Genomic DNA, 144,179 nt, shown 5'->3' with positions numbered 1-144,179 from the left:
CCACATACGCAAAGCAATCCAATCTAACCCCAAATTTACACCTCAAACACCAAAAAAAAGACATCATTTTAATCTACTATCCATACCAACTTACTTAACCACTTACAAACACAAACACACAAACACATACCCTCACATTTTTTTTAAAAAAGAGTTAGTGTTTATTTTCACACTACTCTACCTACACACATTGGCAAATCGATTGTTATTTCTTTTCTAGAGTATTGGGTAGCCCTGAAAAGGGCTGGTTTTTTTTTTTGTTTGCTATGGCATTCTTTTTAGTTTCTAAGAATGCGATGTCCTCTGAGGATAGACTTTCTGGCGATAGGTCTGCTTCTTCGGAAAGAGAAGAAGAACTCTTTGGTGTCGATACGACAATCGACAAAGCCTCTGTCAGCTTCAGGTTGCTGCTGCTGCTCTTGTTGTTGTTGTTGCTGCTGTCTCTGAAGTCTGTACTTCTCTGTCCATTCTTCTTTTTCCCTGTTCATTTCTTCTCTGAAGAGCTCTTCTATCAGGTCTTCAGTGATTTTTAACATTCTCACATTCTCTATTTCTTCTGGCTTCGGTATCAGACTGTGTCTGACCCTATGCAAATTCACGTAGGCTTCGTTGAGTTTAGCTAGTTTGGAGCACATCTTCTTAGGAGGATGAGTCGCCAATGGATGGTTAGACTGGCAACAACCCGGTTCTTAAAGTCAAAGCGCGGACGTGAAGGAAAACATCCCCCACACGGTTTTTGAGTCGCAACGTTTAGTGAGTGTCATGAGAGGGATAGTAAGAAATGAAAGAGCATCAATCCAACATTCTTATAGCTAAACAAAAGACAAAGGCATTTTTTTCAAAACACAACATTTTTTATTCAAAAATCACTTAACACTAAACAACAACTCTAACATTTTTAACAATAATCCAACAATATAACATCAAACAATTTTTTCACAACACAACATTTTTTATTCAAAAATCACTTAACACTAAACAACAACAACTCTAACATTTTTTAACAACAATGCAACACTAAAAGTTTCTCCACTAGGTAAAGAGGGATAACAGTCTTCCATGGTTTCTAGTAATCTAGGATGACTTCTCTCAAACTGTTGATTTCTATGGTATTATCGAATTCTGCATACAGGATGACGTTCACCGTTTCATCAGGGTCTCGGTCTTTAAACTGAATTTCCACACGAATCTGGCCGGATTTTATAGGGTGGAAATGTCCCTCGTCGCTGCCTTGGTCTAGAGTGAAATCGAAAGCCCACAAAGCGTAGCCTGCTGCATAATCCTCGTACGTAATACCGTGACTGGTATTGGTTCCTAACTGTCCGGTGGCTTCGTACAAGGACAAGTACGATCTCAAGTAATTCTTCTTTTTAAAGTCAGGTTCCAAAGGTCGGGTACACAAGGTCTTGCCATCGCGACTGACTTCGATTTTCGACACGCCAAAGTGTTGAAAGTAGAAAGGATTTTTTTCGGCAGCTCCGTTGAAGGCTGTATTCTCGACGATACCAACGATCAAACGTTTGGGTAACTGTCCTTGGAACAGATGATCTTCGATCATGGATCGCTGTCCCTTGGGAATGGTGAAGGTTTTCACTTCCACGCGTCGTATGGGATACTTGGCGGTCGTTCTGCTCAACGTCTGACTGATGTCGTTTCCCACTTTAGGTAACACTTCCACACGGCGTACGTAGAGTCTGGCTTCTAGGATTTTGGTTTTGTAACCGTCACTATCAGCCATCAAATGGAAAGTGGCACTGCTACGATTCAGTCTCAGGCGGACATCCACCCCGTTCAGCAAATACTTTTCTTGCAACCACATGTCCAAATGCAAACGATCCATCAGTTCTAAACTTGTGTCGGCTCCCGTGATTCTCTTTCTTCGTTCTACAAATCCATCATTGTTGTCTTTCTTTTCATCAGTTTCCAATATTTCAAACTTGGTAGGTTCGTCAGCTTCCCATACCACACAGGCATTGAGATGAGTGTTCTTGGCATCTATTCCGTACGTCAAGAGATTTTCCAGGTAGGCACGATAAGGGTAAGTATCCATGCTGCTACTGACCAGTTTGTTATTCAAATACAAGTCCACTCCACTGAACAAGGAATGCATGAAATTGTTGACGGGAGCTACTGCTTCATCGTCTATAGCACCTCCAGTCTTATCTAGAATTTTGACTTTCAGGTACAAGTAACTGCTATTCAGATCGATGTAATCTTCGGGCTGTCCTTTGATTTCAAACTCGATGGGAGCGGAATCGGTCAGTGAGGAGACGGGGTGAAATTCCACCCACTGGGATTCTTGCATCATCATCATCGTGGGGGGCATGGCAAACAGATCCAGTTCCGTCTTGGAACAAGCGCAAGATTCTCGGTGCATCATTTTTTTGTCTCTTTTCTCAATAATCGAAAACGTCTAAGTCTCGAACGGTTCTTCTTTTCTTGGCCTTTCTCGCTTGAAGTCTGGTGAAAGGGTGTTTTCTTCGTCGTCTCTTTCTGCCTTGTCCTTGCTGAATGCCTGACTCGGTAGCGTGCAGGGCATTTATAGGTGTTTCTCGTTGGCCTAAAATGTCTTTGCCCGTTTGCAGCAAGACATTTTTGCCTGCCCTCATGAAGGCTTCTTTAGGGTTTTGTTTGTCGATGATGACATTTTGGAGAAATTCTTTGCCTTGCGTCAGTGCCGCATCTTTCAAGGCGTGCAATCCGCGTGTCACCATCGGTTTCAACACCGGGGCCACCGAACGAAAGGCCGATTTTAACATATCTCCTAAGCCGTGTCCTCGCTGTCGAGCAACCCCTCGGTACACTGGATACATGACTTAAGAGTCGTGAGAGAACCGTTTTCGAAAATGGAGTTTCACCGTGACTTTTCCTTTGGTGAATGGAATATTTTGTCCCAGATCTCCTTTTATAGCAATGTTGGCCGTGTCCAAATACGACTTACTGACAGGCAAATAGTGAGGATGGACAAATTCGCGGTGGACGTGGTAAGTGTTTCCACCTTCCTCGTCAGTGTTCTTGGCAGAATCCACTTTGAAAGGAATGACACGCAGTAACGGTACGGAGGTGTGTCCCACCACGTTGTACTCCACCACATCGGAATACACGAACATCAAATTCAGTCCTTGGTTCAGTTCTACCGGGGCACGAAATAACTTGCTAAAAGACTCGTTGTCGTAAACGATGGGTAATTCGTTTTTCTTGATCATGGTCTTTCTCATGTCCATGTCTCCGCCCAACATGTCAAACAATTCAGGACAAAATAAAATGGACAGGATTTTACTCCGTTCAAATTTCATCAAGAAGCGACGAGCTGCTTTGTGGTACTCCATGGTGACATTTTTGTTGACATGCTCCAAAGCTTTCAGAAACACGACATTAAACCTGGAGGTTATGGTGCTGACCAAATGTTGACCACTAAAATAATAGCCTGGGGGAATGAACAAGTGATAGGTGGTGTACTTTTGTGTACGGATTTTCTTGTCATATTTGACATTGCTATCCATCCACTGTTGCATTTGCTCGTCATGAACTTCCACATCAAAAAAATTTTGATTCGGAAGGACATTGAGGACTTGGGTCGGGTGAATCATTTCTACTAAAGCCACTTCCCAATGGGCTTCGTGATCTAACTGGATGGCTTGAGGTAATTTGGCCGTGTAACAGCACAACGTGTTCTTGGGAAACACCTCCATGGAACTGTCACTGGGTAAGGTTAAGTAAAATTGGTTTTGGTGACTCATAATTCCAGAGTTCTGTGGCTGTCCGAGGGGTTACTGGACGTCAGAGGCGTGTCTCCGTCTAAAATGGGGTTCTGGTTGTGGTTGGAGTGGTGACTGGCACTGGCACTGGACACAAGGTTCCCGGGGTTCCCGTTCGAGGTGAATTTCAGGGAGGGATTAGGAAGCAGGTAACCGATGCAACTGCTCAATAAAATGGTCCACAATTGTTTGTCTCCTTGTTGCAAACTCAAATTGGCGATGGCTGCCCCGATGACACAATACACCACGAAGATTTGGCAGAAAAAGTCGATTTGAGTTTTAGGCACACGTTCTCCACACCACACCCACAAGGGTTGTTTTTGTAAATCTTGCACAGAAGAACTAGGTGAAGGAGGAGTGGTCGACGTAGCTGCGTCTGTTGTGTGAAAGGGCATGATGGTCACTTCTTTTTATAGTCGATGACTTGCGAAGCGTCGATCCAAGAATCAAAACTGGGTGGATATCCTTTCCAACGTACTTTGACTTCTTTGACACGTCGTTTGCCCACTTTACGGGTTCTGCGTTCGAGAATGCTTTCGATGTCGTACACGTCGTCTTCTTTTTTGGTGACACGTTGTAACTCGGGCAAATAAAACGTTCCTTTGAGCACTTCTCCGTTCATGTCTTCCAATTTATAGACGGTAGGATGACGGCCATGCACTCGTCCAGTGACGCGAAACAATTCGGTCGTCCAGTTAGGTAAGTAACCTTTGCCGAAAGTGCGTTTGGTTTTGCCAATGCGCACCCAATCTCCTACGGCCAACTCTCCACTTTTCTTGGGGACAGCCCTCGTCGGGGACGTACTAAACAGGCGCTCAAACACCAACACTTCGTTGTCGGGAGTCACGTCTTGCGGGGCACGTCCGATGCTTCGATGGTAAGATTGGTTGTACGCTTGCACCAGGTGCGGTAAGATGTCGATGTACTTCAGAGTGTGGTGATGCGTAAAATATTTCCACATACGTTCTTTCAAAGTGCGTTGAAAACGTTCCACGATGCTGGCTTTGGTTTCGGGATTCTCGGTGGTAAAAAAATGAATGTCACGTTTCTTTAATTCTTTTTGGAAAGCTTGGTTCAGAAATTCGGTGCCTTTGTCCGTTTGCCATCGAAGAGGGTGACGACCGCTTTGTTTCAACACCCGTTGCAGGGCTCGCACTAACTCGCTGCTCGATTTGGAAGTCAAGGGTACGACCCAAGCAAATTTGGAAAAGACGTCGGTGACACAAAACAAATATTTGTAGCCACGATTGTAGCTGGCCAAATGAGAGACATCGGCTAAATCGGCTTGCCATTGATGATCGATGCCTTCCACTCGGGTGCGACTTCTGGCAAACTTGCGTCGAATGGGTTTGTGTAAAGTGTAGGTAGCTTGTTCTTGTAACCATCGCTGCACTTGAGGTAAACGGAGACTTTTCAGTCGCGTTTTGGCAGCACGATACAATTTTTGAACTCCTGCGTAACCTGCAGGATGGGAGGGATTGTAGTAAATGCTGGCTAAGACTTTTTCCATTTTTTGTGTTGGTTGGTGTGTTAATAAGACACCCACTCTTGGAGGATGCTACTCTTTTTCTCTTGGGGTACTTTCTTGGATTGCAATGCTTTGCGTGTGCGGCCGGCAATAGGTGTCGAAGAGGAGGAGGATGTCTGAGCGGGGGATATCGGTTCTTGTTTCACTTCTGTCTTCACTTCTGTCTTCACTTTCTTTTTCTCTTGTGATGAAGAAGGGGTGGCCATCATCTTTTTAATCCATCCAATTCTGGAGGTAGGTGGTGTTGTTAACTTGCGTACTTTTTCTGGTGGAGTTTGAAACCCTTCCTCTTCTTCTTCTCCTTTTTCTGTCTTGGTCACTGGTACTGGTGGTACTGGTACTGGTACTGGTACTGGTGATGGTGCTGGACTTTTCATCAAGGTCTTAAAATCTTTCAGAGTGGGTAGAGCTGTTTCGTCTAAAGCTTTCTGGTGAAAGAGTTGCAGTCGTTGCAAGAGTTGACCGTACTTTTGCGATTTTTCTGTTTCGGACAAATCTTGGCGATCCATCAAGGACTGCAATTCGTGTTGTAACTGGGACATCTCGCTCAAATGGGGATTGGTAGGTAAATGCGGGGTGCGTTGTTCTTGCCACCGATGGTATTCCATCCATCGTTTGTAAGGCACTAAAGCTAGTTTTCGTCCTTCCATGGGGTTGTCAGGGGTCGATTCTGAGATCTTGGGACTTCCGAGGGCCTTTTTATCTTGCTCCCACCAGTCCTCCCAACATGGTTCCCAAGACTCCTTTCAGTATGGGGCCTAACAAGAGAGGTAAAATACCTCCACGTTGCACTAACATCTTCTTTTTTTGACGAATGGGAATTTTCTTTTGAACCATTTGGCGAAGAACGTGACGATGTTTGCCTAAGCATTGTTTCTGGTGTTTGGACAAAGGGATCGTGCCTTTCAAAACGTTCAAACAGCATGACCTCTTTGGAGGCTGTTTGAATGAGTTTTTTTCGTAGGGGTGGAGAAGCTTTGGACAGGACAGATAACATGTCCCCATGTTTGGCTAAACGTGGTGGCAGTCCTTTCCTTTTCTTTCCTTGGGGTTTTCTGGAGGGTGACATCTTTGAGTCTTCAGAAGCACCAAAAAACACTGATACCCGACTTGGTCACAGGCCTTTTTGATACTGGAACGCGTCGCCACTGATTGTCTTTACGTCGTATTAGTTTGAGGACAGGCATGACACGTCGTGCAGGGGTACGTAACGGACTAAATCGAGCCAGTTCTTGCTTGGACAAACCCAGCATACTTTGTAACATGCCCGATCTTTCTTGAACTTTGATTTTGGGAGAAGGTACTTTGTGAGCAGCAGCCACTGCCACTAAATTGGAAGGTCCTGCCACTGGGGAAGTTCTTTTGGGGGTCATCAACGGAGAAGTTCTTGGTGTGATCAACGTCTCCAAGTACTCTTCAGTTCTGGGTGTCATTAACGGAGAAGTGGACAAACGTGAAGCTGCCGGAGACGCAGTCACCGCCGTGACAGGTCGTGGTTTGCGAGTGTAAGGTTGCGTCCTGGCCGAAGTGCCTCTCTTGCGACTAGTTTTCTGTGGACTTTTCTTTTTCTGGGGGCTTCTTTTCTTTTTCCGGGGTGGTGGTGGTGTCTGGTCAGAGGAGGGTCCTGCCACTGGAGAAGTTCTCCTTGGGGACCTGGTCTTTTTCTTCTTGGGGCTTCGTTGGACTTTTGTCTTGGGGATAACTTTGGGGGCATTAGGATCCCATCTTAAGAGTGAGCGAATGATGACCCCTCCTAGAGTACCGCTCCCTCCAGGTTTCAAAATGATTTGTTTTTTGGTTTGAGTGTCGATGCGGGGATCGGCCAGTTGGACCAAAGCGACTTTGTTTCGATCGAAAAAGCGTTTGGTTTGATGAGGAATCTGAATGATTCCTTGGAGTAATTGACGTGCCGTCACCGTGAACCATCGTAAGACTTCTTTGAGACTAGCTTCTAAGACACGAGCTCGTGTTTGTGGATCTTTTTCTCGACTGATGTCATACAAGGCACGAATCAATTTGACGGGAAGATGCGACTGAAGGGACGTCATGTTCGCACTGAGAGTGAGACAGACGAAAAAGGGTCTGAGGTTTTTATAGATTTTTTTATGGGGAGTGAAATGAAGTCGAGGACGGAGACGTTTACAGGACAGGCCCTCCGTCTTGGCACCAGTGGTGAAACAAGTGGGTACGAAATCGCAAATCCTCGGGAGTCGTAGGTTTCAAATCGACGAGTAAATAGGCGTGTGGAGTTTGAGTGGCATCGTCGTACGCCTGAGTCAACCAAGGCGTTCCTAACTGTTTGGCTAAGACTTGCACTTGCGATTTATCTCGAGGGCTTTTAAACAAGACCACGTAATGCGCATTGAGACTGATGGTGCGATGGGCTTTACTTTGTTGAAACAAATTTTGGGTGATGTAAACGACACTGGCATTACGGTGATGCCCTTTGCGCGTGAACCACAGTTTAATTTCTTCTTCGTCTTCTCCTAACATGTCGTCGAAAATGACCAAATGGGTTAGACGGGAGTCAGAGACGATGCCATCGTCTTCTTTAGGAATGCCTTCCACAAACACGATGGAATCGCCTTGACTTTCTCGCAAGAGGCTGTACGCCGATTGCCACTCTTTGTAACACCACACGATTCGTTGAGGGGGTCGATCGATCAAATGATGTTTATGTTCGATCAAACGTTTGACGAATTCGGTTTTGCCTGAACCGCTAGGTCCAGCAATGAGCATGTTAAAGGGATGGCGAAGATACAAAGCCTCCCAACTGGCACGATCTAAGTGTTCGTCGATGACTTTGACAGTAGAGGAAGAGGGAGCAGAGACAGCAGAGGTAGCCATGGTGTGAGAAATGTCACTTGTGACACGAAAAACAAACAAGACAAGAGTTTATATACTTTTTCAGAACACGTTTATTGAATGTTTTTTTCAAACATGAATACGAAAGACAAAAATACATAAAAGCCAAAGGCTTAAGTACAAGAATAAAAGGCACATGATAACCATGAACGTGGAATAAACACAAGTGTCTGTACAACATGTTTTGGGTAAAGTTCTAACCAGTTCTATAGTAGGGGTAAGGTCACACAAGTGTCCTCCCGAAAGGGTCTTTCAGGCCTGTCCACGACAGTCCTGTCCTGGGTGACGGGTTCTTCTGGCACCGTCACTAACACAGGTTGAAAAGTAACTTTTTTCCTTGAATAACTCTCGTGCATACTGGGCCACCTCTTGTGTCCAAGCCTCAAAACCCTGGTCTCGGTGATGTCCAACATTTGACTCCTAACCAATCTGGTTTCTTCTTCGTCAACGACATGGTAAGTTACTTCAATGAACAATGAACTATCGATCTTGCCTAGGGTTCCTTTTTATATACAGACCAATACCGACGTGACCGTACGGTAAGGTGAAGTGATTGGGAAGTCGCACTCGCTTCTGGTATACAATTTGATAGACTTTTTCCAAGGGTCGACTGACGATGTGGTGAGTGGGTAAACGTACAATCTTGTTCGGTTGATAGGTGGTCACTTTAAACTTTCCATCCTCTCCCGATTGCAAGGCTTCTTTCAATACCCCAAAGTTGACCACTCGACTGGTACGATGATTCAGAGTCAGTCCTTTCACTTTGCACGTCGTGTGCACTTCTCCTTGTTTGTCCCGGTATTCGTAGCCGTAATTTTTGGGACCACCACTGACGAAACTTAGAATCTTGTCGTCGGGATGCTCGTCTGTCCAGGCTCCTAAACGGTCTCCTTCGATGTCAGGGTGCTGTTGAATCGGGTGATGGATGTAAATGCAACTGTCCGTGTCAATGTACAGGACGCGTTCTTCTAACAGTTCTAAAGCTTCGTACAATTTTAAGCGAGCATGAGCTGTCACGTAAGCTGCAATGATGACATTTCCAAAAGGGTCGTCTTGTACAAAGTCCAGATCTTCTTCGTAATTGACCAAGATCAAATCCTCTCGAACGACGTCCACGTGTTTCATGTATTTGGTTTTGTCGTGAATCATCTGGAAGTAGCGGGAAGGTTCTGTCAAATATTCTGTCTTGGGTAAACACGGTCGTTGTGCCATTTTACCCCACAAGCAATTTAACATCACTTTGGCAAACGATCGCCTGCCTTCGTTTTTTTCGATGTGGTCTAAAGAGATGCCTTCTTGTGCGTAGTATTTCTCTTTGAATTGTATTTGGTCTTTGGGAGTGTGACACCAGGAAGGAGAGCCGCTGGCTTCTTGTTTCAGTTTCAAAAAGGCATCCACGTAGTCGGCGAAAATGCCTTTCTGAGTAGGGTCACCCTTGTGGTACTGTTGTGTCTTGGGAAAGTGGCAAATTTCGTACACTTCTAACAGTTGGTATCCCATGTCCAGAGCTTTGAACAATTCCACGCTGACCCAGGTTCCCGTCAAGGCACGTTCTTCCTGGCTGTGATGGCAAGGTTGGTCCTGGTTGCACGTTTCGGCACAAGTACGGCACAAGGGAAACATCAGTTTGCCTTGACAATGGTGAGGTAAGACGGGATGGTCTAGGTTCGTGGGAGGCAAAACTTTACACTTGATCAAGCCTTCGTATTGTCGAATGTTTTTCAGGTCGATGTGTTCCGTCAACAATTGCGGGTGCCCTACAGGAAAACAACAATATTTGCACACGTAGGGATACAGCGAACACACGTCCAAGTATTTGATTTCTTCTCCTTTATCTTCGTCGGCTTGGTACAGCAAACAGGTGGCATTGGTCCTTCCTCCGTACAAACTATCCCTCGGGTTCAGCGGGTCCATGAACTGGTAACTTTCCACGAGGCGTTTAAACTCGGGATCGGTTTTCAAACGGTGATCGTACTCGTGTTCCCACATTTCCACCACTTGGTATCCTTGCTGTTCTAACTTTAGGCGTCGCTGACAAGTGTCCTGGTACAAGTCTTCCATGGTTCGTTGCAAAAACTGATTTTTAGTGTCACGGTCAGGGTAACAGATGGGACATCCGTGAAATAAGCAACCGTTAAACTCGTACACGATCTTGGGGTTTTCTAAGTCGCAGCCATCTACCGAATACGTTCCGATTGTCTTTTCGCCTCCTCCGTTGCGGGCATGCTGAATCCATTTGTCTTCCTTGTCGCACAAGTAATGTAACCAACGTAGGGCTTTGACCGAGTATTGACGCTTGACATAGTGGGTCGTTTGAGGACTGATGACAGCCACGGTGTTTTCAGGCATGAATCGTTGGCGGTACACTAAGGAACACGCTTTGGCAATGGTGCAAGCTTCTTTCAAAGGATCGACCCCTCCGTGTTCCATGAACAGTTCTCAAAATTTTCCACAGCAACGTCGTAAAATGTCCACGTCGGAACGACAATACTTTAACATTTCTTCCTGAAAGTCGAAGGGGTCAGAGGCATGAGCCTGGTGCCAAGCGTAGAAAGCTTCTCGTTGTTCGGTACGCATGTTGTCGGGGTCGTAATAGTGAGCCTCAGGTAAATGGGGTAGAACGGCATGTTGATTGGCTTCCGTATTGAAAAAGTGTGGAAAGTACCCTTTAGCCATTTCTGTCATTCCAAACGTTTTAGGCATTCGACTCAAAGGCATGGCCAAGTAATTCATCGAATCTTTAAACTGCACTTGTCCCACTTGCATGAAAATGATTTTGGCTCCGTTCAAAGTGACTTTAGGACGTTCGGTGCCTTGTTCCGTATAGTATCTGAGAAGAAACTGTCCATCGTATCCGGAGAAATTGTGAGCCATCACCGTGGCATGACGATGACAATCTCCGTAACGTTCGATGTCCTCTTGGCTCCACGTCTTGTCGATGGGGTCTAAGACCCATTTGGCAAAATCGGCTAACGTGTTTGGTCCCCGAAAGATTTTTTCACGTCCTCCAGGAATCTTGCTGCAGTGAGGGCAATGACTGAAGATAGGTTCTTGAATGCACTTCTCGCACGCTCGATGAGCCACGCAGAAATTAGGAATGTGAATGCCGGTCTCTTGCATGCATTCGAAATCGAAAAAGATGAAATTGCCTTTCTTCTTGTGACCGTCCTCTTCCTCTGGTGGGGGTTGGTATTTTTGCACGTAACATTCGTGTTCCAAGTCCACGATGTGGTGACAAATGTGACATTTTTTCTTTCCTCGACATACGTGTGCCTTGGTACTATTGGTACGTATGCCTTGTCCACACGTAGGGCACAATCTCAGGAGTTGACAAGCACATTTCTTCTGTGAACCTTGTGTTTTCAAATGTTGCTGGTAACAGGTAGGGCTGACAAACGTGCGCAGACAAGCTGAACAAGGCACTGGTTCTTTGCTCAGACAGGGTGGAGAGGCCAAACATCCTGGGCATTTCCATCCACAAGACTTGTGTTGCTCTCGATTGTTATAACCATAATCACATTTCTCACAATAATAACCGTATCCCAGGAATCCAGTGATACTGGTAATGGTATCGAAATGTTCATCGTGATAATAGACATGAATGTATTTTCCGTCCTTAAAATCTTGGCCTCGAAACAACAGAGTTCCACGCATTTCTTGAGGGTGCACTTTCAAGTTGTAGCGTGGAGCTAGGGCATCTTGCAATTTTTGCTTCTCAGGAATGCCACAGGGTGTGTCTTTGGACAGTTCGGCTTGTTGTAACAGGAGTTCTGCTTCATTTCGTTGTTTGGCTCGATCGGATCGTTGAATAGTTTTCCAGGTTCTTTTCCATTCTACCGTGTCGTTCTTGTTGGCATAGGTTCGTCCCACCACGATGGCACGGGCTAAACACATCTGGTCTTGAGGGTTGTGAATTCGGACGAGACTTGTTTTGGTGTTGCGAAGGTTGTCCACCAATAACATCTTTTTGCGTCCTGTCCCTTGAGGAAGAGAGACGTGGGCCATTTTCAGTGTGGCTTTACCATCGGTGATGTCAAACTGGTCATTAGATTGTTGTACGTGTTGAATCTTGTCCATGATTTTGGAAGGGGTTAGTTCTGCGGGTCTGCTAAACCCGATCCAAACAGGGGATTTCAAACCGTCGTGATCTATGGATAGTGTCAAGCGATCGTCTTCTTTGGGTTGACATTGTCGCTTGAGTGCGGTGAGCAAAGAATCCCACATCTCGGTGATAAACCCTTCTGCTTTCTCCAAGGGTACGTCGGCCTTGAAATCTTTAAACTTCACCGTGTAGGTGTAAGCCGTGGTTCTAAATTTTCTAGAGGAGCGCTTTTCCGTCTCTCGAATGGAATAGTACTTTTCAGGGTTGACTAAGGGTGGTGAACTTGGTTTAGAGGGTTCGGATTCTGGTTCACTCATGTCCTCTTCAAAATCACTGGCATGAATTTGTGCCAAGATTTCAGCCCTGGTACGAGGCGATAGATCACGTTTCTGCCTCTTACTTTCTTCTTCTTCTTTCTTCTCGAATGAATAGGATCGTTTCATCTTGAGTGCAAAACGTCAAATGACTCAAGTTCAAACACCATAGACTAATTTATAGTCATGGCAAACCAGCGTATATAAAAAGGGTGTGTCTTGTCCTTTCACTATTCATTTCACTCTCAAACCGAGGAGAACGATGGAAGAGACTAGCCAAATCGAACGTTTCGTCAGAGCTTTGCGAGGGGTCATTAGAAAGTTCTCTTCAGACCAGCCGACAGACTACTCTCCTTCCTTTCGATATAAGAGTCAGGATACTTGCTATATCTGTCAGAAGAAAGGGCATTGGTCTTCAGAGTGTCCAGACCGTCAAAAAAGAAACAAAACAGGGGCTAAAAAAGACAAAAGTCAAGATACCTGTTATTATTGTAAAGAAAAAGGACATTGGTCTCCAGATTGCCCAAAAAAGAAACAAGAGGAGTCAGAAGAAAAGAAGGATTCTTCAGAAGAAGAGAGGGATTCTTCGGAAGAAGAGAGGGATTCTTCGAAAGAAGAGAGGGATTCTTCAGAGGAAGAAAGAAGACAATTCTATTTAAAAGAAGCAAAGAAACAGGAGAAGAAAAGAAGAAGGGAAGAAAATGAGGAAAAAACGGTGAAGAAATTCAAAAAACAGAGAGACTAAACAAGGAGAAAGAAGAAGTCAATGAACTTTTAATTAAAGTGTTGTGCTGTGAATTGGATTGTAAAAGATGGATAAAAGAATACATGAATGATATAAGGTAAGTGTCTTTGAGTTTTGATTTTAAAATAAGAAGCTACACTCACGCACTCATACACAGACACGTACTATAAGGGTAAAATGGGTGGGGTTTATTTTTGAGTTATTGGCAAATTGAAATTGTATTTCTTTTCGAGAAATGTGGGTGGCCCTGAAAAGGGCCTTTTTATTTTGGTGTAGGGGTGAGTTTAACCAATCAGCTTTAACTGCCTTAAGCCTTTGCCACGGCCAAGGCCTACTTCTGATGATTGGGTTGAAATCACTAAGGGTGGTACGACAGGCTTAGTCACAGGGTTGGTGTGTTTAGCTCGGGAAGGTCGTATTCTCTTCGGTCGTGATAAAGAAGTCTGATACATTTGTTTCAGACTTCTTAACTCCGCTAAAATGTCCAACAGTACCGTAGCCGTTTGATTTTCACCCTCTTGTTTCTTTGCTGCTACTTCTTCTTGCTGTTGTTGCTGTTGTTTTTTTCTTACCTCTTCTTGTTGCTGTTGCTGTTGCTGTAGGAGAAAAGCTTGTTCCGCTTCCTTTTGTCGTTGCATAAATTTCTCCAATTCTTCTTTCTGTCTCTGTCTAAAATTCTCCACTTGCGGTAATGAAGAAGGTAACGAAGGTTCCGGAACAAATTCTTGCGAGGTAAGAAAATCCACAAAATCCCAATGTACCTCTTCTGAAAGTAAGTCCGGGTTCCCTTGGGCAGTCTCCCCTGCTGGTGCACCCCAATGGATCGTTTTCTGAGTTTCCGTCATGTTGAATCACTGTCGCATAGACTGACTGCACACAAGCGCTAACGAATCTATATAGACCAAGTGACGTCACAGACTGCTCTCTTCGGATTGGATGCGAGCTGACTGAATTTTGTAACGCGTGTTCGGATTGGTGAATGAATTCAATCCGTTTCAATCCTTCCTGTACCTATAAATAAGCGCAGTTCACTGCATTGATTCACCTATTCTCGTCGCTTCAAGATGTGGACCACAGTTGAGTCATCCACCCTTGTGTCTTCCATGATGTTTAGGACGGACATGCTCATGTATGTCAGGTCCAAGTGGACTGTTGTTGATAGGACAGATACTAGTCAATGGATGAGGAGAGTTTACATAGAAAGACAAGGATGTCTCAAGAGGGTACTTGTGTATGGACCGGCAGTTAGAAGGAGTTTAAGAAGAAGAAGAAGAAGAAGATGTGACAGATGCCATCTATGTTAATATTAATATTAACATAAACCCAAAGGCCCTTTTCAGGGCCAGCCATATTTCTCGAAAAGAGATAGCCTTTCCATTGCCTACCGCTTTTTTAAAATTTAAATTTAAATTTAAATTTTAAAAAAAAATCCCATATTCAATTCCCCTTGTCCCTAGACAAACCCAAACTCTATTCCCATGTTAATTTCCCCTTGTCGCTAGACAGACCCACACTATAGTTCCATGTTAAATTCCCCTTGTCGCTAGAGTGACCCACGATTTTTCTCCATGTTAATTTCCTTTGTCACCAGATTGTCCCACGATTTTTCTCCATGTTAATTTTCCCTTGTCGCCAGATTGTCCCAGGGGTGTTTGTAATGCTAATTCCCATTGTCGCTAGGGTATCCCCATTTACTACTATTAAGTTCGCTTTTATATCTCATACGTATGTAATTACAATCACTGACATATCTCATGTGAGATGAGCTCAAATTTTATATAGGTCAACACAGGTCATGTTTTTATGACTTGTTTCAAATGTGATGCACTTCAATGAAAATGTATCTCTAAGGACTGTGTTTAGTTCTAGCAGATCCATCTCCCTTAAATGCTGTGAACTATACATAATTATGTCTTTGTCAGATTGTCAACCTAAGAATGGTCCCTATGACGCGTGCTGAATTATCCATTCACTCATCTCGCACTTATCTTTCCTTCCAATGCTAATATTTGCATGATTGATTTGTTCAAATTCAGTTCATATATTTGTTATTTAAACTTTTAAAAACCAATTTATCTTTAAAACTTTAAAACCGCTTTACAATGTGGTTATTAACTTACCTTTTCTATATCAGTTGCTATAAAACACCAGGTACACATGATGTAACGGTGATCCATCTTTATTATAAAGAAAATCTTGGATATTAAACAGGTTTGCTTGTTTGGGTTGTCTGGAGAGAGAGAGATCTAGCATAACTTCCACAGAGTTCATTTTGCGTTTCTTTAATCAAATGGCATATTTTGAACAAAAAATCCTAATTTGTTTCAGAATAATTGTACATGTGGCTGTGTTTAATGCTCTGTTTCACTTTGCCAGTTCAATGGTCGTCCTTCAAATTAATATGAAACTTAATAAATGGATGTACAAGCAAACAAAAAGACGAACACAGAGAAGAGGGAAAGAGTAATCATAAGAACGAATGAATGGCTGAAAAAAATGAATGTACAAGAAAAGAGACAAATAGGAAAATTAGGAACCATCTGTCTGCAAATGAAATTTAATAGGAGGATATTATAACGCAGGAGTGCATCATTCATAAGACCACAGTGAAAAGCTACAACAATTTTCAACTTAAGTTAGCTGCTACGTTGTTGTTGTTGTTGTTGTTGTACTGTGGGGTTTAACGTTATTTTTCAGCTGCTACGTAGAATCTTTATTTTTTAAGAAAGAAAAAAATATTTCTTAATAATACTTTACCTAGGTTGGTGATTTAAATTCCTGCCTGCCACTACAGTTAAATCGTTACTTTTGGCCCCACTGTTTAATTTACATGTATAAGACCGTATCGTGTTTCATGCACATCGAATTAAGGTGTAAGCACAGGAGTCGGATGTATGATCAATAAAGTACACTGGAATCTCTGACAAGACTAAATCAATTTATCGGTACTATAGATCAACACATGGAGTGCAAGCGTGACCCCAGCCCCCGCTAGATTCGACTTTTGTCACGCGTCTGTTATCGCTTTGGACTGAAAAGCTACATAAATCCATTCAAAATACAGTAAAATTCAAACGCATAACTCTCGGACGACCATCGCATGAATCTAATCCGGTTAATTTACCTTTATTTTCACCATAAGTGTAAGGGTGTAAATTCACGTGAAGCTAAACGCCAATGGAATGCAGTTCAGTTGAAGTATCGTTTCTGATCACACGTCACCAAGGCGCGAAGATAACTGATTTCGGAAGAAATATGAGTCACTTTGGGACATATGTACCCGAAATTCATGGACGAAAAGGACAACCAATTGGACGAAGTGACACAATAACACACTAGAACAGCATGAAGTTAATGTATGTCGTCGGTGTAAGGGACACAACTCGCGATATCACTAACCGGCTTGAATAAAGGTATCACACAACTATTTACATTCATTCAATATCATCCATTGCAACATTTTAAAATAAAAAATAAAAAATGACGTAAAGTGTTCTCGTACTTTCATTTCTCCATTGATTTCTAAACTTATCTAATTGGCAAAGAAAAAAGTATATATTGTGCATTACTTAAATAACATTATAGGCTCTTGAAATCTTAAGAATCATGTCGCCCTATCATAGATGTGCCTTTTATTCACTTTAAATAAAAGGGTCAACATCCATTCGTTTAATAGGCTGTCAGATGCCATTGGAATAATAATATGGACTAGTAGAAGAAATAAATACACATGCACCAAAAATGACAAGCACTCAGAATCATTCTCAACATGGTGACATTCTTTAAGAAAATATATTTTCTATTACTTACGTCATGAGGGCTATAAGAAACAGTATAATTTACATCATAGCAAAAACCCACCCATGTGACAAAAAAATGACTGCATGTTAAACGTTTTATTTTCAAGGAAATCTATTCTGTACACTATTTGACATTATATGAATGTCCATAGCTCTAACACAGACCATAACTATCATAACGACTTCATATGCCTGATCCCACCTTAAAGTTATCCGACATCCACTCATGACACGTGGCACAGTATGTTAAGGAAAATACATTAGAATATGAATGCAGAACGACATACGTCTGTAGGTACCACCACAGAGAATGGGAAAACATTTAATTTATTCTTTTTGCAAGTATGTAACATACTGATATATAATTTACATTTTAAAGTGTGAATTAACGATAGTCAGGATTTATTTAGATATATTCAAAATATTTTTTACACCATCTTTGTGTATGAGAAATAACAGTGTTTGCTGGACTACAAGAAGGTCCACCGGCTGTACGATGCTATGGAGTAAAGCACATTATATCCATTATATCGTGACGAACAGCCACAGTGTTCCTATACTTGCACAGATGCTATGGGAACTTTTCATTTATTTCAATACCCATCTTAAATGAATGAACGTGGCAGCTATCTTGCAGAGATGGCGGTCATTATCATATTCTGTTGAGCACCAGAAAAACCTTGACTATTCAAAGTCAGCTTGGCTAAATATTAAAAAAGTATTTTAAATATTCAATTAACGCATAAAATTACATTGACATTTAACTTCAAATAAATTTAAGAAAAAATGATCCATGCTAAATTATCGAAATCCATTTATCGTGTGCCGTAACAATTTGTTTAGACTGTGCATATCAACCTTATTTAAATTTTGCTAAAATTTTACATATATTATTGAAACAAGTAATACAAACAGTTTCATTAATAAATTTTTATTTTTATTTCCATTACTGTACACAGATATGATTACCGAAGTCTACAATGTTACATAAAAGCTAGAAACATATCCAAACCAATGCTAGTTTCTCTACCTTTAAGGTGTATATCAAGTTTAGCTAATGTTTTGTGCCATCAAAAATACACACAATTTCGTCCAAAGTTCTTGAATATTGGGATGAAGCCAGTGAATAGCGGCTTTGAGCAAACTTTCACTTAACAATCTGGACTGCTAATGCTAAGTAAAAATACAACTAATTTTTTGAATAATCAGTTATAAGCCCGCTTTGACTAATATTCTGGATCATGAAAGCTTAGTAAAATTTCGCCTAACGTTCTAAGCATTACAATTTCAAAGGTAAAAGAGTCGGGTTAACCCAATGTAGATGCCGGACTTGATTAAAAGTAAAATATTAAGTGAATCGGAAACTATTTTCCTTTGGAATTTCAAAGAGAGTTAATTTGTGCGTTCCATTTTGACTTAGTGGTCTGTCTTTTTATTCCGTGTCACTGTGATCCTTCTCCTTGAGTCACAAAATATAAACTATTGAGATGAACCGCCCACCCATCCAAGAGAGTTGATGTGACTCAATGGTTCAGGCGCTGGACTCGTCACCATAGGGTTGCATATTTTCCACAACACAGGAACGTGAGATCCATAATTATTATACTGGATAGAGAATATGTGTATCAAGTTATTCAGACAATCAAGCCATCTACCTCCTCATACATCCCACCCAACCACAAGAAAGCTCTTATAAATTTCATAGCTAATAACGTCTGCCTCTTTTTGTTGCCAGAATTACCGAATCGCTAAATCTCAACGATGCCTTAATGAGAGTAAGGAGTGTAGTTGGTTCAGGTTCAAATTAAGTGATACTAACTCGGGCCTCAATTAATACCTCAATACGTAAGGATCTGACTGGAAGGTTTAACATGTAAGAAGCACTCTAATGTCAATTGACATCAACATAGGCGGTCGTAGGTTTACTTGTGGAAGGAACTCTGGTATCATGTGGGGAGCAGCAGGGAAGTTCTACAGACCAGACGTTCCAGACCAAATAAAGCCTCCTACGAGAACTTTCTCCGTAGAAGCCTCAGATTTCAAAAATAAGCCTTCCTACGAAAATTAATTTGCGTAAATTCACTCCCGACTGCAATTTTTTGTGTGCAAATTCAATGATTCTAGACAAGGATTTTAGGGGGGGGGGGGGGAATTTATTCTGGTGTCGATGAAGTTTGCAAAGTTTGGCTGCTAATTTATGAATAAATTTGATCGAGACCGATTCGATATCTACTACGCGGATCATGAAGATTAATCGTGACGAAACCGTGCGGCGTTGCCTGAGCGCTGCTGAAGAAATTTTTAAATTTGTTTATGTCCATGTCGCCGTTGCACCAAGTCTGATGAATATTTCTCAACGTGTGAGTATCGACGCCATTGAACACCGATAAGATATTACAATTGTCCCTAATTACCTTTGGAATTTGCGTATATCGCTGCGTCACGTAAATAACATCGGTATTCTTGTGTCGGCCACGCGAGAATATCCTAGCCGGATTAGTTTGCTTATCCAGCATAACATCATCGAAAACAACAAGATTATTAACATCGCCATCTAAATTTTCCACGGATGGAGTTTCATTGATGTCTGTGATGAATTCGATTGTGCCTTCGTCGGTATTGTCGCTAAATTCCTTTAGCACTTGATAGCAACGTTGATCATCAACGGACGGTGCAACCAAATACAACTTATCCCATTTTAGCCATCGCATTATCAAATTTAGCAACAATTGCGTCTTTCCAGAACCAGACGGGCCAATAATTATCATCCTTATCGAATTCGGTAACACCGCGTTGTGTTTCACCTGCTCACGTTTCTTCGTGGCCGAAAAATCAATTACATTCATGTTACTAGAATACATGGATCTATATTGTGTTAAGTGTCGCACGCGCACAGCTACGATAAATCCAACCGAAATCGTCACACGCAATAACAGAAACGCAATTGCAGGAGAATGCGAAGTTTGTAATACACGCAAATTCAGATTTGTAAAAAAAAAAATAGAAGAACCGGAGGAGACATTACCACCTCCATGAAAAATCTACCCGGGTTGCCCTGGGCGAAATATCCCGGAGAAAAACATCTGCCAGGATACAATTACTGCGGACCTGGTACGAGGCTCGATATCAGACTCAACGATAATAATCAACCAAATCCCGGCGAAGATCCAGTAAACGCCATCGATAACGCGTGTTACTATCATGATCTTGCGTATCGCAGCGGGGATTTACAACAAAGACATCTCGCTGATATTAGGCTAATTCACGCACTAAACGCGATTCCTGACAAAAGTTTCAAAGAAAAATTGGCAACTTGGTTGATAAAAGGCGCGATGAAAGGTAAATTAGTACTCGGCGCTGGTAAATAATAATGGAGCAAATATATTATTCTCCGCGAGGTTTTTTGGCGAGGAAAATCAGCAATAGCCAAACTCGCCAAGGCAGCAAAAGTAAAACAATCCACCGCTGAATCGTGGTTATCGAAACAGGCAGTCTGGCAAATTTATCTTCCTCCGCCTAAGAGAATACCGTATGCGAGTTTCTCAGTCAGCGTCCCTAATGAAGTTCATCAAGCTGATTTAATGTTTCTTCCTTACGATACCGTCGACGGAGTCACATATAAATATGTCTTGACAGTCGTTGATATCGCAAGCAGATACAAGGAAGCCGAGCCGTTATCGAATAAAACAGCAACGGAGATCGCTAAGGCGTTTAGCGAAATTTATTCACGATCTCCATTAACATGGCCGAAGCTTCTCCAGGTTGATCCAGGTCGAGAATTTCTTGGCGCGGTTACTTCACTGATGAAAAAGAATAATGTTAAAATCCGTCGCGGTATTGTAGGTGTTCATCACAATCAAGCTATCGTTGAGAGATTCAATAAAACTCTCGCGGAACGATTATTCGGATACCAATACGCGCGTGAATTTATTCAAGATAATCGATCTCATGATTGGGTATCGAGGTTGCCTCATGTGATTAACGCACTAAATAACGAGACAACGAGAACAATAGCAATGAAACCCGCAATTGCAATTACAAAATCGAATATACCCCTAAAGCGAGATTCTACTATTCCACCTGTGCTAGGTAGCGTCACGGTCAGGTATTTATATAAAGAAGGCGAGGCCGAGGGAGGCAGAAAAAGAGCAACCGATCCAAATTGGAGCGTTACGACACATAAAATATCAGCCGTAACAAGATCATCAGGGAGACCAGCAATTTATTTCCTAGATTCGCTAGCGCCACAGCGCGGATTTACCAAGGAAGAATTACAAATAATACCGAAAGATACTCAACTACCGCCGGCGTCATTAATGTGAAACCGAATTCTACCTAACTGAGATAATTTTCTTACTCTTGACACGGCTAAATAAACTAAATTTGACCAGGAAATTCTATCATCGACGATCCAAACTTGACCATCTACGGTCAATCCCTGCGATGAGTGTATCGTTGTTGCGTAGCCTAATTTCCATGGCGATCTTTCTGCGTTTATCGCGTCATTAACAAGATTAATATCAACAAGAATAATATCGTTCAAGACCAGGATCTTTTCCTCTCCGCAGGGTAAAGTAACACTGATATTTTGTTTTCTGGTATCAGCGGGCCTGTAACACAACGGCACCTGCAATGTTGGAAATTTCTCACAATGAAGCTTGAATAACATTTCCTGAATAACATCGCGAACAATTTTCCTACTAGCAACGATCAAATGATCGGGACGCCACAAATTTAGAAAAATATCCATCGGAGTCTCGTCGATTATTCTTCTCATCACATCGCATTGAATTTTATTCGGTTGTAATCGAATTAATTTCTTAAATTCGGTCAGTAAAATATCATCGGATCTATAATCAGCGTCGATTTCCTCATAATAGTCAACAAAGTTCCTGAGCCATTCGTGAGGAGATTCACCATCAATCGGATCAGGTTGGCCATGATCTCCGCACATTATCACGGCGGTATTTTTCTCCTCCAGCCAGGTTAGGAACGATTTTAATACAACTAAATTTACTGTGCAAATTTCATCAAATATTATAATTCTGTTGATATATTTATTTCCCATGCGAGCCGAATCCCATAATCCACCGCTGTATTTGAAATAACTGTGATACGTACCAGAATCAACGCCGCGTTGCCTTATTTCTCGCGCTAATCTGTGAGTTGGAGTCAACACGATCATATCAGATTTCGCAAATAAATTTATCGCTCGTGTTGTTTTACCACTACCACCAGGACCATTCATGTAAACGAATTTGTTACGTGAAATCGGGTCAAATGCGGATGCAGCCGTCGATATTTCCTCAAATTTATCTCGATGAAATTTATCGCAATCTTCGACATCAGCGTCTTCGCAATAATCTAGAATATCCTCGTTTTTTATCCTCCAAGTGCCCCAAGAACCATCGGCGATTAAATTATCCAGCCTATACTGATATTTCTTATCGAGATAAAACGAATCCGTTGCGACCCTTACCGCGATATCAGAAAATTTATTTATCATCGACAGTAAATTTATACTCACATAAGCGAGCATCGAAGACCTCAAATGCGTATACTGCGCTGATTCTCCATCGAGATAACTAATTACGGTACCCAACTTTACTCCATCAATAATACTATTCTCTCTGTTACAGAATATCCCTCGCGATACCGTATCGGCTATAATAAAGTCCATCTCGGCATCGTTGATAAACAACCTAGCGTGTCGGTGTTTATGATCAACGGATCCTCCTTGAGTAAATTTGCCAATTATTTTTCTTCCGATATCTTTCGCGTTTTCACAATCCGTCGGCAACCACACTTCAGTTTGTTTCCTGTATGATATAATCGCCTCACTAACCGTCAACGATACTAACATTGACGAATCCAGCATATATCTCAACAACACTATAGGGACCCATCTGCGTTGAGATAAATGCCGACCAAACCAAATATAACAAATTTTATGTAAATTTTCAGCAAGCTCGAATGAAGTTACATAAGCGAATCCGGTCATGACAAAATCAGGTAACGGCCCGTTAATTGCTACCCTTGTCATCTCGCTGGTGGGATGGCCAAATTTAGCAAAATAATCCGCACAATCGCCGTATCCGAGGAAACTTCCAGGATAACACGCGCTCATATCAACGGAGATCATATCTTCGAAATAATATTTGGTATTCCACAATCCGCCATGGCCGTATTCGATACAACTAAGTTGAATATCAGTGAGAAATTCGTTCCTTGTAGGTTTCCACGAATTTCTTTCTCTGGCAGCGTGAGCAGCAACAGACGGAACAGTAAAGCAATTCGTTAATAACTGATCAGGATTTGACGAATATTTCACCGCGATATTTTTCATAGATTCATGTAATTTTTCATCTCGGTAAATATCTCCGCGCGGCAATATAAACTGATCATACTTTTCTTCGCTCGAGAATAACCAAACCGATATCGGATCAGATGCGGCTAATATTTTGATATATCTGAACATGGCATCGGAATTGTCCTTCGCAGAATTTTCAACGGGATAAAATTTAACAGCGCGATCTCGCGGGAATATCATTACCGACTGCGACCACGCATGTGAATTATGATCAATAATTTCGATTGGAACTCCTCGAGATTTATACGGCGACGAGTATAATATTTCTCCCGATAGCGTTTTCACCGTGATAGGAAATTTAAGTTTCTTACTCAACACAGCAACATCGTCAATTGATGCGCCATCAACAACTGTCTTCGCCCATGAGTTAATTTTATTCAATCTCAACTGAGTCAATCCAGATCCACGTCGAGCGTTTTTCATATGCTCGATAACGCGCTCAGCCACGCAGTTTATCATCGGTGATTCTTTCATCGCGGGTAGATTTTTCGCATCCGGGTTATTATTCAGCCGATAAATTCCATAAACAACAGCACTAGAAGGATACGCCCTGGTATAATAAGGACCGTCAATTCCCAATAATAATCCTGGCTTCGAATTTTTATCAAGAACGACGTTTTTCTTACCGCCACGTATTGGATCTCGTTTATCGCGAATAATCCAAGTGTCGTCAGGCATTTGTGCAATAAATTTTATTCCAAAGATAAATCGCTCCTCGGAATGCGAGTTTTTTATATGCTCGATTATCTTCTTGGCCCGTTCCAGATTCATCGTAGCATCAACAGCGTTAGTTTGCCATGTCGACCAAACATGAATCCCCCCATCATCGAAAAATTCTTTTTTGGCGCGATCGACCTCAGGAATGATATATTCTGCCTCATCAAGATCAAATGTATCCATTATTATATTTTAGACAAATATCTAAATTATAATGAATAAATGTTCGTGGATACCAATCGGATCAACAAAATCATGCGACAAATCCTGCAGAGGTGATTATTGTGGCGCTCACATATATGCGATTCGACGAGGCAGTAAAGGACCACAACGGTGTTTAGTTTGCCAAGTTGGCACTCGAGGAAAAACTCGATTGTGTTTATCCTGTGGAGGGAAAAATTATCGAGAATTGCGCCGGTATTACGAAAAAAGATCCTCGTCGATAATAACCTGCGAAGAAGATTATATTAATCGATTCAAGGCAAATTATGATTTAGACAGATGGAATATTGTATATGGAAATGAAATCGACGATTCCTGCAATGACAATCACACACGAGTATAAATCGCATCCAACGATCAGTGGATACGAGGCATCTGCCGATGGTGTTGTCAGAAATATCAAAACAAAGTATCATGTCGGTAATGTTGGTAATTCGGGTTATTTGATATGTAACTTCAGCGAGAATAAAAAAAGAAAAAAAACAAATTATCTTTCTCACAGATTTATATTCGAGTGTTTTCACGGACCTATCGGGGATGGTCTTGTTATCGATCATATTGACGGAAATAAACTCAACAATAAAATAACCAATCTTCACGCGGTAACTCCGAGTGAAAATTTACTTCGCAGTAGTAACGTTGGTAAATATCCGAAATATGCCAAGGCGGTTAAATCGATAAATCGAGAAACAAACGAGGAAATTATATTCGCGTCGATGCATGCAGCTGCAAAATATTTTAGTATTAATTCGACCTCAGTGCGACGAGTGGCAGAAAAAATAATCAACGCGACATTTTCCTACAAATTTGACGCGTGGATCGAATTTTCCTATATTCCGATAATATTCGATTCGGAGAGCGACGAAGAATAATTAAATATTACAAAATTAATATAACATGAATGAAGAAAATATAAACAATATCATCGAAGCCATCGATGATCTAAGGAAAAAAATAAATCTTCCATCGGAGTTGGACACGAATAAAATCCGATCCGAATTCGAGACGATTGTTCAGGGAAAACTCGAATATAAATACACGCTGCCGTCAGAGTACAAATTAATAAAAAAGATCCAAATTGCCATGTATCAATCACTTGCGACAGTCAGCGATGATCGCGTAGAGGATTTTGTTAAATTATCGACGCTGGTAGAAAAAGCTAGGTTGATTTTATCAGAAGCATACGAGTCAAAAAAAATTACAAGTTCACGCATCAGACAGTTGAAAAAACTTGTCGATGAGAGCAAGGCCAAGGAAATCGCAGACTCTTGAATTTTCCTGAATATTTCCGCAAACAACAAAAAAAAAACAAAAATTAAAAAAATATATTAATTTTAAAAAATTCCCTGGATTTTATTTATTTTTTTGGCCTGTTTTCCCTGGCGGACGGATTTACGATTTCACCAGCAGATTGATACTAACAGTTTCCCCGCGGATATCAAGCAAATTTCCCTTCTGGTCCGTCAGTTTGAAATTTATCCTTGACAATAATCGATTATGACATCGCAGGTAAAATGGATTCACCGGCTCTTTTATTATCAAAAAACCAGGAGAGGCGCTAGGTGAAAACGAATACAAGATAAATCCCTGCTGCGCTTGATTTGACTCTGACGAATCAACATTGTAGCTGCCTTCGACAACATCCGCGTGAAGATAAATCGCGATAACTTCCGTTATATTAACGATACCTGGCGAGATATGCCGCCCTTGCCCGGCGGGATCGTTATTGTGTTTGAGAATCAATTCCAATTGTACTTTTTTAGTCCACGCGGCATGTAACTTCGGAAATAAATCATCGATGGTATCAGTGACGGATTTTCTCATTTTATCAACATCATAATCGGGAAATTTGAAATTTGGTAGCGTTTCCTCGGTTAAACCAAATACTCTCATGAATTTTTGTTTTTCTCCTGAATTTCTGATCAACTCGAATTTGCTAATAGGAAGAACATAATCGGCAATTGATATATCGTCGACTATCGCCTGAATAAACATGTCGTGATAATATTTAACATCATTCGCGAGTTGATTTAAAATCTTCACGCGTTTGATAATTTCGCTACATGAGCCTGATTTATTTAGGATGCATTCATGAAAGGATTCCCGCAATAAATTTAATTGTATTGTATGTTCTTGAATAAATTCGTCGAGGGTTCTTCTTACCAAGATACCGTCTATGGGGGCTATTATCTTAATGTTGGTAGCGTCGAAGATTTTCACACCGGGGGGAATTTTAGGAAGAGGCAACCACGAGAGAATTCTTTCGTTAATAAAAGTAAAAGCGAATATTACCCAGTTAAATTTGTGGTTGTTTATGAGGTTGATGGCGCTATCGATCAGAGGTTTGTGTTTGATATCTCCATACCATCCTTCGTCGGTGGTAAAATCTTCTTTTTTTGGTTCCGGTAGTTCTGGAGGAGCTTCCTCGTACCAACCTGGAATAATAAAATCTGATTTTTTTGGTTTTGCTAGAGGTGCGATTTCAGGCCAACCTAATATGGTCCTAATCGATGATTGGTAAATATCTACCATGTACGGTGATTTCACTTCTATCATCGATGACAGTGTTGGTTCATGCGCAGATATCTTTATTCCCGGAGTAGCATCGCCGGTTATATTTGATATTCTACTGGTAAATTCCTTATCTAGCTGATCAATTTCGTAACTGCCTGTTGGTATGCCAACGACGATCCAATCAGGAGTTCCATCGGGTTTGTTTTTGTTGGCAAAAACAAGTGAATTGTTTGATAATAATCTGCCAAATGATTTCGATCTAACATTAGGCCAGCTGTTGTAGACACGCAATTGTGTTAACGCAATTTCATTAACGCTAATTGGTGTTGGAAAATTGATGCTAAATTCAGGCTTGGTTGAGCTTAACGATATTAACGTCGTTGTCGGCGGTGTCGTGTTTGTCACGATCTGGGCTAGCTCGGACATTATTAATATTCATTTGTTCAATCTCCGAGTAAATACTGATCATTGCCGAAAATTCTAGATCGGAGATAACGCCGTCGTTGAGACTCTCCGAAAGCAGCGATGATAATTTCGAATACGCGTCGTTGATCTTGGTTAGTTTGTTTTTGTACAACGATAATTTCTCACTCGTGCACGAGGATATCTTTTTCGCTACGATATTGAGAACACCTGCGATTGTCGTTGTTGACGAGATTATTATCGTTGCAACGATTGGCGCTATCGTTGTTACCGCGGATAAAATTATTCCAGCGCCAGCGACTACCGCGGATACTGCGTACACGGCGACGTCAATGATAACTAATCTACGCTGGTATTTCTTTATTTTTATCTGATACTCGTCTAGGAGCTTTTTTAGCGAATCCTGCCATGATCGCGCCTGATTATAACGGTAATCCGATGCGGTCATTTATTAGTTATTTATCTAGTCAATTGATTGGGGATTCTCTATCTCGGCAACTTTAAATGGCTCGGGGTCCTCTATCTCGGCAACGTTGACCGTCTTGGGGGGATTGGTCATGCCCCAACCAAATAAATATTCGAAAATTACAAAATATGCAACCGGTCCCATGGTGGTTCTATCCGGTGGCGTTAATTTAAAAGTTTCAGTTTTATTTTCATCTAGAGAAATAACGAAAAATCCAGGATGATATTCATAAATTTCACGAAGAAGAGCCGTCACGTTAAATTTTATTAATGACTTCGAGATAATATATACTCGATATACAGCCTGAAATGGCGCGGTAAAGTTAAAAGAATCATTATCGGGTGTCCAGGTAAAATATTCTGACCTCAGCACAAATGGTATATGGAGAAGAAGATTTGTTGTATATGCCTCCGCTGGTACCGTAATAAGCCCCAACGCAGGAATATCCAACGGTAATATTTCTACTTTGATTTCGTCGACGCTTGTTGTTACGGCGAGAAGTTTCGCGTTGATTTCTTGAATTTTTCCATCGTTCGCTGATGTATCAACCTTTTGACGCGCTAATTCACGTACCGCGTTAATTTCATCGTTAATTTTAGTAATATCCTCGTCGATTTTTCTTGTTTTCTCATCTGTCAATTCACGTATCGCGTTAAACCCCTTGGTAAATTCGGGAACAACAAGATCGTTGAGTTTATTAATTTCCTCGCTGATTTTTTTGTTGAGATCGTCGATTGTTGCTCTCTGACCTAACGAGATATTTATTTTGGTAATTTCCTCGTTAATGGATTTTACTCTCTCGATGAGATCGCTGTGTGATGTTCTATCGGCTTTTTGAAATATTAGTGCACGTGCCGATTCAATATCTTTGTTGATTTGGGCGATATCTTCGTTGATTTTTCTTGTTTTCTCGGTAAGATCGTTATGTGATGTTCTATCGGCTTTTTGAAATATTAGTGCACGTGCCGATTCAATATCTTTGTTGATTTGGGCGATATCTTCGTTTATTTTCTTTGTTTTCTCGGTAAGATCGTTATGTGATGTTCTATCGATTTTCTGACCCATCGCGGTATTTATTTTGGTAATTTCCTCGTTGATGGATTTTACTTTCTCGCTGAGATCGTTATGTGATGTTCTATCGGCTTTTTGAAATATTAATGCACGTGCCGATTCAATCTCTCTGTTGATTTGGGCGATATCTTCGTTTATTTTCTTTGTTTTCTCGGTAAGATCGTTATGTGATGTTCTATCGGTTTTTTGAAATATTAATGCACGTGCCGATTCAATCTCTCTGTTGATTTGGGCGATATCTTCGTTTATTTTCTTTGTTTTCTCGGTAAGATCGCTGTGTGTAGTTGAGGAGGTTTCGATGAATTTTTTTATATCCTCGTCGAGTTTTTTACTGAGATTTTTTGATGTATCGTCTAGTTTTTTAAGATCGTTAGTTAGCTTGGTAAATCTTTTTGTCACTCTGTCCTGAAGATCGTCGTGTAATGCTTTATCAGCCTTCAGAAGCAACGTTGCTGATAACTCTTTGTCGGATTTTTCCACATCCGCGATATTGGCCTTCAGGGGTAACTTCGCTATAATATCGGCGATATCAGCAATAGATTTTAATACCATCTCCGATTGACGAGTAAATTGACTAATATGATCGCGGTATTCGTCTCGCTTGATTATATCAGTTATTTTGACGTTGCTGGTTTGTAATCTTCCTTCGGTATTTTGAAAAACAGCAACTTCGCCAGGGTCCACCTCTGACAGCGATAGAAGATTGTTAATATCGCTCTTGGTTGCGAACTTTGATAGATCGACGTCAGTCACTTCTGCTTTTTCCTTCCTGTAGATAAATCTACCGTAAATATCAACCATGATATTTATCTACGGCGTATTCAAATACAATTTTGTGATACGGACCGGATGATTTTGAAATTGCATCGAGGACGTTAATTGATTCAGGGCCGCATATCGGTGGATCCGCTAATGTCTGTGTTGGAAGTGTCGAATACCAAACCGGAAGTTTCAGCGAAGACACATAGTTGATAAATTCATTTGGCGGTGCTAATCCGTACGAATCAAAATAAACGACTTCGCGAGGATTAATCGCGTAGGCAACCCAGTGCGTGCCAGGGCCGGTATTTTTATCGAGATTAATTATTCCTGTCTCGGTAGAGTTTGGTTTGTCTGGTAGTTGATCTCGCATAAATACACCTCTGAAAAATTTTATTTTTTTATTCTTTGCTTCGCTGATCAAATCTAAATTTGAGGCTGGTAGACTCGTCTTAGGCCGGATCCGTATGGGGGCCGTCTTAGATAAAGGCCTGATCCTTTTTGTTGTTTTTGCAACATTTTCGCGATTAGGGGAGAGAAGGCGGGAAATAATCCTCCCTTTTTTTTACGGTATCTTCCTCCGGTAATTTTTCTTGTTAATGTGGAACCTACTTGGGAACCTATGCCTGTTAGCGCGCCTAATCCTACTGTTTTTGCTACTGTCGGAAGAATCCCAGCTAGTAGTCCCGGAAGAGCAGCTAACGGGAAAATGCCGCCCGTTTTGACCATGTCTCTGATGGCGCCTATGGAGAGACTCCCATGAACACCGGAATTCGCTGATTTGGCCTTGGAAAATCGTTCACGCTGACCTCTAGTTAGCGATAGTTTGTTAGGTCCACCGTGAATTTGATCATTTTTCAAAGTTAATTTCATACCGCATCGCTTTGATATCGCTGATTGGAGCTTTTTTATCTGACCCGGGGTCAGAGTTACGCTGACGTGTTCGTATGGCATATTAATAATCGCTTAGTCTAAATTTGGAATTTGTCACATATTCTCGACAGGAGCATCGATGACTCATTTTACCGCTAATGCCTTCCAAGATCATTGTTCTATCGCTGAGGATTACCGCGATGGCTCTTGCTGCTCCGCCTGTGTTAATTCTAGCTTTGAAATGGATATCGACAACGGATTGTTTTACCAAATCGAGATGCTCCAGGGAAAAGTAATAGATAGGATAGCGAATATTAAAATCTAGCTGTGATATTTGCAATCCGGTATCGATATTTTGATCGCGGCCCATGAAACTTAGCAAGCGATGATACGCGCGGGCCGTCGAAAAATTTTCAAAATCGATGGCTATTTCCTCGGATGGCTCTTGCTGGCCGTTTATTCTCAGTGAAACGTTTGTTGCTGCAAATTTGTCGAATATCATATGACTGCGTTCTTGATCGTATCTGTTTGCGGCTTGAAGAGCAACAAAGATGTGCCTAGGTGCCGAAGCGCCTTGTTGTGACGCAATTCTCCAGGTAAATATTCCGTTAATATTAACATCGCAGGAGTCGGTCATCGTTGTCAACCAGGACATGACGGATTTTCCACCTTGATTCATGAATGATAATAATTTTTCTTCCTCGAGCATCGATGGAACTATCGCTGGCATCCACAAGGTAAATTTTTCAAGGACAACTTTACCAACATTAGCGGCATCCGCACTAGCTTCTCACCAGATGGCTTTGTTACTGCCAGCAGCGTCTCGAACGAAAGTTATCGTGTGTTTTGCTCCGTAAATAACTTTTCGGAAATGCCTGCAAAATCCAAAAATGTGAGATAGCGGAATTGCACAGGAAAATCTTCGTTCATTTCCCTTTAACATAGCTCTTCTCGTGGCAAATCCAAGATTGTAATTGTCATTGGTATTAATTATCATGCTTTCGACGTCAGCATTTTCGGCGGCGTTAGTATTTTTTTTCGGTTGTCTGATGGTATACTGGACATGATCAGCGAAATCAGAATTATCCTTGGCGAACATCATGCTAGGGCCAGCTGACCTGGTAAAATCATCCGAGTATCTCGCTAGGCCTATAATCGTCGTTGCTATATCAACGTTGTCCGTAATTGATTCGATCTCTCTTCCATCGATCATGTAAGTGGCGCTCTTGAATAAAGCCATGATGCCGTTATTGACAAATCCGACTTTAAAATGTTCGCCAAAGTTGGTATCGTTTGTCCTAATAATTCTCCCAACAACCTCGATATATGCCTCAGATGGAAGAAAATATCTTGTTGTATCGTGGACTTGAATTTCCAAGCGATTATTTGTATTTGGGTCAACTGCATCGTACGAGAAATACTGGAAATCTCGCACGGATGTATCTCTGCCTACAGGCTCGTCCATGTCAAACACTTCATTTGACACTTGTGCGAACATTTATTATTAAGAATATCATCTAAAACGAAGACCGCTACCTGAAATGAAGCTTGTATTTGCTAGATTTGTCTTAGCAATTTCCTTTGCTAGATTTGTGTTAGCGACTTCCTGCGCTAAATTTGTCTTAGCGACTTCCTGCGCTAAATTTGTCTTAGCGACTTCCTGCGCTAGATCATTTATTTTTTTATTTGCTGCGTCGTTTATGGCTTTACTGATTTCGGGCGGCATTTCTCTGGTGATAGGCAATTTGACGGGTTGCTTTTTGCGCATTAAATTTAATATTTTACTTTTGACAACATTGAAGCCCTTGCTGGCCAAATTACCGATACCAGAAACGGCAGTCTCGCCGATCTTTCCTATTGCTTTTAACCCGAGCTGTTTGATCATGGGTCCAATTTTAGGTATTATTCGCGTAAAAAGACTTCCAATAATATCGCCGAATCCATTGCCGTGGGTATATCTATATACGGGCAATCTAGAGTTTACTACGCGAACCTGTTTGGGTCTGCGCTGATGTTTGTGAACAATCATGTTATTTCAATTGTGTTGTTTTAATCGATGAGTTCATCGACAAGTTCCTTGTAAATGTAAGAGTCGATGACACCACCGCGGAATAATCGCTGACAAATATCTGAGGCCTCGTTGATTATTTCACGAGAGTTATTTCCGGCTCGTTTTTCTCCGATTAATACTTCGAGGCGAGACACGTCGTTGACAACGCTGTCAGGGCAAACGGTATATCCGCTTCCTGTCTTTGATTTTGATGGTTCGTTAAACCACTCCGTTAACACGTCCTTATCTTCCTTTTCTTTTTCTTTTTGTTTTACTTTTTCTATAAATTTAATATATTCGTCATCACGTTTGTAAGGTGGTTTTTTACTAGCAAAATATATCCATTCGATATATTTGTTTTTTTCAAGAGGTTTTCCACGAACACTGGGGTTAAAATATTTATCCCTATCATCATAATCCGCGGCGATATCTACTAAATTTTCTCCCCTTGCGATTTGTTCATGCACATCACGGGTAAAAACAATTCCGATAGCTTTATGAAGATTTTCATAGTCGGACTTCGCAGTTTCTTTCTCTTGTTGAGTTATTTCTTGTGATTTATCCGAAGTTTTTTTTTCCTCCTTCCTTGCATCTGCGACATCCAGAAATTTACTATACAGGGCACTGGTTTTTCTCGTCTCAGATAAATTAAATCTACCTCGAAATAAATTATTATACCAAACATCCCGCGATTTAATTTTTTTAAATCCGTCTTCAGTTAAAAACGCCTTTCTATTGTCAAAGGAATCTTCAGCAAAAATAGCAAATAATCCAATATCATCTCCAAATACCTTAAATTGTTTTTCCATTGTTTCCCAACCACTCTTGGTAAATTTTTCTATTATTATATCTTGAGGTTCTTTTTTTTTAACACCCTCCTTCCCTTCTTCTTCTTCTTCCTCTTGCGCTTGTTCTTCTTCTTGTGCTTGTGTTTGTGCTTGTGCTCGTGTTTGTGTTTGTACTATTCGCTCCGGCAACAATCGAGTGTGTTGCTCAATGTCTCTCGTCATAGGAATAAGCCCCTTCTTCCTGAGTTCCTTATCTTCCTTTTTATCGCCGTATGCGACTTGCTCGATTGCTCCAGTGACTGGACTCAACAACTTTGACGAAATCTCAGTAATTCCATATTGCGTGTCTTCGTAATCACGAACTTTTTTCTTAAATAATTGTTTTGCCGGGATAAGTTTCCTTACTGCCGCTAATTCTTCTCGCGCTAATCTGGCAGAGTGAGGCTCTCCAACTCTACTAGCTTTCCGACTCATATTATTTTCAACTATATTGTTTTAATGCGAGGTAAAATTAGGATCAGCAGCCAAACTTTGCAAACTTCATCGACACCAGAATAAATTTCCCCCCCCCCCCAAATCCTTGTCTAGAATCATTGAATTTGCACACAAAAAATTGCAGTCGGGAGTGAATTTACGCAAATTAATTTTCGTAGGAAGGCTTATTTTTGAAATCTGAGGCTTCTACGGAGAAAGTTCTCGTAGGAGGCTTTATTTGGTCTGGAACGTCTGGTCTGTAGAACTTCCCTGCTGCTTGTGGGGAATCAACATCACCCTGTAGGTTTACAGGTGGGGACGCAATGACCACACACAGAAGTTTAAAATGTGCTTGTGCGATACTTTGGACTCTTTGCAAGGGGAAGGTTAAATGTGGAGCGTTATGGGACGTTTTCAAATTTAAACAGTCAGTGGCCTATATTGGAAGTGTAATGTTAATATGTGTTGAGATACACTCCAACACATCCGGACAATCCAACACCTACTTTTTCAGTATAATACAACACGCACCACTTATATAGAATACTTGCATTTTGAGGCCAGTCCAGCTAACATTTGTTGTAGACCATTTCCCGTTTGGTGCATATAGTTCCATATAGTTATGGTAAGGTACTATCTGTCTTCATTCTCTTTGAAATAGCATGTTTTAATCCTATTCAAATTTCCACTCATTCGCAAATAATACTAGATTAGTCTAGCTGCAGTTTACTTCCATATTGGTTATATCACAAAGACGTTCAATAATATCTATACATTTTTTGTGTACAAATAATCCAACTGAATCAGAGCTAAATGCCATATCATTTGTGTATACTATAGATATATGTCATTCAAAAAAATTATTTTTTGCCAAGAGCTATTTCGGCTGTTTAAACATGTGTGAAAACCTTGCATATTGTATTAATTATAGATATACATCGATAATTATTAAGGTCATCTCTGCTCGTATTCTTATTTATTAGACAAATAATGTTTTTGTTTTGTTCACTTGTAGGGGACATTTCCAAAATCAAATATTGTATAAAACAGAGATTTTAGGAATGGTAGAAAACTCGTACTGGTCAGCTGAAAACAGCTAATTGGAATCATATATCAGGTCCTGGAATTTTGTTCTCCATTGCTTTTAAACAGATTCTGATTTTTGGCCATTAATACCATAATTCAAGATAGCGTCAGTTTCTCGTATGACAGTAGTAGCGTCGGCATTTCAACATCACTATTCATTGGGTTTTCATCTTGTTTGAACTCTTCAAAATAATCGTATCATAATCTTTTTGAGTTAATGTCCATTTCTTTTTTAAGGTTGCCCTCTGCAAATATGTGCAAACCAAACAAGTGTTCGTTATATAGCACGCTAGTTTCTCCTTTGACCTTGCTTATATTAGTTTACTTTACCCTACCTACACTGTGGTCTAAACCCGTTCTTGAGTACAGTGTAATTACTGGGATCATTACTAGAACTGGCAAGTGGAAATCTAAATAATAGTTGGGGGGGGGGGTGTCTTCATATTTTACTTTGTCACGTTTTCTCCCCCGCCATCGTGGCTGTATTAGCATATCTAGATTGAAATTTGCTGTTTCATCTTCATACAAAAAAAGAAAAATGTTTCAAAGAATTATCAGTATTGTACTTTAGCAAATTAGTTATATTTTTGCTCCCTCTCCTAAATGATTACATTAAATATTTGTGTACAAGAATCCCCATGTCCATTTTTAAGACAAGATATTTAAAAATATACATGTGATCAATCCCAGCTTATTGCCCGTGTTCTCTATTTGGCTTAGCTGTTTGCACTTTCGGATAGCAGTGCAATGAATACTTCGGGGGGGTCATCTCGATTCCAAACTCTAAAACCTGTCAGAAATTAAAATCCTTTATAACTCATTAGGCCTTCGCTTTTGAGATTTCCACATTAAAGAATTGCTAGCAATATCACCATGCAACTTGCGATCCATAACATGACAATCACATGTTCTAAACATATATATCAGAGATTTTCCAGATGAATTACACTGGCATTCTCTACTATTGCTTGGAAATGTAAAAGCTTAATTTCGATAATCAACATAATTTCCAAATACAAAGTGCAAAGTGTCATCTGGTCTAAAATCTTATACATTTTTAGCACGTACATATAAACATCCTGTTATTAGCAAATATATATCTAGCCTGTATAAAATTAATCCTGTTACATAAAAGGGTAATCCATTTTCTTCTGATGCACCTTAAGAGGTTTATGTGTGTGTGTGTGTGTGTGTGTGTGTGTGTGTGTGTGTGTGATGTTATTGTACAATTGATTCTTTAAACTTATTCTTTAATTTTTGTGTCCCTTCTTCTAGTGCAACCAGACTATTTTCTAGAAGTTTTAGCATATGTTCATTAATATAATGCAGAAGACATTTGAAATGTAATAGAGACATCTCTGATCATTTGATCTTGTATCGACTGGATTCGACTGTCTACGTGGGTTCCAGTCTAGGATTTTGCCATTGTGGGTATGTGAGAAAGCTTGCTTATAGCTTCTCGTGGGTCAGTGGTTCTTCCCGGGATTTTCCCGGGTTCTTCCTCCACCATTAATACTGTCCGCCATGCATAGCCTATCGTGTGCTGAAAAATGTCATTAAACCCTACAACAACAACAACAAGAACAGCTGGATTCGATCGCCGTTAAACTGAGATTGACAATTTTACATTCTTTCACTCACATGACCGTAATGCCAAGTGAATTTTTATTATGGACCTTTGTCCGTCATGCGTCATCCGGACTACATCAACAACTCCTATTTTGAACTTCTACTTAAAAGCGGCAGACTAGTTTCAACCAAATTTGGCACAGGGTTTTATGTCATAAAAACATGTCAGATTCATACAAATGATGTCAATCATCTATTAAACATTGATGTCGAAACTAACAATATAAAGTTTCCTTAAATGCTGAATAGAATGACAAATTAACACCAAACATCATTTAAACGACTTCTTCAATACAAACTATTTTAAGTAAAGGTCTGACTAAATGTGACGGAATATTCAAAACATGTTACAGTTTGAATGCACTTGAGATTTACGCGAAAGATTCCAGTTTGCCACGAAATATGCCTGCCATTTTATGAAGTAGAAAAGATTTCCTCTTTATCCCATAATAATTCTGAAAATAATTTGACCAACTATGACACCAAGAGTTGTGACATAGGAGCTAATGAGTATGGGACAAATGACACTGATTACACAATTACTTATTTTCAGACATTTTCTGTTGGGCAAGTTTAAAAAATTAGCCAATACATTTAGTATTCATTTTGAACTTACAGCCTTACAAACCTTTTTTTTCTTTCTATAGAACATTATTAATATGCTATTTCTTGCTTCTCAATTCCCTTTAAAATAAATATACAAACATACATTATATATTATCGACATATCTTGTATTACACCTATGACATAAGTAATCCCGAATAAGGACATATTGATATACCTACGGTATGCGATACTACTTGAAATCTTAGATAGTGCAATTTCAGAATATACTTCATTAATAACATCTGCAAATAATCAATAGTCTTAATACAAGGAATAATAATACTCACCTAGGATATACAGTTGTACTTGACGATTTTAAACTTTATCTTATATTTCACTCGTTGGAATCACAATAAAGAAATTGATTACCTCATTTTCCAAATGTAAGAATTACTATTATCAGCTTAAACATTAAACATAATATGAGTTCTGAAAAGGAAACTATCTCTCTTTCTAATAAAGTTTACGCTCGATAATTGTCTGCAAAAATATGTACATGTGTGTTTGTTAGTGGAGGGGGTAAACCAGCAGTTCACATTTAAATAAATAATGCAAGTTACGTCCAATTTCGCAATAGTGCCATTTGCTGATGGTTCCTACTCGCCACCAAAAAGCAAATTGCCCTTTCGCATCTGTTTTGTTTTAACCACTTTATTTCAACTTTTAATGATTCCCATTTTAGTGTACTGGAAAACATACTGATGCTTTCCTGTCAGCAATTCATTTTGCAAATTGCACGATTTTATTTTTGGTTTTAATCTCTTATCCATCTTTACACATCATTGTCCATACATTGTAAGATATACCTCTGATTCCAAGTCACAAATTGGTGCTATAACATTGTAGCATCGTGGAAACCTGTTTTGATCCATCACTTTAGTGATGAGAGTAGTCAGTAGCATTTTCACACTTAAGAGTTTTATGGAAACTCATAATACAAATGGCTATAAACTGCATAGGCAACAAAACGTTATAAAATAAATGTAAAATGAAATAAACATAAATGTACCAATACGAACCATGCATTCCAACTAAATATCAGATGTACAAGTAGCTTGAGGAGAAGCAACACGTCTGGTATATATTACTTATTACAAAATTGGACCAATTGCCGGTAGATCAAGAGTGTAAACATCGCGTTTACAATTTTTCTGACATCCGTAAGAAAATGTGAAGCATGTCTCACGCATTAATTATGATGTCCATGACATCGTTATTTAAAATCAAAATGGCAGAACTACTAAAGAGTGGTGATTCTCCAATCCTTTATACAATCCGACTGCGGATGTTTGGTATCGCCTTTGCTTTTGAGTTCTCTATTGATAGATGTTGAATATAAGCTCGGATTTCAGCTTGTGAAATATTATTGTTTGATGTGCTGTAAAGGTGTAAGCATATATGACGTTTGTATTCTCTTTTCTAATGCCTAATAATTTTTGGTTTCGAAATATGTTGAAAAACAGCATCTGTTTGCTGAGAAATGCAATGTAACATTTCGCACTACACCTTTTTCAAGTTTTATTTAATACATTGTTTTAGCAACATCGTTACATTTCTTGTGCTTTCTTTTGTTGTTAAGTCTTTGCTTTGAAAGTACCCAGTGCACTATATTGGTGTATTTCGGCACAGATTTGTATGTGTCCGGTTTGGTAAGAAATAATGGTAACTGCTTGATAATATAATATTAGCCGTTTACAAAATCATTCCATTAACACGTGCTTATTTGATTAACCAGGACAGAAGATTTATAGTGGACAAGACTCATTGGGCAAAAAGATTTATCTTGTTTCAGTTTAAATAGTGTTACAATCAGGTACTGTTTTTAAGATTGGACATGTCCTAAGGTACCGTTTCATCATTTGAATGTGTACTCAGTTTTAAGCTTTACACCACTAAAATGGTCTTTCTATTTTACTTTCGAGTAGTTCCTCATTTACACTAGTTCATATGTTAATGTAGAAATTTATTTATCTTTCCGATTCTAGAAGATATAGCTCACCTCAAACCTTTGACCCTGATGATTTTTACAAAATCTGACCATATTCATTACGGTCTCTCCAAGATAATATGACTGTTTTAAGTCTAGGTCGTATATAAGTTAAACACATACGTGCATAACAAAGAACTTGGAGTGATTTGTTAACATATATGATCAATGTATATAATTATCTACAAGCATGCTTATTGTATGGAAATATCAACAAGTATGGTCACTGTATGGAATTATAAACAACTATGGTCATTGTATGGAATTATCAAAAAGTATGGTCAATGTATGGAATTATAAACATATATGATCAATGTATATAATTATCTACAAGCATGCTTATTGTATGGAATTATAAACAAGTATGGTCATTGTATGGAATTATCAACAAGTATGGTCAATGTATGGAATTATCAACAAGTATGGTTACTATGGAATTATCAACAAGTATGGTCATTGTATGGAATTATCAACAAGTATGGTTACTGTATGGAATTATAAACAAGTATGGTCATTGTATTTAATTGTGTAAATGTATGATGAAGGTGTTGTTCATCAGCTCATATGATCGACCATATATTGATATTGACTTTTAGTTTAAAACCTACTGAATGCTTATATTCCATAAACATATATAGTGGTGTTATCTCGTGGCATCCTGGTGGTTATCACGAACATTTCCGATGCACCGCTACCGACAAATATTTAAGATATGTGCTAGTGTGGTCCACACCTCCCACCTGGGCGAAGGTTCCTTCAAGAACTACCCAATTCCGTAGAGACGTTAGATAGCGTAAATTAGTCCTTTGGATGAGGGTGGCATTTAGAAAATAAAACATAAAATGACAGATTTTTTAATCTACTAATAACAAAGCCAACTGCTAGTTAAGTGTGAATCTTGATATAATAAAGTCATAAAAGGTAAGCAAACTGAACAGATTGGAAAGAATTAGTGTTTGTATGATTGGCTACAATGTACATCAACATATATGGGAACTGTGAATGGCAGTGACGATTTGTACCTGGGACCAACATACACAAGTACAGACAACTCCTTTCATACCCTAATAAGTATCATTCATTAGCTGTTGACATGCAACTAATGAAGCAAAAAATACATGAGATGAAACAAATAGCAGCATTATCAGTACTTTCAGTCGAACGTGACTTTGATGGTACACAAATTTGAATTCACACTACTTCACTATTTTGTCATTAGAAGACACAAACGCTGCACTGTTTGTAATATATGCAGGAATGCTAAAGTTTAATTTGCTTTAATCTATATAAGCAACATAGATCGAAATGACAGGTAACTTCTTTTCTTAATTAAAAATGCTATTGCTTGACACTACAAGGTTTTATTGTAAACCATGTTATTACTTCTGAACCGATAGTATTGTAATGAAACTTGTGTTCTTATACTTCAAACACACTGAGAAACAAAATGTTGCTATTTGTTTGTCCACTTTTTATGACCTAAGTCTAAGATTACCTTTCGCATGTGGGTAGAAATACAACATGTTTTTACTAAAAATGTATCGATCCTGTCAGGCAAACATTTAACAAACATGTCAGAATGGAGGACCAAATATATTTAGTTCTCTCTGGAAGAAATTTAAATCAAATTTAATACTTTCATTCAGAATGGGATTTATAGATATTATACTGTTTTATGATACAGAGGACTACAAATCCTAATCTAGGTAAGTACATTTCGAATGTAAAGCTCGATGTCATGATAATCATCTCTATTCCTTTGATCACAGGATGAAACCGACAACTGGAACCCTCCTTAGCATATTAAAGGAAACGCAGTATCTGAAATCATGTAAACCTTTCTATTGTCCAAGTATGTTAGTTTCACATTACGATAAAATAATCCCTAAGCGAGTATATCTTTACATGTCTTTATCATGTTGTCAAATAAAACTGTTTCAGTCTATTTAAGAATCGTTTTCATTTACTTAAGAAATTGTTTTGATACATTTGGGCAATAATTATGCTGGTCACATTTGGTTTATGTACTATCTATAGAATGGTCGCGATAGATTAACCTCAATACTACAGTTTTTCTAAGTCATTTCAAGTTAAATGTTTAAATAAATTCTTTATTATCAAAGATCGAGCACGGGCTTGTCACCCATGCTACGTACTGCATCTTTTAATATTGCAAATTCCAATACAACTCTTTACAACATTGACATTTTGGGAGAAATGCAAAGTTCACTTATGAATTTTGTTGCACTAACTGAGAAATATTTAGAAAATAAAAATGCTTGCTTGCCAGCGATTGATTACAAAGCTGGACATGGAATATTCTGAGTTTTTCTGAGGTGTCTATTTCATAATATAGCATTCCCAGGACATATTATAGCTCTTCAAAAAACATTGGACATACTCATGAACATGCTTTATATTTAGGATCATGTAGGTAATCTTATAATAAGGAGATGGCAGCTATATAATGTAAATTAATATGGTTTATATTTTGGACATTCTCATCTGGTCTCTGGTCTGCATAAATCTAAATCTTAATCCTGTTCTATACAATAATGTCACAAATGTACTTTTATAGATATCAACACTGATTGTTCACAGGGTAACAATTATATTCCTTTAGTATGTGTTCTCAACAATACCTGTATTTGTTTTCCTCTTTACCATATCTAAGAACATAGAAGCCTGTAACATTAAAAGCTATGGTGAAGTTTTCTCAATGCAAAGGCATGTATAATGTGTCAATCAGTATTGATACTCTGGACAAACTTACAGAATATCAACATTCAAACATAGACCTACAAGCAGTTTAGGTATTCAAAAAACAAAGATTCAAGTTGTACATGGAAAGGTCCTATGTAAATAATGTGTTCAATAAAAATTCTACGTAGATAATGTGTTGAATCAATATGTTTCTCATATCGTAAAGAGGGATAAGAAGCGCATAACATAAATTGAAAGTTTGTGTACAAAACAACAATTATTTTTTGGTAATATAACTGTATATATGTGAATGCAAAGTAAATAAACCAACCTGTCTGAGTTAATAAATTCAATCATCGGGCCAATGAGCTCATATGTAAGCGAAAAAAATGACACTCATGTGTTTATTATAGACACGCTTATTGTACCTCTTTTCTTTCATTATAATGCAGTTAGATCTGTCTAAAGATTGTATCTAACAAACTGTTGAAATAGTTTCAGCATAATTAATGCACGTTACCATGGATGAATACATACAAAACAACCATTATGCACATTATCATGGATGAATACATACAAAACAACCAATGCACATTACCATGGATGAATACATACAAAACAACCAATGCACGTTACCATGGAGGAATACATACAAAACAACCAATGCACGTTACCATGGATGAATACATACAAAACAACAAATGCATTTTACCATGGATGAATACATACAAAACAATCAATGCACGTTACCATGGATGAATACATACAAAACAACCAATGCACGTTACCATGGATGAATACATACAAAACAACCAATGCACGTTACCATTGATGAATACATACAAAACAATTAATGCACGTTACCATGGATGAATATATACAAAACAATCGATACACGTTGGTATAATGAACATTAATTTAGCAAATGTAAGCCTTTAAAGCTATTATTTAGATTCAATTGCAGTCAGTGATCATGAAATATATGTTATAAGTTAAAACATTTTCTATAATCAGGAAGTATGTGGCAATAGCTAAATCTGTCTAATTTGGAAAACTATAGGAATCATCCTTTGTCACTGAAGATTTAACTCTACTTAATAACATGAAAATGTATAAAAATGAAAATAAGCCTTAAAAACGAACGATCAAAAATAATCGCATCATGATACATTTTATCACTAATAAGCATACATGCATACAATTCAGTGCACATTGCTATGAACTAGAAGGAATTAATCAATGTAAACCTAAATGCAAGCAAAATAGAAATCCTAATATATGCACTAAGAAAATCAGTGATGTGTGCCATAAAATTACCTCAAATGTGAAATGTGCTGAACAGCAACCTACATCAATTTTCTGCTGTTTCTAAACTATAGTAGCATTTTATAACATGAATAATGCACATAAATGAATATGAACCTTAAAATGTATTATTATGTAAGATACTTTTTCTTGATTTGTTGTCATAATCTCACAAACTGATAGTCAAAATGTGATATAAATTCATACTCCATACAATGCTACTTGGTCATATCATCATATACCAAGCTTTTGAGCTGTTAAGCTGTATGGGAATCAATGAATAATGTATCTGAAAATAGAAACAAAATGAATGTGCTATTTCATACAACAACTGTTCTTTCCCCAGAATTATGCAACTGAAATGGACGAGCGATAGTGACTAATGTGTTGAAATAGTCAAAATATAATGAAAGATGATTGCAATACCGCATATGTGAACACTGAACAGACAGCTGTATTGATGTTGGAAATCACTAGCTTTAGACTTTCAGACAGTGATGCAAGCCACTAATTTTAAAAGCCCATGCACAACTGCCGCGAGTAAAAAAACTTACAACGATGACAAAATAGCACTGGGCTATATATGGAATCGAACCTCAGCCCTGCTGTAGCTCTGGCTATGAGAAAGACCTATTAAGGTTAACTCCTGCACTATCTGTACATTTGTGAGGACAATATCTGGCATTTTATGCTCCATAGGTTGCCACAGGTTTGGCAACCAAACTCACACACCCCTTAAGTCTGTGTAATGCTGCCACAGGGTCGATAGCCAATATTAGACACACACCGGAATCTTTTTGTTTAAGACAGTAATCTTAACAGTGTTGAAGCACATGATGCATATGCCACCATACGCCATAAACCTTAGATGCCTCTTTTACCATGAAACAGTTCTAAGCACCTTGCGGTTGTGTTGAATTAGCTTCTAAAATTAGAAATTGTCAACCTTTACCACATGGACATTACTGGCCCTACAAAATTTTGGTTTCATTGTAAGCTAGCCACACGATAAAAACTAAGCCAAGGAAGGATGCAATATATTAGCTTCTGCTATTGCATTATGCATGTAACAGAGACAGGAACTGATGAATATAGGTCGAATGTACTCTCTAACTTGAATTTTTGCAATGTACCCCCAGAAGGTTGAATCGAAAGTAATTGACTCTTTTGAGAAAGGCAGAACATTCAGGTTTGAATTTTAAAACATCTACATTGTTACCTGCATTTAAGGTAAACAATCCAATTTCTAGAAAATAGTTAGACATTAGTACCGAAAATTAAAATACTTACAATTATATGATAGTTTTATTCATAACACCCTAGTTTACCATACGTTTTGCTACTAAAGAAAAATATGCAAGACACTTTTAAGCTATAAATAAAAGATGCTGCAAGACATATGATGTATAACTGTTTTTTTCCAAACATTTATAACTGTTAATTCTAGCAAAATATATCCATCATTCAAGAACTAGGATGATAAATCGACGTTAAACAGTAATATATATATATATATATATATATATATATATGTATATATATATATATATATATATATATTCAGGCTCAGGTAGTGTTAAACTCTGTAATGTGGTTGTCTTTATTAGCAAGGACCATTATATGATGGCATCATGTCAGCTAAATTTGACAACTATCGATATCATAGGCCTTATATTATTGATCAGAAAGAAGAATTCGGATACCTAAATGCAGGGTCAGGCTCACGCACAGATCTAGTGACAGCTTAAAGGACCAAGCTTACAAGTTGTCAGAAATGTTTATAAGTATAATTTATTTATATACCTAAGCCTTTGATATCATCACAATTGTTCCATTTTCTTACCAATCCATATCCATGGTCAGATCTGAGAAATTCAGACCTGAAAAAGTAAGATTTCAATGTCAATCCAAGATGATTAATACTACTACTACAAATAAATAAATAAATAAATAAATAAATAAAAACGAAAATAAGAAAATAAGTAAATAAATATGATGCTGATGATTATGATGATGACAATGATTATAGAGATACCAATTAATATGATGGCAAGATGGAGGAAAAGAATGAGGATGAGGATGACCACCACGAGTACAAAGATGATGAAACTAACTAATATCATTTAAATGTCTGGTTGAAAATACAGAATAGCCTAATTCGTGAATATATATATATATATATATATATATATATATATATGCAGAGAGAGTGAGAGACAGTCAGAGGACAGACATACACAGAGACAGACAGTCAGAGGACAGACATACACAGAGACAGACATATAGATATATGATTTTAAAACGTATCAGTGTCTTTGAATTCCAGCTGCAAATAAGCTAGGTTTAATGTACCATTCTTCTCTAGCTGCATCTTGTTAGTGCTCTACGTATACATCTGTGGAAACTTTTAGGATATGATCCTGAAACTAACAAGGGGATAATTAATAAAGACCTCCAAGGCAATATTCAGAAAGTTTTGTACAATTCGGGCCACTTTAAACAGCAAAAATTGCCCAAGAACGTACCTGTAATTTCCTGTATCCAGTCTGCATGAGGGTAGGAAAGTTGGTAGATATCTGGGTATCCTTCTTTAAAGCAGCTAGGATACCCCCAACTTAATGTGCCCAAAACCTCAAATCGGCCATATTTATCTCGGCAAATCAATGGACCTCCAGAGTCCCCCTGAAATTCAGATTGTACTCTCAAATTAGATCTCTGTTTACAATGCTTACAAGTCCTCCCAAATGTGAAGTTTGAATGTCAAATAGTGATATAATTACATGCAAAGTTAACCATCAAATTCACATAAGTATACAAGTATGCCAAGCTACTTTATTTTTTATATCTCAAGTAGGTTTCGTTAACCATGCAAAAAGTTTGTTTCCAAGATGAAATTTACATGTATAACATATTAAAAATGTGAAAAAATCAATGCTGTATTTTCCTAAAAAGCTATGTGTGTCTCAGTGTATGAAAACAAAATATTTTTTTTTCTAATTATTTATCTACTTTAAGTGGGGTTTGCTAAATCACACTGAAAAGTTTTTGGTTCAAATAGCCCACAGTGTTGAAAATTCTGTGCAGATATTTCTATATTTGTTATAATGACCCCGACTTTTAATCAAGGTTTGCGTGAAAAAAGTGCAAGTGTTAAATGAAATGTGAAAAAGTCTGATGAATTGCTGTAATGATCTGACATTATTTACTGAAAAAGAAATAGAAAACTTACATTGCCTATTTTGAGTGCGTTTTTATGAAACACTGTTAACGAACCTCTCAGGATCACTGGACAGAAACATGAAGCATAATAAAACTTAATACTGTAATGCCAACTGTGATTGATTTACTAGTAATTTGGGACTCTAGTAACTTGAACTTCATCTGAAATGCATTATTGATTCTTTCATTAATATATACGTTTCATGGCATTTAGGGCTGTAATGAATAATAAATTCAAAGATTGAACCAGCATTGATGCACTCATGGACACATTATAATCTCTCTTCAGATATAATATAATATGGCTACTTTCCTCTAAAATAATTTAAGAAAGGACAAAAAGACAAACTTAAATTCGCATCGAAAACTATGCATGCAAACGTGCTAACCATCAAACTTGACTACCTACTTTCATTGTAATATGTAATGCTTTTTTCGCATAATTGTGCCAGCGTTCTTGAAAGACATACAGATTGGCTACATTCATTCAAGGATGCTGTTATTAAAAACAGTTACGTTCTCATCATCATTTAGTTATGTCATATCAAAAGTGCACGTGTGTATGATTTGGATTTTTAACGTAGCTTTAACAATTTTTCAGTCATATCACCACGATATCTGCAGTATGTCAGTTTATTGTAATGTCTAGCACTGGGGCTTCATCTTTGGTATGACTTTACCAGGATTCGAACCCGCAACCTCCCGCATCCATGGTGGACGCTCTAACCACTATGCCACCATAACGGTCAACATATCAAGAACATGATCTTGAGTTAAATGGGATTTTATAAAGGTTATATAACTTAATCAAGGTTAACGTGTTATATAATTCCATGGTTTCAAAACAGAAAGAACTGAAAAAGTCCAAGGCAGTTGGGGAGGTATTGGATTCGTTTAGTATAATAATTTTGTATAGCTCAAATGCACAATACCTGGAAGTAGTATTAAAATGCACTGTATTCTGGCTTCATCTTCGAATATCCAATGAATATACTGGTAAGAGGAGGCAGTTACATTCACTTACTCTAGAGTCAGTCCACATTCTAATATCCTAAAATAGTTATACAGCTTAATTATGAAACAAATACAGACTTAGATTAATGCGTTGCTTATATGGGGTCATGCGATGGTTGAAAAGAGTTTTGCTCCCTAATATCAGAAGAAAGTGCACTAGCAGTAGCCCACATTAATAAGGAGCTGCTGATGGAATTAGTAGGCAGTGTGTGTCATGGCATTCCAGAGATTAGAGGTCTCACAGGCAGAAATGAACGAGGCCATCTCTAATTAAACTCATTCAATTGGCATAGTGTGGATAGTAAAAGCAAGTGAAGAGGTTTATTTGAATATTATGTTTCTCGCAATCGCCATAATCCAAAATACATAAGCGACTCGTGTGATATTGGGTTATTTCCCTATATTCTGAGGGGATAATCAAGTGTATACAGGATGGCAAGACTTGAGCTGAAACGTTGTCTCCACCGCCATGAAATAAACAAAAACTTGTCTCCTTCTTCAGCCTGGTGCAGTAAGTTTCAGGTACCACCTCAAGGCTCTGATGTAGACTTTTAGATGGCACAAAGTATCTGAGAAAAGATTTGGTTTTAAGATATGGATGGTACGAATAAGAGCCTGTGCTATTGTAGATAGCATTACATTCATAATCAATTTAAGTATTGCAACCTCATCTGTCCCCAAAATATGGAAAACTGCAAAAGTAACTCCTATTCACAAATCTGGTTCTAAGGATGATGCTGATAACTACCGACCAATCTCAATACTACCAAACTTGTCAAAATTGATTGAAAAACATGTCCATGACACATTCATGTCATATTTAACCAAACACTTGCTGTTAAACTCTAATCAATCAGGCTTTAGACAGAAACATTCCTGTGAGACTGCCTTGATCTCCCTAACTGAAAAATGGCTTCAAGCACTTGACCAAGGTAGAATAATAGGATCTGTTTTTGTAGATTTCAGGAAAGCTTTTGACATGGTGGATCGTAAAATCCTTTTGAAGAAACTGAAAATCTACCAATGTGATGAAAGAACAATTAGATGGTTTACTTCTTACTTAAGTGAGAGAACACAACATGTTTACATAAATAATGTTCTGTCTGAACCTGAAACAATTAGATATGGAGTACCACAAGGCTCAATTCTAGGTCCATTACTATTCATTTTATTTATTAATGACCTACCACTTTTACTAAGAGACTCAATATCATATACAGATCTCAATGCAGATGACACAACATTGTCAAACATCCAAAACACAAAACATGAACTCGAAATTTCTTTACAGAATGCCCTAAACAAACTGGAAAACTGGTGCACATGCAATGGCGTGATAGCAAATACTGGTAAAACTAAAATATTATTTATCTCAACACAGAAAAAAGGAAAAATCTTCATAGTGATGAACTATGACTGACATAGAAGGATACAAATTTGTAAATGGTCTGTCATGATAGACTACTTTGTGTTTTGGTAGATAATAACCTATCATGGAATGAACATATCAAACATATCAGTAAAAAAATCAAGTTTGTGACTTTGCAGCAGGATAAGACATCTTCTCCCTGAAAGGCACATACAACTATTTTATAACAGTTACATACAACCCTGTTTAGACTACTGTAATACAAAATGGGGTAATTCACATGATAAAAACATAGCAAAGCTGGCACATCTTCAAATAAGAACATTTGAGCTAATATCAGTCCAGAAAGAAAGCAAGGAAAATTTAGCTGGTAAGTTAAAAATATCACCTATTAAAGACCGAATCCATTTGAGAAAAGCCAAATTAATGTACAGGATATCCCATAATATTGCTCCTGAATATTTACAATCACTATTCCAGTATAGGCTACCTGGCAATACTTCCCAACTGCAATCCATGTCTACCAAACAATAAAATGCAAACATTTTTTGTCTGAGGTAACAAAGGCCAGAAGGTCATTGAAGTCAGTCTTGAGACACACGTCCTCCTTCTGTGATTTTAGTACTATAAATAAGAGGCCTTACATTCATGAGTGTTTCTGTGGTGAGGAGAGGGCAGGACCATCGTAAGTATAATCTCTGCTTGACTCAGAAGGTTAACGATTTATTATTTTCTCACTTGAGTGGAACATTCAGAGCAGGCTATAATTCATATCATGTGAAAGAGAAATGGAGATCAGGACCGTGTCATTTTCATATCATTGCAACAAGTCTGCCAGAGGCTGACCAATCTGGGTGCAGATCTTGCTGATGTGTAAATGGAATAATTTCATACAAGACAGCTGATTTGGGTGGGAAACCAACTCTGCACTGGCTTTGAGTCTGACTGTTGTGTGATCGATGGACTTGGGATGATTAATCGCCTTCAACAACATCTAGGAAAGCCAAATTTCAGATCTTTGGACCACTGGTTCCTTTCTACTTTCTGATGCTGATGATATATTTGGAGATGAATTTAATGTGGATGTCCTTGGCAGATGGTGTGTCCTAAAAGAGGGAAGATTATTTATGACGTCTTTCATATCCAGGAGATTGCTATCATTTGAACTGAGTATGCCCTGTTCCAGCTAATTCTAGGAATGAGGGCAGGAGGTAAGTTCCCAGTCTGACAAGATAACTTATGCACATATTATGGCATCTGTATGTTCTTCTACAGCGGGTAGCCTATCCTAAGTCAAGTAAGCTCCTTCATTTTTCTAATATCGACACCAAACTTGATGATTGGTTCAGCATCCACTCAGACTTCTATGGGGTGAAATTCTTCTATTTACTAGCATAGAATGGAAATATACATGGATTTCCTTTACAAATGACCCCAAGATTAGGGACAGTAAGAAGACCAACAAACCGAGTACAATTTATGGCCGACACCAGTAAACTGATTTGAGACACCTTCTGGATATTTTCAACGTAGCCAATATCAGGACATGACTGAAATGGAAAATGTGATTCAGTGTGTATAAATCTGGCATATTATTTTTCTATGATCTTTGCACAGAATAGTGTCAAATATAGCATGTAATGAGTACAATGTGCTCAACTAGTAAAGCAGCCCGGGCAGAGAAATGAATAACATTTTTAATCCATACTTCCTGGGATACAGCTATTTGCAGACGTTCATTCAAACATCTTTCATTGTCACAGTTTAGTGCTGGAAACCTATCACAGTAGCCATCACTGGGTCATGATGGAGACAGGACCAGATAATAGTTATTGTCCCTGTCCCAAGACTAAATGCACCAGGGATACTGATTATTTTACATTGTCCCAAAATGGTTAACCCATCTGATAAAGATGTATCAGTCCTTGAATCAACCTGCATTGGGTTTTTTTAGTGTAGGAGTTTTGAGCTGGCACTGGTTATATCAGACAATATGCCTGTAGCCTGTACTGTTACTCTGTAGCTGTCATTCATGTTGACGAGTACTTGTGAGTGGTCTAAGGCTGTTTGATATTCCTGGTACAAAATTTGGTATTGTTCATCATGGGAAGATTCTTGTTTGTTCCAACCAGGTATCCTTATCATCTCAGTACTGGTCTCAAGGGCTGTGCCATTGAAAGTAAGTCTGAAACTGAGAGACTCATGATGTTTGCATCCATTTATTTCTTCTTAATTGGATTCGTTTTGCATCCATTACAATAGATCCAGATCATTATCCTTATTCAATCTCTAAACATATACAATGAATTAAGTCTTATCCAATCATTGTCAATGTCACATATAAAATCTATAGGAACATAAACAAATATGGTGCAACTTAATGCTTTATGTTAACTACTCAAGATGATAGATACTAAGACCAGTGTAATAGTTCAGAAATTTAACAATTATGCACTACACCCAACTCTAAGAAACACATATATGATAAAAGGCTAATTGTGATCAATAGCTACCAGTAATGAATTCGCTTGTAATTACTCAAGACCATTATGCAAGTAATTACCATCATGCCAAATAAAGTGGAATTTGCACGACATTGGAAAGAAACATTTGCCTGCTTTGTCACCAGTAGCAGTAGTTAAGTGTTTTGCACCTCTCACCATATCCAAGAAACAACTACTCTCATGTGACTTGCTTTTTCAGGCAAGCAGACAATTTGTAGAATGGACAGTGCTTAGCCATTAGCCAAAATGATTGTAATATCATTCTTCTTTTGGTTAGACCAGGTGGGCGTATTAATGGATATACTCCTGATGTATTACTACTGGGATGTTATATTTTACCAACAATCATTGAAATTAATGGATCTAAGTGACCACTACAAACAAAACCTGAGCGGTAACAATGGCACACTGCAAATCCCAAAATTATTTAGCATAGTCTAGTCTCTCTGACACCCTCTCAAAGATAGGTGACGTGTAATCTTCAGATGATGACCCAAAGGGCAAACTCTGTACACCATCTTTGTGGTTTCCAGACAAGAATTAAGCAGATGTCAGGTAACAGAAAGAAACAACCATGTGGTAGTTATCATTCTTCATTTAGTTCTCTCTAAGCATACAGCAGCTTGATTGTTAGAAGAAAACTGTCGCAGTTAGTATCTTCAGTTGGAAAAGTGGTCTAAATCCATTATTCATCAATAATTCCACTTTGTTTGGATTCAAGGTTATTCAGAACAATGAAGAAAGGAGGAATGTCAAACAGATGATGCAAATGAAAGGCACAGTAATATTTGTCACCTGTGCCTCCATCTCTTTAGCCAGTTTAATATATTGTAAACAACCAAAAGAGGTTGCTGCTGCATAAGTTTAAAGCCACAACATGTGTCAGTGCATTGAAGCATTTCAGAACCAACACTACCAGATATGTAATCCCAAACATCATCAGTGCGGATTTAGGAGCACCAATCTTGGCAATCAAAGGCACTGCAGAAAGCAGGACAAAGCAACATGCAGAATTTTGCTCACCAGGTTACATGTAGTTTATTCTGTAATGTGTGCCCATTGACAGAATCGGCAAATAGATGGTGTTATATCGTTCTGAGGAGGCTACCACGATTTCTAAGTGCTGGTTTTCAACTCCGCTTCCTCTAATAGAAACGACAGCAGGTCTTCCCACAATTAACCATCATAGTTGTGCCGAGAAGCTTGGTGATTACATATTGAGAAATAATAAAGTAACCAAAGTGTCTCCCACAAAATAGATGCCATAAAGCTGCATGTCTGGCCCAAAAGAAAAGGAAAAGAATATGAGAACTCTGAAACACTGCCTCATAAATAGGACGGTACATTTATCACAGACGCCATCGGCAGCTTTGAAAGAGACTATCCGTGACATGATAAACGTATATGACGGTCTAACTATGGCAGTTGCATTCTCATGTTTATGAACAGCAGGATGGAGACCTAAGGAGGAGTTTTGTTCCATGTCGCATCATACAGTTGACCTTAACATCGATTGCGTTTACCAGCAAAAGCAGCAAGAAGTAGTTTGTTTTTTTTTAAATCAGCTTCCACCGATGAAGGCTCCTATAGCCAACTTGCCAGAGAACGACTCAAAATGTGGATCCATCAGCACTGGCTGGTTGTGTTTTACAATTTTTACCCTCCAAAGGTTCGTTTCAAACAAAAAAGCAGATTCAGACATACTAGTATATTACATCATGGATCATAGGAGATATGGTTAGTATAGTGTTTAGTTTTAGATGTTGATGAAGTTTAGTAATTTTGCAGCCTGAGAGTGGGACCAAGATAAAAATCCCATCAAAAATTACCGTTATTAGTTCTATACAATCATGTTATATACTAAAAATAAGCACAAATTTAAAACCCTAATTTTCTATTAGCAAAACTGATAGTTTTAAATCTGAGAAACAGCTCTGTTATATGCTATAGTAGGTGGTAAAGTGGTGAAAAATTAAACAAGGAGACCATGTGGCATGTTGCAGACTTGGAGAAACTTACATTACAAGTTGGAGCACCGAAATTCTGGTTATCCACACAAACAGTTGTATTCTGAGGATACGATTTGAAGACGTGATAGTAGATCTGGTTGCATTCATCTTCGTTGTACAAATAAACTCGGACCATCTGGAGCTTGCCAAGCCATGCCCCTGTCACTTTTTTAAAGTTTCAAATTTACAAAGTAAAGAAAATCAAGAAAATAGGACAAATCTACAAACTGATGATGAAATTGACGACTTAGACTAACTCTAAACATACTAAACAATACTAAAATACATGATGAGCTTAATCGCTTAACTTTAACCTAACCAATTTTTAAGTTAATATGCAATGATAAAAATACATTTGCAGGGAAGACGTAGTCCCTGCAGCTGTTACAAACTCTTGCTAATTATCAAAATTCATCCAATACACTGAAGATTCAAATTTCTGTAAGATTATTTAATATGCACTTTGATCAGTCTAATAATGATGATGATGATGATGATGATGTGATGTGTGTGTGTGTGTGGTTTTGATTGTTAACGTAGGCTAAACAATTGTTCAGTCACATCGCTATGATGTCTGCAGTGTGACGTCTAGCACTGGGGTATCATGCGCAGACATGTAGCATGACGTCCCACCCAGTCACATTATCCTGATTCTAGCCAAGTCTGATGAGAGGGATTCTAGGTTGTTGACAAGCTTGGTTAGATGCAAGGCTATCATATAACTATGAATGTATCTAGTTTCTTTCAGATTCAATCTGAGATCATGTAATATAAGCTCAAAGTAAAAAAAATTAAAATCTAATATTAGGACTATGTCCTCTATTGTGGTAATGAGCTTTGCCAATCAGATGAAAGATCACCAGTGCAACCTGATCTCAAAATTTAGTGCCAAAAATGAAACGAAGTGTATTATATCAGAGAATAAAGATATTTTGATTACTACAGCCCACAGAAAATCCAGAGCATCTGAAGCGAAGCTGGATAATTCATAAAAGACTACCTCACTGCTGATTGTCGCATACGATAAAATTATTAGTCAGCATGTGGATAACTACATAACATGAAATAGACACATTAAACATATAATGAAAAACGTCTCATCCATGCACCTGTTGCTTAACAAGAATAATCAATTTTTCCATATTTCTCATAGGGGTAGGTTTCATGAAATATGTGTTCATTCCTACATTGATGGTTGTACTTTGGTATGGTAAAACTGTTGCCATGCATACCTGACTAAACTGTTCAGACAGAAGGAGGAAGCTTTTAAGATTGATGACAATTATACAAATATTGTGTGTGAAGTTTCAAATCAAGAGATTCCACAGTATTCCCTAGCTATAGTCAGACTTTCAAGTTTCAAGATAAATTTTTGCAAATAATGTTTGTACATTTATTTTCAAATATGTATGCAAGACATGGACTCATTGAAGATTTGTTTTGTAAACTAACTGGATTATTATATAAAACTTCTCTATAATTGTTCATCGACTAATGCTTATTATCAAAATCGTTTTGAGATCAGTAATTGATGCAAGCTCATATTCCAAATCTTTTCAGGATCAAAGCAGAAAAATTGCCCCCTGAATGTTACAAATGTAGCCAATCAGATGCAAGATGAACTAACCCAACATTCCAGACCAAACCTATGGTCACCAGAGTGGTACAAGCTCAGCAAAATCAGATGCAAGATTGACTCGTCAAGTATGTATCTTGCATATTATTGAACATCACCAAAAACTTGATGATATAAGCTTCTATTCCAAGTTTTAAAAATTGGATCAGAAATATTGCCTTCCGAGAAGTAAAAATCAACAATGGACTGACAGACTATGGACATGGGGCCATACCATATTCACATTTGGACTTATTACCAGGTGAGTTCAAATTTATTGTTACAGTAATGGAAGTCTAAGGTCCAGTTCCTGTAGTTCATAAGGAGGCAGCTGTGATACTAAATTCAACATAAATGTCATATTACTGATGATAAAATTCCTACCTGATAAAACAGTTTATTTGATTAATCACACCAGTCCAAGTACCGGGTGTCTCGGATTGAGAATTGGTAATTGGTACTATGTTATGATAGGACTGTAACCAGTGATCGACCTTTCTTTTTATGGTCTGTGTTGCCTTTGTAGGTTTGGAACTGGTTACTGATCAACAGATCTAGTGATGGTTGTATAATGCCTACATAACAGGTCTGGCACTTAATGTGGCATGACTAGGTGCTGGATCATTGTATACCTCTTGAAAATGGGACCAGATGTGACTAGAGGAAGATCACCATCCCCAGTTCCACTTACACTGGGTATAGGTCAAGCGAGTACTGGAGAAGAAGTGGATGAGATAGGGATATGACTGATGCCTGGTACCATTTACACCCAGTAGATGATATTGAGATGTAAATCACTACAGCCAGTACCAGGGACTACATGTGGCAATGGGATTTTAGGAATGCTCCATGTTGGTGGCCATACCACGTTGGTATTGGTCAAGTAATCTGTTATATGATTTTATGGTTAGAAAGTGATGGCACACTGATAAACAATGTTAATGTAATAGTAATATTTGTTTGTGCTGGGGTGGGATCATATGCACAGACTTGCAGTGGTAAACAATGATGTCCAGGATTGTTATCTTGCAAGTTAGTTACCCGCCTAGTACAACAAGTTTTTTACTAAACATTTCTTGCAAAATGCATTTTGCTGTAGTACTAAATTTTTACAAGCTATTTTATGCCTACAATCTGTTACTTCTCACAAAGATGGAATAATTTTGATGTATTTTATTAGCTTTAATACTACATCAGATAGCATTTACTTTCTGTCATCTCTCACTGTACATGGCTATGTTATTCCACACCCAAGGTTTATGTTTTCTGTACAGTCATCTCTTACCGTACATGGCTATGTTATTCCACACTCACGGTTGGTGGTTTCCATCAGGATCTCAGGTTTGTCACCTCTATGATGACCAAGCCATCATCATCCTATCATATAACTTTTCAAAACTAGCGTACTTATTATGATATAAATTATATATAAACTTCAAACATTTTCTCAAAGTAATATAACCATATTTCTTAAGCTGTATTACCTCCATTGATTAAATTATGATAACGTCCCCATCCACTGACATAACATTCTGCATTGTATCCTGCCTTTAGCACTTCTTCAACAGTTCCTCTCGATGCAATGCAAATAGGTCGCACATAGTTGCTGAAGACAATTTGTTCATCGATGTATACCAGACTGATGTCATTGTCCAAATCATCGTTATAGTATGGATTGATATATGTCTGTGATGAGCTGTACCACCGTCCTTGAGAATTTTCTGTCCTGGAGATTCCAACATCTACAGCCCCTACTGTGACAGAGTAGGATTCTAAATCTCTGACAAAATAGAAACATAACAAGGTCAAGGGTCAAAATCAGATCAAGACTATTCTTCTCACTACATATAAAAAAATCTACATTAGCATTAACAAAAAGTTTTAATCTCTTAGTCAGGAAGCTGAATAATATTGGACTTTACCTGTGTAACTCTGTATGGTTATTCACATCTTTAATTGATGCTTACTGTTTCATTTGTTCAATCATTCTAAACAGAAATTACAAAAATGCTAGTGCACTATAGTATCAGAAAATTTAAACATAAAATGGAACCATTTGCTAAATATAAATTGCCAACGTTTATTTAATTCATGGATAAAAATTTGCTTATATCTGGTAAATGAGTCATAATCTGTCAGAATTGAACTGTAGAAGTTTGAATCCAAGAGGCATAAATACTGTATAGATGTATATGTAGTATAAATTATATGCCATGATGTGGCATACTAAATAGCCAAATAACATAGAACACCATGAAGTAATGTAACATCTATGTAATAACATCGAGAAAATCTCAAACACATTAAATCTAGAAAAATATATTCAAAAAACTATTCTGCAGAGGTTAAATTATAACTTAATGCTGCTTTCTGCTCATGTAAGCAAAACAATTTCCTTACTTAGCAGGGTACAAACTTTAAGCATATAGTAAGATTACACCAAATGTTCAGACGAACATAGCAAATAATACAGAAGATTCAAAAACTTCAAAAAAGAATCATAGTAAAGTTGTCAATAAATGCAATCATTAATATTGTCACTTTCCAAAGGTGAAAAGTGTTTCACTGTTCACATGCAATGTAGGTCTACTTACCCTGTGCAGTGAGCGTCTGTGAGGACCCAGTGAGAGTGTATAATGGAACCACCACAGGCAAGGTGAAAATGAAATGTAGGCCTACTCACCCTATGCAGTGAGTGGCTGTGAGGACCTACTGAGAGTGTACAATGGAACCACCACAGGCAAGATGAAAATGAAATGTAGGCCTACTTTTTGTAACCCTATGCAGTGAGTGGCTGTGAGGACCTACTGAGGGTGTACAATGGAACCACAACAGGCAAGATGAAAATGAAATGAAGGCCTACTTACCTTATGCAGTGAGCAGCTGTGAGGACCCAGTGAGGGTGTATAATGGAACCACCACAGGCAAAATGTCCATCTGCATAGAGTGCTATTTGCCATGGTAACTGCCCAAGTACTGCATCACGACCATGAAGAATTTTTGGCAATCTGTTATCACCAAACAGGGTTGTACCACATTCTAAAGGATGAAATGACAGACAAAGTGAAATTTACTTTGATTTAATTAGCCATAAAGCTCAGAAAGTAAAACAATGTTAGAAAAATTCTCAGAGAATCTTTGATATCCTTGCTTACAATAGCTGTTAGCCAAGTGAAACAGCAAAATAAATTTATGAAAAGCAAGCACAATTTTCATTTTATTTGCTTTGGATACCTTCTGGCGTACATGACGTGGCTACAGTCAAGAATGCCAGTGATTTGTTTGCCCAAATACACAATAACATTTAAACTAGAATTAGTCAATATAGTCTAAAATAACTGAAAAGTTGGCTTCCTTGCTCTAGATAGTTCATGATCATTAGTAATTTCTCTTGCTCAGAGCATAAATATCTTAAGAGTTCAAAATTTTCAATGATATCCCACTGCCTTCATCAACAACCAGTGATGTTCACGTGATGTACAATGGTTACATGATATGCGGAGACAGGTGTAGATGGGTAGTAATTCAAGCCCCTTGTCCATGTTTAGTATTGGCCTCCACTGTCGTCCCCAATCAAACCAAGGTGATCTCATCAGGAGTCAATATATAGAAAAGGAAGGTGCAGAAGGTGATGGAAATATGACAGTGAAGGCCAACACTAAACAGGGAAAAGAGGCTTGAATTACCACCCATCTACAACAGTTTACATGTATTACATGACCTTTATTCGTCACGTGATCAGCATTAGTTGCTGATGAAGGCAGTGTGATATTGCCAAAAATTTTGAATTCTTAAGATATGTATGCTCTGTGCAAAACAATTACTAATGTTCAGAGTCTGAAATGAGAGAATTCTGAGTTATAAGAAAGACAAAAATAAGAGGCTTACATTTTTCTTAATGGTGTTGTGTCCATGAAGTAGGACTAATTGATGCCATGGTTTGGTTATTTCTGAATTGACTTGAAATGATATCACCATGAGGTGCTACACATCCCAGGAGGTAAAATATAATCACACCAGGGAACTAATCTTTCCCACATCAGGTTTGACAAAACTGATATGTCAGGTACATTACACTATACATGTTCTACATTCTCTGACGCTTATTCTATAAGAAGCATTAAAAAGAAATTCAACTATATTTATATCATATTTATGGAAGACAGATTTTTTGGCAGGCTGAAAGATTTCCAATGATATATTTATCAAGCAATCAGTTTTATGCAAACATTAAAACAGATATAATAACACTAATATATAATAAAATCAAGAAACAGAAAGAGACTGATACCACCAAATCATGGATTTACTTTTTGTATGTGCAATGGATACAAATAAAATCATGATGTGTCAACCTGATGACAAACTGAATGAGTAAAGATAAGAAGGTAATGTGCTAAATCATTTAAAAACAGTAATATTAATGCAAGTACAGTCAAACTTGTCTTAAGGACAACCTTTGTTAAGCATCCACATATTTAACAGCTCTATTAGGAAAGTTGCCAACATCATTTTAGAAGAAATGAATATGTATTAGGCATCTATTTGACTTTTCTCCCTCCCAGATGTGAGTAATAAACACATTTTGGACTGTATAGAAATTGGCTTGACAAACTATTGATAACTATTCACTGGATGATTGTTGTTGTTGTTGTAGGGTTTAACAACATTTTCCAGCACAAGATAGGTTATATATGATGGCTAGCATTAATGGTGAAGGAAGAACCCAGGACAAACCCAGAATGAACCACTGACCCACGAGAAGCTAGCTAGCTTTCTCACATACCCACATTGGCCAAGCCCGAGACTTGAACCAACGCAGACAGAGGTGAGAAGGCAGTGATCCATAATGGTGAGTGCTTTAGACCCTCTACCACTTGGGTCCCCATACACTGGATGAAACTATCTTGCAATTATGAGGTGAAAGGTCCTAACAAATGATAATGGCAGTGGCAGAGGACAAAATTGAAAAAAGCAGGCTGTATTTCCTTCATGAATTTCCACATATAGACCCTGCATAGGACACAGCAATGGACACCAAGCACAGAATAGGCTGACAATGAAATGTATATATTAAAGTTTAAGAGCACATCAGTTAGAAAATGGGCATATAGTGCCAATTAAACATAATGCTAAACCTGTGACAAAGGTGCTGATGCTTTACTGTTCCAAACCAATTTCTAGGAATTCAAGGTAAGAACATTGCTTCTGTTTAACTGCTGTGATTGTAAATAATGTCTGATATTCTTGAGTGACATTAGTTTCAAATTAACCAGTGTGTCAGACAAAATGGATGTAGTAAATCATACTAAAACTTTATTTGAAAGGCCTATGCTGATATGAGCATCCATTCAGGAGAAAATAAATGTGAAGATTTTCAAGACGATGGCTGTGACAGTCTTTTATTTTGTAAGATTGGCACTATTTTCATTTAACCAATAACATAAGATGAAAAATATTTTGCTGAAATTACATTCACTATTACAGTATTTGTAGGGTGACCACTGTGGTGGCCATTTTGAATGTCAGATCAACACCATTTTCATTCATGATCAGCTAGACAACATACAATGCCTTCTGGTGAAAACCCATTGGATATGACTCTCCATGTAGAAGGAGTACTGATAACATGATTTTCATATGGCATAAATGGAGGTCATCTTAAAGGTCAAACCGAACCATTTTCATTCGGTACCAACTCAGTACCATCATCAGTCTTCGTGTTAAAACCCCATGTTGATATCACTTTCTATTTGAAGGAGAACTGGCGGCATGATTTTCATTTTCATTCAGTACCAACTCATTACCAGCATCAGTCTTCTTGTGAAAACCCAGAGTTAATATGACATGCTTTTATGGAATAGCTTAATAAGAATGAAAAATGGCTTCCTTCTTGGCCATATTTGATATCCAATTGATGCCATTTTTATTTAGGAGCAGCTAAACATCGTCTTCTGTTGAATATCTAAAGTGACTTTCATCAAAAGAGTACCAACAGTAGCGAGATCTTCAAGATGGCTTCTGTGTGACTATATTGCATGTCAGATTGGCACAATTTAAACTTATGACCACCTGGACACAATAAGAAATCTTCTGGTGAAAGCACCATTTTATATTCATTTCAGTTCAGGATGAATAGTGTTTTTTAGATGGTTAATACTGCGGCCACACTTAGGTGCCATATCAGAACCATTTTAAATATAGGACCAAGAACACATGATAAGAAGACTTGGGATTCAAAGTTGAACTATAACATGTCTTCTACTGAAAATCACATGCTGATATGATCATCAATTCAAGAAGAGTAGCAGCATAATATTCAAGATGGCTGCCATGGTCGACATGAGGGACATCATCTCAGCACGATTTTTATTTAGCAACAATTAAACTTTTGGAGGATAATGTGTAGACTATCATAGCAATCCTTCAAGTAGTTTAGAAGGAATACTGATAACGTCATTGTCTTAATGGATTGATGGATCATGATGGACAAGAGGACATGAGTCCATCCAAGATGCTTGTTTGTATATCACCAAAAGAGACTAAAGCAAAATTGTACAAAAGATTTCATGATCGTTAACACCACTGTAACTGTACAGAATACTTTTCTCTAGATTGTATCATTTTTCCCTGCGGTTTGTGATATCAACAAATTGTCCCTTTCAAGGTTTTCCAAAGCATTCAACATGGAACGGGAATCCAAAAAGGAGAACAAGTTTGTTTAAACAAAGGTCAAAATATTTTAATATGTGGGCAATTCATGACATACAAATGGTGGTTTTATTTTGTTAAATTTGCTCAAGATGATGTCGTCTTGTGCTAAAATGAAGTAAGTTTAAAAACCTGTGAAAATTGGACATTATTAGATAATAATAATAACAATACAGGTGTCCATCATGCCACAGTGTGACATTATACTATTGTAGAAATGTTGTAGGGTGAATAAGTTCTGCAGTGCATAACTATTCCACTAATAACTAGCAGTAATTAGCATACCATGTATGTAAAGGGTCCATTTTGGTTTTAACTTTGAGTCCTCTAAAAACTTGACAGGAATGAATAATTGCACTTACCTATCGATGTGCACTGAAGCAATGTAGAATTACAGGGTTCACTGAAATCAAATATGCATTAAGAACTGAAACAAGACCTAAGAAATAAATCATAAGAAACTATGAGTTAGAAAATGTGTTTGGTAAGAAAAATGCTTTAAACACCAAGATACAAGAATACATTATTTAAATGCAGCCAACAATAACATGCCTTAGGTAGGATAGTATTTTCCTCACCAAGACACAAACTTGCATAACTTCACTACATGCAAAAATCATCTATTTCAGCCTGGATAGTGCTTTTATTCACCAAGACATAAAAAAGTTAACATTATAAGAGATCTCATTATTATGCAATTCTTGTTTTAATGTAAATGTGTCCAAGCAATATGCCATTCCCAAGTACTTTTTAAAATTCATTTCCATACTCCAGTGCTATTCTATGGAATGAATTCCTCAAAGCAATTAGATCAGAAACAAACCTCAGTGTGTTCAAACCAAAAGCCTATGAATACTATCATTAAAAGAAGTTGTCATCATTAATATTGCAATACATGTACTCCAATTTATTCTGTTAATGCATTTCATAGATAATTGTTGATTTTATACTATATGTGATTATGTTTCTTGTGTTTCTCATCTTAAAAGTCTCAGGGAAGAATAGTATAAAATACTTACTGAGTTACCCTCATCAAATAAAGTGGTTATTATTATTATTATTATTATTATTATCATTATTATTACTATTGTTGTTATTCATTAAGTGGTAGTTAAATGGTGTCTCTTGTTTTTGAGCATTACTTAGGCAGTCTTTCTACAAGGTGATATGCTCTATGGCTCTCATGGAAAGCATGATAATGAAGGACAACTATCATTATGACATTATATCCAAACAACTTCCTTTTGACAATCTTTGTATTCAAGCTGGATTAAAGCAGCTGGGCTTAGGAACATTCATGTGATTCTACTGGTGATAGGCCAAAAGTACCATATTAAAGGCCATATAATGCACTTTCTATTTTATAAATGATAACTACCACTTTTAAAAATTAAAAGAATCATGCACAAGTAATTACTAAGAAGACCCAAGCACTGTATTTCTATGTATTATATCAACATGTTAGAGGAACTAGCTAGATCCAGTCATAACTAGGGAATGGAAATGTTACACCAGAACAACAACTGGTGGGAAGATGTACAGAAGATGGATAGAAATAGAAGCGTTAGAGAATATGTGCACACAACAAATTTTCAATTGATTAATTTATTGTTCGAATTGGGGTAGCATACTGCCAGAAGCAGGATGATTTGTGTGGTTTTGTAGGTAATAAAGTGAAAAAAAAGCAGTCCATGATGTCTTCTGAGTCTCTGTTGAAAATAAGCTGAGCTTTGGAAGAGGGGAGATAAAATAGAGAAATAGAGAGAGCAACCATAAAAATATGCTTTCAGCAGGCACACTGAGCAAGTATTTCTTTTCTGTTTTGTTTAATTTTTATTGCATTGTTACAGATATTTTAATAGGGTCTATTTAAGGATAACCCTTTTGTATATTTTCTTTAATTTATGTAAACATGCCAAACTTTGTGCTGCCTGGAGTGTTAAAAAACCAATGGCTAAGAAATATTTCAAGTTCAATAATGATTAAACATCAGAGTTTAAGTGTACAGATGGGTAGCAAAGGTCCTGAGTAGTGTGTGTAAAGGCATGCATCTTTTGAATTTCATAAACTTGTTGAAGTTTTCATGAACATAATTTAGGTTCAAACCCTAGATAAAATATATCAGTTAAACATAGATCACAAGATAATTATTTTTAATGTTGGGCCTCTTTATTGTGAAAAGCATTGAAACAACTTGTTTTTATTTATTTCAGTTCTAAATAAGCCTTTATTTATATTGATGAAACTCACAAGCAGAGTCTTGAATCTTCGCTATGACGACAATAAAGCCCCTCCAGATGAGGCTCAGAAATAAACCCTAAGGCCACTTTAGGAACAACCTCATTGAGGTACAGTAGTTTGGAGAAGTATTGGAGAGTGGTTAGCAACCTCACAAACCCAGCAACAGGAAAATGAAGTTAGAAATTCACTGCAAACTATGTGTGGCTGTCCTGTCATTACAATATTCTAATGCTGATACAAAGAGAACATTGTCCATTCTTTCCACAATGGAAAATTATTCAAAAAGAGCTAGAGCCTGTTTCATGTGTGAAGTTTAATAATCACAATAAATATTTGCAGTTAACTATAAGATAGTCAAATCATTCATTATTGACAATATATTGACTTATATTAATTAATTATTACTGTCACATTTTACATCAAAACCTGAATCTTATTCATATTGAAAATTTGATGTTTTATTAGAGCATGATGAGAATAGATATTATGGTGAAAAATGCATTGTTTTGTTTCAGTCTCTTTTCAAATATAATATTTATGCTGGTAAAAAATCTACTGGTTTTGAAGCCAAACTATAAAATCAAAATTTATAAATATACTGGTTTTACATACCCGTTCTGTCACCCTCGTTCTCTCATATGTATACAGAGTGCACTGCCCCAGTACCCACTAATAATGTGGGCCCACTGGTTGTCATGGATAAAATTATGTGTGTTTAAACAAACCATATTTAGGTCCAAACTAATACTAAGCCTAATATGGCTACAATACTTATACACAAGGCCCTGCCTTGCATCAACTCACACTGATACTGTATAGCCTGGGACAAGAGAAGGCATGGTCACATTTGACTGAGGGATCAGCACGGTACCTGCCTGAACATACATGAATGGTTGGTATTGGCTATATGACCTGAAAAAGGTACATTAAGAATAAAAAGCAATTTTAAATACATGACTAAATAAAAAAAGATGAAACAATATGCAATAAAAAATAAAAAATAACAGTAGATATTATAAGGGAATCTCTACCAACCAATATGTTCATTTGTTCATGTCACTAGTCCATCTTAATGGAAATAGCAATGAAATCACTGCTACCCTTAAACTATTGCATGTAGTAAATATAATTCAATATCAAAAGCTCACTTCCACTGTGACACAGATCATATGGTATATACTACTCTGTATCAGAAGCTCACTTCTATTATAATATAGACCAATAGATTTAACACTACTCAATACCAGAAGCTCACCTCACTATGAACCATATCATGTAGTTCAATACTACTCAATATCAGTAGCTCACTTTACTCTTATCCATATCATGGAGTTTAATACTACTCAACACCAGAAGCTCACTTCACTATGATCTACATCATGCAGTTTAATACTACTCAACACCAGAAGCTCACTTCACTATGATCTACATCATGCAGTTTAATACTACTCAACACCAGAAGCTCACTTCACTATGATACATATCATGTAGTGTAAGACTACTCATTAGTATGCATATTTAATGTTACTTGTGCATGGTCACTTGCCAATCGCTGATGTTGCTGGTTAACTAAAACCATATGACAATGAAGTAATGTTAATCTCATGGCAGGTTTGACAATGTCAATGCCATGCTGCCCCTCAAAATGTGTGGCAATGAGTGTAGATTGCACAGATAATTTGTGTACAACATATACATAGCTAGTTTGTGTCCATGATTATAGAATGTATTTTAAGATAATAAGATTTATAAGCAATCTGTTTACATAGAATATGAGTTCAGGAAATTGTTTTCTTCCCTTGAGAAAAGGAATAGTCTACCTGATCCTTGTCAGTTCATTTGATAACTTTATGTAAACAGACCTGACCTTGTGTGAATGGGACCCACATCCTGGTCCTCTTATTGTGTATTAGGTTTCAAATAAAGGTTGTGATCAATAGAATTATGTATTCCTATTTTAACATCTGTTTAGTGGAATCAATCTTTTTCCATTGTGTTCAGTTATAATTTGAGAGGAATTATTTATTTAAATTAGTCATTGGAATTACAAAGTTCTCATTGACTTTTTGGACTACATCATTGCTTTTGGATTGGTCAAAGATATTCCTGATTATATCATTGGGATATATCAAGACTGGGCACATCAGAACATTCAAGACTATTGGTTTATCAATACATTCGAGACCTGAAATTCATTTGGAAAACCACTGGAAATCATTCAGAAAACTCAACACTTTGGACTTCTGATATAATGTTTAGGACTATCTGGGATTTATTTGTCAATACTTTAAGTTCCATTTAAATTTTCACTTTATATTCTACAGATAAAATTATTTGTTGAATTTTACTGAACTTGCTGGTTTCATTTTTTCTGTTATTTAGTTTAAGACCATATAGTCCTAACAATGTTAGTTGTTGTGTTTCACCATATGTAGCTACTTTAGTTCCAAATATAATGCGCTTCATTCTATTCCCTTTAGTCTGTGTGCTGTGCATTGAAATGCAATAATTTTTAGAGGATGTTCTGGCAATATAATTAGATGTAGCTGACACAATGTTATGCAGTTAAATACCTCAATCATGTAGACACCTTGTTCATCATACAAATGATAGGATTAAAACCTAATTGTAAAATATTCAGTCATGTTTGCAGCAAGAGTATAGTAAAAGGCAGATTATTATCCAAATGCAATGTTTAGTGGTCTCCTTTATAGGTAACTGAAAGTTTTGTGTAAAAACCCATTTCTCATTTCAGTTAGTGACAATAACCTTTGCATTTTGACACACACACAAAAATGAAGCTTCTTTTGTACCCTTTCTTTTTCTTACCCTTAGTGTAAGCCATTTGTTAATCATAGATAATGAAAAATTTCAGTGATTGTGCAGAAGTTCTTATTTATGACAGAGTTATCTTGACCTTTGACTTTCTGAGCCTGATATGATAGGTGTTTTTCTTTCCCCAAGTGTATACAGTCAACAGAGCCTGGTAACTGTAGATGGTGAAAAACTTAAGTTGTAAGCAAACCATTTTTAATTTTTCAATCACAATAAACTTGACCTTTGAACTTTTGAATTTGAATCAAAAGGATTATTTCCTACCCCATGTGCAAGCCATCTATATATGTTCTAACTGGAGATGGTAGAGGACTTGAGTTCTTGTGCAAAATGAAATTGGTAACAGATTAATATCATACTATAATATCATTTTAACTTTGGCTCATGTATAAAAACCATAAAAAGAAAGATTCACTGATTCACCTAGATAATAGCTACTTTATTTTACTCCTTTTATTGAACATATTCTTCAATGATAAATTGAGAATTTGTTGTTAATTTTAATTAAAAAAATTATACATTTAAGAACAAATCTAATTATCCGATCAGCATGTAAAATCTACAAGTTCTCCAAGAAAGATCACCAATACAAGTTTAGTGGTATCCCATTCCAGCCCTATAATGTAACATACAAAGACAATGTTAAATTATTTGTTTCAAAATCAGTAAAACAACAAGTAAATGATTCACATGGGTTTTGTTAGGAGAATACAGCTTGTCCATTTTCAATGATAAGGGGGTCTCATGTCTAATCAGTCACCATAGACTTGAATTTTGCTCCCATTCTCAATAAAAAGAGTCACACAAAACCCAAGCAAAATTGGTCTCATTTTTCATTGACTTGGCCTTGACATAGCATTATCAGGTCATGCTTACTCACCCTTGTCCAGATAATGAGCACAATGTATTGGCCAGTGTGTCACTCATGTTGTTGTAGCAGACTGGCAGATATGCTGACAAGTGTGAATGGTAGATCTGTAACGTGTTGTTTGCACCAATCACTAAAAAATATATCTTACATATCAGTGATAGACATTTTCCAAAGATGGGTGAATAGATAGATGGTTGTGACATACATCTAGGAATGGAAATAATTCTCTCTTTTGTGTACAAACATTTATACCAGTATTTTCTTTGCAGGAAATCTATAAATCCTTATCAATTGTGTACTTTTATACCAATATGTCCTTTCATTTGCTTGCATTTTAAAATTCCTGAAAGGAGTAAACATTTATTCTAAGATATAACATTTATGCTATCACTTTGAGTATTTTTATGTAATGTATATACTTTCATTCACACTAAATACCTTTCATTTAAATATTCATTAACACACACCATTTACACTGAATGTTGATCAGGAAGCTTTATATATTTTATTATCACTGTCAAAAATTATAAACCTTTTATCAAGTGTAAATATTCTTACATATAACGTTGTCTATTGTGCTTAACTGCCATACAGTGCTGGTGCACTGTAAAAGTACAATGAACCTTTCTTAATGTTTATCATTTGTGTACAACTATATTTTTATATAACAGTGGTAAGGTTGTGTGTCTTCCTACAAAGTATATACAAATATGTTTGAAAGCACATCTGTAATTAAAAAATTAGTAGATTTTGTTTCTGTTTGTAGTGGTGTAGATAAATAGAAACCACAAAAATTCCAAAATATCGAATAAATGTCATTTTTTAAAACATTTTATAATGGCAACAAATTTTGATGTTATCTGCATTTACATAGAAAACCTAAGTATCATCTGTTTACCTTAAATATTTATGCTAAAACATGCTTACTAGGTTTTTGTCCTAAAAACTGAAAAGTTAAAGAATCTCCAAACATTTACAAGAAAATGAAAAATTGCTGCAATCATCTGAATATATTAACAATTTTCAATATCTTTTTTATCAGTTCTTGCTTCAAGTTTATTTAAAAATAAGTAAACAGTTGAAAATAATGGCATGAAAAATATTTTTTTTTTTTACAGTGGCCTTAAAATCTAATCAGATCATTGACTTTATAACCAAGATCAAATGGCAAAATGTCATAGCTTTCAATGTAATAACAGCTTTTGTGATTTCACACAATAATGGATTAGGGACAGATGTACAGATATGTGGACTTATGGATGTCTGGACAAACAGCATGAAAACCATATGTCTCCCATCTCCATTACAGTGGAAGCATGCAATTATGATTGTATCTCATTATACACATTAAAAAGTGTCATCATTTATCACTGAACACACCAGAAAATATTATATGTCATTAAACACATTAGAAAATAAAATTATATTTTATTATATACATTATAAAATATAATTATATCTCATTATACATATTAGAAAATATAATTATGTCTCAGTATTAAATATAGGTATAAATTGTAAAATATCTTTCAAGAGCTTAATAATGTCACATTACAAGTTCTCCAAGAAAGATCATCCATCACCTCAATATTGAGGAAGTAACAGTTTGTGAAGTTTTACTTACATTAGGTTTTGATCATTCATAAAGTCTATGCTTACCTGTTCCAGTTGTTGTGTTAAATAGCTGGGTCACATAGGCAACAATAATTGTTGTCTTAAATAGGCAACAATAACTAAACTACATGTCTAAATCCTCCAAAATGCAATACTTATTGTACTGGGATATACTGCATACTTTTTGAAGCCTAACAGGGTAGAACGGACATCTCTGTGTCTGATGAGTTAGATTTTATACCCCACAATACAAAATGTTATGGATTCCTTAACTCTTCCATACCTTTAGTGTATGCCCTCTAAAGACTTTGGTCAATCTACGTATTCAAAAGCTAAAGCTATTATCAAACAGCAATGTTTCTGTCAATTGCAATAATCGTGCTTTCACTACTAGACCCAAAAATCTTTCTTACCCCAGTATGTTAGTCAATCACAAGATATGGTATAGGTATGGTCAACAATTTAAATGTTTGTGCAGTAACAAATATCTTCTTTTTGTACCAATGACCATGACTTTCTATCTTTAAGGGCTCATTAAATTATTTTCTTTCTGTCAAAATAACCATAATCTTATACCTTTTCAAGGTTCAATTAAATTGTCTATTTTTCTGTCTTAATGACCATGACCTTAGATCTATAAAGACTCAATTTGGGTGTCCTATTTCTGTCACAATGACCTTGACCTTAGATCTTTCAAGACTCCATTCCATTATCTTCTTTCTGTCACAATGACCATGACCTTTGATCTTCAAAGCTCAATTCAATTGTTTTCTTTCTGTCACAAGTGACCGTGACCTTATACCCTTTAAAGCTCAATTAAATTGTCTTTATCTCTGTCACAATGACCTTGACCTTAGATCTTTCAAGCCTAGATTCAACTACCTCCTGCGTACCACAAGTGAAATTCATGCAGACAATTTGGTTTATATCTGAGACATAGAACTAATAGTCTCCTATACCAAAAACTTTTTGACCCAAATATTAACAGAATTTTTGCATACCCCAAGAGCAATCCATGCACAAAGTTAAGTTGTTTAGGTTTGTAATGTAGAACTAATGTTATTAAGTTAAAATGATTTGTCTTCTTTCAGTAACGGCAATCTTGACCTTTACCTTAACATTAAAAAGATCTTTTTGCTTGTCAAGAACATACCTGTCAAGTCTGGCAAAGATAGATGCTTTAGAACTTAAGATATGATAAAGGTAAAGAAATCATACATAATGGGTTCTTGCATAACATGTTACCTCAAATGATTGGACATATAAAAAATGCTCAAAAACCAAAGTCATAAGATCCAAAATCAGGGGTCATAACTCCTCTATGTGACATAATGGAATAAATATAATCAAACTTATTCAGCACCTGATAGAGTTGCATGTCAAATCTAACTGGCATCCAAGAGTTCTAGGTAAAGTAATGTTGCAGAAGCCAAAGTCAAGAGACCAAACTACTGGAATGGGTGGGGGGCGAGAGTGACATGCATAAATCATATAAATATTGTCACAGAGTGCTTGAAATTGCAAAGACCTTATCACTGTGCTGCAAGCCATAATTTGTTGCAATCCAACAAACTGTCTTAAATTCATGCAGCAGAAACCAAAGTCAGGAGGATGGGGAATTCAGGTACATACAACTTCTGTAAAAGTATACCTTGGGATGATGGAAATCAAATTCATATAAGATACCATCGCTACAGAGCTGTATGCCTAATTTGTTTGAAATCGAACTCTCCATGATTATGCTGACAAAGCTACACAAAAGGACTAGGCAATTATGGAGTAAAATGCATGTTAATAATTCTTGTAGAATAAAAGAATGCATGCCACATTTGGCTAAATTCAAAAAAAAAACTATTCTAAAAAAAATCCATGTAAGTTTAAGTCACAAATATGAGCAAACAGGGAGAATAAAATCTATAAATGATATCACAGATGCAGAAAATATAATAATGTAAGTTTCATTGATAAAGAGCTATATAAAGGTTTGTATCACGACTCCTTGGTAAATAAAAGACACACAAATTAAAATAAGGAGGACAGACAGGTAACCAGGAGAAATAACAGCCTATAATTGATGGGTAAAGTTAGAAACTGATTTTGCTTAGGTTTCATCACTATAAAGATGGATACCAAATTTGGTTAAAATCCAATAATACCCTGTATAGTCAACTTCTGAAAACCAAATTGCTCATGCATGGATAACAGCTCAACCTTGAATACAGGTGTGATCACCTTTTAGGCCTCATATAATGCACATTTATAATTAAAAATATACCTGTGTATGTTTGTGTGTGAGTGATAGGGTATACATTATATGCAGAGAAATATAGTAGACTTGTTGCTAAAGAAACCGATGTGTCATACCACAGCCATACTCATCCGAGTTGTCTCCACATTGCGGGGTGCCATCACATCGCTGGGATGCAGGAATGCACTGATGATTAGTGCATTTAAACTCACTGGTGGAACAGTTAGCTGTAAATATTGGAGTAAAATTAATTTCACATGACAGATAGAGAATAACACTGATGATGAAATGAGACAATATATGAAACAAACATGAGGCCCAAGTGGACATAAGATCTTCTACTAAGATGATATCAGCCAAACAGATATTTAACACATTATTAAAATTATTTTTATTTGAGTGGAAGGTCTAGCTGATTTCTGCAGTGACAGTTAATTTCCATGTGATCTGGCCATGCTGGTAAATGTCTAAATCAGCTTTCCCCTGATGATATACAATTCTCTCCAATAGTTTTCAAGGAGAGTTATTTAAAGTTCATCTCTACTTTTATAAACTACAGCTATATCTGATGGTGCATCATCTAAAAAAAATCAAAGAAGTTTGTGCAGGGCTTGTTTTTATCAACCTTTTGTAAAATAGTCTTAAGTGCTTTTGAAAAGAGGTTTATTGTTTTTTATCTTCTCTATATATCATAACTGCAGACATATATGCTAGTAGATTGGCATCTTGTAAACAAAAAATGTGAAAAACATTTTATTTCAGGATGATTCAATGAACTGAATCAAAATCCATTTTGACATGAAGTAGTTTTAAGATTCTTTTTCTCTTTTAAGTTTAGTGAGAGTCTATTGAGTAGGTTTTGAGAGAACGGTGTTTAAATGTTTTTTATTTTTGGTAATGGCAGTCATGTTTGATGGTAGATCGGGCAAATCTGAACAAATTTTAAAGACCCCCCAGGCCATGATGCTTACTGGTAAATTTTAAAGACCCCCAGGCCATGATGCTTACTGGCAAATTTGGTTAAATTCCTTTAAGAGATTTTTCAGAAGACGTTATATAATGCTATTTCTATTTTTAGTAACAGTGTCCATGTTAGTTGGTCTAAAATTGAAGGGAGACAGAGACAAGAACATAGTGACAGAGAGATATTTACAAGAATATGGAAAGAGATAGGTTGAAAAGGATAATTAGAAAAGTACTAAGATAAAGATAGAAAAGATGGTGCACAAAATAAATGGTTTCATGCAGAGAAAAATGAAGAAGACAACATGAGAAAGAAAGACAATGGCCAGACAGGCTCAAACCTGAGTGAGAGAGATTTAAAAATGGTTCAAGTCCTTTTGCTTTGTATTGATTTTTATTGGCTCTTGTAACAAAAAATTGACTATATATCATGCCAAGTAATGGGACTATGTTCCTTTCCAAAAACACACTCAGGCAGCATTCCTGTGCTGGCCTAGGTGGGAATTGAACCCATGACTCTTGGAGTATGAGTCAGATGTTTTATCAACTTAGTTAATATGGTTCTCTTGGACATAGGTGAAAACAAATGACTGTATGCATCACAGTCTGGTTCAACAGATGTTTACTTATGCCAGTGTCTTTACATTAAGACCCCATTATTTGGAAAAATTTATTGCAGGTCACTTATATTTATAATTTTATCTGTGTCTTCAAGACTTGTTGCAAACAGATATTTAAGGAAGGATTTAAAAGTGAAGAATTATTGCAAATGAGTAGGTAGACCTGTCAAACATAAAAAGATCTTAGCAGTTATATTTTTTTCCAACAAGTTAGACTAATTTTCAATAAACTGTAGTTATAAATCCCATGGATGTCAATAGGTTCTTGCTATCCCACGGAAGTCACAGGTTCTTGCTATCCCATGGAAGTCAATGGGTTCTTGCTATCCCATGGAAGTCAATGGGTTCTTGCTATCCCATGGATGTCAATAGGTTCTTGCTATCCCATGGAAGTCAATGGGTTCTTGCTATCACATGAATGTCAATGGGTTCTTGCTATCAAATGGAAGTCAATGGGTTCTTGCTATCAAATGGATGTTAGTAGAAACATGCTATCCAATGAATGTCAATGGGTTACTGTTATCCCATGGATGCCAATGGGTTCTTGCTATCCCATGGATGTCAATGGGTTCTTGCTATCACATTGATGTCAATGAGTTCTTGCTATCACATGGATGTCAATGGGTTCTTTCAATCACATTGATGTCAATGAGTTCTTGCTATCACATGGATGTCAATGAGTTCTTGCTATCACATGGATGTCAATGGGTTCTTGATATCACATGGATGTCAATGGGTTCTTGCTATCCCTGAATGACAATGGGTTCTTTCTATCCCTGGATGTCAATGAGTTTTTGCTATCCCTGGATGCAATGAGTTCTTGCTATCCCTAGATGCCAATGGGTTCTTACTTTCCCTGGATGTCAATGAGTTCTTGCTATCCCTGAATGACAATGGGTTCTTGCTATCCCTGGATGTCAATGAGTTCTTGCTATCCCCGGATGTCAATGAGTTCTTGCTATCCCTGGATGTCAATGAGTTCTTGCTATCCCTGGATGCCAATGGGTTCTTGCTATCCCTGGATGTCAATGAGTTCTTGCTATCCCTGAATGACAATGGGTTCTTGCTATCCCTGGATGTCAATGAGTTCTTGCTATCCCTGGATGTCAATGAGTTCTTGCTATCCCTGGATGTCAATGAGTTCTTGCTATCCCTGGATGCAATGAGTTCTTGCTATCCCTAGATGCCAATGGGTTCTTGCTATCCCTGGATGTCAATGAGTTCTTGCTATCCCTGAATGACAATGGGTTCTTGCTATCCCTGGATGTCAATGAGTTTTTGCTATCACATGGATGTCAATGGGTTCTTGCTATCCCTGGATGTCAATGAGTTCTTGCTATCCCTGGATGTCAATGAGTTCTTGCTATCCCTAGATGCCAATGGGTTCTTGCTATCACTGGATGTCAATGGATTATTGCCTTATGCCTCAACTTGATTTTCTATTTGTCTGATCTGTTTATAGTTTCATGTTGCATTGGCAATTATCTATCATATCATCAATATTTAAACTGGCATTAGGCATGATGCCAAATTAATGTAAGTGTTGCCTTTCCAGCTCATTTGCAAGAACACTAAAAAATCTGAATATTCATATTTTATACCCATGATCTGATTATTTTACATTTTAAGATGATGTTAGTCCCTTTCATCTTCAAAGTGTTTTCGCCTATTGGATGACATTTCTAGGCAAAAGATTAATTATGCAGGCCTTTCACATGAAAACCATCTGCAACTAAAAATGTCTCAGATACTCCTGTAAAGTTAGTCTCATTAAAAATAGGTCCAAAAAGTGTAATGTAAACCAAGATCTGGACCAAACCTGTACAAGTAAATATCAGAAATGGATTATAACAATTATATTGTTGTGTCTTTCCTATTATTTTAAACGTCAGAACATTTCTGGTAATTTCATTATGGTATAATCTTAAGGGTTGGCAGGTGTAAGTCAAATGATCTGTGCTGTTTCTACAAGCAAGAAGAATGCTAGAAGAAAAAACAAGGGATGGTTCAAATTCTGTGAATTCTGTAAATTTCATTGGGTAGAAGCTTTCAAGGATTTCAAGGTTACTACAAACCACAACTGTATAGATGCAGTAAGCAATGATCTTTTTTCTGGAAACAATATAACTCCTTCTCTGACCCTTTAAATTAAGTACTGCAGAAAATAAAATCTGGTTAGCAAAGCCAAGATAAAATGATGCAGAATAGTTAATGAGTGAATTAATTAGATCATGATATCTGTAATACTAACTGAATTTTAATAAAATATAGAATTGTAGCAATAAATAAAAATGCCCCATTTCAGGAAAATGTACCTCTGAAAATAGATGAATTCACTTTGTCTTCTCTTAAAAATAACTTGAAAAATAAAAATTACCGCAATTCAATTCATCAGTGCCACCTGGACAGTCAATGATTCCATCGCAGAAGTATCGGTATGATATACACTTTGTACTGGAAGAATAGTTGGAGTAGGTGTAGTCTGGAGGACACAGCCTTTCACCTGAGAAACAATCTGAAATTAAAGATTAAAGTTATATATATATATATATATATATATATATCACTTTGAACTAATGCTCATGTCCATGCCTTTTCTATACTACATGACTGGCTACTCCCACATTCACAACAAATCAACATTCTTTGTTTGTAAAATATGTTTACCAATATATCACTGTTGCAACCTTTACCCAGAAGTTATAGCCTCTTGTGTAAGTAGCCAAATATGAAGACTTCCTTGGGCAAATGTCAGGTGAATGTGTGTATTAGTCTTTTCATGTCAAGTAGGTATATTTATGGTTATATGGTATAGAGTGGTATCAATAGTTTTTGAATTAAAACACATGTGACATAAGGAAATGACTCAAGGTAAGCAGTCAGTTGCATGTATAAATTTGTCTTTATATACAATGTGTGTATGAATGCATGGCTATAGAGTGTAGATATCAATGGTTTCCTCAAAAGTTTCCAAGTTATGACATAGGGTCTAAGTCTCTAAGGGTTAGGATGTACCTCATTGTCAATGTCAGATCCAATTACTCTCACATGGGATGTACTTTAATTTCAATATCAGATCCAATTAATCTCATATACAATGTACCTCAATGTCAATATCAGTTCCAATTAATCTCACATAGGATCTATCTCAATGTCAATGTCAGTTCCAATTAATCTCACATAGGATTACCTCAGTGTCAATGTCAGATCCAATTAATTTCACATATGACGTACCTCAATGTCAATATCAGTTCCAATTAATGTCACATAGGAAATACCTGAATGTCAATGTCAGTTCCAATTAATCTCACATAGGATCTATCTCAATGTCAATGTCAGTTCCACCTAATCGCAACCAAGGATTACCTCTATGTCAATGTCAGATCCAATTACTCTCACATTGGATGTACCTCAATGTCAATATCATTTCCAATTAATCTCACATAGGATGTACCTCAATGTCAATATCAGTTCCAATTAATCTCACATAGGATCTATCTCAATGTCAGTTCCACCTAATTGCAACCAAGGATTACCTCAATGTCAATGTCAGATCCAATTAATCTCACATAGGATGTACCTCAATGTCAATATCAGTTCCAATTAATCTCACATAGGATCTATCTCAATGTCAGTTCCACCCAATCGCAACCAAGGATTACCTCAATGTCAATGTCAGATCCAATTAATCTCACATAGGATGTACCTCAATGTCAATATCAGTTCCAATTAATCTCACATAGGATCTATCTCAATGTCAGTTCCACCTAATCGCAACCAAGGATTACCTCTATGTCAATGTCAGATCCAATTAATCTCACATTGGATGTACCTTATGTCAATATCAGTTCCAATTAATCTCACATAGGATGTATCTCAATATCAGTGTCAGATCCAATCAATCTCACATTGGATGTACCTCAATGTCAATATCAGTTCCAATTAATCGCATATAGGATGTATCTCAATGTCAATGTCAGATCCAATCAATCTCACATTGTATGTACCTCAGTGTCAATATCAGTTCCAATTAATCTCACATAAGATGCACATCAATATCAATGTCAGTTACACATGTAAATTTGCTTGTCATGTCCAGTAACTATATATATATTAGTTGGGGATCTCATTAGTTCCAAGTTACAATCCAGGAGTTAAGTTCCTGTGGTAAGGATGGACAAAATAGTCAACATTAATTACATGTATAAATTTGCTTCCTCATTACTTATGTGTATATATGACTAGTGGATGAGAATCACAACTGTTTCAGTAAGCCTAAAAGCAATAGGTTACTAAACTGATCAGAAAGTAAATAATCTATGAATTTTGTTGCATAATGATGATGCTTTCACATGGAAATGAATTGTCTCTATTTACATCATTGTAGCCTTTTCCTTTAAGCTGTCTAGTTCTATATCTTTATCCTTCCCACGTCATAATAATGTCAGTCTCACACTTTGGTATAATCATTATTTGGCAAGTTACACAAGTTATTTATAATATGAAAAAAACAAATGTATGTGACATTGACTTTTGATCTCCCAATCAACATATTTCCATCCCATCCCATGATGTCAACTTTGGTCAAGGTAAGGGCTGTAGAAATGACCATACTGCTGGAAACAATTTCTGTCTGATCTGAAACATTCTGACCTTTACCTATGACCTTCAGACCCAAAAACTGAAAGGTCACTAGTGGTGTACACTATCAACAAAGTTTGGTTTGAGGTAAATGGTCTATAATGAAAGTTATTATGCAGAACCATCTTTCTTAATTTTAGTCAGCGACATTGACTGTTGACTTTTAAACCAAAAACTAATTAGCATATCATTTGCAATGCTACAAGTCATCCACAAACCTTTGTCAAGGTATGTTGTTTTTAAACTTGTGACAGTATTCAAATTATATTTCTTCTTCGAGCTGCAGTGACCTTGGTCTGTAAAACAATTTGACTCTATTACTGAAAGGCATCATCCTTATTTCAAGTGCTAGCTCCCTCAAAGTTTAATAGAGGTAAATAACTTTTAAAGTAAAGTCATTGTGCAGAAAACACTTTTGTTCTTTCAGTCACACTGCTGTTAATCTTTAGCCTTTTGAATCTGAATTCAATGAGCTCCTTCCTTTCCTGCTCCAAGTACACACATATATTGGTCAAGATCTATAATCTTGTACTAAAGTTATGATGTAGAAACCTTATTACAGACATACAGATGGACAGACATCATAATATATTATGTTTCTCTTTATGACATATCAAATTAATGTCACATAGTTGATTATGCATTTGATATTAAATACATGTTTCCCACTCACACACCCAGACTGGAAATGTTTATGTGCTTTCACTAAGTTAAACATCTGTTTTCAAATTTTAAATGCACTGAATTGAACTTTCACATATCTCTAAATTTGTTTTAAATTCCTTTCACACTTTATCTCAAAAAGTATTCTGAAAGTGTTAAAGAATGGGGTATGCAATAAATATAAAAATGAATGTGTGATGCTTCTTTCATATTAACAGATTAAGGCTCGATATCCCTGATGTATCAATATGTCATAAAAAATTTATTTCTGCAAATTGGAGCACTGTGTGTTTGTAATTCATGCATTTATGAAAAGCATATACAAGACATTAGTTCTAAAAATTAAAACTATCTCCCCTGTATGGTAATGTGAAATGCAAATAACATGTTACTTTGGTTGACCTATAAAAGTCAATAATAAGTTAAAGATCACATGATTTATGCACATTAGTGACTATTCTTTTTGGCCATATCCATATTTTAAACCGTATTATCAATTAAAACTGCCAGCAAAGCTTGGTATTTAGGTTTTGAGTTTGATTCACAAATGTTTAGTCAATACATTTACCCTAAAATAATGAAAGTACATGTATGAGAAAATATCAACAAAATATTGTATTATTCTGTGAGAAATGATACACTCACACCAAGTGAGACTATGATATTACTCTGATGAGAATGAAACTAAATGTAAGGAATGTCAAAAGTAACTAACTGTTACAGGTTGATTGTAAGACTGAATTTATCCATTGCTTTTGTAATCAATTGCTGAACAAAGCTCAGTGAAAGTCCCAAGAAGATAGGCATCACAAACAAACATGATTGATTCAATGTGTTTACCTTTCAAAGTGTACAAGTACTTAAAGGTGCTCACTGTAGAATTTTCAACAGAAAATCGACAGAGTCCAAAATATAACAGTTCAGTATACAGAAGCTTAAAAAAACAGAAAGTTTATATCATCAAATATTATTAATAAGCCACCAATTTGGTACTGTTTTCAATCAAAATTATCCACAAAGTGAGATGACATAATATTTTGCAGTATATACACAAAACTGGATGAATATTTTGTCCTGATGTTGATATGTCTTAAGGATACATTGAGGCTGCCAAGCAAAGACTTATTCAGAATTCATATCAGATTGGTTCTTTCCCCCAACTCAGACCGAATTTCTTTATTATTTATTACTTACCCCTTCTATTCTAAATATCCTGAATCATCTATGGATAGACATCAAAGAAGACACCAAATTAGACTGAATCTGGGAGTGTAATACAGATATATGAATTAAATGGCTGTTTCAAATGTTAGATCAATCATGTAGGATTTAATGGACCTGTAATAAACATGATAACATAATCTACTAAAATGAAATACATTACCAATAATACCCTATCTTTACTGTAGTAAATAATGCACATAACTCAATACAGCATAGACTCTGATTTGCCTTGCATAATGTACCAACAGATCTTTATTTAAGTGACTTCCTTCAAAGGATTAGTAGAAACAATAAGGTAGACCCAGATTTACTAAACGATTATGGGACCTTTCCGTGCCTATACTATTTGCTTGAAGTCATTAGCAAAAGTCAATAACATGGTAGGTTTGTGTGTGATCTGAATTTTTTATGAAGCTTTAACAATTTTTCAGTCATATTGCTATGATGTCTGCAGTGTGGCAGTTTATAGTGATGTCTAGCACTGGGACATCATGCCGCAGACATGTAGCATGATGTCCCACCCAGTCACATTATCCTGACACCAGGACAACCAGTCCTAACACTAACCTCTTAATGCTGAGGGCCAAGCAAGGCAGCTGTAATTACCATATTTATAAGTCTTTCATATGACTTGGCCGGGGATTGAACCCATGACCTCCCACATCCGAAGCGGACACTCTAACCACTAGGCCACTGGAGCAGTCTAATAATATGGTAGGCCTAGATTTACCAGCACAGCATGTGACAGCAGATCAGATACATACTGTTTGCTTAAAATTATTAGAAGCACCAAGAATGGGGTAGACTTAGATTTGACAGTGTATTGTGTGACAGATCAAGATTTATTTTGTTTTGAATAAAACTGTTTGTATAACCAGCATGATAGGCCCAGAGTTACATGGTAGGCCCCGAGTTTCATGATAGGCCCAGAGTTTCATGATAGGCCCCGAGTTTCATAATAGGCCCAGAGTTTCATGATAGGCCCAGAGTTTCATGACAAGCCCAGAGTTTCATGATAGGCCCAGAGTTTCATTATGTGGCATCAGATCTTGGTTCATGATGTTCACAGATGATTTCAACATATACATAAGTAAATATGGCAATGAATGATTTGAATGCATTCTAAATAAAGCATGGGGTCACTGTGTTGTAATCATAATGATGATAATATTAACATACTAATTTTAAAACAAGGTAACTATGCAGAATGAAATGGATTTCTTTGATGTGAATGGCTAACCAAATCTCCAGTCATGCAAGAGTAATAAATTAGTTCCAAACATATGATCCTATTACTTTGTTAATTGATGACTTACTGAAATCAGTCTTATATATATCTTTAAAGTAATTTTAAACTAAGCACAATATTTTCCAAAAAATTGTGTTAATGTATGTTTTTATAAAGCAAAAAATGGCTGATGCTTACTGAAGCACTTTGTTGCAAAATTTTCATTTTCGGAGGTGCATAGTTTTAAACTAAACCAAAGTTCTTTAATTTCGAAGGTATGTTATTCTTGCATCTTAGTTTGCAATCCCATAATGCCTACATAGAAGTGGTTGGTTTTCAAAACAACCCAGAACTTGTGAAGTTGTATACCTCAGGAAAACACTGTCCAAGACCTAACACAGGCCTGGTCATTAATGTACCTCAGTACAACACTGTCTCAGATCTAAAAGAGGCATGGCCAATGATGCAGTACCTTATTATCATCAATTAACCTCAGTATATGGCAGCCTCACCTATAACAAGGTATACTTTTATAGATGCCCTGGTGTCACCGCTCCAGTGGCCGAATGGTTAGAGTGTTTGCCTCCAATGTGGGAGGTTGCAGGTTTGAACCCTAACCAGGTCACACCAAAGACTTATTAAAATGGTATTAACATATGCCTCACTGGGCGCACAGCATTAAGTGGTTAGTATTAGGACTCTAGGCTGGTCTTGTTTCAGGATAATGTGACTAGGTCTGACATCATGATACATATAATGGGGCATGATGCCCCAGTGCTAGGCAATGCTAGACACCACAAAAACTGCCAGACTCCAGACATCATAGCAATATAACTAAAAAATTGTTAAATCATGGATCTTTCAATAACGCACCAGTTAATCATCAAGTACATGAACTTTTATTGCATGTTTCTTACCATCATTACTACAAACGGCAGCCTGGTAGTAGTAACAAGATCTGGTATTTTTTGAAGTCTCAGTTAAGTTCAAGCTGCAGTTGGAAATATCCACATTGTAGGAGCTGCAAGATACTTGCATGGCATACTGCACTGGCTGGTGCCATGAGTTAACAAATGCACCTTGATATCTTCCACTGAAAAATAAGTATCAATGTTATTAGTAGTAGTAGTAGTAGTTGTTGTTGTTGTTGTTGTTCTCGGGTTTAACGCCATTTTCAGTACAAGATAGGCTATACATGGCGGCCAGAATAACTGGTGGAGGAAGAACCCTGGAAAACCCAGGGAAGAACCACCGACCCACGAGAAGCTACTGGCAGGCTCTCCCACGTACCTACGCTAGCCGAGCCTTGGACTTGAACCCACGCAAGCAGAGGTGAGATGGCAGTGATCCGGAATGGTGAGCGCTTTAGACCACTCAGCCACTCGGGGCCCAGTAGTAGTAGTAGAAGTAGTAGCAGTATTATTATTATTATTATTATTATTATTATAGTAGTAGAATTACCACAAAATTAGCATCTAATGACTGACACTAATGTCATGAAATTGTGTGTGTGCAAAAAACTTTGTTTCACATATGAACATAAACCTGGATGGGTTTTGTTGCTGGGTACTACATTACACCTGGTGCATAGCTTTATAATTTTGGTGATTTTGAGACAGTGTCTTCTGTTCACTCAGTGAACTTAAACAAAGTACTGGCAATATGGTGCCTGTTTACCCACAAGCATATAGGCCATGGATTTGAGCATAAGCATATAGGCCATGGATTTGAGCATAAGCATATTAGTTATAGTGCTAAATTTGTCTATATTAACATGATGCAGACTAATCCTTGTCAGGAATCTGTCTAATTTATGCATGTAGCCTTCTGTGGTGTCTTGCTGTTCATGATGGAATAGCTTTATACACTTCTAGTTTTGGGAATTTATTATAAGTTGTCTAGAAAGTCAGGCACATGTCACAATGTCAGGTAGTATATGATCTATTTCAGCTTAGATATTGTATAGCTGAACCAATAAGCTGAATTCAGTAATATGTTGAATGCATTAAATTTACATGGCAGCCTCACCTATAACAAGGTATACTTTTATAGATGCCCTGGTGTCACCGCTCCAGTGGCCCTATGGTTAGAGTGTCTGCCTCCAATGTGGGAGGTTGCAGGTTTGAACCCTGACCAGGTCACACCAGTGCAATTATTCTGGTCATAGACAAATTCATGGGCAAATGTGGTTATCTTAGTAATAATCTGGCACATATGTTCCTATGAAAGGAAGAAATTAATGTGTAATGAAGTTAGTATATGTGCATGCATGCATCATGTATACCATTGTATACACACTTAAATGTGTCTTATGTATTACATAGTTATTACACTTTTCAGGCATCACAGGGAGTCATTGAATTTCACGGTGTTGTGTAACCTGGGTACTGGGATTAATGGTTACATTGGTTCTAGGGAAAATACTAGTTAACTCAGAGTAAGTGGACAAGGGTTTTGGACCATCCTGTCTGTGGGGTATGGAGGTTTTGAAGGATACTTCTGAAGGCTGGGAGGAGCAGATCATACAAAGTCATTACTGAACCATTGGTTGGGTGCTGTGGGTCAGAAGTAACAGTGATCATAATGCCTGGATGACATGAGATAACAGCAATTCATAGACAATGATGGTATATATATATATATATATATATATATATATATATATATATATATATATATATATATATATATATATATATTAGGTTTCCATTATATTTTCTGATGAACAATCCACTGATCAAAACTGTGGACAGATCAATATATCAATAATATATGTTGCTAAAACTCATGCACTGATCATATCCATTGACAAAATAACATTTGTGATTATTTGTTGAAAATCCATACTTTGATCATGGAACAATCCCATTTCACTACATTCATTGTAGAACATTTTTGTGTGTATCGGGTAGAGTTTCTGTTGTTTAGCATAGTATATGAGTGATTGATGTAAGGGTTTGAGCTAGGCTTTTAGAGATCCAATTATTATGAATGTAAACAATAGATAACCATGTCAACATTTGTCGGATTCTCTTCAGCTGTTTTTGAGAAGTTACCTTAAAGGCTTCTCTATTTGCTTGGAAACCTGGCCATTGTTGATGTCATATTGGCATCAATTTTTACAAATCTCAAAGCCCTCTATGACAGATTGCTTTCTGTAAAATTTGGGTCACATTATGTTGGGCAGTTTACATGAAGTAGTTGTTGAAAAGGTTTTTCTATTATTAGCAATGGCGGCTGAGTTCTGTAAATGTTTTTCTGCTTTTCATAATGGTGGTCATATTTGATGGTGGGTCAGCATCACTTAATAAATCTGAAAAACACTGAATAATTATAACTATTCCTGTAAAGTCATAAACATGCAGATTGGTCAAGCAGTTTTGGAGAAGATTTCATTTTATTTAATTATTATAAACAATGCATGAATGACAATATGCAAGATGGATGATGGATGATCGACCATAACATAAGTTCTCTTGGCATTATGCCCAGATGTGTTGAACACTGCAAATGAGCAATGACACTCCACCTCATTCTATGTCTTACCACTTCAAACAAAATCAATGTTGGTATGCTTTTAATAATCAATGAGAACTAAAGAAAACAAATTTGACATACTTACTTGTAACCAACTTTTATGCATGCCAGTTGAACAACAGTGCTGTTGCCTGCCATCAAACTGTATTGTGACATACACACTGGCCTCCAAAGACCCTGGTAGAAAATGGCAATACTGCCATAGGAACCATCCCCATTGATTAGCTTGACTTGATAGTCTGGGTTGCCTGTAGAATTGAGAGCAATGTATCACGATCTTAGTGAAAAAAATAGCATCGATCTGTATGACTTACATTATTAGCATACATAACATAATTCCTGATGTTGTGGCTTTTAATTATTCATTCCAGGTTCTCTTTATCCTTAAAAATGTGTATCATGTAGACAATAACTCTCACCAAATAGTGCATACACAAAACAATAATTTTCTATTTATAAGCATGTTTCAGATTTCAAAACAGTCTCAAACACTAATAATTAATCTCATATAATCAAATAGCCATCATAGAAAACCTCCCCCAGGTTACCTCAATTAATTTATGATTGTACAATTGTCAGTAGATGCAATCAATTCATAACATTTATAACATTGTACATGTACTTCCACTTACTGTGCATAACAAGAATCTATGTTATCTAGCTTAGGGTGTCATTTTGAATTAACATCACTTCAAAATTCTTACTGAAATGGCCATGAAAATATTCTTCAGCAAAAGAACAGAGAACAGCACAATACATGCCCACCTTGCATTTAATAGTCTTTCATGCAGGCAAATTGGTAGACCAATGGGTCTCACTGACCTGGTCATTTTTGTTTGTGCATGTGGTCTATAAATTTGATGTGCAGAAACAATTATTTTTTTTATCAGACTTATTACCATCACGGACCCTGATCTTTAGATACTTAAATTTGTATGAATTTGTTATTACCGAAACTGCTAGCCATCTACAAGGCTTGGTTAGGAACCTTACTTTAGAACAAGAAGAAATATAGTGCGAAATCCATTTGCATTACCAGTCTTCTATAAAACTTTCATGTACTAAACTTATACCGGTTCACATCAAAACCTCTGCGAATAATGCATGTACTCATCTGTAATGACTTGTACTTGTTTCATATGTCATTGATAAGTTATGAAAGTTCTGTCTGAACCTGGAACAAATAGATATGGAGTACCACAAGGCTCAATTCTAGCTCCATTACTATTTATTTTATTTATTAATGACCTACCACTTTTACTTAGAGACTCAATATCATCTCCAGATCTCTATGCAGATGACACAAGATTGTCAAACATTCAAAACACAAAGCATTAACTCTAAATTTCTTTACAGATTGCCCTAAACAAACTGGAAAACTGGTGCACATGCAATGGCATGGAGGTAAATACTGGTAAAACTAAAATATTACTTATCTCAACAGGGCAAAAACGGACAAATCTTGATAGTGATGAACTATGTCTGACATAGAAGGATACAAATTTGCAAATGGTCTGTCATGACAGACTACTTGGTGTTCTGGTAGATAATAACCTATCATGGACTGAACATATCAAATATATCAGTAAAAAAGTCAATTCAAGTTTATGGCTTCTCAGTAGATAAAACATTTTCTCCCTGAAAGGCACAGAAAACTATTTTATAAGAGTTACATACAACCTTATTTAGACTACTGTAATACAGTATGGGGTAATTCAAATGATAAAAACATAGCAAAGCTGGCACATCTTCAGAAAAGAGCATTAAGGTTAATATCAATCCCGAAAGAAAGCAACGAAAATTTAGCTGGTTAAGTTAAAAATATTACCTATTAAAGACCGAATCTGTTTGAGAAAAGCCAAATTAATGTACAGGATATCCCATAATAGTGCCACTGAATATTTACAATCACTATTCCAGTATAGGCTACCTGGTAATACTCCCCACCAGCGATCCAAACAGTATAAAATTCCCAAACCAAATAAGGAGTTATTTAGAAAAAGTTTCCAATACTCTGGAACTCTGCTCTGGAATAGTATTCCAGTTGAGTTTTGAAATGCCCACTCTATTTCCTTCTTCCAAACCCAATATATACAGTGGGTTCAGAGATGCAGCTAAAATAAATAAATTCCTTTGTATGAGGGCCTCAAGGTAGATTAGTTCTTAGCTAATTGTGTAACCCTCTTTAAATAAGGTAATTATTTTTATTATAAGAAAAACACTCACTAGTGCAATTTTCCTCATCTGAACCATCTACACAATCATTGCCACCATCACACTGCATGTAGACTGGTATGCAAACTCCAGTTGTCATACACTGAAATGTGTCAAAGCCACAGTCTGGGTTGGAAGGACAAGGTCTAAGGATGACAGATACATCATCTATGGCTACAACTCCTGGCCAGACTGTTGTTGTTGTGATTGTTTTTGCTACAAAGATGACCTCAGCATATCCTGGCTGAACACTTACCCAGCCCTTCAACCAGCCATTGACAGTTCTGTTTATGCTGTCATACCTATTGTTTGTAATAAATGTAAATATTGTAATAACCTGCAAGAAATTAAAATCATTTGTTAGTCTATCAAGCCAGTTTCATGGGTTGATATCATGGAACTAAAAATTGGAAATTCAGGGTGGGTTTGAGCCACAAAGACCTTGACCTTTGCAATAAAAATTATACAACCCTCTTTCTTACCTTAAGGCAAACATTCTACAAACTTTGTTCAGGGTATGTGGCCCAGAACTATACATCTAATGCAGAAAACATTTTTATTATTTAAGTTGCAGTGATTGGTCTTTATAAACAGCAAGCTTTGTCCTAGCCAAAGTGAAAGCTAATCCAGAAGCTTTGGGGAATGCATATCAGGGCTGTGGGTGTACCATACATGATTTTGGGACATTTCGAGACTGTAAGATGCCACCTCTTGTAAAAGACCTTTTGTCTTAAACAAAGTACATTTTATACAAAGATGCTAAAAAGCTAAAACTGTATTATAGACTTACTAATTCTTTCTTTACTTGTTTCGAAAAAAAGGCTGTCAAAACTTGTCTTGAAAAGCATAAATTGATCATGTCCCAAAGATGGATCATACTTACAGTCCTTCAATCACTACCACTATAAAGGTTGTCAATTCAGAACTTTACAAATAATGTATCAATAAATCACTTTACAAGTGCAGTTTTTCCAAATCACCACCACATTGTCTATTTGCATTTTCTTAATTTTGAGCTCCTCTTCATGCCTTGCTCTTGCTGGACTAGCCTAGCTTTTTCAGCAGAATCCATGACACATAAGTTTTTCTAAATAAGCAACATTTTAACATTTTCTGTATCAAGCTGTAATCTTTTTGCTTCTCTGATGGAATCTCCTTTTTCCTGCCTTTGTTCTTCCAATTTTTTTCTTTATGAATGCCTTAAATACATCACCAAGTGTAATCACACTTGCCTTGATTTCTCTTAAGTCTATCATAATGTCTATACAGCAGTACACAATTTTTAAAAACATGTAATTGAAGACTTTGAAATTACAAAGTAATTGACATTATCAGACTGCTAACAAACCAGGTAGTGCACTATTTGGTTTAATAATCTCTTGCACAGAAAAGCAATGACTCCAAGTTTGACATAATATTTGAACACCTCCTTGAACATCCCATAATATGCTAGTCCCTTTGTCTCTAATTTCCAAAAACACTTAGAAAGCAGCACTCAATAAAATTTCTTCTCCTTCCACATCCACCACCATGGACCTTTCTATATCCACATTCAGTCTGCAAATCTTGGTAGTATCCCACTTGAAAATATCACACCTCAAGGATGTCAGTGTTGAACATTTAGGCACAGAGAAATACATGCATCCGTTTCCTGTGGAAATTTTGCCCAATACACAAGAATAAAAAGAACACCCTGAGAAATTGTTTTAATTCTTTTTCATGTGGAAGCCATTACCATTCTGTAAGAATGAAATAAGCAAAACATCAACAATTGAATTTCTGCAGAAAATTCACATCCTGGTACATATATCAAGGACTTGAGACTTTGTGAGGAAACCATTAATAATTTTTTCAGTCAGTGATATTGACGTTTGACAAGTTGACCCAATTAATTGGCTTTTTTCCTTACTCCTGAAGTACAAACCATACCAAAGTTTGGACATTATCAGTGATACAGAACATATACAGTTATGGTGCAGAAAAAAAATTGTTCTTCTTTCAGTCACAGTGAGTTTTTCATTTTGCATTTTTGACCTCAAAATGAATAGAATTCTTCCTAGTGTATTAGTATTGCTTTTGTGATTTACACAGGCATATTCCTATTCAATTTTAGTACTAATGATTTACACAGATATATTCCTATTCAATTTTAGTACTAATGATTTACACAGATATATTCCTATTCAATTTTAGTACTATTGATTTACACAGATATATTCCAATTCAATTTTAGTACTAATGATTTACACAGATATATTCCTATTCAATTTTAGTACTAATGATTTACACAGATATATCCCTATTCAATTTTAGTACTAATGATTTACACAGATATATCCCTATTCAATTTTAGTACTAATGATTTACACAGATATATTCCTATTCAATTTTAGTACTATTGATTTACACAGATATATTCCTATTCAATTTTAGTACTATTGATTTACACAGATATATTCCTATTCAATTTTAGTACTATTGATTTACACAGATATATTCCTATTCAATTTTAGTACTAATGATTTACACAGATATATTCCTATTCAATTTTAGTACTATTGATTTACACAGATATATTCCAATTCAATTTTAGTACTAATGATTTACACAGATATATCCCTATTCAATTTTAGTACTAATGATTTACACAGATATATCCCTATTCAATTTTAGTACTATTGATTTACACAGATATATTCCTATTCAATTTTAGTACTATTGATTTACACAGATATATTCCTATTCAATTTTAGTACTATTGATTTACACAGATATATTCCTATTCAATTTTAGTACTAATGATTTACACAGATATATCCCTATTCAATTTTAGTACTAATGATTTACACAGATATATTCCTATTCAACTTTAGTACTAATATATGACTCATATTTCACAAAGGTCCAATGTTTAAATGGTAGGCAAATGTATTTCAACATGTGTTTTGCCAAAAAATGTTTTTTCATCTTAATTGTACTTTCTCATGTACACAGTTTTATTTGTTTGAATATGTATGTTTGTTTATCATATATACTTGCTTATAAGAGGAGTCCTGCTACAAAATTCATAGAACCAGATCTGCCATCATGTAATTTACAGGCTTGTTAGGAGTAATCAGTAGAACAAACAACATATACCATAATCAGCATGCACATTATGTTATGGCAGATCAAGATCTTTGTTGTTTGCAGTTTGACTTAACTTATAAGTGAGTAGATACGGTATGTTTATGTTTGAGGAGGGGGGGTAATATGAAGACTATTGCAGTTTTATTTTCTTAGAATTAATGGGATATGTATATTTTTCACAGTTGAGAGCTAGGAGAATTAATGAAATTACCCTCTTTAAAGAAATTATCATTGTTATTATTGTCAAAAGTGAAGAATATGACATAAAATGGATGTATTTACCAGGCCAGCCTTCTTCCACTGCTACCATTGACATAAACAAAGAGTTGAGCTGAGAGGGGGTTAGGTCTTACAGCTGTACCATTAAGATAGTAGTAGAAGTATGCACAGGATTCAGTTGTGAAGTTTTCTCCTGGTGAAATCAGTGTCGAATTTGAGTATTCAATTCTGTATGGGTAGCCTGGTCCATAACGACTCATCATATTATAATAGTTAGCCAGGTCTGAAGTGTTATAAGCAATCATGAATTTTCCTGAAAGAGAGAAATTTTTTGTGTACAACTTGCACTGAAATGCATATAGCATGCAGCCAGATATGCCAACACCTAATCTGCCAGCATATCAGGGACTATGCTATTAGTTCTACTTACAATTTTATAATTTGGAGTGTACAACATATAGTGTACTTCACAGTAAACCTAACTCAGGTCCTTAATTGTAAGTAATATAAACAAGATAAGATTATGATTAAAGCAATCTGTACTAAGGAACAATTGAATGATGGCTGCGATAAGGGCCTTTACCTTTTGCAGCAGTGTGTACATTATATATAGGCAAATAGCTGTCTTATATCACTAGGGCTATGTTATATTAAGGGGGGCCCCGAGTGGCCGAGTGGTCTAAAGCGCTCTTCGTTACGGATCACTGCCATCTCACCTCTGTCTGCGGCGGTTCGAGTCTAAGATTCAGCCAATGTGGGCATGTGAGAAAGCTTGCCAGTAGCTTCTCGTGGGTCGGTGGTTCTTTCCGGGGTTTTCCAGGTTCTTCCTCCACCATTAATACTGGCCGCCATGTATAGCCTATCGTGCTGAAAAATGGCGTTAAACCCCACAACAACAACAAAAAAATGTTATATTAAGGCATGTTATCCTAAGGGAAAACTGTATGACGGCAGATAAAGGCCTTTGCAATTTGCAGCAAGGTGCACTTTGCAAACACTGATAATACCCATGTGATATCAGGGACCATGCTCTATTTTGGTTCATCATATTAAGGAACAACTGTTTGAAAGCAGATATGGGTCACACTGTTTTCAATAGTAAATATAAATATATGTATGCGATACTTCATAGGTATTGTTTAAGTGGAGATTACTGCTATAAAGGATGTGAAATATTTTGTACCTGAATAAAGCATCTACCCAAAGAGTAATCTTGACTATCTTCTACACAGGAAAAAATATGAGATAAGATTACACATTACATAAGCTTACAGAGAGAACAGCAAACTTCATGGCCATTCTCTGCTACACAGCAACATCATTTGCTAAATATTGTACATTAAAATGATCAGTGAAATGTAAGATAAAGTTTATATATTTTCTCCACTGATTTCATAAGGCTTCTCAAGGCCATTATTATGTCTCTCTGTCCCAGATGCCAGTATCAGACAACATGACAATGTGAACACACTTTGCATACAGGCATTGTCAAATGATGCAATTGTTTAATAAGGTATTGATAGCAGCCACTGAGTATAGTAATAAGACATTGATATCACTCATTGAGTACAGTAATAAGGCATAGATATCAATGAGTACAGTAATAAGACATCAATATAAGTCATTGAGTATAGCAATAAGACATCGATGTCAGTCATTGAGTACAGTAATAAGGCATAGATATCAATGAGTACAGTAATAAGACATCAATATAAGTCATTGAGTATAGTAATAAAACATTGATGTCAGTCACTGAGTACAGTAATAAGGCATCAATATCAGTCAATGAGTACAGTAATAATGCATTAATATCAGTCACTGAGTACAGTAATAAATTTGCATTGATATCAGTCATTGAGTATAGTAATAAGGCATCCATATCAGTCATTGAGTATAGTAATAAGCATCAATATCAGTCACTGAGTACAGTAATAAGGCATTGATATCAGTCATTGAGTATAGTAATAAGCATCAATATCAGTCACTGAGTACAGTAATAAGGCATTGATATCAGTCATTGAGTATAGTAATAAGCATCAATATCAGTCACTGAGTACAGTAATAAGGCATTGATATCAGTCATTGAGTATAGTAATAAGCATCAGTATCAGTCACTGAGTAGAGTAATAAGGTAACGATATGTCATTGAGTATAGTAATAAGGTATTGATAGCATCCAGTGAGTATAGCAAATAAATCATCGGTATTGGTATTAGTCACTGAGTACAGTAATAAGGTATCAATATCAGTCACTGAGTCCAGTAATAAGGCATTAATATCAGTCATTGAGTAGAGTAGCACTAGGCATTGATCTTAGTCACTGAGTATAGTCATAAGGCATTGATATCAGTCATTGAGTATAGTATTAAGGCATCGATATCAGTCATTGAGTATAGTAGCAAGGCATCGATATCAGTCATTGAGTATTGTAATAAGGGATCGATATCAGTCATTTAGAATAGTAGTAAGGCATTGATATCAGTCATTGAGTATAATAGTAAGGCATTGATATCAGTCACTGAGTACAGTAATAAGGCATCAATATCAGTCATTGAGTACAGTATTATTAGGCATTGATCTTAGTCATTGAGTATATTAGTAATGCATCGATATCAGTCATTGAGTATTGTAATAAGGCATCGATATCAGTCATTGAGTATTGTAATAATGCATTGATATCAGTCATTGAGTATTGTAAAAAGGCATCGATATTAGTCATTGAGTATTGTAAAAAGGCATCGATATTAGTCATTGAGTATTGTAAAAAGGCATCGATATCAGTCATTGAGTACAGTAGTAAGACATCAATATCAGTCATTGAGTATTGTAATAAGGTATTGATATCAGTCATTGAGTATAGTGGTAAGGCATTGATATCAGTCATTGAGTATAGTAGTAAGGTGTCGATATCAGTCATTGAGTAGTGTAATAAGGCATCGATATCAGTCACTGAGTACAGTAATAAGGGATCGATATCAGCCATTGAGTACAGTAATAAGGGATCGATATCAGTCACTGAGTATTGTAGCAAGGCATTGATATAAGTCATTGAGTATAGTAGTAAGGCGTCAATATCAGTCATTGAGTATTGTAATAAGGGATCACTAGCATCCAATGAATATAGTAATAAGGCAACTGCAGCAGCAAGTGAGTACACTAAAACAAGTAATACACAAGAACGATCCTGTTGAGACTAGCATGAATATGTGCTGCCCTAACTATCTGCAAAATATGGTTTTCCTAAGCTTACAGTAAATATATTGCCTATAAATTTTGAATTATTAGCATACATACAATTACTGACAAATTTGTCAGGAAAATGGTATTGTATTTTAAACTCTTTCACACTTTACATCAGAGGAATGGCAGAAACAGCTGGCATAATTCTACTTTAAAATCATATGATATATGATCACATAGGCCAAATATGTCTAATTTGCATACTATGCTGTGTTAATCACTTTCTATTTGTGACTTTCAAACTTGGATCATAGCACATGTCCACCATTGTACAATGGCTCTCTTCATCATTTCATATTTGTTAAATTATAAATGTTGATGTTGATGACTGCCATACCTCATGATGCCTATCAAGTTGATGTAGTCATTCTGATTCTTATCAATCATTCTAAGCCCACATAATGAAACTGCCACTAATACATCTGTGATACCCTAGTCCTGCAGTAAATCTCTACTGCCAGTGAGTTAAAACACCGTTTGCCCCATTGGGTAACCAGAACATCATTTGAATGGCATTTATATATATAAGGATTAATAATACCTGTTTCATTGCCGTAAGTGTGGTCATACTGCGGCAGCTTGAAGAAATGACCAGTTCTCTGATACCATATGGAGCCATTTCGGAGGTTTCTGTACCCACACATGCAAGTGTCCTCAAACTGGCAAGCCAGTGTTACAACTATAAGAGAATTAAACATAGCCAAATATGCTGTGTTGCAGAAATTTTGGTCCATTTTGAGGTTACTAGATGTCTAGAGAATATTAGTTTGAAGAATAGCCACAATAATTAACGATTGTTTGTTAAAGTTAGATGGCAAAGTGTTCAATTATGCATTATGTATCCATCTATCGAAGTCATCACTAGCTTAGATACTACACATGAATTCTGTATTGATACCAACCGTTACAAAGGAAGGTAACTCTTCAAGTGTGTCTCATGATTGGATACTATTTATGACATCATTGGTATGTACTTATTATGCATCTATTTTGCTTTGTGTTTAATAATATCCACTGTAAGCACTAAACATACTAAATTTATCATGCAGAAAACATTATTTTCTTATAAGATTTAGAATGCCCATGACCTGTGACCTTTCTGGGGTGCTTTATTACCCTCAAAGCAAGCCAGTCACAAAATGTATAACAAACAAACGTATTATAGAACAAAGAAGCTGTACAGAAAATTCCAATTCTTCTTTAGTCAAACAGACATCTTCCATACCTTAAACTGCAAGCCATTAGCAAACTTTGATCATGATATGTGATCTGTGCCGAAAGTATTTTATGCAAAAACAACAACAGTTTTTCTTCTTTCAGGCAGAGTGACCTTGACCTCTGATATTTTGTCTCAAGACAGTCTTCTTCTCTGCCCTAAGTGCACTCCATCCACAATGTATTGTCTTGTCATGTGATGCAAAGCTGACATTTTTGCATTAAACCATTTTCTTCTTTTAGTCAAATTAACCTTGACCTTTAAGCATTTGACCTAAAATGTGTAGGGTTCTTCTTTCCATAACGTATGGCAACTGAAGATCATGTATAACCTAAATTACTTCTATACAGAACCATTATACAAAATTTTGGTCCCTTTATTCCAGATTGCTTGCTGTCTAATTTAGTCACATCATGCTGAGTGGTTTTTCAGAATAAGTCATTACAACATGATTTTACTTTTTATAACAGCGGCCATATCTGATGACAGATTGTGGTTATTTGCATCAAACAAAAGATCTGAATACCAGAATCCTTTTCTGGGGGGATGCAAGTGACAATGACATTCAAGCAAGTGATAATGTCTTACAAGTGTGGATCACAATTAGATGAGTGATGATCCCATTTTCTGTCCTTATTTAAAAAAAAAAAAAAAAAAAAAAAAAAAAAACATAAAAGGTGACTTCTATTCGCTAAACAGTAAAATATAGTGATAATATTTTGTCAGCATGATTTCAATATATCACTCATTTTGCTGCTAAAAACGGTAATCAGTGCAAGTTCATTTAGAATTATCATGATATTCATAGGTTTCAATGAGAAATCATCTATTTTTAAGTTTTCCCAGAAGAAAAAATACTTTTTTTCATAAAGAAATAATATATGATGAAATATCAACAAAAGAACATGCTTGCAAAACCTATTATTAGTAAATATGCCTGAAAAATAAGAATTAAGCAATTACAATGAAGGACAATTTGTTTTAAATTTTGTCTTTTAAGTGTGATTAAAGCAATTATATAAAATGTGATATGCACTCATCAAATCACACATGAGAAGGATCACTTTATTGTCTTAATTAGTACTTATGCAGTGGTCTTATTGGCTTCGTTTTTGACAACTATAGAATATGACTATTGGTCCTTCAACATCAAGACAGGCTAATAAATCAATTATTTGTCTCCAGGCCTGGTGTTCATTAAATTTATAAACAGTCCAGTTAAATTAAGATAACATCTTGTTTTCTTTATAATAATTCAGTTGAGATCAGTATAAATTTCAGTGGATGAGATAGCAGAAATTATGTAAATTCAACTTTGTTAGTAAACGTTTGATATGTAAGACTTTTAGATCCTTAGAATTAGAGTTAAAGAATTCCTCAAATTAGAGGAAATCCTCAACATTAACTTAGACATTAAGCAAGATATCTTAATAGAAAATTAATGCGTTTATACATGTACTTTAATTAATGATGTCTCCTTAAGATTCTGCGAGGGAAAAAAAAATCTTTGCTACTAACGAAGTAACGTGAACAATATTCAAAACAAATACTAGTGTGAGAAAGCATATTTTGAGAAACTGATGTTTAGAGAAACTGAGGCCAGCCGATACTGAAAGTTTCTGCCATCACAGGAACATCAATGGTAGATCAGAATTATTTTCTGCTAAACTCAGAAAACATTCTCGTTATTTGCTGATTAGCTGTGTGTCTGTATGTGTGCAGGTCCAAATGTCAATCCTTAATCTATGTTAATACAATAGCAGAAAGGTGATTAAACTCTTTGCCATGAAATTGTATGCACATTATCATGATAATATATAGATAACCAGCTTTCAAGCAAATATAATTAGGGATTTATAAACATATTAGCACAACGTAACCGTAACCATAACGACGACTTTACGGGGCAGGAGGTAGTAGCCTACTGCCGAGCTCTGTAGCGTCATGGTCATGCAAGATACACTAAAGTGGGTGGTATTATAGAAAGGTAGACAGACGTAGCTCTACAATGATACCAAATAATCTGGAATATCTAATTGCACTACAAAATACAGATAGAAAAACCTCATTTTTTGGACCCGACTTTTTTTTACCCAAAATTTGCCCGTGGTTGGAATCCGATTTTGTGTCCGGATTTTAGACTTTTTGGTCACAGATCTAAGGCAAACCGGTATAAACTGCAAACAGACAGATGAGCCTTTGCAAAAAAGTAACATGAGATGGGCATTTGGAATAAAGAGTGGTCTCCATACAAAAATAATGGTTCCATTTAGCAAGAAAAAAAAAAAAAAAAGGGCCAAATTTTACCCTTCTGCTCATGCGCGAGTCAAATAGTCAACGAAAAAGGATGTTTCTAACACAACTAGGATGTTATTGAAAGATGACCGGGGATTTGGGTTTTTTTTTTCGAGTCTATTCAGAAATAGCTTTCAAAATGTGTTTCCTACTCGATTTTCAGGCAAAAATAACAAAAAGCTCAAGGGGTTAATGTGTTAACAAACACCAAATGAGCTTGACAAATGAAACCCAGTGAGCATGATAGTTTGGGTCTGAACCGAGGTCATACCCATTCCTTGACAGACCGCTCCGGTGTAGTCTAAGTGGTATGAGCATCAGCCTCAGAGGTGGGAGGTCGCTGGTCCGAACCTCGACCAAGTCATACCAACAACTTATAAATTGACACTAGCTGCTGCCTCGCATTATGCTCAACATTAAGAGGTTAGTGTTAGGACTGGTCGGCCTTGTGTCAGGATAATGTGACTGGGTGGGGTATCATGCAACATGTCTGCGGCATGATGGGCCAGTGCTAGAAATCACTATAAATTGCCACACTGCAGACATCATTGCGATATATCTAAAAACGTACAGAATCATTATTAGCGTCTGTGCATTTTGTTCCAAGGTCTGTGCAAATTATTTCAAGTACCCCATTCTGTATTTGCAAATTCAATGTTTTCAGAGAACTTTATCTTAAGATCTCAAAAAGAAATGATTTCCCTGGCATGGAATGAAAACAATCTAACCATGTAGAAAGATATAAATTGCTACATTTTGTTCATAATAATTTTGAAATTCTTTTTAAATCTGAATCTAAAACACTCACCAGATAGTTTGCATGGATTTGGTGTTGTCATCGGCACATTCGTCATAGATGTCATCGGTTCTGGGGTTGTTGTGGTACTTGTGTTAGCAGGCTTTGTTGTTGTAGCAGTTGTTATAGGTTTAGGTGTAGTTGGTATCATTGTAAAATTAGGTGTAATTGCTGTTGTGGTGATATTGATGGTGTCTGTCTCTGGTATAATTGTAGCGGTAATGGTGATTGTTGATTGAAATGTAGGCGGTGCAGTTGTTATAGTAGTGGTCAGTACATCAGTAATTGTTGTAGATTCTGTTGTAGTACTAGTGGTTTCGGTGGTAGTAGTCGGCTTTGGTGTAGAAGTTGTTGTGGCAGTGGAAGTCATTGGCTGTGGTGTAGTGGTTGCTGTTGTAGTGCTGATAGTTGGTTGATGTGTTGTGGATGCAGCAGTGGTACTAATTCTTGGCTCTTTCGTAGTTGTTATTGTTGTAGTTTCTGCTGTAGTACTAGTTGTTTCAGTGGTAGTAGTCTGCTTTGGTGTGGTACTAGTAGTTGTTGTGGTTGTTGGTTTTGATGTAGTGGGTGTAGCTGTTGTGATTATAGTTTGCTCTTTAGAAGTTATATTTGTGGCTGTAGAATTTAGTATAGTATTGGTTGTTGGCGGAAGTTTTGTGGATGTGGTTATGGTAGTAGTAGCTGGTGTTTCCGTAGCAGATGTAGTTCTATTTCTAGGTGATGGTACAGTAGTAGGTGTTGGTGCTGTTCTGGTTGTTGTTTCCTCTGTGAACAGAACAACAACATAAATGTAACTCACATCAAATGGTCATTTGTTTCTTCTATTTTCTACATAAAATGAGTTGAGTCAGATAAATTAAACTTTGCAATCTACTTTCATTCACGGTTTATAATTCACTTAAACAGTGTACACTGTGACATTTAATTGGTGATTATTTCAAAAACGTATGTGAAGATATGAGCATTTCATTTGATCTGACAATTTTAGCCTAGATTTTATCAAAGTGATCTTTTAGATGCACTTTTCGACAACTCTTACACTGTGAAATAAGACAAGTATTCATTTATGTGTGTGTGTGTGTGTGTGTGTGTGTGTGTGTGTGTGTGTGTGTTGAAGTTTAAGTAAAATAATGTATCAACCACACTCTCAAGGAAGTTACATGACTAGACAGGCTGGTGAAAATTTTGGTGCAATGATTTATTGGAATGATCATCAGAATATGTTGACTGATTATAACACCATGCAGTTGTATTAATTATTATAATCTGATTAAGTAATATACCTTGTAATGACAGGTCAAATCACATATTTATAATAGTAGTGAAGTGGGATACTATAGCAATAATGGCACTTTAATGTACCCTGGTGACAAGAAAACTTTAACATCAAGTTGCACCCTGGCGACAAAGGGAATTTAACATGGGGAATTTTAACATGGATGGGACTATACAGGATTATTGGGACTGTCTAGCGACAAGGTAAAACGAAACAGGGGTGACGACACGGAATTATATATTGTCAACAATGTTGCAAGGAGCTGACCTCAATCGGACCAAACATTGGAAGGAAAAAAAGCAGAACACTTGACAGGGCGGGACATAATAGAACTGGATAGAATGCTTGGTGGGACTGGTGGAATACATACATAGGACACATACATAGATTTATGAACATAAATCTATCACACCTAAAATGTAAAATCGACTAAAAGAATTTAGGCAAGAGAGTAAATGTTTTCTAGTCAAACATAAAATATAAAATCGACGAAAACAATTTATAGGCAAGAGAGCAAATCTTTTCGGGACAGTGGAGGTGCCCCGAAAAGGGTCTTTAGATGTTTTCTTCTTATTTCTGCCTTGTGTTTTTCTTTGCCACCATCATCTTATCTTCCCAATCACATGTTTCATTTTCTTCTCCTTATTATCCTCCTCTTCTTCCTTTTCCACTATCTCCTCCTTTTTCTCTTTTCATTCTCCTCTTATTTTTTCAATTTTAGGATTCCATTCTCTCATCCCCTGTTTGTCTTCTATGTCTTCCTTTTCCTCTTTTTTCTTCTTTAACTAGTTTCTTTGATTTTCTCAGATTGTTGATCTCCATCTTCACTCGATGGGGACTGTAATAAGAATTGTTGTTTCATCTCCTCTATCATTTCCAAATTGTCTATAACATCCTGTAACCTCTTCGCTTCCCACTTTAGGTAACATTTCTATGCGTCGCACGTAAAGGTTGGGCTTCTTGGATAACTGTTTTGTAAGTGCCACCAACATTCATCAAATGGAAAGCGGCACTGCTGAGATTGAATCTGAGACGGACATCCACGCTGTTCAGCAAATGCTTCTCTTGCAACCACATGTCCAACTGCAAATGATCGGCCATCAGTTCTAAACTTAGGCTTCCAACAATATTGTCTTTACAGTCTTTAAACCCCACATCATTGTCATCTGTGCTTTTAAACTTGCCCTGTGGGTCAGGTTCCCATATCATGCAGGCATCCAGATGAGTGTTCTGGACTCTGTTCCTAACTTCAAGAGATATTCCAGTTACACTCGATAAGGGTAAGCATTCATGCTACTGCTGATCAGTTTGTTATTCAAGTACAAATCCATTGAGCTGAACAATGAATGCATGAAATTTTTATGGGACTTTGTCCTCGTCTTCTTGATTGTCTGTATCGGTCCTTTCGACTGCTTTGATGTTAAAGTACAAGTAACTACTACTCAGAACAATGTAATCTTCGAGCTGTCCTTTGATTTTAAATTTGATGTGTGCTGGTCCTGAGTCCTTGACAGAGGAGACGGGATAAAATTATACCTATTGGGATTCTTGCATCGTCAGCATAGTGGCTGGCATGGCAAACAGATCCAGTTCCAACTTGGAACAGGCGCAAGACTGTCTGTGCATCATTTTCTTTCTTTCTTTTTTCTCTCTGTGAATTTTCAATAATCAAGAATGTCTAAATCTCAGACAGTTCTTCTTTTCTTAGTCATTCTTAAGCTTTATGATTGTGGAGGCCTCTGGAGGGGTGTCTTCGTCGTCGTCTCTTTATGCTTTGTCCTTGCTGTGGTGCCAGGGAAGCAGGAATGCCTGACTCGGCAACGTCCAGGTCATTTATAGGAGTTTCTCGTCGGCCCAAAATGTCTTTGCCCGTTTGAAGCAAAACATTTTTGACTGCTCTCAAGAAAGCTTCTTTAGGGTTTTGTTTGTCGATTATGACATTTTGAAGAAATTCTTTGCCATGCGTCAATGCGGCATCTTTCAAGGCATGCAATCCTCGTGTCACCATCGGTTTCAACACCAGAGCCACCAAACAAAAGGCTGATTTCAACATATCTCCTAAACCATGTCCTTGCTGAAGAGCGACTCCTCGATACACTGGATACTTGACTTACGAGTTGTTAGAGAATCATTTTTGAAAAGAGAGTTCAAGCATGACTTTCTCTTTGGTGAATGAAATTTTTCTTCCCAGATCTCCTTTATAGCAATGTTGACAGTGTCTAAATATGACTTACTGACGATTAAATAGTGAGAATGTACAAATTCGCGGTGAATGTGGTAAGTGTTTTCATCTTCCTCGTCAGTGGTCGTGGCAGAATCCACTTTGAAAGGAATGACATGCAGTAACGGTACGGAGGTGTGTCCCACCACTTTGTACTCCACCACATCCGAGTACATAAAAATCTAAGTGAATCCTTCGTTCAGTTCTACCGGGAATCAAAACAAACTGTAAAACCCCATATTGCTTTTGATCTTATGGCTGTTCGGGGTCAAATTATTTGTTAAACATATGTGCATATCAACCCTAAATTTCAAACAAAATACCATTAAAAGTAACAGCCAATGTTTCTGTATCCTAATATTTAGGTGACGAGACACTTTATGGTACTCAGTCTTAACACTTTTGTGGCTCTGTTCATGGCTTTGCCAAACACTTCCTCAAACCTGGCAGCAATCTGGTCCACCTAATGTTTATCATTAAAATAAAAGCCTGCTGAAATTTTCACAGTATAGATGCTTATAAATGGATTGCTTGCTGGATTTGCGCTACCTGAAAACTTGATTTGATTCATCTGTTGTTGCAATTGTTCGTTCAGGATTTCAACGTGAAAAGTGTTTTGAGTTTCAATGATGTTTTGAATTTGTGTAGGGTGAATCATTCCCAGCATAGCCACTTCCCAATGGGGTACGAGATCTAATTCGATAGTCTGAGGTAATTTGGCCATGTAACAGCATAAAGTGTTTTCGGGAAACACCTCCATGGAACTGTCCCTAGGTAACTTTAATTAACACATTAACCACTAGCGATGACTTAACGGGGCAGGAGGTAGTAACCTACTACCGATCTCTGTAGCGTCTTGGTCATGCATTATACACTAATGTGGATGGTATTAGATAAAGGTAGATAGATGTATCTCTACAATGATACCAAATAATCTGGAATATCTAGTTGCACTACAAAATACAGATTTAAAAAATAACTCATTTTTTGGACCCGACTTGTTCTACCCATAATTCGCCCGTGGGCGGAATCCGACTTTGTGTCCGGAGTTTAGACTTTTCGGTCTCAGTTCTAAGGCAAACCAGTATAAACTGCAAACAGACAAATGAGCCTTTGGAAAAAGTAGGATAAGATGGGCGTTTGGAATAAAGATTGGTCTCGATACAGAAAAAATTGCTCCGTTTAGCACAAAAAATCCTCCAATTTTTACCCTTCTGCTCACGCGCGAGTCAAGTAGAAAACGAAAAACGATGTTTCTAACACAACTAGGCAGTATGTTATTGAAAGATCACCGGGGATTTGGTGTTTTCGGATCTATTCAGAAATAGATTTCAAAATGTATTTCCTACCCGATTTTCAGGCAAAAATGTCAAAAACTTCCAGGGGTTAATGTGTTAAGGAAATATGGTTGCTGTTCATAATTCTAGAGTTCTGCTCTCCTAGGGGTCACTCGAAGTTAGAGGACTGTCTAAAAGAGGATTGTTGTTCTGGTTGTGACTGTTGGGAAGCTGACTGATGTTGGACACAAGGCTTCCATTGTTTCCATTCGAAGAGTATTTCAGGGACGGATTGGAAAGGTGGTAGCCGATGCGACTGCTCAGTAAAATAGTCCACAATTGTTTGTCTCCTTGTCGCAAACTCAAATTAGCAATGGCAGCACCGATAACACAATACACCACAAAGATATGGCAGAAAAAAGGACGATTTGCGTGTTAGGCACACGTTGTCCACATCACACCCACAAGGGTTGCTTTTGTAGGTCTGGTAGTGGCAGTACAGGCTGTGTTGAAGGTCATAATGGTCACTACTTTTCATAGTCGATAACTTGCAAAGCGTTGATCCAATAGTCAAACTGGGAGGATATCTTTTCCAGTGTACTTTGACTTCTTTGACACGCGTCGATTTCCCACTTTTCGGGTTCTTCAGTCGAGAATGCTTTCGATGTCATACACGTCGTCTCTTTTTGTCACGCGTTGTAACTCGGGCAAGTAAAACGTTCCTTTTAAGACTTCCCCGTTCATGTCATCCGATTTTAGACCCTAGTATGTCGGCCACGCATTCGTCCAGTGACACGAAACAATTCGGTGGTCCATTTGGGTAAGTAAACTTTGTCGAAAGGGCGTTTGGTTATGCCAATACGCACCCAATCTCCCGTCGTCAACACTTAATCTTTCTTGGGGACAGCCACCGTCGGGATCATACCGATCAATCGCTCAAAAAACAGTCACTTCGTTGTCGGGAGTAACTTTTTATGGGGAACATCCGCTGCTCCGACGGTAAGATTGGTTGTACGCTCGGACTAGGTTCGGTAAGACGTTTATATACTTGAGAGTGTGTTGATGAGTAAAATATTTCCACATGCGTTCTTTCAAAATGCGTTGAAAACGGTCCACGATTTCGGCATTATCGGTGGTGAATTCTTTTTGGAAAACTTGATTTAAAAATTCGGTGCCTTTGTCAGTTTGTCGATTTGCCATCGAACAGGGTGACTACCTCTTTGTTTCAACACCAGTGTGAGGGCTAGCACTAATTCACTGCTCCATTTGAAAGCCGATTGACAAGACTCGGCAAAGATGTGGCCAAATGAGAGATATCTCGGGTGCGACGTCTGAAAAATGTTCGTCGAATGGGTTTGGGTAACGTGTACGTGGCTTGTTCTTTTAACCATCGTTGTACTTAAGATAAATGGACTCTTTTAAGAGGATTTTTGGCAGAAGGATACAATTTCTGAACTCCTTGAAAACCAGCAAGATGCAGTGGATCATACTAAATGCTGACTAACACCTTCTGCATTTTTGTTAATAAGTCACCCACTCCTTGCTGATGCTACTTTGGATTAATTGCGATGATGGCTTGGAAACCGCTTTACGTGTCCGACGTACCATGGGATTTAAAGCCGATGGTATTGGTGTAGGTGGTGGTGGTAATGGGATGGCTTTGGTCTTCTTTTCTCTTTTCACTTCTGGTTTTCCTTCTTTCTTTTCCACTTCTGTCGAAGGAGGAGGTGACGTCATCTTTTTAACCCAAGCTTTGAGTTCTTCTCCATTGAGGTGTGTGGGAAGGGGTCAACAAGGACGCTGAAATCTTAGTAGGGATTGGAGCTGCTGACGGTGTTTGAAAGACTTCTCGTGTCTTTTCTTCCTCTGGCATCCATGGGGCTGCGTCTGTCTTGACTGCTGGGGTTGGTGGTTGTCGTAATGGACTTTTCATCAGGGTCTTAAAATCTTTCAGAGTTGGAAGAGCTGTTTCGTCTAAAGCTTTCTGGTGAAAGAGTTGCAGTCGTTGCAACACCGATACGATCTTTCCGTTTCTGACGAATCGCTGCGATCCATTAACAACTGCGTTTCGTGTTCTAACTGGGACATTTCAGTCAAATGAGGATTGGGAGGTCAATGCGGGGTCCGTTGTTATTGCCAACGTTGGTATTCCATCCATCGTTTGCAAGGCACTAAATTCAGTTTTCGTCCTTGCATCGGATTTCAATGGTTACGTATGGGATCTTTCAACTCCAGAGGTCCCTTTTATCTTCTTGACTCTTTTTATCTTGGAAGCATGGGTAAAATACGTCCCAGAAGATCCAACGTAGGCCTGCTATTGCTTTGACAAGAGGTGCTAACAGGGGTAAAAAGCCTCCGCGTTGCACCAAAATCTTTTTTCTTTTCACGGATGTGAATTTTCTTTTTGACCATTTGGCGAAGAAGTTATCGTGCTTTCAAGACATCTAGACAACATTCGCTGCCGATATCGATGACGCCTTTGGAGGCTGTTTGAATTAGTTTTTTCGCATGGGTGGAGAAGCTTTGGACAGGACAGACAATATGTCCACATGCTTGACTAAACGAGGAGGAAGTCCTTTTCTTTTGTTTTCTTTGATGGTGAAAAAGGAAGTCTTCTGGGAATGACATCTTTGTTTGTTTGTTTGTTGGTTGGTTGGTTCCGGGGCACACACCAAAAATACACTAACGTCGATGACTTGGCAAACGCCTCTTATATCTTTCTTTTTTTGCACTATCGCTCCGTCAAAAAAGTAACGATGTATTTTCCAAAATCGCCAAAGAATCATCCCCTGTTGTTGCAGCTCTTTTTCTTTAGACGACTGTGTCCTTTCTGGGGGTGACGCCGATGTTTGGCTAAGCATTTCTTCAGATGACGAGACTGTCCTATTTTCCATTTCCTTTTTGGACAGAAGATTGACGATGATGACGGTGAGCACTTCTTTTATGGGACATCTTTGAGCGCTCAGGAGTACATGCACAAACAAACTAAAAGTTATCACTTGACATGTGTCTTTTTCTCTTATTTGTCTGAGAAGGCTTGGAAAAAAGTATTCCTTTTGAATGATCCTCATTTTCTTCGGACGACTGCGTCTTTTCAGAAGGTGACGTAGATGCTTGACTAAGCGCTTTTTAGGATGACGAGACCGTCCCTTTCGTTTTCCTTTTCCTTTCTGGACAGAAACAGGATTGAGGTGAGGTGACATCTTTGGGCGTTCAGGAACACACACAAAAATATATTGAAGTCCATGGCTTGACTGGCATCCTTTTATCTGTTTTGATAAAAAGTTTTGCTCAAAGCTTTCTTTAAACTGATTGACCATATGTTCTATGCTAGAAAATTATCCCCTTTGCTGGCTTCTCCTTTTCTTTGGACGATAGGGTCTTTTCTGTGGATGACATTGATGCATGGCTAAGCGTTTTGATGGATGACGTGACTGTCCTTTTATTTTCCTTTTCCAATTTCGACAGAAGAACGACGATGGTGGTAACTGTGTGATCTTCTCTGATGGGCATCTTTGAGTGTTCAGGGGCACAAACACACTGATCCCCACCATTTACCTCAGGTTCATTTTGTACTGCAAAGCATCGCCACTGATTTTTCTTAAGTCGTATCAACTTGATGACAGCCATCACGCATCATGGAGGGGTTCGCAACGGAATAAATTGAGACAGTTCTTGCTCGGATAAATCCAGTAAACTCTGTAACATGCCCGGTCTCTTCTGGATTTTGACTCTGGAAGCAAGTATTTTGTGAGCAGCTGCCACTGAAGTTAAAATGAAGGAGGGTGTCAACGCTGCAGGAGACGTTTATGTAGATGCGGGTTTCCATTGTTTCATCGAATGAGGAAGAATGAGTGTTAAATTGGGTTTGGCAGGCATCAACAGCAACGAAAAAGTGGACGACACTGAGACTACTAGAGAAGCGGTCACAGCTGTTGCATGCCGTGGTTTGCGAATGTACGGTTGCGTCCTGGACGAATTGCATCCCTTGCGAGTAGAAGCTGGTTTTAGGGGCTGTTCTTTCTCTGGGGACCTTTCTTTTTCTGTGACTGTGACCTGGTCTTGACACTGTTGCCCTTCTTCTTCTGCTCGATACCCTTGGGTCGGGTAGTGGCTTTCTTCTCGGGGAGGCCTTTGGGGGGTATTAGGATCCCATTTATGAGGGAGCGAACGATGATACCTCCTAGAGAATCGTTACCTCCAGAACTCAAACTGATTTGCTTTTTGGTTTGAGTGTCGATGCGAGGATATGCCAGTTGCATCAAGGCTACTATATTTCCCTCAAAAGAGCGTTTGGTTTGATGAGGGATGTGAATGATGCCTTGCTGTAATTGACGTGCTGTCACCGTAAACCATCGTAAGACTTCTTTATGACTGGCTTCTAAGATACGAGCACGTATTGGTGGATTTTTTCACGACTGATGCCGCACAAGGCACAAATCAATTTGACAGGAAGATGAGACTGAACGGACGTCATGTTGACGCTGTACGAGACAAACCCAAAGTGTCTGAGGATTTTATATATTTTTGTTGTTGTTGTTGTTGTTGTTAAGTCGACGGCGGTACGTATACATGACAGGCCCTCCGTCTTGGCACCAGTGGTGAAACAGATGGGTACGAAATAGCAAATAATCGGGGGTGGTAGGTTTTAAGTCCAAGAGTAGTGTAAATAGGCATGTGGGGTTTGAGTGGCATAGTCGTACGCATGAGTCAGCCAAGCGTTCCTAACTGTTTGGCTAAGACTTGTACTTACAATTTTTCTCTAGGGCTTTTAAACAAGACCACGTAATGAACATTGAGACTAATGTTGCGGTAGGCTTTACTTTGTTGAAACAAATTCTGAGTGATGCATGCTCTTTGCGTGTAAACCACAGTTTAATTTCTTCTTCGTCTACTCTTAACATGTCGAAGATGACAAGAGGGATTTTACCGGGGTCAGACACCATCCGGTCGTCCTCGCCAGGAATGCCTTCAACAAACACGATGGAATTGCCTTGACTTTCTCGCAAGAGACTACGCCGATTGCAACTCTTTGTAACACCACACGATCCGTTGAGTTGGACAACCGATCAAATGATGTTTATGTTCGATCAAATGTTTGACAAATTCGGTTTTACCTGAACCGCTAGGTCTGGAAATTAACATGTTAAAGGGAAGGCTTTCCAACTGGTACGATCTAAGTTTTTGTCGATGACTTTGAAAGTGCTGAAAGAGGGAGCAGAAACAGCAGAGGTAGCTATAGTAGTGCAGGGAATGTCACTGTTGATATGAAGACAGACAAGACAAGAGTTTTTTATGCTTTTTTAGGACACGTCTATTGCATTTATTAAATGTGAACAATACGAAAGACTAAAATATATAAAAGCCAAATGGTTAAGTGCATCATTAAAATACACATCACAACATTAAAATACACATTACAACGATCAAAGTTGAATATAAACAAGTCACTGTACAACATGTTTTTGGTAACAAAGGTGTCCTAAGTAGAGTGTGTAATGTTCTTACAGGCTCTACATTGGGTACAGTCACACAGATGTCCTTCCGGAATGATCTTTCGGGAATGTCCATGACAGTCCTGCCCGAAAAGGAGTGGTTTCCCTCAGTGACGGGTTCTTCTTCTGCCACTGCAGTTAACACAGGTTTAAAATTTACTTTTCTCACTGGACGTTTGAATTTAGGATCACAACTCTTGGACATAATTCACCATTTCTTCGGTCCAAGCTTCAAAACCTCATCTTTTCCTGTCATGTACATCTGTCCAGTGAAGGTGAAAGTCACAAGCTACACACACATCGTCGTACACATCTTCATTGCCTAAAAGTTGACGAATCTTTTCTTCCCGCAGAGGTCGATAAGTATCCAGATTAAAATACAAGGCTTTTAACAGAATGTGTCTCTCGTGGACATTTATAGGTACCACATTCATAATATTTTTTGGCGGTACCTCACTGTACAAATCGTATAGAGCCCAAAGGGAATCGGCTGAAAAACGAAATCCAATAAATCAATTCACCAAGGCACAAACCACACGACGATCCAAATTTGTGGGACTCAGTGCTCGTAAAAAGAGATGGTAATCCTCCTCAGTTCGAATACAGTGATTGATTTCCTTTAACGGCAATCATTGTATCACGAGTGATAAAGGTCGGGTCATTGTTGTCCGGTTTTTTTTTACTCTTATTGTTTGAAGTAATAAGTGTGTTTTGCACAGAAATGATCATACTACTTCTTCGTATTTAAATCGTTTAGTCACTAGTTCACACGTCAAACACGGCACAGAATATTCATCTACAGACACAATTTGATAGCATAAAGAAATTTGGTAATCCGTTAACTCTTCCGTTGGAATTTGATGTAGTATTGCCACCTTGTAAGTAATAGGATCAGTAGCCACCAAAGTATTCTGGTCCTCGTCCGGTTCAACAATGTCTGACCAATGGAAAGTTTTCAAATGAATCAGTCCTCTTATACCATTCAGGTACCAGTGGTTCTAGCATTGGTGACGTAACGGATGCAATTGTTCTTTGCGTTTCACTTGTATTTTGACCAACTCTCGGCAAATACATTCTCTTGAATCCACAGGCAAACCACTAATGTTCTCCTGTAAAGTGTCCATCCAGAGATTACTGAGGTCGTCCCACTAAAGGAAGGTAGTGGCAATCCGGAGACCATCAAGCATGTTCCAGGTAAGCAGAATCTTTCTGATCCCACACGTGAAGTGACACACCGTAACTGAAGCACTTGACTGTATCCCCTTCGCGGAAGTAGATACATCCGGCTCTGGATAAATCTTCGGGGGTAAGTCCTCCAAGACATTTAGTTCATTTTCCACGAAAGGTTTGGAATCTACATTAAAAGTTGTAGTAATCTGAAAAACGCACCAAAAAAAAAAGAATGTTCGTCTTTCACAAGCTCATTTCGATAAGGGTACGGTGAAATCCGCTGAGGTATACTTAGGGTTGGATGACATCCAAAGGGTGATAGTCCTAAAGTTTCACGTGGAGGATGACATTCACCATGAAAACCAGTAACGAGTCCACGGTAAAGAGTGGCATCGCTTTCGTTACAGACAGGTTGGACACGCACAGCATCACTTCCTGTGGTAGGTGTAGTGGTAGTAGTAGTCATAGTAAAGTTCCGATGATGTGGTACTGAATAGCTGAGGTCACAGTGTACGGCATCCCTGCAATCGCAAGGTACAGCATCGCACTCCACTTGAAAATCACCGAACTTGAATATCACCGAACATGAATGGTGTGGTCTGTGTGTTAGCATTCATCTATCGCGTTTGGTCTTGGTCGTTATAATGAACTTTGTTGTGCTTTTCTATTATAGTCGTAATGAAGTCATCTGCTTATAAATCGTTCCGTTTTTATGCCTAGTTTTGGAAGTCTTCCTTTTTTCATTTGTCGACAATGGTACTACCTTATCTATGGTATCGTCATACCTGTATCGTAATGTGATGGATGGAAAGGTCATGTAAAGCTAATGGCAGTGCGAAGACGATCAATTATGTTCTAACATAGATGAATCTTTATAGATACATCGATTCATTTGCAGCTTCAGATCACAATTGAAACACTGTACTTCGTATTCAAATGCAGTCTCAGGACCCAAGTAGACAAATCCTGTTCTAGCCGAAACATTCGAAGTAATTCTTCTCTATCGGTAGGCCATTTTTGATACGTTTCCAATCGACTGGAACAATTAAAATAGTCAGGCGAGAAGAGTGGAAAATGGTATGGTTTGAACTTTGAGTTCTCATTGGGTCTCTCACTCGATTCTTGCTGTGTCTAAGTCATCCTTCTTGTTCGTGGCTATCATCTCGGAACAATGTTTTAATACCGCCATATGCACAGGGTAAAGTGAAGTGATTGGGAAGCCACACTCGCTTCTGTTAAACTATTTGATAGACTTTTTCCAAAGGTCGACTGACGATTTGGTGGGTGGGTAAACGTACAATCTCGTGCGTTTCGTAGGTGGTCACTCTAAAGTATCCATCCTCTCCAGACTGCAAAGCTTCTTTCAGCACGCCAAAGCTCACCACTCGACTTGTGCAATAATTGACAGTCAGTCCTCTGACTTTACACTCGGTGTGCACTTCTTCATGTTTTTCCCAGTAATCGTAGTCGTAATTTTTAGGTCCAGCACTAGCAAAACGTAGAATCTAGTGTGATTCTCGTCCGTCCATGCTCCTAAACGGTCTTCTCCGATTTTAGGGTAACAGTGACCCAGGCGATCAATGTAAATGCAGCTGTCCTTGTCAAAATAAAGCACACGATCTCCTAACAGTTCTAAAACTTCGTACAATTTTAAGCAAGCATGGGCTGTAACGTAGGCCTCAATGATGACATTGCTTAATTCGTCGGCTTCTACAAAGTTCATTTCTTCTTCGTAACTGACTAAGATCAAGTCCTCACGAAGGACGTCCGCGTGTTTCAAGTGTTTGGTCTTGTCGGGAATCATCTGGAAGTAGCGGGAAAACTCGGACAAATACTCCGTATTTGGTAAACATGCCCATTGTGCCATTTTGCCCCACAAGCAATTTAACATCACTTTGGCAAACGATCGCCTTCCTTCTTTTATCTCCACGTGGTCTAAAGTGATGCCTTCCTGCTGCCAGTATTTCTAGTTGAATTTCTTTTGGTTTTCGGAAGTGTGGCACCAGGAAGGAGAGACACTGGCTACTTGTTTCAGTTTTTAAAAAAAAAAAACATCCACGTAGTCTGCAAAAATGCCTATCTGAGTTTGCTCACCTTTGTGGTATTTTTCTGTCTTGAGAAAGTGGTATATTTTGTACACGTCTAAATTTTGGTATCCCAAGTCAACGCTTTAAATAATTCCACACTGTCCCACTTCCCTTTAAGACTCGTTCTTCCTGGGTGTTATGACAAGGTCGATTTCGGTTCCACGTTTCGGAACAGGTACGATAACGGTACAAGGGAAGCATCAGTGTTCCTTTACAATGGTGAGGTAAAACAGGATGGTACAAGTCTGTGGTAGGCAAGACTTTACATTTAACCAATCCGTCATATTGTCGAATCTTGTCAATGTCGATATGTTTCGTCAGCAATTGAGGGTGACCTGTGAGAAAATGACAGTATTTGTACACTCAATGATACAGCGAACACACGTCCACGTACTTGATTTCCTCCTCGTCAGCGTGGTACAGCAAACAGGTCGCATTTGTTGGTCCTTCGTGCCACGTTGAGGGTAGCAGATGAGACATCCGTGAAATAAGCACCCGTTAAACTCTTACACGATTTTGGGGTTTTCTAAGTCCCAGCCATCCACCAAATGCCTTTCGATGGTCTTTTCGCCTCCTCAATTGCGGGCGTGTGCTATCCATTTGTCTTCCTTGTCGCACAAGTAATGTAGCCAGCGCAGAGCTTTGACCGAGTATTGACGTTTGACAAAGTTCGTCGCTTGAGGACGTATGACAGCCAGAGTGTTTGTAGCGATGAATCATCGATGGTACACTAAGTAGCCCGCTTTGGCAATGGTATATGCATCTTTCAAAATATTGATCCCTCCGTGCTCCATGAATAATTCTCGGAATTTATTACATCAACGCCATAAATGTCCACGTCGGAATGACAATACTTTAATATTTCTTCCTGAAAGTCGAAGGGGTCCGAGGCGTTAGTTTGGTACCAAGCGTAGAAAGCTTTTCGTTGTTCGGTGCGCATGTTGTCGGGGTCGTGGTAGTGAAACTGATGCAAATTGGGCAGTACGGTTTTTTGATTGGATTCGGTATTGAAAAGTGCGGGAAAAAGCCTTTGACCATTTCTGTCATTCTAAACGGTTTAGGCATTCTGCTCAAAGACATGGCAAAATAACTCATCGAATCTTAAAACTGCACTTTTCCCACTTGCATGGAAATGATTTTGGCTCCGTTCAAAGTCACCTTAGAACGTTGAGTACATTGTTCCGTAGCGTATCTGAGAAGAAAATGTCCATCATATCCCGAGAAGTTGCATGGCGATGACAATATCCGTAATGTTCGATGTCCTCTTGGCTCCACGACTCGTCGATGTGGTCTAAGATCCATTAGGCGAAATTGGTCAGCGTGTTTGGTCCTCGAAAGATTTTTTCACGTCCTCAAGAAATCTCGCTGCAGTGATGACTGACGACAATGACTAACGATAGGCTCTTTGATGCACTTCTCGCACGCTCGATGAGCCACGCAGAAATTAGGAATGTGAATGATGGTCTCTTGCATGCATTCAAAATCGAAAAAGATGAAATTGATTTTCTTCTAGTCATTTTCCTCTTCATGTTTGAAATGGAATTTTTGAATGTATCATTCGTATTCCAAGTCCCTGGGTTGGCGCCAAATGTGACATCGCTTCATTCCTGAACATATGTGAACCTTGGCATTATTAGTACGTTTGCCTTATCAACAAGTAGGACACAATCTCGGCTTTAGCAAGCACTTTTTCGATGTGAACCTTGCGTCTTCAGATGGTGTTGGTAACAGGTAGGGATGACAAAGGTGCGCTGACAAGTTGGACAATGCGCTCGCTCTTGTCCCTCGTCCAGACAGGGTTGAGAGGACAAACATCCCTCACACTTCGATCCACAAATGCTTGCGTTTCTCTCGATTGTTATAGCCATAGTCACATTTCTCGCCTTATCCCAGGAATGCGGTGATGCTGGTAATGGTAACAAAATGTTCATCGTGATAATAGACATGAATGTATTTTCCGTTTTTTTAATTCTTGTCTCAAAACAACAAAGGTCTGCGCACTTCTTGATGGTGACCTTTCAAGTAGCGTGGAGCCAAGACGTCTTACAATTTTTACATTTCAGGAATGCCACATGGTGTGTTTTTGGATATCCCCATTTGCTTTAGCAGGAGTTCTGCTTCTCTTCGCTATTTGGCTCGGTCCGATCGTTGAATAATTTTCCATGCTCTTTATTGCTCTACCGTGTCGTTCTTGTTGGCATAGATCCGTCAAACTACGATGGCACGGGCTAAATACATATGGTCTTGAGGGTTGTTAATTCGGACGAGGCCACGCTTCATGCTGAGAAGGTCGTCCACCAATAACACCTTTCTGCGTCTGGTTCCTTGAGGGAGAGACAGGTGGGTCTTGAAAAGTGTAGCTTTTCCATCGGTGATGTGAAACTTATCGTTGGATGGTTGCACGTGTTGAATATTGTTGATGACTGTGGAAGGTGTTAATTCCGTCGGGCTGCTAAACACGATGCAAACGGGGTCATGGTCATGGTCCCCTATATATTCATGTCAGACGTGTATATATATATATATATATATATATATATATATATATATATATATATATATATATATATATATATATATATATATATATATTGGTTACGTGGTTACGTGTTACGTGTATATATATATATATATATATATATATATATATATATATATATATATATATATGGCCAGTGTACTCATTTCACTCTCAAACTTATTACGAATGATGGAAGAGAAACCACAGATCGAATTTCTGATCAGAACTTTGCGAGGTGTCATACAAAAATTTTATTCAGACATGCCAACGGACTACTTCCCCTCTTTTCGATATAAGAGTCAAGATATTTGCTATATCTGTCAGAATAAAGGGCATTGGGCTACATAATGTCCAGACCGTCAAGAAAGCAAGACAGGTGTCAGAAGAGACAAAAGTCAAGACACCTGTTATCATTGTCAAGAGAAAGGGCATTGGTCAGACTGCCTTAAGAAACAACAGAAGCAAAAGGAAGATAAAGGAAGAACCCAGACACGTCAATAAAGAGAAAACAGAGAAGAAAGGATCACGATGAGAAAATGAGGAATAAGAGGAAGAAAAACCTGTAAAAGTGAAGAAGACAAAAGTGAACAAAGACACAGAAGTCTATGAACTTTTTAAAGTGGTGTGTTGTAAAAACGATTGTAAAGTAAAACGTCATTGTCTCTTTGTCTTAATTTTTTTGAATAAGGACCAACACTCACACATTCACACACGTAAATCATGGAGTACAAAGGGATTTTTTGAGTTTAATTTATTTTGGCAAAATAAATACTGTCTGTTTTGAGAGAAGTGGGTGGCCCTGAAACGGACCGTTGGGTGTTTTTTTGGTGTTTTTTTAAACTCAGGAACGAGAAGCAATCAGCTTCAACTGCCTTAAGTCTTTGCCACGGCCATGGCCTAGTTATGGACTTGATCCTGTTGATGATTTGGTAGAAATCGTTAGGGCTGGTATCTCAGGCGTAGTAACAGGGTTCGGCTGTTAGGGTCGGGAAGGTCTTTTTCTCTTGAGTCATAATAAAGAAGTGTGATAAATTTCTTAATACTCTTTAACTCTGCCAAAATGTCTGAGTACCGTCACCGTGTGACTTTCACTGTCCTCTTTTCTCGTAGAGCTTGTTTCGTCCCTGCTGCTGCTTCTTCGTGTCGTTTTCTTCTTCTTGCCTCTTTTTCTTGCTATTGCTGTTGAATGAGGAAAGCTTGTTCTACTTCTTTCTCCTGCTATAACAATTTCTCTAATTCTTCTTTCTGTCTCTGTTTAAAATCCTCTACGTATGGTAAAGATGGAGAAGGTGGCGAACGTGCTGGTTCCGGAACACATTCTTGCAAAGAAGAGAGAAAATCCACTAAATCCCAATTAAAATCGGCCTCTTCTGAAAGTAGGACTGTGTTGACATTGGTATCCGCCGCTATGACATCGCTTCTCGTCTCCACAGCCCGTGCGCCCTAATTCATTGTCTTCTTAGTTTCCATCATGTTTGAAAACCGTCAGATTGATTCACTGCGCACAGACGCTAGCGCATCTGTATAGGAAATGTGATGTGACAGGCAGCTCTCTTCACACTGTGACTGAATTTTGTAACTCCTATTGGGATTGGTGAAAAAAAACTCAATCCGTTTCGATCCGCTCTTCCACTATTAATAACCGCTGTTCACTTCATTTCCTTGACTTGTTCTCGTCACAAGATGTGGACTAACGTTGAATCATATACCGTTGTATCGTCGATGCTGTTCCGTACGAACTTTTCCATGTATGTCCGATCAACATGGACAATCATCCGGATCACCGATACGAGCTTTTGGAAAAGATGGATCTATGTGGAGAGACATGGCTGTCTAAAGAGAGTCCACATCTACGGTCCAGAAGTTAGAAGTTTGAGGATGAGAAGGAGACTTATGCTATGCCCTCTCTGTTAGCCGAATGGCGTCAACAAAAGTCCAAAGGCCCTTTTATACCGCCATTCCACTGTCTAGAAAAGATTTGCTCTTGCCTAAAATAATTTTTAGACGCTTTTATATTATATGTTTGAGTAGAAAATATTTACTCTCTTGCCTACCAATTTTTTAGTCGATTTTATATTTTAGGTGTGATAGATTTATGTTCATAAATCTATGAATATGTGTCATATACCTATGTCCTGCCAGTTTCTCTAGTCCCGCAAAGGGTTCTATCCAGTTCTATTATGTCCCGCTCCGTCAAGTGTTCTGCTTTTTGCCCCGCTGTTTGTTCGATTGAGGTCAGCTCCTTGTAACATTTTAAAGAATGTCTAGTACCGTGACGTCACCCCTGTTCCATTTTACCTTGTCGCTTGACAGTCCTACACATTTTTGTCACTCTATAAACCAATCCATGTTAAAATTCCCCATGTTAAATTCCCCTTGTCGCCAAGGTACAACTCGATGTTAAATATTTCTTGTCGAATGGGTATAACTCACCTAGTTTAATATTGAAGTCCCAAATGTCGCTATAGTATCCCACTTTACTACTGATAATGAAAAAGCTCTTTCCATGCATTTCTGAAAGATTTGACATTTACTTTTTACTGCAGAAATAAGAAATAATAAGTGTTTTGTAAGGTATACCAGACCGGTAGAAGGTGTTTTACACTTCAAACAACAACGGTGTACGAGTCATGTCGGATGGGTAATTCGTCACTCACTTTCTATCAACATCAGTTTCATATACTTTCCAGCATCAGCATCCAAGAAGTTCAGCTTGAATACTATCCATAAACTATTTTTCATTGGGAACCAGTTTTCATACATGTGAATGTTTCAACTAACCACGATTTGAAAGACCCAAGGAACAACAGTCTGTCCGTGCAAGCTATAGTCCCCATTCCGTTATCCACGATTTAAAATATCGAGAGAAATATAATAGTTCACAAAACAGAAATTGATACCCATGAAAATATATTAACTACGTTAGCTGTCCTAATATCTGATCTCAGCCAACATATCAGGACAAATATCTTCCATAGAAGTGACTCGTGGTGTTTCTAGTATATGATTATTTAATTTCCCTATTTCCTCCGATAAGCAGCAAATGACAAATCCTCAGCTGCACCCATTTAGCAACAAATACCAGTCGATGGTTGTTTACTACAAATTTCTGATTGACAATACCATACAAAATATCTCATGCATTCAGACATTAATTTGAAGTTTCACCTGTTATGATCAATTTTCTCCAATATATGGAAATAGTCTTTGAATCTTTCTGCATTTTAATTAGTAACAAACATTTTAATGTGCAAGAGGCCATCTGAAATTGGCTACACATTGTTAATACCGTTATACTGATCAGATATAGCAAAACAGTTGCATGACAATATTATCAAAAGGATGCAAAATACGATGACAGAGTTGAGGGTCCTTTTTAAGTCAACTATTTTGGTTTTTCGTGAATATTTATGTAATATGTGCCAATTCAAACTGTAAAAGCGAATCTCTTTATTTCAACACATTTTATCGAATTTTTCACTCTGAAAAACACTATGTATTGATAAAATTGAAATATTTCAAAGAAAGTCTTTGACATTCTGCAAACTGCAAATTTCATGTAGTTCAGAGGTCTTGCTCCAGACTGTTTTGACAGATTATTCTTTATAGGCCTTATTGTTTTGCTGTATCATGTGGGTTGGTTTCCATTGCCTCGTTCATAAAACCTAGTTGCCCAATTTTATGTTTTGCAAAGGTGACTTATGTTCATTAATAGCTATAACAATCCAAACGATTCTATCGAAGACATGGATACTGGAGATTCTTTATATCTCACTGGTTTGAAACAACCAGGAACAATTCAAGATAATGGAGACAGTTACCTTGTAATTCTGAGATCTGTGTCACATTCGCTCCAATTCGTTGCGGTAGGTTATCCTTTATTAACTGTACAAGCTTTGCTGTGTCCACTGGGTTTGTTTCCACTTCGCTGATTATTTGCTTCTGTTGCCCAATCTCTCGAATAACTGTGACAACCCAGTAGATCCTATATATGACGATGATACTGCCATTCCTATGAACAAAACGTTAAAGTAAAAATAATTGATGTACGATAGAGAAAATGGACAAAAGATAAATGATACCTAACACCAGTCTATAGTTGAAAACTATGCTGTCATTCTAATGGAACAAACTTAAAGTACAGTAAAACAGATGTATGATTATAAAACCAACAAACATTTTAAGGGCAATTGTCGTAACAAAAGAGTTGATAACTATTCTGCTATTCCTATACAAAGAATGAGAAATACAAACACTGGATATAGATGTACAAATGGATGTAAACATTCTCGATAATTGAAACAATTATATACTAACAACTTTGCAAACATTCCTATTCAATTTAAGAAAGTACAATTCTTTCCCTTAACAATGCCTCGAGATAAACTAAATTTAACACAGCTGGAGAAATCTATTTAAACAGTCAAGTATTTAGTGACTTCAAAAAAAAAAAAAACTTTATTAATGTACATCAAAATATTTATACTAAAAACGAAAACAGTGAGAAAGCAAAAAGAACAAGTCTTCATATATACTACAGCTATTGGTAAAGTTATGTAAATGACCTTTTTTATCATTACCTATACCAAGGGATATTCCAACAAAGCTGTGTCAGAGATAGCATATCACAAAAATCCCTTGAAGATAGTGATTCTCTACTGTCATACCTCTAAAACCTACGTTATAAAAGGGATCTGTCGACATGCACCTCGTCAGGTGATATTCATGATACCTGCAAAGCTACATATAAATCCATCACTCTGCATATAGTGTCGCACTAATGAGATTGTGATATCCACTACATTAAGATGCAATGCAAGATGGGCAATAACTCAAAACATTGATGGTGCCAAAGTCCGTTGTGAATATGAACAACATCAGGTAATAACCAAAATATTTAGTACCAAGTTAGTAATCCATAAGCAAGGACAACACTTGGCTATCAAACCCACGATCATACCAACAAAGCAGCCCGTAGCCTTCATCCTGTGTCAAAATGCTCCAGAACGTTGGTGACCGTTTCACCTTCGAGCTGACGTTTAAAGTCTGCGACGGGGTAATCCGAAACGCTAATAATTCGGTATGCAATAACAAAAGCAGTATCTCGTTTAAGTTAAACATCGTGACCAAAACAGGTCTTTCTGTCATGCTTATATATCAATACAAGGGAAAAGCGGTCATATAGTACACCAGAGAGCTACTCTTCACATTAGAGTGATAAATAAGCGCTACACCACCCGGAACATCAACCTCAACATTTCAGCTAAAAGTATTAATGCAATAGTTGTATTATTTGAGGCGTCCATGCAAGCCTCTGATTATCGCGCTTTACTGGGCATTTTCACTACCCCCTTATCGAAACATTGTCGGTGACAATCGATGGTATTCTAAGTCATGCGTTGGCGCGATACCCGCAATGGAAGAGGTCCTACCATAAAGGCGAGGGATGATAACAAAGGCGCAAAGCTGCCACCGATAACTATAAGTGAATTGGACCAAAACAAGTTTTCCTTTATCATCAACCTGAGGTCATCCACACTCTCCAAGAAACAGAAAGGTGCATCAAAAATAAATTGGAAAGCATAACTTTGCGAATTCCAAAACGAACAACCGTGGCAGCCGGCTTGTTTAATTCGTAAGTGTACATTATAATGAATGCGCATCTCTACTTTCAAAATATCAAGCTTGTGTGAGCGATTATGTAAACAGTGTTTGAGTGTTTCTTATTAAGAGTTAATTTTTTAAATAAATTCCATTTACACTGCATCATTGTTGCTTTCGACCTGGGCTGTGGAAAGGTATTTCATCCGTCTTATATCCACTGCCAAACAGACACGGAAGCATTTGCGATCGACCAATATGGTTATAATCTAGACGACCTACTTTGTGAGATTGCTGTAATATTTGAAGAAACAACCACGCTTTTCTAGTTGACAAGTGCGATTTGTGTATGGCATTGTGCATAACGACACGGCCGTTAATATGCTCGCCTGTATCAGCCTCCTTCACGGCATCATCGTACGGGAGATACCAGATAAAGGCAATACAGCTGCTCTCGATTTCCACCCGCAGACCATGTTGACAGCACTCTTCTACTGCAATTACTAAGACTGATTTAGAGACACACGGAGAAATAGATGATATATTATAAACCTTCATTTCGGGACACCACTTCTGACACATACCAATCAGTGTTCTACCCGCACGTTTCCATATCCTTAAATTACTTGAGTGGATACTTCAATACCTATTCTATTTTGGAGATTTCCAGTGATGCTTGCCATGGTTTAATATATGTTATGTCCTCTTTAAGCTTACGAAACTGTGTGGTGCATTTGTTGAACGCGTATTATTATCCCTTTATTTGTGCTATTTATTAGGACCGGTTTCCATCCTTGGATGAAGCCGAATATATGACCCTGTTATTTCTTCACAATATATGAGGAAATAAAAGATATGGTGGACAATACAATGTTTATTTTTTTGTACTGTGTGCCAGCCAAGATAAAGCACGTGGACTGATCACAGTACATGGTCACTGAAGAATATAGTATTTTGTTAATGCAATATTTATTAATTTTTCATTTAATTTTAGTGGACCGTTTCGCTAATATTTTTGAGTGGAATAATTCTCGTTTAGCAAGTACAAATTGAATTAAGCTTTATATACAGTAAATTAAACAGTATTTTCTCTTTAACCTTCTTTATCCCTTATTCGTGTTACTTTGCTAATATGGTGTATTCAATTCCCAAGAAGAGCCTATCACTGTTCATTCTATTTCCTTAAACAACTATTATAAAAGTTTATAGTAATTATAACACGTCAAAATTTAATATATATGCAAGCGTTAATTACTTTCAATGTATCTATTTTACCAAGGCGTTCATGTTTCTCAAGTTTGCTATCATATGGACATATTTATTTTGCTTTCTTTCACTTCATTTCTAGGTCCCTGATCACTGAGTTAGAGTAGTTTATCTTTAAACAAGAAGCTTTTTATAGAACGAGTATGTATCTTTGCTCAGTTGTCTTCATGTTGGAACATTTGTAAATCTTGTGATCAATTTTTTATATTCAATCCGCCTCCCACTGAACTATTAGTGAGTGTGAAATTGTTGAGGTACTAAATGGGGAGGGGGAGGCTGCCAGGCCAGCAGAAATAATTGAACAGCATGTAAGCACTCAAAGGGCTACAACAGATACAACCTCAAAAGGCCGGAACGACAGCGATAAGCACCAGGCCCAAAGGAATGACAAACGCAGCAGTAACTGCGGGAACCAGCCCCAATATTAGACACACGCTCCACCTATTTCATATGGAAACTTATTGCGTTTCAAAAGTCAAGTGTTATAAACCAGCTCTAACAAACTGCATATATCACCGTAACAGACCTTGGAAAACGTTTTCACCATAGTGCAGTAGCCGGTGACCTTGAAGTCTGGTTTTTCCAGTTTCAGATCAGCACGTTATTTAAATAACACAAACTAAGCCATTGGCGGAAGATGTGTACAGTCTAGTGTCAATCGTCCAGGTAATTTTGGAGTGTAGCCACTATACTTTTTTGTGTTAAGGGACATCGGATGACTAACATTATACAACAGAAGAAAGACAATATACTGACCCATATGTTCATTTCTGCATCTAAATGCTGAAGGAGTAGCACTATATAAGCAGTGGTATAAAAATGTTATATTCTGTGATGAAATTAAAAATCTAGTCAAAGCGATTCGGCTAATTGCATGTTTCAGAAATCCTCGCTATAGTTGGATTTTTAATGTTAAATAATTTCAACGCTATCTAAATGGCAACATGGCTAATATATTATTTTTTAAGGGTGAGATGATCTGATATGTATAGTGTAGCACTATGTTTTCGTTTCTTCTGTGAGACGATATAGATATTTGAAGATTATCCAGTCAGCATTTGTATAATGTAGAAATACATTTCAATTGATGACTTATATCTGAATGAATCTAACCAAGGGATATAGTTAATACTTGATGTTATTGAAACAGACTAAACATTTTGAAATGTCAAAATTTTTAATGAAATTAGCGTAAGGTAACGGAAAGTAATCGTTCTTAGCCAGTCACGAAGTATATATGAGTATTGTGCACGACAAAACGAAAGTAAATGTGTACCACAAGAGTGACATAGTTTAAAAACAAAAGGACATAATAATGCAAAACTGCAACCACAATTCTTTATATTTAAAAGAAAAAAATATCCCAACGTTTAGTTTATTAAGGATCGATCATATGACATGAAGTTTCTGTAGTGAAAGACATATACTAAACGAATATCATGTTCAAGGCATGTTAATAATGAGGTCTCCAAGTGGCATATAATGGTGGCCATGTTGGTGGTTAAAAATAATTTCATTTTAATTTTGAACCAATAAGGTGTCATTATTTTTAATTACTATTGTTAAATCAAGACTGAAAATCCATATCAGATGACTTTTTATTCCGGTTGAACTGATAGAACGGAAGATTTTCAACGTGGCCACAAAGGCAGCCATTTTGCGTGTAAATAGATTTTCATAATGACTACAATGGTGGCCATCTTAGGTATGAAATCTGTATTATTTTATGCTAATTTCATAGCATAAAAATCTTTCATTGGAACCCTGTGAAAATACCACTGTCCAATGATGATAAAAAACCAGATCTTCAGGATCAACATCGGAGCGGCCATTGGCTATCATGATAAATATGATATTAACGCCATTTGTATTAAAAACCATCTCCAATTACTTTCCTTGAATAAATCCTAGTTTACCAGAAGGATGTCACTTGACTTTCAGCACTTTTGCATTTGTAAAAAAATATGCTGGGTATATTGTACCATGAAACATGTTTGGTACTTTTTATATCTTGCTAATGGTAGTAACTAGGCTCAAAACATTTCCAGCTTGAAATATTCCTTGAGAAGCAAAACTACTTAGAAGTGTTTGAAATCAACTACACATCCCCTCTCAGCCCCATCCTGTTTTCGTGTTTGGGAATGAGAATTTGGTAGTTCACAATAATGTTTTTATTGGATGCACAGTATCATGGCAGATGCAATTTAAAAACCTTGTCTCCCTTTTCAAACACTCTTGTGTTGTGCTGTGTTTATAACAGCTATAGGTATAGCGGCAACATAAGCGGCAGTATCAACTATTTAAACTTAAAATATATACATTTGATGCTGCTGCTGATGGTTCCTAAATACTGCCCTGTGTAGCTTTATTTGAAACTATTAGTAGGCATTGACAGAAATTACAGATCATGATTAATACATATAATTACTTCCAGTTTTTTCTCGGAGAATGCCTCACCAAATCAATTATAATATCTACAAGATTGAGCTGTAGGTGAATCTAACTATTTGAAGCAATTACAAGAATTTAAATCACGGTTAGACGTATTGCTTGTAACAAATGACAATACGCATGGACCTTTCTGTATAAAAAGTGAAATCTGGAAATTTTGTTCACGTCGTTGGGGTAATTTTCTGCACATTGAGAAAAACTTATATTATATGCTCCTTTTTTTTCTCCGTTAATTATTATATTGTCAGAATCGTTCAGTATTTTACGATATTGCAATCGCACTCAACTTCACGTTGAAATAAGATGTGCCAATAGTGTTTTATATACTACTTTATAATATTATCATGTACACTCTCGAAGTAGACGCTTTACGTTTTGGTTTCTGAATGAACTAAACAAGATGTTACGTGGACTACCATATACCAGCTGCTTTGGCACATTCCTCGTTAACTTTTTTGATACAATGTTTCGAATTTAGACTAGCATTAGCGTCAGACAGGGTCCTTACAAATAATATGCAAATGACAAGGCATAAGCTGTCTTCTTCAGCTGGTAATAAGATTGGCAAAAATATACTTACAGGTTTACATCCTGAATTTCCTCAAAATGTACTTTCGACGTTTTGCAAATCCGAATTACATGAGCCTTGTCACAGGATTGAAAGACTTACTATTTTTCCCACATTATGATTTCAAACATTCAGTGACAGAACAGAAACACACAGATGTCAATACGCTTCTCCCTCGCTGCTTGAATCCGATGTATTTCATGTAGAATTGGCACAGATAAATCTAGTCCACAATCACGAAAGTTTGCAGAATCGACACAAATACCAAAATATATTCATTCCAGATCAAATGAAAAAGTTGCTGCAATGCGCATTCATTCACAGCATGACTCCAAATTTCAATTTTATGTAGAACAAAACTCCATTTTCTTTCGAAAGTTATGTCTTTTCTGGGCGGAGTTATGTGCGCATGTAATAATGTTGTTGTTGTGTAATGATGAATCTGCGCTTTTGTATTTAGTTTGGAATACCGCATACATTCAGATACTTTGTTTCGTGTAGTATATTTTGTTTACATAATTAAGCCTAAGGTAGAATAAGAATATGAGCATATAATAAAAAGGTTAATGCATGTATATGCGAAAATACGAACTTGTTTTGTCGGATGGATATCCTGCATTCGCATGGTCGTGCATTATTTCAATATGAAAATCTGTGCAGTACTCTATAAATATGTTATATTTTTAACTACATCAACCCCGTTATTTCAAGAAGATATATTCGAAATTACAGGTTAATACAAGTCATACTTCTACTGTCTTGATGATAGTTGCTCCTAGTGACTGATGTAGTCTGCTGCAAAATATATTCGTAAAACCGAAGGTAAATACGTTTACTAGCAAAACATAATTAGGCTCATTCTTTTTCAATGTTTTCTGTTTTGGCATTTCAATTTGTTTAATTACTTTTCTTCTTTGTCTCTGAAAAATTGAAGAATATTTCTCCATGACCTTCCTGTAATTGATTTTGTGTGAGCGCTAGAAAGGCAAATCTAAGAAGTACAAGTACAAATTCGTAGGGTCGCAAAGTTAATCCTTAACAATGACACAGTCTGAGCATAGTTTTTGTAAAGATTAACATTGTGATGATGCACTTACTTGAATCCATCCACAACTGTGCCATTGTATTCTGAATTATTTCTATATACGGCATCCATCTTGAGAAATAAAGAAAAGTAAAAAAAAATATATTTCATACTATGGTAACTAAACGCAATACATAACCAGAGAAAGAAATGGACAGACAGTTTTCGAATGGACCAAGTAGACCACAACATGCGTGAATAACTAACATTTGAAGACATGTTCTTCACAATATGTTGTCTCTCTTATATGTATGCATAATAACCATCAAGAACATTTTTTAACAAAATCCGGCACGTTGTAACACATTTGTTTTTGGATTTTGTCCCCACCACCTAAGAATAGCATTGAAGAAATTCATATCTGACTCATACTGAAAAACGACATTAACAAAGTGACTCTCATCATGTCAGGCTATATCACGAGAAATTGTTTGCAGTAGTCGGCAATGTTGTGTTCCGTATTTCTAAAAGTATTTATCGAATTTGAGAAAGAGATATCCGAAGTGAGGAAACCTTCCATTTTGGTATGCTCTAATATGACAACGTCAAGAAATAGTGTACATGACACAACGGAAATCAAATCATAACCACTTTATGTAACTGTATGATATTTGATAAGTCAGAAAAAAAGAAATTAAAGTATCAATATTGTACAAGACTGATGTTCTAAGATAAACAAGAATTTCCATGAATATCACTAAATGATGGGCACTGAAACCATGTGACAGCCGTAGTTGATGTATTTGTGAGAAAATTGTTGGTGAAACTCAATGTCAATATGTACTTCCATCAGAGGGTGAGTAGCCCAAAAGCATTTTCAAGACGGTGACCATGCTGCCCATATAGATTACTGGATCGAATCCGTTTAGAGGTAGGCCGAAGAAGATTTTAAGAGATTTTTTTATTAAAACGTCATGTTTCCCAGACCATCTCTTCACGAGAAGTCATAAGAAGAATTTTAAGATAGCCAGCATGATGGCTGTACTGAATGCTTGGTCGGCACCAGTTTATGACCAGTGTGACATAATAAAGAATCTTTAGTAAACAACACTTTCGAAAGGACCATATGTGGCCGTGGCAAGCGTACTGGGCAACTATTTGTATGTAGGACCATTTGTTTTCCCTAAATAATAAAATCTTTAGCAGAAGAAATTTTCCCCCAACAGCATGTACTAACGAATCGTTTTAGTGTTATGACGAAGAGTGAAGGACATAACAGAAATGTGTTTATCTTGCATCAGGACAGCCCCTTGATTGCTCTTTTAAATGCCACCCCTGTCTTACTTTTTGCCGATGCATTTAAGAAAAATCAGACAATTCGTCAGAAAATGTTCTATGGCCCTCAGTGTCAAGTCTGTTTCTTAATGTTTATGTTAATCACAATCTCGGGCTTGTACAAAGTTTAGTACTAAACTTTATCACAAAATATTAATATTGTTGATGCCTTTTCTGTCATTTTAACCATTATCGCTGCTGCCACTACCGACGCGGCTGGAAAATTCATACCTATATATCCCGCATGTGAATGCAGTCGAGACAAAAGAAATTAAAACTAAACAGACAACAAAAAAATCTTACAGCTGATGTAAAATTGTAGGCCTTCTCTTTTGAAAAATTGGAGTTCATATCTTTAAGATTTTCATTCCAGTCTTGTTCTATCCTAACCTCGCCTTGGAAGATCTTCACTTTGGAAACTGTCAGAGAAAACAAAACGTCAATTTCATTATGACCTATCTTCATTGGTAGATGTAAAGATCTAGCATATACTAAACGCAATTATTCCATTGAACTAGATATCGTGTACGATTAGCATTCAGATGATTCGGTTTCCTTGTCTTTTTCAACGCTGGCAAGACAAAAATCCGTACTATATTAGAGTACAAAATTTAATCACTTCACTGAAACTTCTCAAGAATTACAATTTTTGTTCGAATAAGATCTGTAATATAAAAACGGCCTCTATTATATTTTTGTTCTCAACGCAAGTGCCGTACTGTGAACTTTATAAATCATTATTTGGGTAAATTTCCATATGGTTGTCCTCATCATTGTTATGGCACACTGGCAATATTGTCAGTAATTTTCCCACAGAGTGTGTGCGTATATACTGGAGTAATTAGCTCTCACTGACAATGTCTCGGCACTCTCGACATTGGAAAAGCATTGCTTGTGGAGAAAATGTAATTGTTGAATAAAGCATATGAAACTTCGTTTCTGATTGAACCCGTTAAAAGAAGTGGTAAATTGACATAAGACGTAGAGACATAGTGGTAAGTTGTTCAACGCAAATCATATCAGGATGTTATAAACATATTTTATCATTCGCTTCCAATTCATGGGGCTCGCAGGGATACACAAATTAAATTATCCACCTGGTGAGAAACATATGTAACGATATGCCATGTGATAAGTTGTCTTAGTTTGCTTAACTTTGCTGTTGCCAAATCTAGCTGCCACTATAACTTAAATAGGCTATTCGGTCCATACAAATAATTAGTCATTTTTATCATCGTTTATTTCAAATATTAATTTTTAGCTCAAGATAAGTCCTTCCTATATGTTTTTTGCAGCACAGAGAACAAATTTAGCTTTCAAGCTCTGTTTAATCTTGTTGGATAGGTGTTTAATCCTGGTGGATAGGTACATTCTACTTATTAAGTACAAAACAGATGAAACAGAGGCCACGGATAATAAACGAAATGATTCTGATCTAGTCTGCACATAATCCATATGCACATATGGAAACTTTTGTTCCAGATATACAAGTCGATAGCCATGCTGTACATATCAAATCTTTAATAAAATAAAATATTTTAGATTCAAAAGTTAACAGCTGTACAAGGACAGTCAATGATTAATTTATTTTATTTAATGCAAGTATGTACAATGGTCAAACATTTCAAACCTTATTTCATATAAGATATTCTACTGGTTCAAAATTTCAAACTTTTACACATCTTTGCCAGAAAACATAGGGTAGAGCGAAAGTTAGTATTAACATTATTAATATTGTCCTGATTGTTAGTATTAGTATTACTGTAGTAGTGGTAGTAGTAATAGTAGTAGTAGTAAGGTGAATGATAGTTGTTTAAACAACAAGATTGATACTAAAACATCCATTGAAACTCATCTATTAATGTTGTAGCCTGATGTAGCCTTTCAATGTACATACTGGCTAGGCTGCATATAATAGTTTTCAACACGAATTATCATAACTATGTTGCCAATGATCTCATGCTTACTGATTGATGACTGTCATCCATCTAGGAAAGTAAACAAATTAAATTGCACTTCATGGAGTCTATATATTGAAAATAGTATAACATTTTGATTTATCCTAAAGGGAATATATACTAGTATCGACAGACATGGCAAACATTTATGTCCAATTAATTTAGTCCAATGTATTTCAGTGCGAACATAATTATCTCCACTGACTTACCTACAATGATAGTTATGTAAACATTAAACGCATTAACATTTTTTCAATGTGATATTTCTTTCAGTAAAGTTGTATCATGTAAACGTTATTAAAGTATTTGCACATCAGACATAAATAATGCAATGTATACGAAATCTTATGGAAAATGCATTATGGTATGTCTACACTCAGAACCTAGTGGAACTGATGCATCTGTTTAAAATTGTGGCTGATTTGGGATACTTATGATATGTTTCTATCGAAGCAAGCAAAAGTTGCAAGGTTGCATAGACAATCCAATACTCATGAAAACAAGAATTGAATGTATTAATTAAACATACCTTCAACTCTTGTAAATTCATCTGATTTGTTTTGCGAAGCAGCTGAAACAGAAGAAAATGTTACATACATTGTCATTATGAGTCATCGATAGTGTTACAGGCTTAACTGTAATAAATGTTAAAACATAACACTATCTTTAGTACTCCTCCTCTTCACCCAACATGCAAATCACAATTGTCAGTAATCTTTATCGAACAGAAAGAAAAAGACAGACTGGACATCATGATATATTCCCGAAACCTCCTACCTAGATGCAAATAATCAAACGTCGCATTTAATGAGCAAGAGAAATTCTCACCCTGATTCAGTGTATGTACAGTTGATTGTCATAGAGACGATTAAACAGGTACAGCGGTAACGGAAGAACATCATCCTCTGTTTAAATTGTTTCATGGGTTGATAGGTATTAATGATATGCTATGTTACAAGTCGCTTCAACACCACTACGTGAGATAGCACTGGCTATCATGCATAGGCAAACTGCATGAAATGGAACTACCCGATAGTTTAATCTATAAATGTGGTGCATGTTTAAGATAAGGATTTTTAATATTCTTCACCATTCTAAATGATCATACCTAAGAGATCTGTATTCAGTATTATTTTGTAGTTTGTAATCAGCACTAACTTCAGTTTTAAGCTGGATTGTACTTCATCTATATAGCATACTGCATCTAATTATTTTACAGCCGAATAGCGAGTACATTTTGATTCATTTTTGTACGAAAACTATTAAAACACAACTATGATTCAAGAGGGCGAATCTTAGACCAACGAAACAAACTTCGATTAAAATAAAATGTTTGAACTCCATGTTGAATAACTCTGACTTTTGTTAAGACAACTCACGAGGGATTAGCGTTTCAGTGTCTGCACATGCTGCAAACACAATATCGCCATTAATCATTAATTTAGTGCACGACAAATTTTAATATAGTAACACTAGCCAGCATTGTAACGACTAATGCATAGCTCAGTCCTAAAAGACAGACAATTTAACTTAGTCAGTGGGACGTTGTGTAACGTAACGGTAGTTTATCTCTGAGAGAGAGAGAGACAGAGAGAGAAAGGAAGAGAGAGAGAATGGAAGATTGATAAAGGAGAGAGAGAGAGAGAGAGAGAGAGAGAGAAATTAAATAGTTTAGAAAAGGTCAACAAAATATTATCAAATTCAGCACCATTTTAATAAGCCCCGCTCACTTAAAATAAAATGGGAGAATTAGCGCTTGTCACGCCCTTTTCATATATAAATTCCAAATAGTGTAAAATAAAAAATACTTTCAAGCATTAGTTAGTACGGTATCATGTTAGAAAATAAATATTATCATGACAGCAAAAGAACGTGTCTTTTTTATAATAATTTCTAGATAAACAAATCACTAAACATGCTAAAAAAAATGTTATAAGGAAAATCCACTACAACTTTGGTACACCGTTCTTGTTATGGCCATCGTGGTAAGATGAAAACAATGTATCCTGTCGTTCTTGTTCACTTTTTGTCTGTAACGGCTGTTCTGATGGGAAAATATTAACTTATTTCTTTACGTCCATTTTTGCCTCTCTGTTCTTCATCTTGCCCACTAAGAGACTGTGGTTGCTGTTTTAATGCAAACAGTCTTCCTTTCAATTTACTCTTGTGACTTCTTGCTGTACATCTGCTTTTTTTTTTTGCTTGTCCAATGGCTGTCTGTGTCGACTGGTTCTTGTTCCATCCATTTTAATATTCTAGGATCACTTCTCAGAAACTGCTGATTTCAAAAGTATTGCCAAATTTTGCATATTTTGCATTTTTGCATAAAGGATGGCGTTTAATGTTGAAGGGAGCTAGTAGAAAATGAAGTTCCACACAGAGCTGGCCTGATTTTATAGGGTGGAAATGTCCTTGGTGGAGAGGGAAACTGAATCACCACAAATCATATCCTGCTGTTATCGCCGTACCAAATGCGCTGACTATTGTTCCTAAGCCTTTTTTGGCTTGGACAGGCTCAACTAAGATCTCACATAACTATTCTATGCAAAGTTAGGTTCAAAACTTTTGGTACACAACGTCTGAAAATTTCCGGTAGCAACAGTCTTGGATAGGTTGAACTGTTGGAAATTAAACAGATTTTGATTGATAGCTCCATTTAGAGCTGCAATGCTGACAATGCCAACAAGTACAAGTTTCGGTAGCTAACTGGCTGTCGTTCTAATTAGAGTTCTGCTGATGTCGTTTGCCTCTTTAGGTGACATTTCCGCCCATATCACGTAGTTTGACGTATTCCATGTTCGTTTATGATCCGCCATCCAATTGAACACGGTTGTGCTTCTATTTAATCTTGTAAAGTTGTACCTTTACACCACTCAAAATTATACTTCTCTTCCAACTAAATACTCTATAAGTTATCAAACATTTCTAAACTATTGGATTTTCTTCTGGACGTCGTTAAATCCAACATTGTTAGGCTCGTTATCACCTTTCATCACTGTGTCATTACAAGCATCCGACGTGGTGTGTGTCCACACGGCTGCGGCTTCCATTTCACTGAATAATGTATGATATTGTTGACGAGAATTATTCTAAAATCAGCACCTTCATTGATGCTCTTTTCCTGAACCTTAACTTTCAAGTACAAATGACAGTCATGTCCCTTTTTTCAAAGTCGCTAGGTGCTGAGTGTTGTCAAAGACTATATAAAATTCAGCTCGATGAGACCTTTCATTCGTCATCGTTGTCGGCGACATGGCATAAAAATAAGTTCTGAGTTATTTTCTTATTATGAGCAGTTTGAACAGTTTTCTGCCTTCACCTTACTGTGATTTAGACTGTGAACCAGTGCCTTCAACAGGAATGCAAAACGAATTTATTCTGTACGTCTCTCTGGCCCAAGAGTTCTTTTCCAATTTTGAATCAACACACATTTGCCTTGTTGTCGAGGAAATTCACCGTAAACGATACACCTGCTACAGATGGAGACACATTTTCAAAAACGTAGTTCTCTAGATAGTACTTTTTCAAAATTACCGTCATATACGTAACAAAGTTTTCGTGACTGATACATTCACAGTCATTGACTCTGCAATTCCTTTGTCTAGCAACGATGAAAAAATACAAAATTGGTTTTGTGAACATTATGGTTATATATTTTCTTCAGCCTCGTAATGTAGTATGCATCAATGGCAAAATCATTAGTATTCAAAATATAAACTTGACTTACAAATCTGTAAATCCTGCAACTATGTTATTATATTTGGTATTTGTAAGAGAAAAGACAAATTCTTATCTTCCCTCTTCATTTTATGCATTCAAATTGTTACAAGCAATGTTGTCTTTGGAAACCAAATATTGACTTTTTCAACAATCATTTTACTCTCTCTCTCTCTCTCTCTCTCTCTCTCTCTCTCAGACACAGCTCTGCTAAGATATACACCTTCGATGTATTTATGAGTCACTATATTTATCAAGCAAACAGCATTTTCTTTGGAACGCATACAACCACACATTTATAACAAAACAGGGTTAACGTGCTAAAATACTGTAAAGGCAACCCAAAGCAATAAGGCTATTATTATTGATAATTTTCCAATCATAATCAAATTGTAAAATTAGCAATTGATCACATACATAGATTCCATCAACTACTCTGCACACCGTGGACATTTGAAGACATGTTTTATGAGGCTGACTCGAACGATAGGTAAAGGTTCTCTGATGCCCGCGTTAGGGACTGCCCTAATACCCAGAATTAGCTTTTGACAAGAAACATGGTGCATCTCGTTCAGAATACTCCGCCAATTAAACCAAAGGCAACAGAGCGTTAACACGTTATGCTCCCTATACCCACTGCATGCTTGTAAAAAGTTTTCAATGACATCTATAGTATGCACCCTTATTATTGTTTTGTACAGAGCTTAGAAGCATGAAATTCCAAATACTCAGTCCCATAATTAAGATCTTATATTACCGGAATTAAATAACTCTTACTCTATTCATCCGTGTGTCTGTCTAGCAAGCTATACCTGCCTATCTAGTACTACACGTCGGCATGAAAGCTCCAGCCAATCTTACCTTTTTTGTTACTTGATTCGGGGCAATCGATGCTTCTTGTATAATAATGACAAAGAAGCATCATGTGTGCATGTATGAATACATTTTGCAAGGGTGTGCATTTACTTAACTAATTTTATAATTTTTTTTAACAAAATGCTTCTTGTGCTATAAACCTGGCTGATCATTTCATGATGTGTTTACATAAAGAAAAAGAAATACGAGGACATTTTCAAATGTCCTACTAATCTGAGTGCAATTTCGACCGAGACGTGTGAATAAGATGTGGCTGAATTGCAATGGACGATTAAAGTATAACTAAAGGACCAACCGTTTCGTTTTCTTAGCTTGGGGTTTGGGGATTTTCCTTAGAATCAGATATTTCTTTTGTCAAGTTCAACTTCGATATTTGATTCAGTTAATGTATTGGAGACATAATTATTTTTATCCTCTTTAATTCAAACCAAGGTTACATTTCTCAAGTTATGTAGACGAGAAAATTATTAGTAAAACTTCCCTCTGCTTCCCTTAACCCCACAACAAAAAACCAAAAGCAAAAATAAACAAACCAAGTACGGCTCATAAGGAGAATAAACTGGGTAGAGTAAATGGCTGGTTATATTTATATTACTCAAGAAAAACTACCGTTGTTACGTAGTACTTAGCGTAAAACAAAATCAATAGCGGATGTAAATGTGACGAAAAGTCCTCATAGATAAGAATTAACTGAAGAGTAATTATTGACATAAAACGGTTTTGTCGTGTAACTGGAATACTAATTATGTCTCGAGGACATAGAACCCAACCCTCTATGTTCGTAATTATACTGACATAATGATATTGCAAATCGACTCTACCAGTCCATGGACGAGTTGCCAATCGGCATGACACAAATGTTAATGTTTTTGTCATTGTTAAAGCTGTAAATATATACAAAAATGCAATTTGAATTATAATGTATAGCTAATATATTTTATTTCCAGAATAAACTGTGTTTCTTTTTCCTCAAAATTCACATTCATTGTTTACGCATGTACTCTTTGTTGCATTGGTATTCTCTACGTGTCTTCTAACGAGTGTTTCTGCAAACTTGAGAATCACAGATGGCAGCACTTCATTCTACTACATAAACACCAAGTCAAAGTTGCACCAAGTTACATGCCCATTCAAAAAATCCACCTTTTAATTGATCTCAAATTGGATGAAAGAGAACATGCATTTATCGGACGATTTATACTAATCAAGTCGCAAAGACAAAATTCCATTTACGGATTTAACTGTATAACCTTGACCTCTTAAAGTGCAAATTAATTACCAGTCAAATGACTTGATAATAACATTTGGGGAGCCGGGTGGCCGAGTGTGTTCGAGCCTCTAGTTCGGCCAATGTGATCATGTGAGTAAGCTTGCCGGTAGCTTTACGTGGGTTGGCGGTTCTTGTCAGGATTTTCCTCACCCAGTTATGCTCGCCGCCATGTATAGCCTATCTTGCGCTACAAATGGCGTTAAACCCAGAAAAACAACAGCAAAACAGATTCAGTCTTTAAAAAAGATGAAAACACTCAAAGATTTGAAGAATTTGTTATTTAATTTATATGAATTTAGCAGCGTAAAAAATACAATTGAGAGAAAAAGAGGAGATGGGGCGGTATGTGTTAGAGGTCTCTAGGTACACGCGAAAAAATCCGGAACAGAACATTTTTACTGAGAGCTCTGATTACTTGATAGTATCCTCAGTGTAGGTTTGCTTTATTCAGTAGTCAAGACCTAAAAGTTGCCTATTGAAAACCTTTGATCCGGTTCAAATGAAGTAAATACCTGCGTTTTAAACAAACTGTACATGAACGCCTATGTTTAGTGCAGCCATATGTCTTTACCCAGTGAATGACACGTATATCCAATATTTAACGCAAGCTCATTCATACATTGTTATGATGCTTCCATCTGGAAACTAACATTTGCAATCTATGACTCTCAAAACACTCATCGTTTTCGTGCCATAGGCATTCGGGTTCAAATTAAGGGACAAAAGAAGAAGCACAAAATCAGACACGATATAGTTATTGTATGAGTCAGTTATTACCAACACCAGGAAGTTTAAAACCAATTACTCCTGTAACACCTATGATTTTATAAATGCGCAAATATTTTGCGCGGCTCTAATTCTGCATTTATCTTTGACTTATATGCGAGCATCAACGTTATTTCATTTAGTGATATCTCAATACACGTATTCATTTAAATATATTTTAAAGTTAAATTTACTGTAACACCTTAAAAAGTAATGAAACCTAGTTACAGTTCATTTTCACTGCCTTCCTGTTTGATACAATATCCAGGATAGCATCATTTTCAGTCTACAATCTTTTCTTCACACGGATACGTAAACCCTTTTACACGTTAATATATGTTGATCAGACACGCAGTAAAAACAGCCCCAGAAATAGGTCATGTAGTATTGGTGGATAAATAGATGCAATCAACACCAAAGGATGCCCCTTAGCTATTTTTAGATACCGTGACCTTGTTTTTGTGGCCATGTCAATATAAAGGACACTTGTTCGTAGAGAACACGTTTCGTCGCATCTCATATTTATAGCACGGACTAAACACGGATGATGAAACCTCTTACTATGCATTTTTTAAAGTCTAATCATAGTTACAATCATCATTAAGGCCACTGTAGAACGATCTAGGTCTGTACACAAGGTATTTAGTTATACCTCATAAAGCAATGTATGCACAAGGATATTTTGGTCATAGAAAAATAACACCTTCCATAGTATAAATTGACTTATCCATGATTCATCTTTCAAAGGCAGTGCATGGATATCGTCGTAAAGCCATGTGTGATTGATTTAGTTACTATTTCATTCACAATGATCAGTGCCAAGTGTTTTGAATTTATTTGTAGATTTAATGCAATTTCTCACCACATGATAGGCTATGCATGGCGACCAGTATATCTGGTGGAGGAATAACCCGACACACTAGCCCATCCGAACAGAGGCTGGATATCAGTGATCGAGTCAGTCAAACGTGTAGAAAATCTGTCATCGGGTTAAGAAATATTAGCAAACAAAAAACCCACTTACAATAGCTTAATGCAAATTTGATATACCTTGGACCTGGACACTAAGGTAAAACAGGGTGCAAACATATTTGAAATCAATTGTATTAATAGCTTCATAGTAGGTCGTGCCAATTATGGTGAGAACCCTGGAAATGATTTCATATTAGTTTACTTATTGTAGGTTATAAAATTATATGCTCAATATATAAGGATATATATGCAGATGAAAATCTTTGACCAAAGTGGTAAGAAACTGTTGTGGGTTTGTAAATGTTGACGTGGTAGTCATTTGTGCTTCAATCTGCAGCTACATAAAATAATAAATTGAAATAAACAAAAATGGCAATACAGACAATTAGACGGGCAATATGATAATCACAAATTTACTTACATATGCTTGTAAAATATACTGCTACTACAATTCCAGCAATTACTGCACCTGCCACAAGCACAACTGTAACAATTATGGCTATCCTGCTGTTGCTGATAGTTGAACACTGTTTCCGGTCCGGCCGGCCAAGGGCGGTGGATGATAAGTCATAACTCCGACTTCCCATGGCTGGGTACCAAAGGCCTAGTTCTGGGAAGTACGATGAAGGTATTCTTAATTATCTTAGTATCTTACCACCGCGCATATTAAGGCGATCTTTTTTTATAACAAATTTTTAAATAAATCTTCCAGAAAAGATAAATTAAAGTTTGAATGTTATGTTCTGTAAGTTGATTGAACAGCATAGGTTCAATACAATTATGCGATACCAAAGCAAAAGGCCCTTCACAAAGATTTTGTACGATATATTCGAAAATATTTGTACATAAACTAAATGGCATATAACGCTTTAACATATTTATTCCGAGAACAACGAACGCGTAAAAACTACACATAAGATTAATCATACATAGGACAGATGTCAACGCGATTTGTATTGATATCACGTGACTACCACGTTGATATATGCTCTCTCTGTGAATAACCAGCAAAGAATGTATGGTCTTTCATCGAGGATTAAAATATCATAAAATGTGTCCATATACAACGTTTATCAGATTACTAACCTGTATCTTTACCCACTGTTAATGTCTTGCAACGAATCAAAACAGTGATCAAAACGTTTCAATTGAGTTTCCACTTAATAATGAACACTTGTTGGGACCTCTACCTGGTTTATGCAAATAATAAAATGATCGTTTATGTAATATGATAATAGAGTGTTTAGAGCGGCCAATTACTTGGTTCTTCTTGCGCTAAGGTGTGCATTAGAAATCTGTTATTACAATATGCTTTACAATTTGATGATTCACACACACACACACACACACACAGATATATATATATATATATATATATATATATATATATATATATATATATATATATATATATATATAATATGCATTTGTTTGGGGTTTTTTTTAACTTTATGTCGTAAGTTAATATTATATTTTATACTTGACCTTGTCCAAAATCAAGTCCACTGTGTTTCTAAGTAGAGACACTGATGCTTTTATTTTGTGAACAAATAATATGTAAGCAACAATTTCCCTATGAATTAGTTAAATATTAGGATCGTCATCAATAGATGTATACATATTTACTTGGGTCTAGATCATGGTTCTTGGAATTCCCCAAATAACTACATCATTGTATTGTGATTACATCAAAACTCTGTTGTCACATCACCACGCCACTGGTCACTATATGCACATCAAAACACTCAGTGTTGAATCTGTTTCGAACACCACTGTAATTTAATTAAAACTTTATCCATTAGGATTAGTGATAGAACGTTCAGGCCGCTTTGGGATTTACTTCTGATTACTGTAATTTCTTTTTAAATTTTCACTTTTTTCATAAATCACTTGTTGAATTTTACAGAACTTGTTTGTTTATGCTCTTTTCTATTACTTGCTTTAAGACGATATCGTTGTAACACTTGACCTTTTTTTCTTGAGAAGAATCTTAGCTCTTGTCTTTAGCACACGCCCGACACATCTGCGTCTTTGCTGTCCAGGTGCTCGGTACGGCGCTGGTAGCGCGTAAACTCTCTTAACCATTGCCTGTACAAGGTGCATTATTTCCTGGCAGATGGCGCATTTGTTCTTTTAATCAGCATCCAATCGCATACTTTGTGCATCCTCATTTTGTTGGTATATACAACGCAAAACATCTCCTTAATAAAAATGATATTCCGCTGCGGTATGGGCCGGCTCCGCCGAAACCTCAGACAATGAGTGTTTAGGGTCCTTGTACAGTAGACCTTTTGATAGGCAGTCTTAGAGTACATTGCGTGTTAGTAGGTTGCGAGTCGATTGGATTCATTGGTAGAAAAGCCGAAACTGTGAGCGAGATCAAGTTTTGTAGTGTTTACATAGACATTCTAAATTTTGTAAGGTGTCACAAAACATTAAATAACCTTTCTCGCTTAATAGTATTGTAGATCTCCCACGGTTTAGATACTTAAGTGGAGATTGTGTCAGCTAAACGCACAAAACTTTCGAGATTTTATGTCTCCATCATTAGGAGATTATTAAACCATTATAGTTTACTTCATCATCTAGGTCATTTTACAAGTCAAGCAAGAGATAACTGCAACATCCATTTACAATCGTGAATAAGCAGCTTGATATTTTTAATATATGTTCTTTTAAAATTTAAATTGCTTTGTAAACGAACATTGCCGTTCCATTTACCAATATATCAAGATCGTAAAATTATATAGTATATTTATGTTTGTCACAAATGTCCTATGTATTTGTTGAGATGAAATGATTTTTATCATTTGAATGTAATATGTTTTTATCGCCTTTTTCATACAGTATTTTTTAAGTTATACTCAGCCACGTGTAAAACACTTAAATGCATTCAGTACATACGCATATGGTTGGATTTTAGCATGGTACCTCTTACATTTGCTGTTCACAAAGAGTAAATGACTATAAATACATATATAAGGTTATCAAAACAGATGTTTCTCATTTTTACATACCTTAATCAAGCTTTCATTGACAAAAATATTTAATGCATGGATTCAATGTTAACATTCGCTATATTAAGGCCTGTAATTTGGTTATATTCTTATAACAAGGGAAACATATACAAAATATTAGCTGAAATAGATATTGAACATTGCTGGAATTATTTTGTTGTGTTACTAAACGAAGATGGAATGCGTGTACGTATGTGCAGTGTTTTGACGGCACATCAGCATCACTAAGGTTACCATGGAGACAAGCGTCATAGTAGGGAGAATAAAATATAACATTATTCAGATTTTCTTATGAAGATAAAACTTTGACTAAGAGTCAAAATGCATGCCTATTAGGCTAAGATAGAATGTAAAGATGTAACCTTTTGGGTAACGGTAATCTGTTAGTTTAAGAAGGATAGAATGTAACTAATTTATTAGGTTAAGAAGGATAGAAGGTAACTGCAGTTTATTAGGTTAAAGAGGATAGAAGGTAACTGTAATTGATTAGATTATGAAGGATAGAAGGTAGCTGTAATATATTAGGTTCAGATAGACGGTACCTTAAATAAATTAGGCTGTAATCTATTAGGTTCAGATAGAAGACAGCGATAAAAAATGACCTAATTAATATTTAAAAAAATTAATGAAAAGGCATTAGATACTGAAAATTCGTCAGAATACATCCTCTGTTAATGTATAAGAACTGCTTTTGATATAAGATTATATTTCCTCCAAACATTGAAGTATATGATGTGAAAGACGTACAGATGAAACTTACGTAGATACTTGGTAGACAGAATAACTTAAAAGGGCAATATTACACATAGGAATATAAATATGTACAGAAAGGACTAATCGGAAAACTAATGATTGGGTTTCCTCTCTTGCAGCTGAAGAAACTACTTTGAGCTATTTTAGTTTTTAAACCACTTGATTATTTACAGACTAAATGTAGCCTTTGTTCGGGAAGAAAATGTGTGCTAGCGATGTTGGCATCATATGTGATTGAAGGATATCTAACAAGGCCTTTATGTTTTGATTATACTGACTTGATAAACTCAAAGCTTTATTACTGATACAGAGCTAACTTGAGCACATGCAGCTACAATGAATGTTATATGATTAAGTCCAGCAATTGTTATGGAAATTACATGCCGTGACTATCCTTTATTTGTTGTAACCAACAAGTTTCAGCTATTAGCATAGAATACGTTGGGGGTTTTTTTTAAAAAAAAAAAACATCCATGTGATTTATTTCATCCCCATTTTAACAATGTGAGGTGTGACGACGTTTATTTTTAAACAGTCACTGCGACATTAGTGCTAATCATATAAACATCTCCATGCCCAAGTCGAATGTTCCAAAGCTTTTAATTTGCCCCAGGGTCATATAAACTAATAAGCTCGATATTTCTTTTCAAAGCACTATCCATGAATTAAAAATCAACATAAGCACACAATCGTTGACTAGAAAATATTTAAAAACGGCACATTTTGATTACTCCAGGATTCAGAATTTCACACAATCGGACAAGGATTTCCATGAAAACGTTAAAACTCAACCACACCGCCGTTTCATGAAGTCAGTAGATAGTCACCATTTGTCGGTAAACTATAACGATAGGCCACTACTTAAATGCATCTACAAACATTTATTTAATCTTTAACATCCGTCTATAACTATATTGTAAATCCAGCGGTAACCATATGTGAGAAGGGATTTCAGATAGTAATTCAGAAAGAACAAAGCTACATAGGTGTCGATTGAAATAAGATCAAAAAGGCGCGTTTAGGTTGTGACTAATCACAACGTAATGATTAGAAGAAAAGATCGGTAGCTTAATTCACGTCTCCCACTCATCCAAACTTTCCAATGCGATAGATAGATAGATAGATAGACAGATAGTGAGTGTGTGTCTGTGTGTGTGTGTGATTTGGATTTTTAATGTAGCTTTAACCATTTTTCCGTCATATCGCTACGATGTCTGCAGTGTGGCTGTTTAAAGTGATGTCTAGCACTGGGGCATCATGCCGCAGACATGTAGCATGATGTCACACCCAGTCATATTATCCTGACACCTTGCCGACCAGTCCTAACACTAACCTCTTAATGCTAAACGCCAAGCGAGGCAGCTATTAGTACCATTTTTGTCAGTCTTTGGTATGACTCGGCCGGGGATCGAACCCACGACATCCCGCATCCGAGGCGGACGCTCTAACCACTAGGCCACCGGAGCGGTTAAATAGACAGATAGCTAGATAGATATATCAAGTGTATTCATTTTATGTGGAAATGGTCCCTGAATAATTATTTTGAAATCAAAAGAAAATAGTGCACTGAAGTATAGTTCATTTAATTCAGACTTTGCTTAGGATCAAGCATACAACATAAAACAGATACTACTGAAACAATAGTTGAGCATAACATTGTGTTTCTAGGTACGTGTATATCTGTCAATGGATATGAGTCAGATTTAACAAACGTACATCACTAAAACCAACATTGGATGTGCCAATAATCTGGGTCGAGTTCTTCGTTAACATCAGTTTATAATGCGATATTAAATCGAGGTCTTAGTTTCTGATTATACTTTGTCGGGTAGAATAACCGATCGCTCAAAACGAGTTAGTCTGATATAGACTTGGTCTCATTCATATACGTTTTATAGGCACTACTTAACTCAAAGTAATTGAATTTGACATGGTGATCTGTATCACGGTAAAGTATATTTCCCCTAAAGTGAGCCAATACAACCAACATTTAATTTCGTAGGTTGGACCTTTGTTAGCATATAAATAAGTGACATCAGCGTTAACTTAATATGTGATTACCGGATATAACCAAAAAAACTTTAATTAGCTAAACTGAAATAATGTTACGTAGAGCAAACAAATACAGTTGAAATACAACTGACCTTGTTTTACAAATCGAACAGCTTGTGGTGGAAATATAAAATGACTAGCTTTTGGTCTGTTATAACCAACTTGTTTCCAACTATTAACAGAGTAAGTTCGTGACTGGAGATATCGGCCATTAACATATTCGGCCCATAACTATGTCATTCTATAACAGATCTGACCCATACATGTTTCACTAAGAAGTATCACCCATAACATCCTCGTCTCCTTTTCGAGTCGGCCATCAACAAAGTCGACATTACATTTCTTCTTGTATGGTTTCGTAAAAATTGTTGTTATTAACAGTAAATAGTAAACAATTAATTCTTATTGGTGGCTGAAATAAAGAGTAAAAATATCGTACATGTTGATTTTCCTTGTCAACTGCTTACTCTTGGAGTTAATAAAAGTGCATGTCAAGAAATTCATAAAAGCTTATTTACTCAGATTAAATTAAATAGTACTTGCTGTTCTAGAATTTAATAATAATGTATCTTAACCAAATCAATTTAATCCTGATTGTTGAATGTTCGGCACCATACATGTCATTAAAAAACCTCCTGTCCAGAATTGTTAACCATATGGGCTTCTACAGTACTTAACTGGGTCAAGAAAGTCATTGCCGAATATTTACTGGTGATAATACATTTGAATAAATAAAATATTTAATTACAGTTAGTACTGAGAGAAGGAATAATAAAAGGCAAAGACGGGAAAACATATACAATTTTATACTTAATAAATAAAGAATTATAAATGTTTGCTTTGTCTGTGCTTCTGTCTTTTAAGAAAATATATATATATTTAACTCATTTAACATAGCGATCTTAAAAGGACAGAGACGTTGTAAATTTAAAATACTACTGATACACAATTTACGGTCTACGGGTGTGAAGTGCTTCTGTAATCATATTACACGTGTCAATACATGTGTACAAATATAAGTAATAGAATAGACAAATGTTACCTTGTACGTACCGTTACTGCGACAGTATGTTGTTGATTATTATGTACACATATCCGTGACAAAGCAAGTGCTCGAAATCAATAGTTGTACCACCCAGGTAGGTGAAACTAATAAACAAAAATTCATTTGCATGGATGTATTGATAACCAAACATAAGGACACAACCGTTTTCTTATCATGTTTGTAAAGAGTTTGTAATTTTTCTTTTTCCACTCCATCCGACCGCGCGTTCCATGACACCGTAATAATGCAACTATACCATGTGTGTAAGTCAGTGGATAATATATATATATACACACACTACAACCGTCTGAGACGACACCTGAATATGAATATGTATCGATCTAATTTATAACATCAGTTGATAAATCCAGAAAGCCGTATGTGAAACGGGGCTTCATATAATGTCACTTATGGAACAAAACTGCACATTTGTCAACTGAAATATAATTAGGCAAAGTTTTGTAATTCACTGAAATATCCGAACTTGTTTATTAGAACCAAATAATTTTGTTTAATTATATACTTTCTGCTTATGCAATACATTTATGGTTATAACAATTATATATCAATGTAAATTACTTACAGTTTCTTATTTTTTAGAAGGGTATGTACCATACATTGAGCTTTATCAAAGCATTGCACTGAATACGTCTTCTGAAAGCAAACAGAAATAGCGAGCATACGTATGTTGTATTTAATGCAGGTAAATCAAGAAGCAATATGTTTCATCATGTCAGTACACACTACTAAAGAATAAAAAATAAAATAAAACGCGTTTCTCAAAAATAGTTGCCACAGATGTGTATATCTAATTACGTATATAAATATAAAAGACCCTGTGAGACCTACTTTCACACTACCCTGACATGGTTTAAGTGTTTTGCTCACATGAGTCTATTATGCAATATTAACGGAGGTCATACAATTTAGTTTATCAATAGATCTTGTCGGGTGGTTCAGTGCGATATAGATGTCATGTTTCTGTTCCATTGTATATTTGTTCTATTGTATAGGTACGTTGGGACACATTAATCAAATATGACATGTCGAGTTGTATTACCCTGTACAACATGTTCCATAAAAATTAATTTAATAATACATGCATTTAATTTCGTACTTTGGACTCGAAGTTGGCATGTACACCATGGCAATATTCTTGTTTTCTAATAGACCTTGATCACGTTAACACAGATGGTAAAGCCTCGGATTCGAAATCCAAGGCGATATCGTTCAATACCCACCGACGCCAGCCTGTGTGTGCTGCCTCATTATTTCCTTAAGGAAGGTACACAGGCTCCGTTTGTTATGGCCAAATGTGTTCAATGTGCCTCGAAAATAGCCGGAAAAAAAACATAAACATTAAGCCATTCACGTCCTATGCTTTGCGTTGCAGCAGAAAAGAAATCGAGATCTTTACTGTTTCATTCATATTGTTACGACTCAATGGTCTTAAACTAAGTAACAAAAATAACTAAAATCAACGAAGTTGTGTAAAACTTAACCAACAAAATAATTCTCTAAGTAATAATATGAAATATTTAAGAAGAACTTACAGTATTGTTAATTAAATCCAAAGCAATGAAATCATTGAAGGTTACATCACAAGTCCAACAGAACCGAGTGTTCCGACTGCATTGTGAAAGTCTATATTAAACTGCATGTTCTGGTCTATCGCACATTGTTTCTCATCCTCTCGTTTTCAAGTTTGTTTAGTCATGGTATCACATATGCATGTGCATTAGAGATTTAATACAGTTTTTGTGATTTTGTCTCGGGTGCCAATTATCGAGGACATTCCTCAGGAATGTTCTCATTATACCAGGCTATCTCTAATTCACATGCATATCTGATGCCAGGAAGAAAGCGAGAGGATGAGAAACAACGTGCGCTAGACCAGAACGTGCAGTCTGATATAGACTTTCACGGTGCAGTAGTTGTTTTGTTGTTTTTTTTTCAGTTTTAATAGACCCTGTTTTGACAACGACTTTTCATGACCAATGTTATTATATATTTACGCTACAGTCATGGGTATTAACTTCTTTCTGGGCTATATGAATTTGATTATACGTGCA

General features: G+C 36.9%; 1 protein-coding gene across 4 annotated transcripts; it reads right to left on the bottom strand.

The window, feature by feature from the left end:
• Window positions 1-39,986: 39,986 nt before the first annotated feature.
• Window positions 39,987-143,949, bottom strand: LOC149783713 (uncharacterized). Of its 4 annotated transcripts, none has more exons than XM_089931954.1 (24): window positions 143,661-143,949; window positions 142,691-142,761; window positions 135,662-135,850; window positions 128,170-128,211; window positions 125,986-126,101; window positions 124,421-124,479; window positions 117,259-117,449; window positions 97,403-98,155; window positions 93,625-93,762; window positions 89,908-90,157; window positions 86,509-86,798; window positions 84,368-84,530; window positions 81,663-81,838; window positions 75,367-75,504; window positions 71,523-71,633; window positions 67,554-67,674; window positions 64,643-64,750; window positions 61,960-62,000; window positions 57,754-57,925; window positions 56,371-56,666; window positions 53,282-53,436; window positions 45,682-45,838; window positions 44,960-45,036; window positions 39,987-43,445 (listed from the first exon to the last, which is right to left on the bottom strand). In XM_089931954.1, exons 3-23 carry the CDS (start codon window positions 135,825-135,827, stop codon window positions 44,996-44,998), a joined length of 3,684 nt encoding a protein of 1,227 aa, XP_089788080.1. In that variant the 5' UTR covers window positions 135,828-135,850; window positions 142,691-142,761; window positions 143,661-143,949; the 3' UTR covers window positions 39,987-43,445; window positions 44,960-44,995. The 4 variants fall into 4 exon arrangements, with proteins under 4 accessions (XP_089788080.1, XP_089788084.1, XP_089788081.1 ...); XM_089931958.1 differs by having other exon boundaries at window positions 45,000-45,036; XM_089931955.1 differs by lacking the exons at window positions 142,691-142,761; window positions 143,661-143,949 and adding an exon at window positions 136,327-136,412.
• Window positions 143,950-144,179: the final 230 nt, after the last annotated feature.

The sequence above is a fragment of the Sinohyriopsis cumingii genome, chromosome 14 (genome assembly GCF_028554795.1).
Source record: "Sinohyriopsis cumingii isolate HCF-2022 chromosome 14, ASM2855479v2, whole genome shotgun sequence".
Taxonomy (NCBI): Eukaryota; Metazoa; Mollusca; class Bivalvia; order Unionida; family Unionidae; genus Sinohyriopsis; species Sinohyriopsis cumingii.
The sequence above is the reverse complement of the archived record's forward strand: the minus strand, read 5'-3'. Positions and strand labels throughout refer to the sequence as shown.

What these genes read in the sequence shown, in the direction of transcription:
- LOC149783713 (XM_089931954.1), bottom strand. Translation starts at nt 135,827, where the DNA reads ATGGGAAGTCGGAGTTATGACTTATCATCCACCGCCCTTGGCCGGCCG. An exon ending in CACTGATGAATTGAATTGCG is followed by an intron (nt 71,634 to 75,366) that starts GTAATTTTTATT and finishes CAATATTTACAG; the next exon opens with CTAACTGTTCCACCAGTGAG. An exon ending in GCTTCAGTGCACATCGATAG is followed by an intron (nt 57,926 to 61,959) that starts GTAAGTGCAATT and finishes TTCATCCTTTAG; the next exon opens with AATGTGGTACAACCCTGTTT.